Source organism: Perognathus longimembris, chromosome 16, assembly GCF_023159225.1.
Source record: "Perognathus longimembris pacificus isolate PPM17 chromosome 16, ASM2315922v1, whole genome shotgun sequence".
Taxonomy (NCBI): Eukaryota; Metazoa; Chordata; class Mammalia; order Rodentia; family Heteromyidae; genus Perognathus; species Perognathus longimembris.
This window is the reverse complement of record NC_063176.1, coordinates 12,950,324-13,066,962: the sequence shown is the minus strand read 5'-3', so window position 1 is coordinate 13,066,962 and position 116,639 is coordinate 12,950,324. Positions and strand designations below refer to the sequence as shown.

Below are 116,639 nucleotides of genomic sequence, written 5' to 3'. Positions count from 1 at the left end.
TGAAGTGAGCCAGACCCAAAGAAACATGGACTCTATGGTCTCCCTTATTGGGAATAATTAGTACAGGTTTAGGCAAGTCATAGCAGAGCATCACAAGGCCCAATACCTATACCCTTATGAACACATAAGATGATGCTAAGTGAAATGAACTCCATGTTATGGAAACAATTGTTATATCACAGTTGTAACTACTTTCAATGTCCCATGTGTATATGTAGCTTCTATTATTGATGATGTTCTTGTATCACTTTCCTGTGGTTGTACCTACACTATCTCTGTAATCTTATCTGAGTATATTGGAAACCGTGTATACTGGTATTGGATGCAGGAAATTGAAAGGGAATACCAAATTTGAGAGACACAGGGTAAAAAAAGACAAACAACTACAAAAGCAATACTTGCCAAACTGTTTGGTGTAAGTGATCTGAACACCTCCGGGGGCGGGGGGGGGGGGGGGGGCAGGGGGAGGGAAAGGGGGAGGGGGGAGGAGGGTATGAGGGACAAGGTAACAAACAGTACAAGAAATGTATCCAATGCCTAATGTATGAAACTGTAACCTCTCTGTATATCAGTTTGATAATAAAAATTTGAGAAAAAAAACTTTTTATTTATTTTATGACATAATTCTCAAGTGAGCCTTATTAATTATTAATATTTGGTAATATACATCCGAACATGCCAGCCTGTCAAGAGGGTGATGTCCCAGGAGAACTTAGGATCCTCTGATTAAAATTATTTACTCAAAGCACTCCAGTGCCATGATTTTCTTCAGGCTGAGAAATACCACTCACCATCTGGACCCCATCCTTCCTCCTTCCAGAGAAGAGGGGGGATGTGCTATCACTCCCAAACTCCTGGCATCCACTGTGTGTGTGTGTGTGTGTGTGTGTGTGTGTGTGTGTGTGTGTGTGTGTGTGTGTGTACTGGAACTTGAGCTCAGAACCTCCTACTCCTTGTTAGCTTCTTTGGCCAGCACTCTCTCACTTGAGCCACATTTATACTTCTTTCATTTTGCTAATTAAGTGAAGACAAGAGTGTCTCAAACTTGTCTGCTCAGACTGGCTCCATACCTCCATCCTCAGACATTGGCCTCATGAGAAACTAGATTATAGGCATAGGCCACTACTTCCTGGCTTCCACACTCTCATTCTGATAAAGCCTCTTGGTGATTTTTTTACCTGGATCACACCAGCACATCCTGAACTCTGTACCAAGGGCCTGGAACTTCCAATGCCCAGTTCACTGTACTGTCAACCAGCCCTTGAACTGATGTCACCTTAACCTTCTATGGCACTTTTTTTCCTATTTCTATGTTAACTCACCTTGCTTTTTCCAATGTGTGACCTTATGCTTCTCTCTTTGACTTCTCCACCAAGCTCTTTAGGTGCTTACACCATTTTGTCCTGACTAATCGTCATTTCAGCCACCACCCAGAATGATCTGCTGTACACAAAAGCACACATTATACACAGGCTTGGATCTGTGCACATTTCTTAGGTAGGAAGATAATGAACAAAAAAATGGAAAAAATGGTCTTCACAGGCAAACATGAATATCTGTATAAATAATCAAACAAGCAACTCACCAAGAGACGACTTTTTAAAAATAAATAAATCAACTCCAAAGAGGAAAAACAATGTGTCAGAGCAAACAGATGTGTGGGTAATGCAGCATTATAAAATGCTTGCCAAAAAACCCAGTGTGCTAAGTGATGTGGGCAGGAAAGGCCAAACCAAATATCCGAGAGACTTTATAAACAAAATAAGATGTACGCTTTTCAGAGATTCCTGTCATTGAAACAAGGGGACACCCAGTCACATTTTGAAAATACAGTATAGGACTCCTTTTGCAAATAACTTTCACAAACTAAATTGGAATTGTTTCACAAAGTCAATCTTTTAATGAATAATGTGAACAACAGTATTTTTACTGGTACATGACTCATGATTCCTGTAATTACTTTTACATGTGACTCTTGCACTCCTGTATGTGTAATTGTTTAAAAAGACAGAGACCTGGGGCTGGGATATGGCCTAGTGGCAAGAGCGCTTGCCTCCTATACATGAGGCCCTGGGTTCGATTCCCCAGCACCACATATACAGAAAATGGCCAGAAGGGGCGCTGTGGCTCAAGTAGCAGAGTGCTAGCCTTGAGCAAAAAGAAGCCAGGGACAGGGCTCAGGCCCTGAGTCCAAGCCCCAGGACTGGCCAAAAAAAAAAAAAAAAAAGACAGAGACCTGAAGAATTTTAGTCATACCTCATGTTTTATATTTATTATCCGGGTGTGCACACACACACTCCTCTGAGTTCACCATATGATTACAACTAGAGTTGGGGGAGTTCCTGGGGTAGGCTATGCAGCAATTGTGTAGAGAAGGCTCAGATGTCCCTTTAGTGGGAGTGCTAAGGCGAAGATCGCTCCCTTACATCAAACTATGTTGCTAACATTCCAAGAGAACCTGAGCCCAGCCAAAACTAAAAACATGTTTCTCTCATATGTAAAATCTGTATTTAGAAACAAGGGGTAGGGTTGTCAAAGCTGAAAATAGTGACAAGAGGAAGATAAGAAAAATGAAGGGGAGGAGGAAAATAAAGATGAGATAAAGATGACGAATAAGTTAGTTCAATTAGTTGCCTGCTTATAAATCATTTTATTCCCCTCAACACAACTTTTTCTTTTTTTTTGCTCAAGGCTAGCACTCTACCACTTGAGCTACAGCACCACTTCTGGCTTTTTCTATACACGTGGTGCTGAGGAATCGAACCCATGGCTTCATGTATGGGAGGCAAGCACTCTACCACAAGGCCATATTCCCAGCCCCCATAACTTACTTCTTTTAAAGAAAAAAAAAAAAAGACTTCAACCATAAGACTGTGTAAGGTCTTCTGTAAAACTATACAGTGTTATTTGGGGGAAAGTTGTTTGTTTGATTTTTCTTTTATAGTTAACATACTACCAAATAGCCCGGTTCTGGTAGTATTTTCAATAACCATTAACCATGCCGGGTACAGTATGGGGGTGTAAGTTGCCATGAAAATTTACAGAAAGTTCTTCATGCATAGCATAAATTGTTACACAAGGAGTAGTAGGTGTTTCATCTTCAGTTGTCTGATGCAGCTTATACACAATAATTGCTATTCTGTTAAGTGAATATGAACTTATAATTATGAAAAAATTGCTACTGTTATTAGCATTGCAAATGATTCTAAGAAAATGTAACTGTGACTAGAAGAGAAAAAACACTTGCCTGAGGTTAAATTCATGGAATAAGCTGGAACCAAGGACAGTATCCAAATAAGAAAGGTAATTCAAGTGGAAAGTAGACCTAGGTCAATCCCAGAACAAAAGACTAGAATCTCATGATTCCTAAGGCCAGAAAACTATGTTAATTATTGTCTGAATCAACATATACAGTGGGATTTAAATTCTAAAATATTCTAAAAATATTTCCTATATTATTTCCCAGGTTAATGAGCTCAGCATTAAAAAACCAAAATAGTGCACAGACTCATGCTCTGTGTGTGACTCTCTTAAGCACATCAATTATGGAACTTTGAGAGAGCCTCTATTTATAGCCCTAGAAGTATAACAACCTGGCTGGAGAATAAAAATAGAAATAGGAAGGTATTTCCAATAAGAACCAAGTCCAGTACCCCCAAGTCATTGGGATCCTGCCCTGGAGACTCGGAAAGCTCAGCAAGCACCACACTGAGGCTCTGCTAACCCCTCTGAGAGCCAGGAAAGCGCAGAGGATCCTGTCCCACTCACCACCATCGGGACACTTGCTTTTCCAAGAGGCCAGGACCAATTTGTAAGTATCTTCCTATGGGGACCAAAAATGTACACAAAACATATGCTGTATTTATGAAACATATACTGTATTATGGAAGAGTGTTTTATTGCTTCTTTATGAAGTTGTACAAAGAAGTTTCAATTCAACATGTCAGCTTATGTGTAGAAAGTGCCCTGACCAGTGCCACTCTGTCCATCCGTCTCCCCACAGCCCAACCATATTCATCCCCTCAAGCTGTTTGCCTGCTCAGTTATTTCATTGCATAAAGACTGCCTATAACATATGTTCTTGAAACTTGATGACTGAAATCACTTGTTACCTACAAAGCACACATGGTAGAAATTCCATCAACTATGTCACCTCTTTTCTATGCATGACTCCTCTTTTTTTTTTTTTTTTGACAAGACTGTATGACATTTTTTTCTTTCTTTTTTTATTTTTTTATTTTTTTCTTTCTTTTTTTCTTTTTTTCTTATTTATTGTTAAAGTGATGTACAGACAGGTTACAGTTTCATACTTTAGGCCTTGGGTACATTTCTTGTACTGTTTGTTACCTCCTCCCTCATTCCCCCCTCCCCCTTCCCCCTCTCCTCACCCCGTAAGTTGTTCAGTTGGTTTATACCAAATAGTTTTCCAAGTATTGCTTTTGGAGTTGTTTGACTTTTTATCCTTTGTCTCCCGATTTTGATATGCCCTTTCACTTCCCTAGTTCTAATACCAGTATATACAGTTTCCAGTGTACTCAGATAAGACACAGGGATAGTGCAGGTACAACCACAGGAAGGGGATACAAGAAGATCATCAACAATAGAAGCTACGGTTTCACATTGCATGTTGAAAGTACTTACAACAGTGATATAACAGTCGCTTCCATAACATGGAGTTCATTTCACTTAGCATCATCTTATGTGTTCATAAGGGCATAGCTATTGGGTTCTTGTGATCCTCTGCTGTGACTAGCCTAAACTTGTGCTAATTATTCCCTATGAAGGAGACCATAGAGTCCATGTTTCTTTGGGTCTGGCTCACTTCACTTAGTATAGTTTTTCCAAGTCCTTCCATTTCCTTACGAATGGGGCAATGTCATTCTTTCTGATAGAGGCATAAAATTCCATTGTGTATATACGCATGACTCCTCTATGTTCTCTTCCTCCCAAACTTTTTCAAGGGGACTCCTCCAGTTCTCCCTTCTCTTAGTGGGCCTGAAAGCCCACATATATCTTCTGTCTCCACCATTTTGACGTTTTTGCCATATGCCTGTAAAGAGGCAATATTTTTCTCATTCGGAAAAGATTATTTGGAGATGAGATTAGTCTTTTTAGATGTGCAAAAACAGCCAGAAACAACCCCCTCAACAAGCAGTGACTTGCAAACAGTTTGGATAATGATTCCATCGGGATTTTTCCCTCTGAGAGTTATAAAATCCTTTTGGTTTTACCTATTTGATTATTTAAAAAATGACATGTGGTTTGGACACTAGGATCAACGTTTGCTAAAATAATTGACCTGGATAACAGCAGACTGGGTTTAGCATCCTCATCCCAGTTGAGGTGTTAGGCCTTAGCTGAGTGACAGAGCACTTTGTCTAGCAAATATGAAGCCCTAGGTTCTAACTCCAGTACTGAAAACACACACACACACACACACACACACACACACACACACACACACACACACACACACACTAAGCAGTCATGGCTAACATGAAATCTAAATTTTACCAGTGAAAAGCTACCAGAAAATCTTTGAATAGGAAGTATAAAGTCAGTTTGAGGCTCTCTTTAAGGAATCAAATACTTTCTTTGCCTTACTTCTCAGATCACCATATAAAACCTTCCCCATCCCTCATTTCTCCCTCCTCAGAGCCCCAAATCATATGAGTCCCTGAAGCTGTAGATTCATGAATTGCTCTCTACTCAAATAAGCTCTTCAAATCTTAACATATGTGTTTATCTTTTTCCAGTAAGGGTCATTGAATGATGTGACTACACACTATCATACATATTTTTATTAAATGTATTAAATTCATAGCTGAGCCTAGCACCAGTGTCTCATGCCTGTAATCCTAGGAGGATTAATTAATCCCAGGAGGCTGAGCCAAAGGATGGCAGTTTGAGACCAGTCTAGGCACAGAAATCCTCTGGCTTCATCTCCAAAATAACTAGCAAAATGTCAAGCTTAGAGGTATAGCTCAGAACCAGCTGTGAGCCCTAGTGCCAGGGGGATTAAAAAAAAAAGCATGGCTGAGACAGTTCCTCTTTAGCTTTTAAATGGCAGGTGTGGAGATCCTCCTAATTAGGATCGTCATTCAAAGGTTCAGAGACTAAATAATGAATGTCCTGAATTATCAGACTAATATTGACAAGGTTTTTAATCTCTATTCAATGGTGGGGGTTTTTTGAGGGGAGGAATTATTTTTTGGTTTTGCAGATAAACACTTTGACATGCTTTTGATGTAGGAAAAACAGGGAAAGAGGCCAGCCTGAGATCTAAGGACACGGCTTGAAGCCAGCCCAGGCAGGAAAGTCAACTCCAATTAACCACCAGAAAACCGGAAGTACTACTATGGTTCAAAGTGGTACAGTGGTAGTCGTGAGCAAAAGAACAACCAAGCCGAGAGTTCAGGCCCCAGGACTAGCACACACACACACACACACACACACACACACACACACACACACAAACGCCTCATTTTTTTCTCACTACTATCTTTTTATGCCTTGTTCAATTATTTTCTTCAAGACACAAAAGAAACTTGATTTGCTTCTGGGGGTGGGGAACATTGTAGACATAAACATCTTTAACAATGTTACAATTTGGATTGTGTCCTGCAAAAGTTCATGCCAGTGGTTTTGCCTCATTGCATGTCTCCTGACATGATGTACAAGCCCAAAAACAATGAGACCAAATAGTGGACTGAAGCCTTGAAAGCTGTGACCAAAATATAAGTTGACCGTATCAGGTATGTGTTATAGTGACAGAAAGTTGACTGACACAATCAAATAATAAATAATTTAGATTGAGCTTCATGGCCTATATCTAAATTCCAGCTATTTAGGAAGTGCATGGAAAGATGGAATTTGGGGTCATTCTGAGCCCCCATCTCAAACATCCCTGGCTCACACCTAAACCCTAGCTACTCAGTAGGCTGAGATGTGAGGATCATGGGTTCAAAGCCAGCAGACAATCTGGAGAGACTCTAATCTCTTAATGGACCAGTGAAACACTGGAAATGAACATGTGGCTTTAGTAGTAGAGTGCCATCCATAACCACAATAACAACAACAACAACAAAAAGCCAAGCAAAAATGCAAGCTCTAGGGCTGGGGATATAGCCTAGTGGCAAGAGTGCCTGCCTCGGATACCCGAGGCCCTAGGTTCGATTCCCCAGCACCACATATACAGAAAACGGCCAGAAGCGGCGCTGTGGCTCAAGTGGCAGAGTGCTAGCCTTGAGCAAAAAAAGAAGCCAGGGACAGTGCTCAGGCCCTGAGTCCAAGGCCCAGGACTGGCCAAAAAAAACACAAAAAAAATGCAAGCTCTAAAGATCAAGTCTCAATACTGGCACACACACATATGCAAAATTAGACATTAAGTTTTGAGCAAAGCTGGGATATTTCATCAGATAGTGAACTACATGATGCTTAGACTACAGACGTGCTAGGCACTGGTATCTTTCTTTTCTTTGTAGTCCTCATTTAACAAACAGTTCTGCAATGGCTTTAACAACCTAAAAAAAAAAGTTAATAATTCCTGGAAACATTTTCCCATTATATCATTTGAATTATGAATGAGAAAGTTTCTAGTAGTTCAAAAACCAGAAAAACAACTAGTTAAGTCGATATCTAGGCCCTAGTCATGTACACACACAAAAAAAAAATACAGCTCTGGGTGTAAAAATGTGACATGGAGCCTGGTACTGGTGGCTCATGCCTGTAATCCTAGCTACTCAAGAGGCTGAGATCTGGAGCTAGAGGAGAGGAGTGGAAGGGGAGGAAGAAGGGGAGGGAGGCAAAGGAAGAAAAGGAGGAGGTATTGTGGTTCCGGATACCTGGAAGGAATAAATAGGAAGCTCTCAGTCAGATACTGTTCCCGAGCAAAAACCCAAGACTCTATCTGAAAAATAAGCTAAGCCCAAAAAGGCGCTTGCAATGTCACAGCCCTGAGTTCAAATTCCAGTACTACCAAAATATAAACTAAAAGAAAGTCCAGTTTATTACCAAATGTGTTCTGAGCAAACAGGAGACTCAAAAGAGCAGAAAATGGGGTGAAAACAAAAGCAAAGTACTTGAGTAAGAAAATGTATTTGCAGTCAATGAAGCATGAAATTCTATTAAGGAGTGAAATTCAGGATAATAGGCAGTTTTTAAAATGAGGCTTTGCGTTTGTTTTTAACAAAATCAGTCAAGAGCTACCTTTTGAGACATGGTTGAATTAAGCTGATATTTACATGACATTTACAGGAGCAAAATAAGAAAAGGCTTCCAAAGGAATACTAAACATCACATTCATCTGTTTGTTCAATACTCAAAATTATTTACTAAAGCCCTGATGTGTTCCAAACATTGTGTTAGGCACCTGGAATACAAAATAGAATTGGTAGACATGGTTGTAATTAATGTATAGGACATGCTAGCAAGAAGAAAATTAGCTAAATGCAGGTAACATGCTCCTGTAATTGCAGCCACTCATGAGGCTACGGTCCACAGAATCAGAGAAGCACAGTTTGAAGATAGCAAAAACCTGGGCTAGAGGTAGGGCTCAAGTGGAAGAGCACCAGATAAGCAAACTGAGCAAGCTTGAGGCTTAAGTTCTAAACCCACATGGAAAAAAAGAGAGGAAATAAAGGAGGAAGATTATACTCGACATATTAGTGGTAGAGGTATGAAAAACTTGAAGCACCTCAAATCAGCTTCTTTACTGTCTTCTTAAAGGAAAACTGTCTATAAAACAAGTGGAGATTCAAGTGGTTATGATTACTAAATATAATTTATTTCTTACAACTATGAGAATTTAAAATGAAAACAAGTTACATTTTATCCCAGAGAGAATAGTTATTGTGAAAAGAAAAGAAAAGAACCACCGGCAAGTTGATGGAGAAATGGCGACACTAAAACACTGTTGGTAAAGAACTACAAGATATTCAAAAATCACTGCAAATAGTTCATGAAACAAGGTTGTAAAATACTATTTGTATTTTTTAATGCCAGTACTGGGGCTTGAACTGGGCCCGGGTGTTGTCCTTTAGCTTTTTCACTCAAGGCTGGTGCTCTACCACTTGAGCCACAGCTCTACTTCTAGCTTTCTGCTAGTTAACTGGAGATAACCCTGCCTAGGCTGACTTCAAACCTCAAAATGCAGCCTCTTGAGTAGTAGGATTATAGGCAGGAGCCACTGTTGCCCAGCACTATTTGTGTTTATTCTGTGGGAGATAGGAAGTGCAGACTAATAATGCGTGTGTTATTGAACAAGTAGAATATAACAGCAGCCTATCCGCTGGTGGTTCAGTTCCAGTGCAGCTAGCCTGAGACACAAGCTCTTCCAAGAGCCAGTGTCAGTTCTCCATCTGAGGCTAGATTCTCACCACCTAAGTTCTCTGCAACTCCTCAATTATCTAAAATTGCTCCTGGCACTCAGCTGTGTGCAACTCCACACCATTTTCTGCTAGTTTCAGTCATCCTCTTTTCTCTTAGTTTAACTACTCACTTTATGCTCTTCATCCATCTCAATGCTCAAGTCTACTAACTTCACCATATTAGTCCCAGGTGGCTTTCTAACTCCTTCATCTGTCAGAATCAAACACATTCTTCCAGACTTGCATCACATGCCAACTTCTCCCAGTTTCTTCTCTGTGTTCCATACAGCATTGCTCCTTATCTGCAGTAGTAAAACTATTATATTATCAATTTTTGTGTATAGAAACCTAATACAAAATGAGAGAGAGAGAGAGAGAGAATGACTCACTATATAACCCAGGTTGGCTTTGTGCTTCTGAGTTCTGGGTTAGAGGTGCGTACAACCACACAAGCTATATGAAGTCTCTATTTTAAATACTTTGAAGGTTAAGACTTTATCTTGCTAATTTCTTACCCAACAAGGTAAGTAGAAATATGGAATGCACATAATACTCTTTAGATAAATATTTAGCTATATTTTAATTTTGGTGACAGTCTCAGAATATTTTATACATCGTACACTTAGATGTGATTTCCAAAAGATGCTCCTTCATCTCCTTTACAAGTATTTACTACCTTTTACATATTTTACATACTAAACCACTTCCAAAGCAATTAAGTTCCATATTTAACAATCAATAAAATGGAAATTAAACCTTAAAATGTACAAAAACTCAAATGTAATACTGTAATTGAATCTCACTGTAATTGACCTTAATTTTGTTGGTTTAAAGTTGTTTTTTAATTTGGGGGGGATAAAAGGTTAATCTTTCTATTATCTAGAAGGAAAGGAAACTATTCTTTAATATCAACTAGTATCTTCTACATACTCTGACTTGAAGATATGGAAAAAATAGATATCCTAGAGATCTTTGAAACAGAATGAAGAAACTATAACTAGGTAGACCATACAGGTGATTGAGATCTCAGAAGAAAAGAATAGGACATGACAAATGAATTCATATATCCACAATGGATGTTTACCAAATTTGATGGAAGAAACTCAGAAAATCTCACAAATTCAAAATAACTACACCTAGGCATAGCAAGATCAAACTGCAGATCCTCAAAATAAAGAGAAAATATTCAAAGCAGCTTAAAAAAAAAAAAAAACAGAGCTCATCCATTGACAGTTCCCTTGCACATGATATTATGGACCCCAAATCAACAGGCCAACATCTCTGCAGTGATAAAACGAAAATATAGTCAGCCCAAGAGTAAAATTGTGGTTTTAATTGTTATTATAAAGGGGATGTACAGAGGGGTTACAGTTACAGGAGTCGGGTAATGAGTACATTTCTTTGGAGACAGTGTCACCCCTTCCCTCACTGTCTCCCCGTCCTTCCTAGCCCCCTGTTCCTACCCACAAGTTGTATAGTTCATTCTCAACATAGGGCCTAGTGAGTACCACTGCTGCATTTGCGCACTCCAAAAGTCAATGTCTTAACACCCTTTATGAACTAAGGTGAAACTAAGATACATCCAGATAAAAAGAACACTGATCAACAACAACAAAAAAACTTGAAAAAAAGAAAGAAATTGAGGAGCTGGGAATATGGCCTAGTGGTAGAGTGCTTGCCTCGTATACATGAAGCCCGGGGTTCGATTCCTCAGCACCACATATATACAAAAAGCCAGAAGTGGCGCTGTGGCTCAAGTGGTAAAGTGCCAGCCTTGAGCAAAAAGAAGCCAGGAACAGTGCTCAGGCCCTGACTTCAAGTCCCAGGACTGGCAAAAAAAAAAAAAAAAAAAGTAAATTGAAATACTTTAGGTTGAAGATGAATGCCATAGAGACATTTGAATTTTTAAGAAGTAAAGAGCACCAGCATCAGAAATTATGTGTCAATATACTATCATTTTCATTTTCCCTTAATTTCTTTAAAATGTATCTGAGTTTAACTTTAACTGTAATATTCTTTTGTAAGACTCATAGGATATAATGCATGTGAAAAGTATGCCATGACAGAAGTGAAGAAATGAAAGGTCCTATAGAGTTACAAGGTTTTCATTTTTCATGAATTCATGCAATGTAGAGTCTAAGCATTCTGTCAAAGTGAAGAATATATATTCCCATTCCAAGAAATCACTAAAGCTAATGAAAAGAGATATAACTGAAAAAAAATCCCCTTATAAATTAGAATACAGTTCCCCAAAACTTCAGTTGGCATAAAAGGAAACAAGAAAAGAGGAACACACAACAAAAAAGTAAAAACAGGAAGGTTTTAAAAAGTGCACCTAAATCTAACCATAATTATATTAATTTATCATTGATCAAAGAATAAGATAGAAGTTTCCATAATGAACTATAAAGACCCAAACACAGGCTGTTTTAAGAGTATGAACTTTAGATATAAAAATATAGAGAAGCTGAAATTATATAGTTGGGAGAATATGCCATACAGACCGCCAGAGAAAGGCTAGACTATCTATATCAACCTCAAATAAAGCAGACTTGAAGGCCAGCAGTATCTCTAGATGAGGAAGGCCATTTCATAATAATCAAATGAACAGAATGCAGAAACATATATCACAGACAGGTAAGTACTTAAGTCATGTTGAAATTGTAGAAATTTAACTCACTTATTAATGTGAGGAATATATGTTACATATGTTCAGGAATATTAATCACCAACAGACTCAGAGCACGAAGACCCAGATTCACTTAGTACAAAACTGTACCTACTTGCATGCACACCTATTTTTCAGGAGCTCTACTTATTGACATGAGTCACACTTTAGATAAGTCATTTCTTTGAACATCCAGTAATAGATCCATATACTATAACTGTATCTCACCTGCCCAAATCAGAAGGCCGACCCGATATTCCTCCGATTTCTTTCATTGCTAAAGTCTATGATTCTACAAAATTTCACCTAAGAAAAATGAAAGCAATTTCTTTCAAATCCACAGTAAGATCATGAAAACCTGAGAAGCCTTAATATTCTCAGCTTAAACAGACACACACACACACACACACACACACACACACACACACACACACAGTCACAGAATAAACATGAACAATCCTGTTTTGACTTTTGGCCAAAGAATTCAGTCAGAAGAAATATTTCTTGTGGAACATAATTCTTCATCACTATAATGATTAATTTTTTATCAGGATTGCTCCTGTTGAAGATGGAGGTGGAGTGGGATTTCATCCCTTCTAAGAGACAATCACAGCTCCTCCCTCCTGAAGCACAGCCCAAGTCCAGGGCTGGGGAGAGCTGCAACCCAAGGCTTCTGCTCATTGTGCCTCTTTACCTTCCAACTTCCCCAAACTCCCCAAGTCACTGCTGTGTGCTTGTAGCCCATGATCAGTCCAGAGTTTGTGTTTAGTCTCACTTTTTTCTGCACCTTTCTACATCATATACACTGATTCTTTTTTTGTTTGTTTGTTTGTTTTACCAGTCCTGGTGCTTGGACTCAGGGCCTGAGCACTGTCCCTGGCTTCTTTTTGCTCAAGGCTAGCACTCTGCCACTTGAGCCACAGTGCCACTTCTGGCCTTTTCTGTGTACGTGGTGCTGAGGAATCAAACCCAGGGCTTCATATATACGAGGCGAGCACTCTTGCTACTAGGCCATATTCCCAGCCCTATACACTGATTCTTCAGGTGTGTGTGAGTACAGTTTTTATTACATTCTCTTACCTTGCCTTCAATGTCTTTACATTCTCTAATTCACTTCTCCCATTTCCAGAATGAATATTCAATTGCTTATTTGACAAAACTACCAGGATTCAATACCCAGTTCTAAATTAAACTTTAAAATGTGCTAGAAGAATATTGAAATGATTCCAGAGAGAGTAATGCAGATGTACATACGTGGAAATTAACTATATGTGAACCAATTTCAGTGGTCAATGTAAAGGCAGAGAGGAATTTAATAAGTGTCTTCAGGTTGGAGGAACCCCTCCAGTGCAGTAATAGCTTTTTAACTGTTGCTATTTCCTGACAGATTTTTAAGAGGCAATGTGAAATTTCATCTTAGTGAGAACTAGCTGGACCCTACCGCTTCCCAGCCATCCAAACTAGCATACACACATCCATTTTTAAATGAATTTTCCAAGCACTTACCACATTTTTTTCAAAATTTCTATCCTACTCCTACAGTTTGAAAATATCCAAGAAAAAGATTTAGAAGTCCATTGAAGTGAGTTTGTGGGACTGGCAAAGCACTGGGAACAAGGCCAGTGTATAGCTGGGGTAGGAAGGATGCTTAAGGAAGCTGACTTTGAACCACAATCCTCTGGATCTTAGCCTCCTAAGTAGCTAAGATTACAAGCATAAGGCACCAAAAATCAGCACGCAAGCAGTAATTTTTAATTTCATTTTCCTCTCTCCTGGTATAGATATTTAAACTTTTCTTAAAGTGGGTGGGTCTTGCACTAAGTGTTTGTGCCACAGATGTAATAATAAGAATTATTGTGTGCTACTTATGTTGTTTAATGACTGCACCAAAAAAAGCACAAGAAGAATGGGATAGACTTCCAATACCACCTTGATTTCTTAGTAGCACCTGGCACAAATCCAACAACAATCTCTAACCATTTCCATATTTCTTTGGCAATCTAACATACTTTCTCCTTTGGTCTTCTTGCATTATTACTATGGTTTGACTTCCCAAGGGGTAACTTCAGAGGCTATTACACAAGTAAATCTTGCTCTAATGATCAGTGTGCATAGTTTTTGCTAAGCCACCTGAATTTGTCTACTCAGAGACAAAGCAGGATCTGCATTAATTTTTCATCACACCAATGAAACTGGAAAGATACTAAGTCCTGTAGACCAATGCCTCTCAAACTTGAATGTGGATGAGAACCATGTAGAAGTCTTGTTATACCCTCCACATCTGGATTCACCCCCAAGTTATCTGCTACATCCATGAGGCTGTCCCTGAAAACTTATATAACTGCTGTTTCCAGGACTACAGCAGGAGAACCATTGTTCAAGATCCCCAGAGATTTTCAATAAGGAAACAGATACAGACAAAAACTTTATTATTAAAGAAAATTAAAATGCTCATCCTTAGTGTTATCATATGAGGCTTGCACTGAGGACCTTGTGTTTTTGTTCAGCTTTCTTGCTCATGGTTGGTGTTCTACCACTTGAGCCACACTTTCAATCCAGCCTTTGCTGATAAATTGGAGATGGAATCTCACAGACTTCTCTGCCCAGACTGACTTCAAATCTGCATCCTCTGACCTCAGTCTGCTTAGTAGCTAGGATTACAGGTGTGAACCCCCATTTCCTGGTGAAACAACTATACTTCTAACTCAAAAACTGTACCTTAGCATTCTCCCACACGTTTTCTTAAAGGAATTTTAGCTAATAAGAGTAGTATAATACCCATCCATTAAATGTCAAAAATAGGTTTAACTTCTTAATACTGAAAACCTTCCTACTTAAAACTTATTGAGCACAGCTTTTTAGTGTTAGCTTATAGACAATCTTCCAAAGAACATATGTCATTATGTCAGCAGAACATCAAATTAAAGATACTATATTATCTTTAAAAAGCAACTAAACTAGAATATCTTTTCATGTATGTTTACAAATTTTGCAAATTTCTGACTCTACCTGTGAAGTTTTCTTTTTAAGTTCACATAATGTGAGTATACAGTTAAATTTCAATACCACTTACATGAACCTTTTGTTAAAACAAAGCCATTTTTACAACTTTTTGTAAAAATGGAACTACTTTTATAAATTTACAGTTTTAGTGTCCCTTATGTCACCCCTCTATGCTCTAATGAATAGCATCAGCCAGAAAAACAACTTAGAGAACTATACACACCCTTCATTACAAAGTGGATATTGTTATTACTGAAATAAATCATGGACATGCACTAGTGTCTCATGTACTATGGTATGAATCAATACGCAAAGGAAAAGGTTTTTATTCAGTAGTTATGGATTTGAAACTGCAATTACTAAGCATATGTGCTAAGAATTTATTTTAATTGGTATGCTTTGTGTGCTGTATGCTTATTGGTGCATTTTTAAGTAGCAATGGTATCATATGAAAAGAGAAAAGGTTAGCACTCACCCTGACAAGAATGGAAATAAACCTCGGACCTGACAACACATATACAGTTAAGGCATTGCCACCTACGTTGTGGCTTCTAACCACTTTTTAAACGTGTTAACTAAAGTGTAGTATGTACAGGTAAGGATTCCAATTGCATAAATCCTTTGAACAACTAACTTACTGTGTAACAAAATGAATACTTTGACGCTGAAATAGGGGTGATCAAGGAAAAGGAGGCCAGATGAATGGTGAGAAGAATGGCCATAGTATTCAATGTCCATATGTGGAAATGGAACCAGGTAAATGGAGGGGATGGGTGGGCTGGGGGAAATGGGGGAGAATGATATCGATCAAGATGCACTGCATTCACAATTAACCATGTTGAATTGAAACCCTTTGGGCAACTACTTACAGGTAACTTTAAAAAGAAATAAAACATAGAGCAACATCATGTTTGGTTGCTGCTTTTCACTGCTGAGCCCTCTGAAAACCAATGGCTCTGCAGCACACCTTCTGGAGCAGTTAAAGAGAGTTTTATGGTGACAAGCACATCCTCACATGAGGTTAGTGTCCAGGATAGACTTACCAAGTTCTGTCTAATAATCAAGCATGGCCTGTATAACAAGCATGCTCATAAACTCATCTCTCTTTTTTTTGCCAGTCCTGAGGCTTGAACTCAGGGCCTGAGCACTGTCCCTCATTGCTTTTTGCTCTAGGCTAGCTAGCACTCTACCACTTGAGCCACAGCAATACTTCAGGCTTTTTCTGTATATGTGGTGCTGAGGAATTGAACCCAGAGCTTCTTGCATGGTAGGCAAGCATTGCACCACTAAGCCACATTCCCAGCCCCTCAGAAAGTCAATAATGCTGGCCAAGAGTATCAATGTTCTGACCACTCAAATGTGTGTAAGTTACATGGTAATGTGTAGACTTGCAAAGTATTTGGTTAGAACCAACAAAAAAAGAGTGCACTGATAGAGTTTTTAAGGTGCTGGTTAATCTAAAGAAACATAAAACAGTTGGATGTATGGCTTAAGCAATAGAAAGTCACTCTGCATCCAAGCATCTTCAGTTCTGTTAGTAATAACCAAACTGTTGAATCAGCCAAGGTGCAAAACAACTGATAAATGGATCTAGAAAATCTCTCTCTCTCATTCTCTCTCTCACTCTCTCACTCTCTTTCTCTCTTTCTCTCTCTCTGCCTCTCTTTCTGTCTGTCTCTGTTTCTCTGTCTCTCTGTCTCTGACTCTCTCTATCTCTGTCTCTCTCTCCCCCCCCAATTCTGTCTCTCTGCTATGCTTTAGTAAGCCATAAAGAAAAGAGAATTATGTCATTTTCAGGAAAATGGAAGGAAACAGATCATGATGCTAAGCAAAATAATCCAACCTCAAACAGCCAAATACCTTGTATTCTCATTGATTTCTGGAAAGTAGGCCTAAAACAATTGAGAAGAAGGAGGATGAAGATGAGGCTGATGATGATATAATATATGGAAAAATAGTGAGTGTAGAAAAACTGAGCCTGCATCCCAATGAGTTTTGACCAATGCAAAAAAAAAAGAGAAAAATAGCTTGCCATAGTGAAAAAAATGCTAAATTGTGAGCATAACTGAGCTGAGAAGAGGTAGAAGACAATAAGATCACTCCATTCCAAGCAGAGAAGCCGACAACTTATTCATTAAAAAACATCTGATTAAATAATTTCTTTTTGTGTTTTAGGACTAGGGTACAGGTTAGGAAACTATGTATCAAGATACAGTTTGGATCCTTGATTGATCACATATGAGAAGTAAACCGTTATGGGAATTATTTTTGCTGTAGTATTGCCTTATATGTACTGACTGACTTCTAAGTGGATATTGTGAGGTGTCTCATATATATATAACATTTTATTATATTATGTGATAATATAATATATACTAATATAATATAATATATTATACACACAAATATAACAGTATATTATATACACAAATATTAAAATATAATATATTATATACAAAAACAATATATACATGTGTATAGAGAGAGATATAATTAACTTAAGGGACAGGTATCAGACAAAAAGAAAAATACTCTCCGAGGCTGTAAAAACATTCATCTACAATGACTGTGACTAAGTCTCTGGTAAAATTATCATCAGTGATAACTTGGCAAAGAGAACAATACACTTAAATGACTTCATAGTCTTAAGGAAATAAATTGTAGAAATTTGGTATCCTGTGTTAGTCCTGTGGTCTGCAAACAAGGTTAGTAAAGAATTGACCCACTTTCCAAAAAAATACAGAGTCCAAAAATTGAGCACTAGTGAGTTGAACAAACTCTTTTCAGAACTATCTCCCAACCACAAGCAATAGAAGACAGAACTGAACATTTTCTTAGCAACAAAGGCCAATCAAAATCAGCCTTTCAGTAAAGATGAAAGTTAGGTAATGGTCATTATAGCCATTGTTAAAATGTCTAAGGTTACTAAAGCACTAAGACTAAAGGCCAACTATATTGTGACACTGGGCATCTTTCCAACGGAACCAAACAGCTTCTGAGAAAAGGGGAATGATTGACTCAAATGTAATAGACTTGTTACTTGCAATTGAGTCACTAAATGAGGAGAAAGTAAAAGGAAGAGAGAAGCATAATAAGCAAGAGAATTAAGCCCACAGAATTATTCTGATACATGTATTGTACAAGTAGCTACCTACTGACACAAAATGAACTGGAAGCAAACAAATAAGCCCATGAAGATTCAAGTAGGGAGGAAAGAATTCAAATTATCCCTTTTTGTAGATGATATGATCCTATAAAAGACTCTTCATTTATACCAAAAAGTTCTTTGATCACATAAACACTTTAAGCAAACTAGTAACACACAACAGATGGATAGATGATAGATAGATAGATGATAGATAGATATCATTGATATATAATATTGATAATATAATCGATATATAAAAATCAGTAGCTTTCCTGTACACTACCAGTGAACAGGCAGAGAAATAAATTAACAAAACAATCCCATTCATAACAGCCTCCAAAAAACAAAATGCCTATGAACAGTTTAAGAAGTGTAAGACTTCTAAAAAATAAAATAAAATCTTGAAAAATAGAAAATGTAGAATAACTAGAAATATGGAAAATATTTCCTATGCACATGGATCAGTAGAATTAATGAGAAGTTGGCCAGACTACCAAAAGAAACCTATGTATTCGATGCTATCTCATCAACGTTCCAATGATATTCCTCACAGAGGAAAAAAAATCAATCTAGCAGTTCATACAGAAGCATATAAGACCTGAAATAGTCAAAGCAATATTGAGCAGAAAAGGCAATGCTGGAGGTATCATAATACCTGACATCAAACCATACTACAAGCCCACAGTAGCAAATAAAGCTTTGTACTGACATAAAAAACACTCTTAGGACAATGGAATAGAAAAGAAGAACAAGAAACACACCCATACAGCTAAAGCTAGCTGATTTGGGGCAAAGGTGCCAAAAATATACCTTGGAGAACAAACAGGCTCTTAAAAAAGTGTATGGAAAACAGTATATCCTGTTTTCCTGTTTCTCTATATTAAAATTAATTCAAAGTGAATCAAAGAGCCTCATATAAGAACTAAAACTACTACAGAAAAAATATAGGGGAAACACTGGAAGATATAAGTATAGGGGGTAACTTTCCTGAATAGGACTCATACTTAAAAGTAAATAGCTAATTCTTATACTTAGAAGCTAATAGCAAACATGAACATAAACTGATAAATAGACTGCATTAAACTACAAAGCTTCTGCACAGCAAAAGAAATAATCACTAGACTGAGGGAACAACCCACAGACCAGGAGAATGGGACTAATAACCAGAATACACAAGAGGCCAAAAACTGAAAGCAACAACAACCCAGTTAATGAGGGGAAAAATGAACTGAAAGAAGTCCAAATGACTGACAAATACATGAGAATAGTTCAACATCGCTAGCCAGAAAGGAAATGTAAATCAAAACTACATTGCAGGGCTAAGCGCATAGCTCAAGTGGTAGAACAACCGCAGAGCAAGCTGAAGGCCCTAAGCTTGAATCCCAGTAACAGGAAAAAAAGGTATCTTAAAACTACATTGATTTCATCTCACCCCAGTTAGAAAGGTTATTATCAAGAAGACAAACAACAACACACGTTGGCTAGGATATGACATAATAGGAACTCTAATTCACTGTTGATGAAATCGAATTACCATATGATCCAAGAATATTCCTGTTGGGCATTTATCCAAAGGAATGTAAATCAGGCAGTCGAGGTATTTCCACACCCATGCTCGCTGCACTGTTGCTAAGAGCCAAGCTACTCCAACAGCCCAGATGCTACTAATGGATGAATTTGTTAATATGGTATACATACACAATGAAGTATCATTCACTATTTAAAAAATGAAATTATGTCATGTGCTGGGAAAGTAGATGGAACTAGAAATACTTATGTTGCAGGAAGGAGGCAATGTTCAGAAGAACTACAATAATAAAACTGTTTGGAAGTAGAAGGGGGAGAAAAAGAGAGGAAAAAGAATGATAGAAGGTGAACAATACAGAACTATATTGTGCCCAAGGATGAATATGACACAAGGAAACCCATTGGAGCTGTTGGAATATATTAGGGCGGGACGCAGGGAGAAGAGAACAGAGGAAGGTAATGTGATTCATGTGTAATATGTGCACGTGTGAAACATTTGAACAGTACACACTAATAAAAAATTATATGCAGTTATTTCTATTTTTTCTTTCTGTTTTAGTTTTCTGTGCCCATTGTCTTGTATACAAGCTATCTGCTCCATGGAAAGGAAAGGAAACCACAGAAACAGCAGGACAAAGGGTGAACTAATGCAATGGTGATACTCACTAGACTATATGCTACAAATGAACTTAACAACTTGGGGGGGAGTGGAGAATGGGAAGCAAGGGAAAATGAGGGAGGGGATAACAATGTTTTAAAAGAAATGTATTCATTACCTTACATTTGTAACTGTAACTACCCTGTCCATCACCTTTGCAATAAAATTTTAATACCAAAATTATTATAATAGTCTAGGCACTGGTGGCTCATGATTATAATCCTAGCAACTGAGGCCTAGAGAATTGTCCATCAAAGACAACCTGAGCAGAAAATCCTCAAGACTCCATCCCCAATTAACCAGAAAACAAAAGGCTGGAGGAGAAGTTCAAGGGCTAGGGTACCAGCCAAGCAAACCAGCCAAGAAAGCATGCAGCCCCAGAACTCAAGCCCTGGTATTCAAAAACTATAAATTCTAATTTAAAAAAGAGCAAGTCCTTGAGTGATGTCCTGGTACAAAGACTAATACCTGAGCCAAAACAATCAAATAACATTGTTCATTGTGTCAGTGAATCTGAAAGTAGAAAAAAAAAAAAAGGCCGAAGAGCTGACTTCTCCCATCTCTGCTTTGTAGTGATAGTTCAAGTTAGTTTAAAGAAAGAACCTTCAGAGTGCCCCGGGGAACAAAGAACTAGGTGCTCCCACCTAGGGCCTAAGTCAGAAATATTCTCCATCCTCCCTTCATCTTGCTACAAGTAGCCATGTCCTCCTTGCCTCCTAATGAAAATATAATTGTGTCCCTAATCCATCATTGTGTATGGGGATGGACCATGTGCTTCTCTGTTCACTGATTTCCAGTCAAGACAAGCCACACTTAGTGTGTGGGACTACAGCCCTGAAATCCTGCAGCCACCTGAATGTGAGCTCATGACTGGGACTGGATGTGACCTCCAGAACATCTCCTTGGGAAAGAGGAAAGGTCAGGAGACTCACTGGAGTTGTCGCTGATGCTGTTCACCAAAATGTTTCTGGCTGTCCTCCTGCCAGACATAGAGTGGGGCGGCCTGTCTTTTCTCAGCACTTTGACTTGGTGCTTACACATGGAGGTAGCGTCTTTCAGAGTCAGTGCACAGCTCACCTTGCTGCCTTTTCCTGCAGCAAGGAAGTGGACATGGCCACTTCTGTCTACGTGGCTTCTCCATCAACCAGGCACCTGCAAGAAGGGGGTGACCAGATCAGTGAGGGTTGTGGAGAGTGAGAAATGAACTTCCACACACTGAGACTCTTCGGTCGCGTTTTGTGACCTTGTAAACTAGTCTATAATGAGGGATGGTTTTTCTAAAAGCAAAAGGAATAAACAATTGGACTAAGGGAGGTAATTTCTGCGAAGATTACCATAGATCCAATTTCTTATAGCATTGCAATAACTCAGCTGGGAACTCAAAGCCACTGTTAATGCTCTGACCATGGAGGGTGGTGACTGGGAGGAGCTAAGGAAAGGAGGACACCTTGATTGCCAGCTTCTCTTCAAGATACAACCTTGGTGTTACAGAGGTTCCCCCCTTCCCCAAGAGCTAATCTCTGCAATAAATCCTGGTAGTTGGGGGTGAATTAACTCTACACCCTAAATCCACCTATCGTGCCCATTGGTTTGAATTAGAAGCCAAGAGTGCAACTTTTAAAATAAGATTGAGGGAGTCCAGATGCCAATCTATTGAAACCTCATTACACTGACCAGGGCTCTGAACACTTAATAGATAACAGAACCACAACACTGAGATCTCTGCAACTAATTAGGCTTGGGAAGGACTTGTGCTACAGAGAACCTGAGCCGGGGCTAGGTGAGTGGCCCCATACCATGGTCCACAGGCATGACCTGGACAGGTTTTACCCACCTGCAGGGCAATGTGAAAGATGGAGATAGCATAGCCCTTTTTGTGAAACAAAATGTGTTCAGCTCAAGGAACTCCTCTGTGTTTGAACAGGATCTTTTTAGGTTTGTAAGATTAAAATGTCCTTGCAGCCAAGGGTAGCAGTATGACTCGTGCTTCTAATCCTAGCTGTGCACGAGGCTGAGATATGAGGACTGTGATTCAAAGACAATCTGGGCAAGAAAGTCCATGAGATTTTTTATCTCTAATTGACCACCAAAATTCTGCAAGTGGAGCTGTGGCTCAAATGGTACAATGCCAGCTATCCTGGAGCAAAAGAGCTAAGGGATAAAGCAACGCAGGCCCTGAGCTCAAACCCCAGTAGCCATACAATAAGTTAAATAATAAATCAATTATTTAATTAATAATAAAAGATTCTTGCATTTATCAAATGATGGTAAATGGTAGGCTTTTTATTGTTATTAATTTTTTGACTGGACAAAATTAAGTTTGGTGACTTCATATTGTCCTCATTTTTATCTTACTACAATTTGACTTACTTATAGAAGTTATTGTTTTCCTTTGATGATGAGCTCTAAAGACTGCTGAAAACCACAGGTCTTTATTCGTGTAATAGAGTCTGTTGCTGTTGTGGTTGTGGTTGTTTCCAGGGCAATTTTAGAATCCTGAAGTCCACGGCACCATCCACCTGAGCTATACCATCCTGGGCCACGTGTGGCTCAGAGCACTTGAAATGCAGCTGGCTCCGCTCCCGTGTGTTTCCTGGGCTGGACATATGCCAGATCTCAAAGACAGTAGAAAAGGAATAGCTTATTTACACTTCATTTGTTGAAATGGTAATGTTTTGGATATTCTGAAGCACATAAAATGTACTGTTAACAGTAATTTCATGTTAGGTTCTGGGGGCCCACACCTATAATCCTAGCTACTTGGGAGTTGGAGATCAGGAGAATGGTGGTTAGAGAGGCGGGTCCGAGCAAAGCTTGGCATCATCAAATGTATCTGTTATCCAGCTATACAGTCCAAGTCTACTCAGCTATCAACATGTGCCTCTTTCCCCAACATAACTAAAGCCAAAAGGCTGGCAGCATAGTTCAAATGGTAGGGCGCCTGCCCAGTAAGCAAAACCCTAAGGTAAAACTCCAATATTGCCAAAAAGTAAAAGATAGTTTCTCTTTACTTTTCTTTCTTTTAGGGAATAGCACTGGGGTTTGAACCCAGAGCCTCATGCTTGCCAAGCGAGAGCTCTACCACTCATCCTTCTGTCTTTAGTTTGTTTTTCAATAGGATCTCACATTCACTATGCCAAGGCTGCCCTCAACTGAAATCTCTTCTCTCCAATTACTGAGTAGTTGGGATTACAGGCAAGCACAACCTCACTCGGCCCTTCTTTTGACGTGTTCAGTGTTGCTTCTAAACATTTTTTAAAGTGGCAGTGTACTCGTGATTAAGCACAATGAATACTGTGACCTTTTCTGTTGCTCAGAAGCCTTGATCGCTTGACTAAAGTCCCTCTTCCTCATCCTTTGCATCATATGATACTGGTTTTCTATTAGACTCTGACTACATTACTCCATTGCTCAGAAGTTAATATTAACGTTCATACCCTAGTTGGAATTACCTTAGTCATTCTTACGCTCCAAAAACTTGGTAGCTGGTTCTTTTATCCAGTTTATACTATTTTTTCCTCCCAATTTGCTGACTGCACACATTTACCCTTTTGTATTACTTCTCTGTGATATGAAATGTTGTTTTTAAAAAAATTATTTTAAGGTGATGTATAGAGGAGTCAAGTAGTGAGTACATTTTCTTTTAAACAGTGTCACCCCCTCCCTCATTCTCTCCCAGCTTCCCTCCCCCCAAAGTTATATAGTTCATTTCCAACACAGTGTCAAGTGCGTTTCACTGCTGAATTAGTTCACCCTTTGTCCCACCATTTCTGGGCTTCCCCTCCCTCTCCCCAAATCAGATAAACTTAACAAGACAATGGGTACAGAAACCAATAACAGCAACAGAAGGGAATGAACTAGAGAAAAAAGGAAAGAAAAAAAGAAAGAACTGTAAACTGTATAATTAAAAAAAAAAAACCTCTTTTTATTACTATCTGGCCATATGTTCTTTGTCTTCCTCGTTTATTGCAGCTTTGCTTCCTAGAAAGCCCCCACTGTTGGCAGTGTGGGCTGCTCCCTACCTTGCTCTCTGTGCCAGACTCCAGCATCAATCTGCACTGATTGAAACACCCCATAAAAATATTCTTTAGTGGGGAAAAACTGGGAGAGAGCAAGAGAAAGGGTCCAAAAAGAAATATATTCATTACCTGGCTTATGTAACTGTAACTCTTGTACATCACCTTTATGATAACAATAAAAACTATATATATATGCAATTCGTGTATGTGTATTCTCTTCCTACAACTAATTTGTAAATTACTCCGAAGCAGATTATCATATATCATGAAACATCCCAGCTATAATGCATCTAAAGGTCAACTATTGGTTTTACCAGTAAAGACTAGAATCATTTAAGTGTTGTAGCTGAGGTTACAAACAAAACCAGGATTTCCAACATGCTACTGGCACTGTTCGGACCCACCATTTCTGATTTTCTGAATCTGCCTTCCAGCATTGGAAGGTATTCCTCATGCAAATAAAGAAGTCTCCAGGGAGGTTTAGCAGGCCCCCTAGCCTAGCCAAGGGTGCCTTGAGATTGTGTACCTGCAAGGCTGGTGGGGCCCCGTGGGGAGGGGAGTACAAGCTGAATTTCAGGCAAGCCAGCTGAGCAGGAAGCTTGTAGCAAGACTCCAGAGCCTGGAGGAGCTGTGAGCTGGAGAAGTCTGAAGGAGCCCAAGCAAACTGCAATGCTGCCCAGCTCCAGGCGCCCACAGTAGGGGTTACCACGTGGGAACAGCAAGCTGACACTAGACTTTACATTGTCATGGGGTTTTTTGTTGTTTTGTATTGATTTTGTTCTTTGGTTTTTGTTTTTTTGTTGGTCTTAGGGCTTGAGCTAGGGGGTCTGGTGCTATCCCAGAGCTCAAGGCTAGCCCGCTACCACCTTGAGCCACAGCTCCACTTCTGGTTTTTGGAGATAAGAGTCTCTTGGGGGACTTTTCTGTCTGGGCTAGCTTGGAACTGCTATCCTCAGCTCTCAGCCTCCTGAGTAGCCAGGATTACAGGTGTGAACCACCAGCACCTGTCTCATGGTTTTATTAGTGTATATTAATCACACTGAATATTAGATTTCACGGTGGTAAAATTTTCATACATGTATATAATGTAATTTGATCACACCCACTGCCAACATTATCCTTACTACCCGCATCTCTGGATCCCCTTCCTCTTCCCTAACAATCCCCCTTCTACTTCCATTATTGGTTGGTTTGTTATCTAGATCTAGAGAAAACATAGAGTTTGTCTTCTTAAATCTAGCTTATTTTATGTAACACATTAATCTCTAGGTCCACCAACATTTCTACAGATAACATTAATTTCCCTCTTCTTTATGGCTGAATAATATTTTACTGTGTTTATATGATGCAGTTTCTTGATCCATTTATCAGTTGGTGGACACCTAGGCTAATTCTATCACCTGGTTATTATGAATAGCACTGTCATAAACAATCCTGTGTGGCTGTCTAATTGTATCCTGACTTACAGATCTGTGCCAGGACTGGTATAACAAGATCAGAGGGTTCCATTTTTAGTTATTTTGGAGAACCTCCACACTGATTTACATTCCCAACAACAAGGCATATAGGACCTAGCCATTGTTCTGTCCCAATTGCATGTTTTGCTTAATATTATTCTTTAAAAGTCACCTCATTTCATAACTGTTTCATTACTGCCAAATTAAGACAGAAAAAATTGCTCTTGGCTGTGACTTAGAGATAAAGAGTACCTCCAGTGTCTTGCCTCACTGATAGCTGTCAATTGGAAATGGACCCCAGGATGAGCAATTTGACAGCCTATATTATTTTTTACTTTAGATTACACTTGATTGTCTTCATTCATGATTGATGAACTACAGTTTCTACGTTATGAATTCCTGGCTTGGATTTCACCAAATTCTTGTACTGGAAATCCCAAAAGTATAATAAAAAATATGCTTATAAAATGATTGTCTCTTCTGTGGAACATGATGGTGGCTGATAAGTTCAGAGGTACGAATGAAAGATCATAGTGAGTGCTCTTCAGTCGTGGTAAGATGGAAACCCAGAGTCCTGTGCATTGCGCAGGGTGAGCAGAACAATGCTTATCTGGTTTGATTCCCTGGATTGTTAGAAGAAGCAACTTTTGTTTTCTGCCAGCACTAGAGCTTAAATTCAGGGCCTTACACTGTTGCCTGACTTTTTCACTCAACGCTGGGACACCTCAACTTCTAGGTTTTTGCTGGTTAATTGAAAATAAGAATCTCACTGAGTTTTCTGCCCAGGCTGGCCTCAGACCAAAATCCTCAGATCTCAGCCTTAGAACTAGCTAGGGTCAGAGGTATGAGCCATGCGTGCTCAGCTATAAGAAGCAACTTTCAAGGAGGAGGTTTGATTACTATTTGAAGAAGGTACAGACAAGAAGATCTAGGCAGAAAACTCAGACTCTACTCAGCCAAGCAGAGGTACTGATGTCAGAGGTTCCTTCGGGCCTTGGTGTGAGTTTATAATTGAACAACATAGGAAGAGAAAGTTCAGGACACATACATGCCATCTGTTTGTTGTCATCTACAAGAGTGTAAGAACATACAACTTAATTAAAAGAATTCAATGAACTGATGATTAAAAGTGAGCATCTAGGGGCTGGGGATATAGCCTAGTGGCAAGAGTGCCTGCCTCGGATACACGAGGCCCTAGGTTCGATTCCCCAGCACCACATATACAGAAAACGGCCAGAAGCGGCGCTGTGGCTCAAGTGGCAGAGTGCTAGCCTTGAGCGGGAAGAAGCCAGGGACAGTGCTCAGGCCCTGAGTCCAAGGCCCAGGACTGGCCAAAAAAAAAAAAAAAAAAAAAAAAAGTGAGCATCTAAATATTTTTCAAGGGTGTATTTGGCTACAAATGGCTCATCCAGTAGCAACTGTGTCCCACCAAGGGCCTGGAAATACTTTTAATTATCATCCTTAGACTGCCAACAGCATCCAGTGAGCAGAGGCCAAGTAAGAGGCCAAACATCTCACAGTCCCTTCCAACCAAGGGTTCTACAGCCCAGAATACTAAGAGCACCTGCTGCAAAGGACAGAGCACTCTGGACTCACTTGGAGGTTTTCAGCTATCAAATACACTTGGATACTATTCCAGACTCACACCATGCCAAAAATACAAGAGAAATGGCATTCTGATCAAATAAATACCAAAAGTATTCCTCCAAGTAAAAGTTGACTTTTGTAAAATCCAGTGTATTCTGAATGAAATGAGAGATAGTCTTAAAATTTTACAGATAATTAGATTAAAATAAAGTACACGGGGCTGGGGATGTAGCCTAGTGGCAAGAGTGCCTGCCTTGGATACACGAGGCCCTAGGTTCGATTCCCCAGCACCACATATACAGAAAACGGCCAGAAGTGGCGCTGTGGCTCAAGTGGCAGAGTGCTAGCCTTGAGCGGGAAGAAGCCAGGGACAGTACTCAGGCCCTGAGTCCAAGGCCCAGGACTGGCCAAAAAAATAAAAAATAAAAAATAAAAAAAATAAAGTACACGGCTAAAATAAGTGAAAAGATTGAGAAATGAGATTTCATCAAATTAAAAACCTTCTTCACAGCAGAAGAAACAATCTCTAGACAAAAACAGCCCACAGAATGGGGAAATTTTATGCTGCTATACATCTGACAACCAGAATATAGTGGGAGCTCAAAAATACTAATCTCCTAAACAATAAAAACCCAATTAATAAATGGGCAGGTGAACTGCACAGATAACTCTCAAAAGAAGTACAAATATCCAGTAAATGCATGAAGAAATGTTTGACATTTGAGGCCATAAAGAATGCAAATCAGTTGGGCTGAGAATGTGGCTTAGCAGTAGAGTGCTTGCCTAGCATCCATGAAGGCCTGGATTCAATTACTCAGCACCACAGAAACGGAAAAGGCCAGAAGTGGCGCTATGGCTCAAGAGGTAGAGTGTTAGCCTTGAGCAAAAAGGAGCCAGGGACAGTGCTCAGGCCCTGATTTCCAAGCCCTCGGGACTGGCCAAAACAAAACAAAACAAAAAAGAATGCAAATCAAAAAAAAATTGAGATTTTCCATCTTACTCATTCTGACGAGTCAAGAACATAAACAATAGGGCTGGGGATATAGCCTAGTGGCAAGAGTGCCTGCCTCGGATACACGAGGCCCTAGGTTCGATTCCCCAGCACCACATATACAGAAAACGGCCAGAAGCGGCGCTGTGGCTCAAGTGGCGGAGTGGTAGCCTTGAGCAGGAAGAAGCCAGGGACAGTGCTCAGGCCCTGAGTCCAAGGCCCAGGACTGGCCAAAAATATATATATATATATATATATATATATATATATATATATATATATATATAAACAATAAAGAATTCTAAAGAAGATATAGGGAAAGATAAATCCTTATGTGCTGTGGTGGGAATGTAAACTGTTTCCTCAAAAATAAAAATAGAACAAACATAAGATCCAGTAATAGCACTCTAGGGTAGATATCCAAAGGAATGCAAGTCAGGCTAACCAAAGACACCTGTACATCCATGGTCATTGCATGTTCTCAATAGTCCAGCTAAAAAAAGCCCAGATACCCTACAACTGATAAACATATCAACAAAATGTGGAATATATATATATATATTTGTAAAATCGAATATTATTCAGAAATAAAGTTATCTAGTTTACAGGAAAATGGATATATTGAAGAGTGTCATATTAAGTGAAGCAGGCCATGTTCAGAGGAAAAACGATGGATGTTTTCTCTCATATATGGATGTTAGACTTAAAAGATATACATAAACACATAGAATATCATATTACACACACATACACATGTACATATTTTCATTGTGGTACTATATGAGGATATTAGGGGAGGTAAAGAGAAGTTAGAGGATGAACAATACTGAAATCCATGGGATCTGTAAATGAAAAAAGCAAAATGCAACTCACTGAAGGCTAGTGCCTAATAGGGAATAGTGGAAACGTGGAAAGTGAGGAGGTTGTCAATCATGCCCGCTCACGCATGCGTTTGCACGCGCACGCGCGCGTGTGTGTAATGCCCTGATGAAACCCCATAGATCTCTTCACATACACTAAAAATATGAATGACAAGTCCTCTGTAAGTACTAAGAAGAGGAGAAAGTTAGCAAAGAGAGTGAAGAATTGTGAATGAGATCAAAATTCTTTAAACACAAGTGAAACTTAAACCATGAAGTATGTTGAGATTAGGAAAGGGGAGGAGGAAAGCAAGAGAGTTAAGGAAGATGGGAATCTGATCAAGATACATTGTATACTAGTTGATGCTTAAAAAAAATGTTTCCAAAAATATGCAGCTAAAATGTTTCCAAAAATATGCAGCTGAAAAAGAGTACATCCTGAAAACTGGCCCACTAAATGTATATATTTATGATAGATGATGGAGCAATATTTGTCAGAGTTAACAAAACAGTAGTAGATTGGCTTTGAAACCGTGTGTCGGTGACTTCCTTTATCCCCAGACAATATCTCGAGTGCACTACCAAGAGGCTCCTGGCAAATCACTCTTCTGACACTGTCCTCTCCTTATCTGACAGCATCCTTCCAGGAGAGATATTTCTAAAATAATTACACAATCTCTGGGCCACTCACATAATAATTTGTAAGCCATTTCAAATGTACTTCTTACGTATTGAAAAATTAATGGCATTTAAATTCAGTTAACCATATACATTTCTCCCAAAATAAAAATGTATGTATTCATTACATAAGTCTCTTGCTAATAAATGAGAATTTATGACAATTCTACTACCAAATTTCTCTTTTCGTGGAATCTACTATAGAGGGAAGCAAAGACAGTGTTAAAACAACCCTCGGGCAAATATTGAGAACTAGGCTTATCCTACTGCAGTCACTGATATGAAGTCAGAGTCTACTAGTAGGGGACATTCCCCTCACAGACAAAAATCTGGGAATACATTATCAAGCCACAAAACAAGGATGATAGTTTCTGGATAAGAGAGAATGCAGTGCCTACAAATGCCCTTGTATTTGCATGTTTTTCCCATTCCTCTAGTGAGCATACAGTAAAATCATCACATAAATGCCTGCCGCATAGTAACCAATGCTATGCCCTGACCCACACAACTGTCCTCCAGTGTGTGTGCAGCAGGTCGTATAGCTGTTTTTATGGACAGGTATTTCCCTCTAGACAAATCAAGTTTCAACCAAGCCTCTACAGAGTTCCAAAGTGGCAAGGCTCTCCAGAATCACACCCAGAAAGGCTTTACTCTACAGCCAAATACATGCCAGCAGCTCTACTACAGCAAGCAAGAGTCATAAGTGCAAAAGAATTTGGGGGGGGGGGGCGTTTATTCCTTTGTATTTTTTTCCTTTGGACTGTATCTTATTGTTTACATTCTCAAAAAAAAGGACATTATAAAGGCCATAGTAGTTACTCATTGTATTATACTCATTATAATTTAGTAGTGCCTTTATGGTTATTCCACAACGATGTTGTACTTATGTGGGGTTGCTCTTTTTCTAGCCCATGTCATTGGAAAATACAATGCTGGTTTTGTTTGGGATCGACCTCTAGCTCAAGTCTTTCCCAAGTATTACTGTGATCAGGGCAGACGTTTGTCAGGGTTCACACACATCTTTATGTGTAGATTGCCACAGGACATGAAAACAAGATATTTAAAATAAATAGATAGCCCATGGGTTCTCTACCGGAAACTTTTCCTCCCTGCTCATCAGCTCTGTGTGTGTGTGTGTGTGTGTGTGTGTGTGTGTGTGTGTGTGTGTGTGTGTGTACACGGGTATTAAGACTACGAGAGGAGGCGGGCAGGGAGAATGAATCCTGAGAGGCAAAAGGGAAGAGAAGAATTAAGAGGGAATGGAAAGAGAGAGAGAGAAAGGATGGGAGAGGCAGAAGGGAGCGCTGCTCTCTAGCTGCTAAGATTGCAGACAGAAATAGCACACGGCCGGGAGCTGCACACCGCTCAGAAACCAAGACCACATTTTATTCATTTCCATTAATCAGTCGCTCCGAAAGAAGGCAATGACATCTGGTCCTGTCTTCTTCTACATCTTAATAATCGGAAAATACTGTAAGTATGCTCAGCATCTCATTTTATATACCTTGGTGTTTTGTGAAATAACCACAAGGACAAATGTTCATGACTTAGATTTATGTTTCTAAGCTATATTCTGATAAAACTGAAATCTTACTTTGGAATATCTCTTCTTGGTATGTTTGTGGTATTTGTATTAAAAGCTGGGCTATCTTGTCATTGTCCATCATTAAGCAAGACTAACATGCCATATGAAGCTATACTGCCTAACAACCAATGTTTACTGTTTTATTAGAAACAGTGTTATAATATTTAGAGAGTAACAGTCCTTACAGAAATTGTGCCTGGGGGTATGTCCACTTATTGAGACCCCCCCCCCTAGGGAAGTGTTGTTGTTACTGAGTATATAGTTGCAACACTGCCATCCTTTGTGGTTTAATATGTGGATGTGCAGCCACACAGAGTCAACCATGTAACTCTGTTCAGAAAGCTTTCTCACTCTTCTGTGAAAGAAAAACAAGATAAAACGCAAAGCAATGAAACACAGACAGCCACAAAGTTCCCATGCGTGCCTTACTTACAATGACAAATATGCTTTCTCTATGTGTGTCATGGTTTCTTTTTTCAAACAAATTCTTATTTTAAATTCAAAGGAAAGAATCTCTATACATCAACCCTCATTTGAATTCTATTATTCAGGTAGGAAGAAAGTAATGTTTCTTAGATCATGAACAATGAGAAAGTCAGAGCCAAGCCAAGAAAAGAAAGTTTCTGTGTATCTTTTATATCTTAGGCCGCTGGGGATGTGAGCTTCACCAAATTTACAACTCACAGTGCTTGTATTCCTCCATCCCTTAAAAATCTGAAAAGACTTTTTACTTACACTAAGATAGTCTATTAAGGGAGGTCTCAAGATAGCTTCTGATCCTAAATCTGTTCGTTCTCATAGAATGTGCTATACCAAAGGGATTCGTTCCCTCTTTCTCCTTCTCGCCTCTTCATCTAAATGGTCAAAATTGGGGATGGTATCAAAACCAGAGAAGCTACTCAACAAATTCTATTCCTAGCTTTCTCCATCTCTAATCTCAATTGTAACATTTCCACCTTTTAACTAGGGTGGAAGGACTCAAATTACAAACCAATATAAAAAACTAGATATTTATAATTATAACCCAATGCTTAATATACCAGAGTTTTTGACAGTTGACATCAACAGCTTTTGTAAATCAATAATAAAATGTTACCATGCCCAACTGCACCTCAGTGAATTGAATAGACTAAATAAGGCAAAAAAAAAAACAAAAAAAAAAAACACTGCTAACATGGCCTTCTAGTGTGAGGGACTCAAGGGTAGACAGAGGTGCTCACGACAGTTTGAACATTAACAACACTAAACTTTCCATGTTAATGCGTGCTCTATTGTTGATAAACTCTCCTCCTGCACCAAATAGAATAAATGATAGGCAGAACATGCTACCTCCATCCTTTACCTTTTAAGTTCCCCTTGGACTTAGAAAGAAAACTTTAATATAGTGGATAATTGAGAGGTCCAAATTTCCCCAAATCCCGCACCTTCCACAGGGGCTGAGGGTCTTTGCCTATGCAAAGCTGCGAGCAAGAGCATTGGCTACCTGTGCTGACTGGGAGTTAAGGGGAGGCACTTGCCAGGGTCTCTGAGATACTCATCACCCAGACTCATCACTCAGACTCTGGCTGAGTGAGGATTTCCTAGGCAGAGAGCAAAGAACACATGGAGACTATTTCCTAAGTTTCTGCAAGTACCGGGAACTTGCGATTGTGGCTCTGCCTTGCTCTACGATGCTTTGTTTTGTTTTGCTTGAATCTCTGGGAAAGGTAATGTGAATTGTGATACCTGTCCTAAGATGTTTGGCTGCAGTATTTTGTACTAGTTCTGATATTGGGCAATTAATTAACCCTCTGAGTTTTAGTGTGTAAAAAGGCAACCCAATTCCATCCACCTCTCATAGTCCATGTGTTAGGATTTTTATTGCAAATTTGCCTCTTTGAATCTTCACAGTAACCATTATCTAGATACAATTGAGCAAGACCCAAGGACATTTGCTGCTTTGTCACAAGACAACTAATTTAAGAGCCAAGTTTGGAATGCTTCTCCGATCATCATCCGTCCCCTAGACAGGAGCATTCTCCGTAGAGACAGCCTGCATAAGTGTGCTTTGAAAACTAAAGCCCTTTGTGATAACAGCTAGTCGTCATTTTTTAACCAAAAGTACCCACTAAATGTCAGGTACAGCTGGACTCTGGTGGCTTACACCTGTAATCTTAGCTACTCAGGAGGCTGAGATCTGAGGATTGTGGTTCAAGGCCAGCCCTAGCAGGAAAGTCCATGACACTCATGTCTAATTAACCACCAGAAAATTGGAGTGGTGCTGTGGCTCAAGTGGTAGGGTGCTAGCCTTGAGCTGAAGAGCTCAGGGACACCATCCCAGCCCCAGAGTTCAAGCCCCACAACCAACAACAAGAATGCCAAGTCCATTAATAAACTGTAAGAGTAAAGGTGAGCGCAGGGTACCAGCGGCTCCTTACTGTAATCCTAGCTACTCAAGAGGCTGAGATCTGAGGATCACGGTTCCAAGCCAGCCCAGAGAAGAAAAGTCCCATTCTTTCGTGTTTGATTATTGTAAAGGTGAGGTACTGAGGGGGTTCAGTTACATAAGCCAGGTAATGGCACCTTTCTTTTTGAACAGTGTCACCTCTTCTCTCATTCTCTCCCATTTGTTCCCTCCTGATCCCTCTCCCCTGTTGTAGAGCACATTTTCAACCCAGTGTGTAGTGAATATCACTGCTGAATTAGTTCATCCTCTGTCCCATCAGCTGTGTTTCCCTTTCCTAAATCAGATAAACTTACATATAAGACGAAAGTACAGAAATCAGTGACAAAAGGGGAAAAGCAGAAATTAAAAAAAGTAAAGTAAAATCTCCAATTAACCACTCAAAACCCTGAAGTAGTAGTGTGGCTCAAAGTGGTAAAGGGCTAGCTAGCCTTGAGCTAGCCCTGAGTTCAAGCCCCACAACTGATAAAAGACAAAAAAAAGAGTAAAGGTGAATACAGTACCACCCCTGCTCTGAAAGTAAAGGGTAGACAGCCAAATAAATCAGGATTATCATTCAGGGAGACAAAAAGAAGTGTATACAGATAGATGACATTAGAATTCAAAAGATGCCCTTTAACCTAGAGAGTTTTTCACTTGTTTAAATAAAATCTGGCCAGAGGCTGGTGGTTTATGACTGTAATCCTAGCTACTCAGGAGACTGAAATCTGAAGATCATGGTCTGAAACCTGCCGAGGTAGGAAAGACCATGAGAGTCTCATCTCCCATTAACCACCACAGAGTCAGCAGTAGCACTGTGACAGAGTGCCAACCTTGAGAGAAAAAGCTGAAGGACAGCACACAAGCCTTGAGTTCAAGCCCAGCTATCAGCACACATACACAAAAACAACTCTAATCGTATTGCTCAAGCATTCGCTTAATTTATTTTACTAGCATTCTTAGTTTTGACAGTACTGTACTTATGTAAGATTCACCACTAGAGGAAACTGGACAGAGTATATGGGGCTCCTCAACAACACATTTTCTAATTCTTGTGAGTCTATAATTACTTCAAAATCACAAATTTAAAAACATCCCTAGGATCAATTCTATCATAAATCCTTAACTATTACTGTTTAGCTTATTACTTAAGCAATATTATTAAGCAAAAGAATCATTTTACATAATATTATAAATAAGCAGGGAACAAGTAAGGCAGTAGGAAATAGAGGGGCTGAAGCATTAATACGTCTACTTTAGTGTCTTGCCAAGACTAGCCCAGCGGGTAAGGTACCATATTTGGATTCAGGGTCTGGCCAAACTGCGGGTAGTTCTCTTCTCCAGCTATGACAAAGGGGAAGCGACATCTTAGGAGAGCCCATTAGCTTGACAGGTACTTTGAAAGGGACCATACTGGCAGATTTACCCATTTTCAAAAGATGAGAGATTCAACTTACCAATATGCAGACTAAGGAAGTAGCCAGGACCCCAACATGAATTTCTGAAGATTGGTAATGATTTTCTCTTGCTCTTACTATGAATTTGGAATTATACATTTAAGTTTCAAGTAGGAAGGAAAGTAATAAATCTGTGCAGATAGATCACTGTCTACATAAAGGGAAATATGAACCACATAGATTCTCAAGCACAATTTCACACATCAGTACAAACTTGGTAAACTGAAATGCCTGGAGTTGGATATCCTACTTCGGTTTATTTTTCTGTCTGAAAAAAAAATTGTAAGCATTTAAACCATTTGAGTTCAAGCCATATGGTTATGGGTGTGGTTGTTTCATATTTTACACGTGCTGAAAGCTGTCCCTGAACCAAAAACCATGCTATTCACTTTACAAACATTTCATTTTATTTCTATAATAATTTATAAACTATTCTCAGCTTACCAAATAGATAACAGAACATGAGACATTTTAATAAGAATGCTATTAAATAGCATTCTTGGCACTGCATTGTAGAAAGTGCTGAGAAGGAATATGAATCCAAGTTTGTCTTCTTAAAGCTACTAGGCCAGTAAAACATGATTCAGTTCTAATATTCCAAAATTATAAAAATTGTTATGTGATAAAATTCAAAGATTCTTCACAGACTTACTGATCCAATCTACTGGCCTTTAGGTAGGGTTATGGATTCCCCATTTTAGAAATTAAGCCATACGGAAATACTAAGTGTGTCTCCATACCAGTTCAGTGTTTCAACGACTTAGGGTGAGACCAGGCTAGGGAAACACGCCCATCCTCAGTGGAATTCTCTGTGTCCATCATCCACGTCCACGGATAACTGATGGATTAGGGTATGTATGTCAACACATCAGATTTATAGAAACACTTTTGTTTGCAGCAAACACCATTTGCAAATATACACTGACATCTCCTACATTCGCTGGCCATGCCATTTCTGGATAGTACCTCTTCCAGCAACCCCCACAATAAAACCCTGAAGACAAAAGTCCTTTTCTTTCCTTAGTTTAAGATAAGCAGAGACATGTGGATACTTCAAGGCATTGACATTGGCTGCTAGAGTCAGGCCGCAGGCTCCAGAGGTGAACACACAGACAGAAGTGCCAGAGGTCCAGGTGATGTACATGATGGATACATGGACCACACACATGCCACCTCATAGACCTGGGCTGCATAAACATACATGCATCTGCGTAGACCTTGGCCACACAGATGAAGACCACACGTAGCTCCTGCTTCCGGCCTTGGTACCAGCAGCTGGCTGCCTCTCTCACTCTTCCCCTCATCAGTTTCCCCTCATCCCGCGCCAAGAAATCCAGTTCCCATTCTACAGCATAGAAGGACACGGGCCTTTTCCCTTGGCCTAGTTCCAAATGCAGTTCTAGCTCTTTCTTAGTCAAGGTGCCTAGAGGAACCCAAACATCACCCGTGTGAAGCTACAAAATGGAATGGCAGGTTATGTGATATATTCTTTTCTTTGATTGTAAAAGTGATTTTCAGAAGAGTTACAGTTACATACGTAAGGTAATAAGTACATTTCTTGTCAAAGTGTTACCCCTCCCTCATTTTTTCCCACTTTCCTTCCCCCCTGACTCCCCCCTCCCCCTCAAGTTGCAAAGTTTATTTCCAACATAGTATCTGGTGTCACTGGTGCATTGGTTCACCCTTTGCCCTTTGTTGCACCATTTTGAGATTCCCCTTCCCTTCCTCAAGTCAGATAGACATATATACAAGACACAGTATACCAAATTGAGATGAATTCCAAGACATGGAAATGGGGAGGGGGGTTGTTTGTTTGTTTTTTAATATACTATGTGAAGTTATTGAACTCCAAGATATGGAAACAAGAGGGGTCTTAATGATATTTAATGTACAGTGTGAAGTTATTTCTGGTATGTTCTTTAATGGTAGTATTCACCCTTCTTGAGAAGCAGCTGAGATTTTAATTTGTTGCTTTCATCCAAGGATGGTCACATACTTGAGTTGAGAGGGCATGCAATTATAAGATTGATTTCCTTGATTAAAACATGAAGTGCTGCTGTTGTCTTTTCATCTTTTTCCCTGATTCTTATGTAACCCACTAAGGAAAAATATATTATAAAGTTTCTGTTTTTGCTTCCTGGAGTTTGAGCCTCAAGTGAATTGCTATCTAGTTGGTTTCCACTTATGTCTCTTAAGGACTTTTCCGTTTCATCAAATCAAACTTTAGCAGTGGAAGGGAACTTCAGGCTTGCAGAGGGCAACGGTCTTCTTTTACATAGGAGGAAACTAAGGCTGTGTTCCTTTCATTTTCAGCTGTCTTCTTTGTTCACTGTTAAATGTGAAATTCCAAATCGCATGTGTAATAGGACAATAAAACAGGAAATAGGAGAAGGGTAAAATATCACCTTGAATACAAAGAACCTAGAGAGTAGTGTTTAAGTTTACTCTTCACCAAAATTCTAGCCTTCAAGTCTTGGCCAATACGCCAAGCTTTTCTCTTATTTGACCAGGGGATAAATACTTCGCATCACCCTCACAAACAGAAGGGCTCTGACCCACTTTCCCCACCTTTTATGAAAGAGGAGTTTTAAATGGTCAGAGGATATCCACTAGATGATCCCCCCACCCCCTAGGCCATCACAGCCCCTTTGAAGATGCCATGTAGGCACAAGATACCTGTGTGTTTCATTTTTCCCTTCCTCCCTTTGGAAAGAGAAAGCCAGCACCTTGCTGTTTTTCTGCCTGCTGGGGCAGAGGTCAGAGCATTGGAGACACTGTTTCTACCCTTGCTCACAACCCGGCCCCACACAAACCCCTCAGTGTCCACCACAGGGTAGCTTCCGTAGAGAAAAGATGTCTTTTTTGAAGTCATGGGGAGTGAAGGAAACCTGGGGTATGTCCTTGCTGTTATGTAAAGGTACACAAGTACTAACAAGTAAATCACCGGTTTCGTAGTAAGGAAATACCATATTGGTGGCAAGCTCTCCATTGTAATGACAATCTGGTTTCTAATTTAGCAGATGAGACTCTCTTTAAACTGTGGTTAAAGGCATAGTGTTTAACAGGCAAACACAATTTAACCAGTTCTCCACTAGGAGAGTCTTCTCATCACCCTTAATTGCTTTTATGGGGGGCGGGGAGTTATATGTGTGCAGGAAGGGATTCTGTGTTTTTTCTTTCTTTATTTTTTTCCTGGTTTATTTTTTGTTCTTATTTATTGTTAAAGTGATGTACAGAGAGGTTACAGTTTCATATGTTGGCCTTGGGTACATTTCTTGTACTGTTTGTTACCTCCTCCCTCATTCCCCTCCCCTCTTTCCCTTTCCCTCTCCCCCCATGAGTTGTTCAGTTGGTTTACACCCAACAGTTTTGCAAGTATTGCTTTTGAAGTCGTTTGTCTTTTTATCCTTTGTCTCTCGATTTTGATATTCCCTTTCAATTCCCTAGTTCTAATACCAGTATATACAGTTCCCAATATACTCAGATAAGATACAGTGATATTGCGGGTACAACCACAGGAAGGGGCTACAAGAGGATCATCAACAATAGAAGCTATGGTTTCACATGGCATGTTAAAAGTAATTACAACAGTGATATAACAGTCATTTCCATAACATGGAGTTCATTTCACTTAGCATCATCTTCTGCGTTCATAAGGGTACAGCTACTAGGCTCTTGTGATCCTCTGCTGTGACTAGCCTAAACCTGTGCTAATTATTCCCTATGAGGGAGACCATAGAGTCCATGTTTCTTTGGGTCTGGCTCACTTCACTTAGTGAAGTGAGGACTTTTTCCAAGTCCATCCATTTCCTTACGAATGGGGCAATGTCATTCTTTCTGATAGAGGCATAAGATTCCATTGTGTATATATACCCCCATTTTCCTGATTCATTTGTCTACTGAGGGGCATCTGGGTTGATTCCATATTTTAGCTATGACAAATTGTGCTGCAATGAACATTGTTGTGCTGGTGGCTTTAGTGTGTTCTTGTTTGTGGTCTTTTAAACAAGAACACACTACAGCCACCAGCTCCTCCTTTTTTAACCATTCTCTTTCCTTTTTTTTTTTTTTTTTTGGCCAGTCCTGGGCCTTGGACTCAGGGCCTGAGCACTGTCCCTGGCTTCTTCCCGCTCAAGGCTAGCACTCTGCCACTTGAGCCACAGCGCCGCTTCTGGCCGTTTTCTGTATATGTGGTGCTGGGGAATCGAACCTAGGGCCTCGTGTATCCGAGGCAGGCACTCTTGCCACTAGGCTATATCCCCAGCCCCCATTCTCTTTCCTTTGATCTCATTATGATTCCTCACAAATTATCCACAAAGACAAACTCTCTTCAGTTGATCTCGAATTTTATGGACTACTTACTTGTACCCACTTCATCTCCCTAACATTCTTCTGCAGAAAAGACTTACCTGTTAAACACATATATGTACAGATCACTCCCTTCTCCCCATGGTGCAGTTCGTGGACATTTGGGGGTGATTTTCTCAGCATGGAGTAAGTTGGTTAAAATACCAGATCCCCTACAGAATAAAGGAGTTATGATTCTGTAGTTGCCGTCAGATGCCTGGATCTACTGGGGAAATCAAGCAAGCTGTCCTATATAACTTCTGTGGACATGGGGGAGGGACAGTCCTGGGGCTTGAACTCAGGGCTTGGATGTTGTCCCTTAGTTTTTTTGCTCAAAACTGGAGCTCTACCACTTGAGCCACAGCACCACTTCTGGATTTTGGGTGGTTAATTGGAGATAAGAATTCACTGACTTTCCTACCCATGCTAGCTTCAAACCTCAATTCTCAGATCTCAGCCTTCTGACTAGCTAAGGTTACAAGGGTGAGTCACTGGCTTCCTGCAACATTTTTGTTATTAGGCCACATACTGAAAATATAAATTAATGAAAATAACTGATTAATTTCTCAGGTGTGTCCAGGACTAGCTTCAGAGTGAGTTGAATTCAAAACATCATTATTGTAGTCAATCATAGAACCTCTGATTCTGTCTTTCCTTTTCATCCCCTTTCCTCCTTTGTGGCTTACCTCAGCTTTCTGATGTTTTAATAAGTTTTCCCAGAGAAGGCTAGACATGTTTGACTCATTTTTCAACGGTCCAGATTTGCCATTTTTGCATTCCCAGTTGTGGCTGACTTGTTAGAAATTGCACACTGCCTCATGGTTTATAAATGTTCCTACTTTCTCACACATTGCAATCTTAGAAAGACATCAGTGAGGCACACCGTTAGCATCTCAATCTCCATTGGACCTCCTCTTTGTGCTAACAGCAAGACAATGTGACTAGTGTGGCTAAATTAAATTCAGACTGCAGTTCTGCCCTTCAATGCAGTCCTTAGCCCTGACCTTGTCAGCTAGCAGCACAACAATGCATGTGGTCTGAAAACAAGGATTGTTTTATTTGTTAAATTTCAATCACTGTTATGGACAACTGGCCATTTGTGCCCAGTGTTGACCTAAAACAATGTGACCAATTATTTGTCCATCAAATCCACTTTGATGGTTAGGAGGGAGGAAGGAAGAGATACTAAGTCTCCATGCTAGTGTACATAGCAGAGTCCATAGTATTCACTGGATCCATTACAGCCATTAGCCAGGAAAAGCTACCTAAAGGAATTAAATAGTCTTAGAGCGTTTTTTTTTCTGTTTGAGTTCATAGTCTAAGACAGACAAAATCAAATGAACACAGACTAGAATTATTAAGTTAAAATGTGGACAGAAAGGCCAAACCCAAATATTTCACACATTTCATCATTATTATAATCTCTCAACATTTTTACCTATGACACAGTTATAACAAATACCCAGAAGAGATTAGTATGAATGGATACATGGATGATTTAATATGAAATTGAGGGAAAATAATAGAACTCAACAAATCACTGTATACTGAGGGCAGACAAGGAAGAATAGAGGTGCTGAGTAAAAACACTGTTTGTTGGCAGACAGTGCCACTGGAAGATAAAAAAAAAAAAGCTTGAGTGAGATCAGCCAGGCCAGGATTGAGTGTCTGGGCAGGCACCAAACCACACAGTTGTGCTGGTGACAATGTTTGTTACAAGCCTCATCAAGCTGCTTCGTGTCATCTTGTCTCCAAATGGATTTATCTAGAGTTTTAAGGAATATCCATCATTTTACCTGCACAAGTCTATTTCAGTACTAAGTGAATTGGCTCTGACCCCCACCCCTCCTACCACTCAATAGGTCCCCATGAATCTGACTCCTCACACACAGGGCCTATGTGTGGGTTCAGCTCAGCTCTGTTCCATCCAGGTCTTCAACCCTCCATGATGCTTTCCCTCTGCTCCCAACACTTGCTCCTCTGCTGCCTGGAAGTCCTTTGGGGACACAGTCAAGTTTCTACTCAACTAATTTTTCTCATACTGTGTCTTATTATTCCTCTCAGAAAGCAGAGGGCTGAAAAGAAGTTGAAGGAAGGTTAGAAGTACAGAACCAAGCCAAATGCCTATAATAGCTACTCAGGAGGCTGAGATCTGGAGAATTATAATGCTCACCCAGCCCTGAAGAAAAGTTTTCAAGAAACTCTGTCTAGGGCTGGGAATATGGCCTAGTGGTTGAGTGCTTGCCTCGTCTGCATGAAGCCCTGGGTTCAATTCCTCAGCACCACATATATAGAAAAAGCCAGAAGTGGCACTGTGGCTCAAGTGGCAGAGTGCTAGCCTTGAGCAAAAAGAAGCCAGGGACAGTGCTCAGGCCCTGAGTCCATGCCCCAGGACTGGCCAAAAAAAAAAAAAAAAAAAAAAAAAGAAACTCTGTCTCCAATTAATCAGCAAAAATTCAGGCTAGAGGCATGACTCGGGTGGTAGAATGCCAGCCATAAGCAAGCCAGCTAAGAGAGTGAGAAGCACTGCATTCAAGCCCCAGTAGCAGTATGTGGATGAGAACACACACACACACATACACACACACACACACACACACACACACACACACACACACACACACACAGGCAGGACCAGAATTCTGTGTCTTGACATTGGAAGACAGAAAGAAATGTAATCAACTAGTGCTATTAAACACAAACCCCTACTTTAATAGTTCCACTCCATCCTTAGTATTACACAAACCAAACCCAAGTACAGTATGTGATGTTAAAAAGTGTGTGTGTGTGTGTGCGCGCGCGTGCGTGTGTATTCAGGGCCCTGGCGGATTCCTGGGTCTGGAGAGGGGATGAGGCTAGGATCTGGGTCACAGACCCTTCAGATAGAGTCACAGGCACCATTTCTATAGTAATAGCAAGAGAGGCTCAATTATCGATGAAATCCCCAGGAGACTGTTGGACACTGTGGGGATTCCTCTAAAGGCCTGAAGTGGGAGGTAGGAGAAAAGGAGCTTCAGGTTAGAGAGGGAAGAAATCATTATCTGGGAAGTGAGTGAGCATATGGAAGAAGGAACTAAAGAGGAACAAGGCTGAGTAGCTCTAAGGGCCCCCTAAGGTGTGGGTCTAGGATGTGAACTTGATCCTGTTAGGGCTGACCTGAAAACTGGAGTAACTAAATATGTTTTATGTTAAAATTATAACAGCTTCTAAACTCTGGTGATGACTCCATGATAGAGGGCCGCACCCCCACCCCTGAGACTAGTTTCTTGTAGTTTGACATTTAAAAATGTAGGGAGCACTTGTTCACCTCTATACCTGGGTAGCAACCATGGTAACGGACAGTACAAAATGATCACAGTCATAGACTATAGAAATAACCATAGTAGTAGTAGAAATGCCATGGTAACTGTTGGGTTGGTTTACTTATGATTGAGTACTGGATTGTTTTAGCCCGCTCAAGCTTGCTTAGTGATAATGGGAAAACATGGTCGCAATTGTTCAAATAAAGTTGGTACTAGGTCAGCCTGACCACAATATTCTGCTTCTGTAAATGGCTTGCTTAACCCATTTGTGACTTGCTCTACCCCCTGCACTAACCCCCTACATCAGTGCTACGTGACCACCTGTTGTCAATTCCTGATATCGAGGTCAGTTCCTGATATCAAAGCCAAAATAGGTAACTGAAAGGGTAGATGGCCAATGGAAATAGGACAAGACTTGCTTGCTAAATGTCGTCCAATCAAGTATCTGCCAAGTTGGAAATACCCTGCCCCTGTTGTAATCACAATAAAAACCCTGCCTATCTGAGGGTCGGGGCTCTCAATCCAGGTCCGCTGTGTTGGTGACGGTTGGAGTCCAGGCTCGAGCTTGCAATAAAGACTCTTGTGTGTTTGCATCAGTATCGGCTCCTTGGTGGTCTTTGGGGACTGGAAATCTGGCATAACAATCCTTGCATTTCTCTTGCCACATTAGCCCTATGAGTATAGAACATAGAGGGACTCAAATGTCCCTGAGGATGTACCTGTGAGAATAGAAAAAGGGGAATCCCTTTCCTGCCCATCATAGCAGATTACTGGAACACCTCCATAACAAAGGATCTCCAGAGGAAAGGGACAACAATGGAGTTGACCAGTTTCATGTGGAGCCTTCACAAATGAAGATGCAGGGGCTGAGAATGTGGCCTAGTGGTAAAGTGCTTGCCTCGTATACATGAAGCCCTGGGTTCAATTCCTCAGCCTTCTGAGAAGTACAGCCTTCTGTACTTCTAACCTTACATATATAGAAAAAGCCAGAAGTGGAGCTGTGGCTCAAGCAGAGTGCTAGCCTTGAGCAAAAAGAAGCCAGGGACAGTGCTCAGGCCCTGAGTCCAAGGCCCAGGACTGGCAAAAAAAAAAAAAAAGAAAAAGATGTAGGGATGCAAGGGTGTTGCCATTGCTGTACTTAGGCTCAAGGAAGCAGGGGCAGCATGCAGAGGTAGGATTAGGCAGGAAGAGGTGAACCAAAGGGAACAAGCTGAGGTGGAGACCCTGTAAGGCCTGTACGTCCTAATAATATCCTTCGTTCCTGCCAGGTGTGAGGCAAGACCCTTTATAATAAAGAGCTTGTGCTATATGATCAGACAATTATAGGACAGAGAATTTCTTCATGGCCAGACAGGAAAAGATATGTTATAGCAATATGTTGCACTTTTACAGCTGGCACTGAAAGAAAAAGAGATTCTGATTTCAATGCCTGGGGGAAGAAGAGTTCCTGTTTCCACCACTGCCTCAAAATGTAGGGACAATGATGATGAGCAAGGCGAGAGCAGAGAAGATAAGAAAAGTGTTTGCTTTGGAGGCCTTCCCTTTGGGGGATCATTTTCTGAGCTTCAATATGTCTTCTTGACAAACATGAATCATGTTTTAAGTCTAAAAGAAGTAGATTTTAATTTCTGTAAAGCCATAAGAGTAACCATATCTGGTAGACATCTACTAAGTCATTCAGTAAAGGTTTGCCAGACTCAAGTCTTTCAAAACCTCAAATTCTAGTCTAAAAGTTTTCTTTCAATGATATCTTCTTTTAAACATCTATTGATGTTATTCATAGTTTTGTAGAACTACTACAAATACCCTGAGAATACTTTGTGGTAGATGTTTACTTTGGGTAAAGATATTTAAATTATCTAAGTTTTCAAAACCTCCACAAATTCTCTCAGTAACTTCATTCATTGCTTGATGATCCTCAGAGTTAAGCAATGCCCCCCTGAATCTACCAGTCATAACTTCCCGGCACTACAGTGCATTCACTGCAGTCTCTCTCCCAAGTCACTTGCCAAATACAACCATCACCACCTGCCAAGAAATCCAGCGGCTGTTCTTGGTCCCTGTGGAATAATGCCCGCACACTTCCTAAAAGCAATGACTAAATCGCCATAAAAAGATAAACGGCAGAAGACATCAAGGACATCACTTTTTCCACAGATAAGATGATGTGTTGGCCTACTTCTCACACTCAAACCACTTTACAATTAAACACCTACCTTAACTGTAATATTTGACAGCTTTTTGTGTACTGTAGACATTTTTCAATTATTCATTTTTATAAATTGATAGATTTCTTATGAGTCTCTTAATGAAATGAGAAGATCCGAGTTAAATACTGTCATCAGGTACTAACAGAGTCAAGGCCTCATTGTCACGTCCCACCTTGAACCCCTAAATTGCTAGAGCTCTGCTGACTATTCATTTCAGTTTAGCAGAGTGGAATTATAAATTTAGTGAGTTCAGTTCTGTCAAAATTATTAATTTTATGGCTCCAAGGCCTTTCCTTTCAAATTCCTAGGGCACAGATAGATTCCAACATATTAAATATTTTATTCATGTAGCCATAAAGCCTTCAAAATCTTTCTGAGAAATATATCCATGATTTATACCACATATTCTTCTGTAAACCCGAAATTTATACAGCACACCCTATTTTCTTAAACTTTTTCATCTTGTCTTTTGATTCCCTCTCTGTAAAAAAGCTGGCTATCACCTTTTGACAAAATAAGTTTAACTTGAAACCGGCAAAACTTTGATTCACATAAAGTCATCCTCTTTCTCATTGCTGTCTTTTTCATTCTTCTCCTCCTCATTTGTGTTCTATTACTTGTGTAAATGTGCACACACATATACATACACACATACACACGCACATAGACAGAAAGGTGAAAAGTAGTTACTTCCTGTATGTAGGCTTCACCTCATCCAATCCAAATCATGCAAAACTTCTAAACGGAGGCTCAGTAAAGAGTAACTAATCCAAATGAGTGAAAAGTAGCTATTAGAATGAATGAAAAGCAGCCAATTAGGATGAATGAAAAGTGGCCAATCAGAATTGAGGAATGATGGTGAAGGCAGGCACATATGCGCTGTACTCCATCTATTTGTACTGGGGAAAGAAGGGCTTAGAGAATCTATGTGATTCAGCCAGTCACGTGTCTATCATATGAAAATGTCATGTTAATGGAATCATTAGCATGAAATTCAAACAGCTTTTCTTATGCCTGTAATTTCAATTTACAAATCTTATTTATAAATCTTGCAATATAGGACCCATCACCTTTATTTGTTTGGTGGTATAAGGACTTGAACTCAGGGCTTTGTTCTTACCAGTTAAGAGCTGTCACACTTAAGCTATGCCCCAGCTCTTTATTATTTCATCACTTTTCAAAGACAATCTCAAATTTCTGCTTAAACTAGCCTGGTTTTCCTTTGTAGTTGAGAGGACAGGTGCATGCCACCATGCCCAGCTTTTTGTAAGATGGGATCTTACAAAGTATTTCTCTTCCCCCAGGCTGTCCTAGAACCACTGTCCCCCTAGTCTCTGCCTCTGAGAGCTACAATGACAGGAGTGAGCCACCACACCCTACAAGTTTTCTTTTATCCTTGATGGTAGTGTGGATAGAACAGAGGCCCTTGAGCTCTCAGCTTGTTTGCTCATGATGTCAGTACACTTGAGCTACACCAGCAGCCAGGCTCTTTGCTGATTTATTGGAGAAAGAGTGTCTCAGACTTTCCTGCCTAGGCCAGTTTCCATCTTCTATCCTCTGAGTAGCTGGAATTACTAGTGTGAGCCAGTGGTGCCAACAACCTTCACTTCTTACTTAATAACTGCCCGATTCAGGTTAAACAAACCAAACTCCTAGTAGCAATGTAACTCAAAAATAAATTAGTTAAAGTTGCTGAACTATTATAAACCAGCATCTCACATGTAATGATTAATTAAATGTTTTCTTTGAAACTGTAGAAAAGCCAATAAAATATATTTTCAGTATATGTATTAAATATACCGCAAATATCTAGTGCTCTAAAATAGCTCTGTGATATTTACAAACAGGGTCAAATCTTTTTGTTTTTTATTATCTTTAAATAGTTGTATGAAAGGTTTCAATTCAATGTGTCAATTTATATTTACAATACGCCTTGATCAATATCTCCCTTTTCATCATTCTCAAACTCTTTCACAACAGTAAAGTCCTAGGATTAGACTCAATGTATGTTTCTCAAACTGAAATTAAGTCAATTTGTTATTTTTACTTGCCTAATTCTATTAAAAAACTAAAATACCACAAACAGTACAAGAAATGTATCCAATGCCTAACGTATGAAACTGTAACTTCTCTGTACATCAGTTTGATAATAAAAATTTGAAAAAAAAATAAAAAAAACAAATACCTAAGCCCAAAGTAAGTATGGTTATATCCTGACCACCGAATAAGAGATAGCCAGACCAGAAGACAGAAAAGAACATTTTTTTCCACCATGGGGGGGTGGGAGTCTTAGAGTCAGGATCCAGATTGCAGGCTGAGCGGCAACAGCTCAGAGCATTTAAGCACAGAAACCACACATACCACATGCAGATGGTCAAAGCAAGTTAAAAACAGGTAAAGCAAGCTGTTTACAGAAGCAGAATCTCACAGTTAGGCTGACAGAATACTAACTCAGCTTTTAGCAATTGCGCCATGCTTCCCAGGTCAGTAGAATTACACTCTGGAAATTTTGCAGTTTTCCTTTTAGTCACAATGGTCATTACATCAAAGCTGCGATTCCCCATTCAAGCAAGCAAGCACAGTTACAGAAGCAGAGTTCGCAGTCAGCAGACAAACCTCCCACATTCTCCCATTGTCCGGTTTTTGATAAGGGCTTGGGCGCCATTTACTTGGTCCTGCTTGGCCCTGCTCTCCAACCTGTTTGCCCTTTCTCAGTCGCACCTCTCTGCCTCGGCCTGCTGTTTTTAGGAACTCAAAAAGGAGGCTTCTTTATGCTTTTCACTCAGTTCCTACATTACTCCTACATCATAAACAATCCTGCTAGTACTATATATTTTATAATTTTACGATCTCTATAGTTAATCCTAAAAGGTTTCATGATAGAAGAAGCACTTGTGGAGCTGAGCACTGTGGTCTGTGCCTGTAGTAGCAGCTACTCAGGAAGCTGAAGCAGGAGGATTCAAGTTTGAGAGCAGCCTCGACAGCACAGCAAAATGGCCTTTAAAAAAAATAAAATTTAAAAATAACTAAGTGAAAAGCAAGAACGAAGGAAAGCACACATATCCATTTAGAGAATTGTACCATACCAGGTTTCCAGGGATTTCATAGCAAATGAACTAAGGTTACTTTTTAGCCAACAACTTCTTTTTTCTCAGGACACAGTACTTTGAGGTGTTTTGTTTGTCTGTTTAATCTGGGATGACTGTACCTATGTTGTACCTTAAATCAGATATAAATCCAGTCCTGAGAAAATAGAGAAGTCACTTTTGAGAGGTTGTGTTTTGGAGTCTTTGTTGGAGCGCTAGTGGTCTGCAGGCAGCAATTGTTAAGAAGACCTGCAGCCTGAACAGAGCTTGTGCCAGGCTTTTAAAGACAACAGCCATAGCTGGGCACTGCTGGCTCACGCCTGTAATCCTAGCTAATCAGGAGGCTGAGATCTGAGGATGGAGGTTCAAAGCCAGCCCAGGGAAGGAAAGTCCATGAAACTCTGATCTCCAATGAACCACCAGAAAACCAGAAGTGGTGCTGTGGCTCAAAGTGGTAGAACACTAGCCTTAAGCTGATGAGCTCAGAGACAGCACCCAGGCCCAGAGTTCAAGTCCCATGACTGGAAAAAAAAAAAAAACACCACTTGTTTAAGTGGAGACCACGCCTGGGCAAGGTGTTTTACATCAACACCACAGAAGAAGCAGGGCTCCCCTGGGGCCAAAGAGCACAAGGTAGCTACATATTCCCCAGAGCAGGGCCCTCCTGGCTCTACCCACTGAGCCAGGCATCTGCAATTCAAAGAATGGCTTGTCTCGTCTCTAGGCTTGGATGAGCAGGTTGGACTGCCCATCACAAGGCCAGGCTCCAGGATGGCTGAGACAACAACTGCCTGCATCACCTGGCCAGGTACTGGAATGGCTATGACATCATTCAGACTCAGTCTCCTCACTTCACCTGAACCTTTAAAGATACAGGACCCAAGGTCCTTATCAGTAAATGCATAACTGCCAATGGCAATTAGTGTCAAGTCTGCATTCCCTGCTTTCAAAGTTAGACCTCTGTGGGCAGGAAAACTTCTGTTCTCAATTCAGTAAGGGAGGGTCTGCAAATTAAACAAAAGGCTGATTAACAGGAGAAAAAAAATATCTTAGGGCATTAACAAAAGTAGTAGGTACCTCCTTGAATGATTAGATGTAATCTCCTGTTAAGGAAACCTGGTTGGGGGGGTGGAGCTAGATGAGAGGAACGAGCAGGTTTTCTCAGGAAACACAACGGAAGAAGAACAAAGAGGAGATAAGAAAGTATGAGATGCTTTTCCTGTGAGGGCTCTATCCAGCCTTTGATACCACGTATGAAATTCACGGTAGGGGTACTGTTGGTCTCTCTGATGGAAGTACACTCATCCAAAAGAGGAAGTTTAAGCCATACTTCATTTCCCAAAAGTTTCTCTGCTTAGTCAAATGAGGGAAGCTCTGAGAAGGCTTATTTCTGCATCTGTTCACTCTCAAATGTCGTCAGCTTAAAATAGCCATTCTGGGATTCCAAGTGAATCCCCACACCTGTTAAGAGATTATTTTAAAGAATAAGAGGAAAAAGAGATAAAATCATGACTCATACAAATAGAAAAGCAAAGCGTCTCAAAGACTTAATTTAACTCATTCACTAATGAGGAGACCAGAGTGGTCCTCTCAAAGGAGAATTCAAACCATACCCACAACCAGCATCCTGGTACACACCTGTGGTCACTGATCCTCTAGAGGGTAGAGACAAGAAGACTGTGATCCAAGGAGATCCTAGGAAAGTTAGCAAGTTCCTATCTGAAAACAAAAGGGCCGAAGGTAAGGTTCAAATGACAGAATGCTGATAAACATGTACAAGGATGAGGATTAAATCCCAGTACCATACAAAAAAGAAAAGAAAGAATATATACTTCCATAGCCAAGAAGAATGCTAAAATAAACTAGTCTCACAGGTGAAAATACTATTTACGACCCAGCTCATCAAGTAGGCTTTACTGTTTTCTTGATCCAATAATAGGACTAGGCAGAAGCTCAGTGGTAAAGTGTTTGCCTTACAAGCACAAGACTTGAGGTGCCCCAGCAACTCTGCCTCCTGGGAAGAAAAAAGAAAAAGGAAAAAATAAGTACTCATAGATTAAGATGTAACAATGTTATGTTGAATTGAAACCCATTTGTATGACTTCTTAAAGATAATTTAGAAAAGAAAAAAAAAATATATATATATACACTCTGAAATAACTATGACTAAAGCCAAAGATGATTGCTCCACTATGAAAATGTAACATGCCCTATTATTTAAAGGTTCCATTGTGTCTTACAAAGGAAATAGTCAATTTTATTCTCATTTTTGATAGACCACACATTTTGGTATAATAAGCTTTAATGACTATTCACACTATGGTGAGGTTTCGTTTTAGTTTTATTTTGTTATTGGTTTTTTGTTTTACTATTAATTTATGGGGTCTGTTTGGTTTGGTTGGGTTTTTTTTTTTTGTTGTTTTTTTTTGGGGGGGGGTTGGCCAGTCCTGGGCCTGAGCACTGTCCCTGGCTTCTTTTTGCTCAAGGCTAGCACTCTGCCGCTTGAGCCACAGCGCCACTTCTGGCCATTTTCTGTATATGTGGTACTGGGGAATCGATCCCAGGGCCTCATGTATATGAGGCAGGCACTCTTGCCACTAGGTCATATCCCCAGCCCTGGTTTGGTTGTTTTAAAACAGGATCCTCCCTTATTTACCTGGAACTCCCAATCTTCCTCTCTCAGCCGCCCATGTGCTGAGATTGAAGATGTGCAGCACCATGCCTAACACAATTCTATTTTTATTTTTTCATAACTGCAAGTATTTTAGAGTATTCCAAAGATTGGTAAATTTGACTTAAAAAGTAAGTGCATAATTGTACTTGGAATGTACAGTAACCTTTGAAATTATATAAACCTGATGTTTGGAAATGATATAACTAACTTAGGTCAAAACAAAATCAACACATAGATACTTAGAACAGCTTTATCCAGATTTGCTAAAACTTGGAAACAACCAAGACGTTTTTCTTTCACAGATAGGTATTGCTCAGTACGAGAAGTCAATCAAAAATGGTCAGATGCTATATAACAGCAACTAGGTAACATTCTGAGGAAAATCACAACTGGAGGAAGTAAACACACTTTGTTTAAAAGAGAGGGATGGTCAACAGGCACAGTGGCTCACATCTGCAATCCCAGTTATTCTGGAGAAAAGACTGGGAGAATCACAATTCAAGGCCAGCTCAAGCAAAAAAGTGCAAAAATTCAACCCCAAATAAAAAACTAGGCATGAACTTACAAGCTAAATAGAAAGCCCACAGACTGGGAGAAGAGCTTCACTGGCCATATAACAGACAAGGGTCTCATATCTAAAATATACTTAGAACTCAAAAAATTCAGCTCCCCAAAACAAATCCTCAACGAAACAACTGCCCCATTAAGTGGGCTAAAGACTTAAAGAGAGACTTCTCTGAAGAGGAAATGAGAATGGCCAAGAGATACATGAAGAAGTGTTCAACATCCCTGGCCATAAAAGGAATGCAAATCAAAACAACATTGAGATTCCACCTCACCCAGTAAGAATGTCCATTATCAAGAAAACTAACAACAACACTTGCCCAAAAGGGAACCCTACTATACTGTTGGTGGGAGTATAAACTTGTTTAACAACTCTAGAAAGCAGTCTGGAGGTTCCTCAAAAGACTAAGCATAGAACTCCCCTATAACCCAGCAATCCCACTTTTAGGCATTTACCCAAAGGATCACAAACAAGGCCTCAGTAAAGCTACCAACACGTGTTCACTGCAGCACAATTTACCATAGCTAAAATATGGAACCAACCCAGATGCCCCTCAGTAGATGAAAGGATCAAGAAAATGTGTATACATACACAATGGAATTCTATGCTTCCATCAGAAAGAATGACATTGCCCCACTCATAAGGAAATGGAAGGACTTGGAAAAAAAAAATCATACTAAATAAAATGAGCCAGACCAAAAGAAACACAGACTCTATAATTTCCCTCATTGGTAATAATTAGTAAATGTCTAGGATAGCCCTAACAAATAATCACAATAGCTCAATAGCTATGTACATATGACCATATAAGGTTATGCTAAGTGAAATGAACTCCAAGTTATAGAAATAGCTGGTTTACTAGTGCTGTTGTTATTTTCAATGTACTATGTGAAATTATACCTTTTTCTGTTGTTTTTCTTACCTATGGTTTAGCCCCTGTTGTCACTGTATTTGATTTTGATACCCTGGGTATTGTATATACATTTATCTGAATTATAGAAGGGAAGGGGAACATCAAAATGGTGAGACAAAGGATAAAAGACAAATCAATACAGCAGCAATACTTACAAGACAATATATTGTAAGCCAACTGTACAAGTCGGGGGGGGGGAAGAATGAGGGAGGAGGTAATAAGTTTGACAAGAAATGTACTCAGTACCTTATGTATGTCTATAACTCTAACCCCTCTGTATATCACCTTGACAATAAAAATACTTTTTTTAAAGCTAGGCATGGTGATATAAACCAACCATTCCAACTAACAGCTATAAAAGAGACACAAAAAGGAAGATTGAAACCCAGACCAGTTGGCCAAAAGGCAAGACTCTATCCAAAAAATAATAATAAAAAGCAAAAAGAACTAGGGGCCAAAAGAAGTGGGCTGGCTCAAGTGTTGGAGCGCCTTCCTCCCAAGCACAGTGCTGAGTTCAAATCCCAGTACTACCCAAACAGAGACAGACAGACAGACAAATATACAGATGTTCCCAAAGACAGTATCATGACCAAGGGCAAAAAGAGGCCCAAACCAGCTTCGTATGGAAGAAAAGGCTCTCGGCATCCCTGGCTCCACCACCCAGCTGAGAAGCCCACGCGTTTAGGGAAAATGGCTTTCCTCTTTTCTCAACAGCTGGGCGTTAACCTTCTTCCCATGTCACCTCTCCTTCCTTTATCCCAGTCACCCGAGCGAGTGAGCAGGATGGCCGGTGCCCGCTGGGCTCCTTCCCCTGCGGGAACCTCACCAAGTGCCTGCCCCAGCTGCTGCACTGCAACGGCGTGGACGACTGCGGGAACCAGGCGGACGAGGACAACTGCGGTGAGTGGCGGCCAGGGCCCGGCCTGGGAGAGGGGCAGCCAGGGGGGGACGAGGAGGCTGAAATGCATCGCGGATGGGGACGAACGAAATGGTGCACCTCGCTCCTTCGCTTTCGAGGCAGCGGGGTGAAAGCCATCATCTCTGCAAGGACTAGAATCCATCTACGCCTGCTCAGCTAGGCCGTAGAAACCAGACGTCCCCACAGGGAGCACCCTGGCGCAGACAGGCATGGCTGCTACCCAAGGAGAAGACCTGGGGAGATAGCTTTCCGGTAGAACTGTATCCATCCTTCTGAAACTTTAAAAAGCATATTTCTAGGCCAAGTGTGACTGCTTACACCTTCAATCCCCAGATACTTGTGAGGCAGAGAGACGGAGGATCTCCACTTTGGAAGGTTTTGAACAAATTGTCTTCCAAGGCTCATTAGCATTAAAAGTTTAATAATAAAAATAATTCCTGGGACTTAAAAAAAAAAAAAGGTGCAAAACTGTACCAGACAAAATAACCGGGGGGGAAAAAAAAAAAAGAAGAAACCCAATAACTGAAAAGGTCTGGGAATGATGGCTCAAATGGTAGAGTCGCTGTTGAACAAACACAAGGCTGTAGATTCATTGACAAAGGAATTTGAGTTTCCTGGAGCTAGTACAGAGAAAAATAAGTTTTGGTCAGTGTTGTAAAGTAACTTCCTAATGTAACTTCTTTCTCACGTGTACTGTTGTGGAATGGCAGAAATATACCCAACATGTTCATGCTCAAATTGCTGCCTAAATAGTGCACCTAAAGAGGCCTGTCTGCTCCCTCTCCCTCGGGGGTTTCAAGTCCCTCCAGGAACTGAATTTTTTTCATATTTTGAGATCTTGCTTTAATCCTGTCACTCAGGTTAAGACTCAAGGAAATGTCTAGGTCATTATGAAACCAGGAGTGGACATTCTTATTCTCATTCTTCACAGGAACTGAACTTTGGTTCACAGCAAAAAGAGGATGGAGAACAGGCTTGAAAATCCCCAGCCAGTGTAAGAAAACTTGGCCTGCTTTATTTCCTGTAAATACCATAATACTTGCACCTAGGGTAAATATAACTTGAGATCACAAAGGATATGTAAATCACCTTCCTTCCTGAAATGTAATTACTTCCCCACCATAGATGAGTCCGAGTGTTAGAACCAGTCCTCATGAAAGATCACTTTTAACTCTTGTGCTCAGGGCTCCTCATAGCTGGCACACAACCGTTCATCTCCATCCTCAGCCCAAAGCGTCTACATAGTTTATAACTTGGCCTGATTATATTTTTGGTGCATCTCACCATCTCCAGGAAGTAGCATAACACAAGTGTAACCATAGTGTCTAACCTGGTAAGCCAAAACTACAATCATTTTTGAAATGGCGAGCTACACGTTTCCTTTTTAAAAATAGTGTCTTGCTAAAATAACTGCATACTACGCTGTTGTTTTTTTTAATTTACGTAAAATGGTGTTTTGCACACTGGTACCACATCTCTCTCCTCCTGGTGGCTATTTAGATACAGTCCCTGGGGGAGCCAGAGCTCCCCTCCACCTCTTCCTGCAGAAAGCGGGAAAGGGAGAATCTGTTAGCCGCAATAGACTCACCATGAGTCTCGGGGTCTCCATAGAAAATGGAGAAACTATCGCTTTAGTGCTAAGTATAAAGCAACCAGGTAATGCTAGGTACTTATGGCTCACCCCTATAATCCTAGCTACTCCAGAGGCTAAAACTGAGAACCGCAACTCAAAGCCAGCCCACCAGGATAGTCCATGAGTTTTACCTCCAAGTAACCAGCAAAATTTAAAAGAAAAAAAAAAAGCCAAAAGTGCATCTAGGATTGAGGGAACCAAGGGAGAGTACAAGGCCCTGAGTTTAAGCTCCAGTATATTGGGGGGGGGGGGGGTGGAGGAGCAGGTAACAAAAGGAGGACTCCCTAGTCCCATTGCCTCTCCAATGCAGATGGAGGCAGTGTACATTTGAGTTGAGAGAGCACTCAGGGTTGGATATTTGAGCTTAAATCCTGCTCCTAAACAGAGGTATCTACACATGTAGGTTGTTAATGAGATACTATATTTAAGATGTTTGGCAGAAGATGGGCATGATGTGCTGAATTTCTGTGTCCTTCCTCAAAATTCAACAGCCTACCCTCTAATGTGTATTGGCAACCATCTAGGCATGGACACAATTTTAACTATGTTTAAGGGCATGGTGGTTCAGGAAGCAAAGCTAAGATCATAACTGAGGCCAACTCAAAAAAAAGAAAAAAGCCAGATGGGTGGTATAGATCCATAACCCCAGCTATGTAGAAGCACAGTTAGGATTACTAGCTGAGGCTAGCCCCAGGTAAAAGGGCATGACCTTATCTGAAAAAAATAAGCTGAAACAAAACTGGATTGGCTGGTAGAACAGCTGGCTAAAAGCCCTGAGTTCAAGCCTCCGCACCACCACCCCACCACCACCCCGGACCAAATAAAAACCTCCGAGAATTCCAGGTGGCCCATTGTTGCTGTCCATGCCCAAGCAAGTGCAACTGGTAACTTTATAGAAAACAGGGCAGGATTTCATGACCATCGTTAGAGTCCAAGGAATAAAATCTATGAGGCAATAAAATCTGTTTCTGCTTGCTCTCAATGCTTTAATTTCTTTTACCAGCTGGGGGTTTTATTTCTTCATTTTATAGCATCTGGATAATTTATGCCCATAAGGCTGCTCATGTTTCAGACATTCACATTTAAATTCTGTTTAATGCTAGTTAAATTAAGTCAGAAAGTTGATACTTGCAGAACATGTAGACTTCTTGCATATTTAAGAATCAAATTATATTCAGTTGTATATGTGTAGTTTAATGTGTAGTTAACTACATATACAAGAAAAAAATCACAGCTAAAAATCACTTTTAGAGGAGTCAACTTGTAAGGTGATAGTATATTGTAAACAAAAAGTCTTTTTTTTTTCTGGAAAGTGAAATCCTTCCTTAATCAATGATACTTTTGGAGGTAAAACATGGCTGTGAAAACTGTTTTATTATTTTTAAGCTGTTTAAACACCATGACCAATAATTATTACTAAAATGGAGGAATAAATTAAAGGGACAGAATTGAAATTAAATATACAGGCGTCACTTAAAAATGTAAACTACTAGTTGACTTAAATTGACCCCTGTATACCAAGCTATGAACTAATTACATATAGGATGAACTGCTACTTTTGTATTAAACAAACACTTTAAACTGGTTCTCTTTTTTAGTATTAATATACTGGTTTTCTCAGAAACCACATAAATAATTTCTCCACAACTGAACAGTCAAATATAAAAAAAAAATCAGTACAAAAAGCATTCGGATATTAAGCCATTCAACATTTTCCATCCACACAACACAACCAAAAGAAATATATTTTGAAATTTCTCAGTTGAATTTATAGGAATCTCTTCCTAAAATATTTAGGCAATATAGAACTCTGCTATATCTACCATTTTAATAACTAATTCTTACTGATAAACTTCAACATAGAAAAGTATAAAATTTTCCCTCAGTAATGCCATTTAATATAATTCCCATACAATTTCTGTATGTCTTTGGTATGTGTCGCCAAACCAATTTTCATCTCTACTCAACCAAAACAAAACTTTTAGGTCATAAACCAGAGCCAATGGCTCTCACCTATAAACTTAGCTACTCAAGAGGATACTAGAACAAAACTAGCCTGGGCAGATAAATGTGAGGCTCTTATCTCCATAAACCAGGATGTTAGAGAAGTGGCTCAAGTGGTTAAATACCAGCTATGAGTGAAAAAGCCCAGGAAGAACACAAGGCCCTGAGTTCAAGTCTCGGTAGCAACACAAAACCAATATATTTCTACCTATGACCAACCAGAGAAAGAGATGAGACCTTTTCATTTTCCAACTCTTGGGTAGTTGGGAAAATAACAAGGGAATCTGACTACAGAGAGTTGAGGATTCTCATTTGGGAATTACTTACCTCTACCTCAAACTGAGTGCTGATTCAGTAGTAAAAATGCTGTGTTAAAGTAGTACCGGGTTCTCAGATGAGGGCTGGGGATATAGCTCAGTGGTCAATGCCTGCCTCCCGTGTATAGGCCCCTAGCTTCCTTTCCCAGCGCTGCAAGAAAAGAAGAAACTCTCCAATGCTGTTGAATTAGTTTGCCTACATTTGTACTTGAGAAACACCTTGTATTTCCAGGAGATAATTTGCCAGCTTCCCTTCTGTGATTTAAGCAACAACTATTCACAGATGGCCCCCCTACAGTCAGGACAAGTGGACAGATTAGCTTCCTCTGTCATGGAGACAAAGGGAGACAAGAGAAAGAGGAAAGGTCTACAGCCTCCTGCAAGGTCACATCCTCAACAACCTGAAAACCTCCCAGTAGACCCTGCCTCATGAAGGGCCTAGTAACTCCACAGTGGAGACTCAGACATGCTAGTCGAGGTCCAAACTGTAGCAAGCTCTTTCCTTCTGTGCTTTGTTTTTCCTACATGCTTTAGATCTCCACTAATAATACTCATAATATTTGGAAACTTTGATGTGCACTGTATGTTTTATGTTTGAAAATCAATCTTGTGTTCCTTTTTATTCTGCTTGAAACATCAGGTTTTATCTAATTAGCTGTGTGATAATAAAATTACTAGCATGTTCTATTTGCTGAGTCATTCTGGTGTGCCAGGAACAGTCCTGGGGGTTTAAGCACATCTTTTATCCCAGCCTTACTGGAAATTGGATGTATTCGATCATATCTCTTCTCTAGATAAGAAAAATGGAAGTACAGAGAAGTTATCTACGTCTTCCACTATCATGGCTTGGTTAGAATTCATTACCAGTGGTTTGGATTGTTAGTTTTTCATCACTACAACATGTAGTTAAAATTATTCTATTTGTAGAGAGAGATTTATTTTAGCTAGCAGTTTAGAGGTGTCATTTAGGCTTAGTTTACCTGTTGCTTTTGTGCCTGCGGCAGGACAATACATCATGGCAGGAATGGTTGGCCAAGCAGAACTATTCATTTCACGGCCCTTCAAGGCACGTTCCCAATGACCCAATGAGCTCTCACTAGAACCCCATCTTTAAAAGGTTTCATGACCTCCAAAGAGTGCCATTGGCCCTTTAACATGTACACTTTTGAGGACACTTATCCAAACCTTACCCTGATTTGTTTTATATTTTGTTTGGGTGTGAAGACAATACCCAGGCTGTTAGTCATTACATGGGTTTTTGTTTTTGTTTTTTTTAACAAATACCTTCCAAATACAATGAAGCTCCCGTTAAATCCTCTTTTAAAATTTCTTAGGAGAGAGCTAGGTAATCAGTAATCCTAGGTACTCAGGAGGCTGATATCTGAGATCTGGAGGTAACAGTTGAAGCTAAGCCAGACAGGAAAATCCATGAGACTCTTATCTCCAATAGACTACCAAAACAAGAAAGTCAGAAGTAGAGCTGGATGCAAGTGGTAGAAACACTAGCTTTGAGCAAAAGAAAAAAAATGGGAGAATACAAAAAAAAAAAGATGTTCTTAATTTTCTTTTTAGATTATAATATATGAATAATTAGGTGAGCTTTCAAATTTGTTGTTGTCTTCTTTACCTTTAAGTAGTTATACAAAGGGGCTTCAATTCAGCATATCAACTATGAGTACAATGCATCTTCTTCATTGAGTAGTTGTACAAAGAGGTTAAAAATCCATAGAGTACAATGCGTCTTGGCACCCCTTCTGTCCAACTGCCAAACTTAAAATGACAAGTTTAATGCCAAAAATAAGGTCTAATATTTTTACAGCACCTACTAAACACAGGTACTATTCTGAGTACTCTAGGTATTTGCTTCCTTTTGTTCTCATGACCATCCTTGAGAAAGATCCTCTTTTTGTTCCCTCCAAGAGGAAGAAATTAAGGCCCTGCATTCCAATGAGTCATAGATGACATTCAGTTCACATTCTGCAGTAAATAAGAAAGCTTTATTCAAGTAAATCTTTATTTCTTTGCGGCTAAAGTTATGTCTATTGTGAGCTTCCATTCTTTCAAGTGAGAGAAACCTAAACCGGATCAGTTAAAGGTCATATTTATTTCCCTTCTCCTGGGATTGCAGCCAAGCTCAGGAGCCTCAAGAATGCCCAGACACCACTCAGGAGCCGAGGAATTGTCCACATGTCGTAATCCCAGCATCCCTTGACACGAGCACAAATCACGCGGTCTGTCATCACTAGGTCAGCCAGCCAGCGGTGCATGCTGTCCCGTCTAGACTCTCCTGCCTGCGGGCCTAGCCTTCTCTGACTCCAGTCTGTGGTAGTGATGCCCCACTTTCTCTCTCCTGATTTTCCAAAGTTGTGATTAAACAATCAAATTTAAGCATTTGAAACTCAAATGTCGAGAACTGGGCTCCTTTGTTGATCTTTCAAGCAATAGGCATGGACAGCTCTGGCTGCCTAAGATAGGGAAAAGGGCAGAGTGAACGAAACTCAAAAATAGAATTTGTTAATATCCCAAGGTATTTTCCTGTCTAACTTGGCATTCACCAATCTATGAAAGTTAGATAAGCAGTGTCTATTTATAAGTGATGATATATATGTATATACATATACATAAATAGGATTAGGAACCTCTCATCAGCAAATTCAAGGATTCTGTTTATTTTTAATTGGTCCTTCGTCTTAAATTCTGAAAGGCTAAATATTCCATAATTTCCTCAATAGGTTTCTTATTTGGCTGTCAGAATGCCAGTCATTTGATGTTGAGATTAGTCACTCTATTTCAGATGATTCTACTGAAGTTGGTGGTTTGTCTTTCTTAAGGTTGAAAATATTGGAAGGAAAATGATATGGCTTCTAAATTAATTATTTTGTATTAATATAAAATCATATATTCTCCATTCAAAATGACTTTTACTTATTGTTCTCAAAATGACATATGAACCCCTTTCCTTCCCTAATATACACCTAGTTTTAGTATCAAATATGTTTATCTGTTTAATACAACAATGCTTACAAGCTGCGTGCGTGCTATGCACCTGTGATCCCAGATTCTCAGCAGCCTAAGGCTGGAAGATCCGTTCAGCCCAGGAATTTGAAGCCAGCCTTAAATAACTTAATGAAACCCATTGCCAAACAAGTAAAACAAAGGAAAAATAAAAACAACAGTCCTGGGGCTGGGAATGTGGCTTAGTGGTAGAGTGCTTGCCTAGCATGCATGAAGCCCTGGGTTCGATTCTTCAGCACCACATAAACAAAAAAAAGCCAGAAGTGGTGCTGTGGCTCAAGTGGCAGAGTGCTAGCCTTGAGCAAAAAGAAGCCAGGGACAGTGCTCAGGCCCTAAGTTCAAGCCCCAGGACTGGCAAAAAAAAATCCTTAACCCTCCACATAGAATTCCCTCTTAGAATCCTTCCATCTAGATAAGGACACAGGCAGCTTCTTTGTGCTTGTAAAGATGCTCAGAGTAATGTCACACTGCCTGATTTCTTCAGACAGTTCCTCCAATGAGAGGAAGACCCCAGAAAAACACATTCTGTCCAGAAAACTGCTGGTGTCATTAAAATTCAAGGAATCCCTCACAGGAGTTTGACCAACTGATCCATCTAGCCAGGCTCTATCCCAGGATTCACTGCAAGGGCTCAACATCTTCTTGTCTTGGGGGTCATCACTTTATGAACACAAGATGCTCTGCTCTGTCCCAAGAAACACTGATGAAAGTTGATGCAATGTGAGAATCAAATATAAACCAATAGTGTGTGTACTTTATAACTTATCCATTGATTTCCTTCATCATGATGACAGAGAAAATGACATATTATACGGAATCATCATACCTTTCTTTGATCTGATACAGATGAAAGTCCCTTAATTTTTATTATTCAAAACCCAGGAGTGGCCAGTCTGCTAGCTACTCAGTCACTCCTAACTACTCAGGAGACTGACATCTGAGGATCAGGGTTCAAAGCCAGCCTGAGCAGACAAGTCCATAAGACTTTTTTCTCTAATAAACTATCTCCCTCCTCCCCCCAAAAAAGGCAGAAGTGCAGCAGTGGCTCAAGTCATAGCACTATCCCTGAGTAAAAGAAGCTCAGGGGCTGGGGATATGGCCTAGTGGCAAGAGAGCTTGCCTCATATACATGAGGCCCTGGGTTCGATTCCCCAGCACCACATATACAGAAAACGGCCAGAAGTGGCACTGTGGCTCAAGTGGCAGAGTGCTAGCCTTGAGCAAAAGGAAGCCAGGGACAATGCTCAGGCCCTGAGTCCAAGCCCCAGAACTGGCAAAAAAAAAAAAAAAAAAAAAAAGAAGCTCAGGGACAGTGCCCAGGCCCTGAGTTCAAGCCCCAGGACCAGTACACACACACACACACACACACACACACAGTAGGATTGGATATGTAACACATGGTACACCACTTATTCAGCATGTAGAAGGGCCTGGGTTCCATTCCCACAACCTCTAAAACACAAACCTAGACATGAAAGGAACCCAGGCTTTTCCCCTGGAAATCTAGAGAAGCCTGCAGGTGAGCCATCTTTGGGGCTACCATAAGAAGCTGGCCCCTACACCATAGTCCTGGAAATATGGATCGAATAAAAAGGACTGGAGCCCAGAAATCATTTTTAAGCATACACCACAAGTGAATATGAAACTTGTTCAATTTTGTAAATGACTTGCTTCCCAATGGTGACAGTTGATAGCACCTAGAAAGTGACTGTGGAATGATATCTTCTCATGGTGCTGGGCAGACCAGCCAGCCACAGCTCCTAGACAGCCATACAACCATGTACCACCATGGAAGGAACAGCCCATAGTCTCCAGTGCGCTGAGTTGCTAAGCCACAATGTTCTCAATGTAGGAAAGGCTTTTTCTACTTTCAAAATGTTCAACATATTCTGCATATCCCCATTGTAAGTTAAAGACCACTTGAATTGTTTTACATATTATATACTTTATACACTTATGAGAGCCAGGAAGAGCTATATTTAAACTATATTAAAAGTACCTGCCACAGTTACTGAGGTGTATAATAATGCCTAAGTTCATTATTCCCTACCATACTATCATACGGAGATGAAATATATACATACATAAATAAGCATGGAAAGAAAAATTATAATGAACGTAATAAAATAGCACATGCAAAAGGCTCTTAAATTGAAGAGCAGCTGTGTGAATCTTATTTGAGTATCTTGGGCTTCCTGTCCTGGTTGTCTATCAGCATGAGCTTCACTAAAGAGAGAAATACGCCTCTCTGGGACAGAAGACTTCATGTGGCTAAACCACGCTCTTCTCAGTGCAGGGTTGGGGGGACTATGGCTGACGGTGGCAGACCCCACCCTATAGATCCTCCAAGACTTGCTCCAAGAATCATCAAAACACACAGCTCTCCAGACCCCACACTAGCTCTGTTGCTCAGAACCTCATGGTAGAGTCTGACATTCTATTTTCCCAAATTCTATTTTACCATTAAGAGGATTGAGTTTTCCCAAGAGTATTTTTAAGGAAAGAGTTTTATTCCTTCATTTGCTCATTTGTTCAATAAAACTCACACAGAGTACAAGACCAGATTTCTAAGAATCTATGTTTTAAATTTTACTCACAGAACCATTATGTCATCTTTTAAGTAAAGATATCTATTTCTTTACATTACCCTAAGTTGCCTCAATTTAAAAAAAAAAATTAGCCAGCCACTTACTAAAGAATGAAAAATCAGTTTGCTCACAGCTCCATAATCCTTAAAATATCAAGACTATGAGACTTAAAATATAGAAACACATACACTAAAATCTATTTTCTTTAAAAATGCTAACATTCTAACTTTACAGTTGTGGCTACATTTCTCACGTTCAACATTCCAGCTTTCTGGTGGGAGGAAGTAGGAGGCAATAAGAAGGAAACGCCCTGAGGGGGCAGAAGGAAGGTTAAAACCTAACTATAAAAAGGTTGTTTGTTGGAAGAATTTGCCATTTTTTTAAAAAATCCACACTCTGGGCCGGGAATGTGGCTTCATGGTAGAGTGCTTGCCTAGCATGCATGAAGCCCTGGGGTCAATTCCTCAGTACCAAAAAACAGGAAAAGCCAGAAATGGTGCTGTGGCTCAAGTGGTAAGGTGCTAGCTTTGCACAAAAGAAGCTCAGAGACAGTGCTCAGGACCTGAGTTCAAGCTCCACGACTGGCAAAAAAGATAGGAAAAAAAATACACACTCTGACCTAGGGTTTGTCCTATTTCTTTCAGATGGTCAGAAATTCCTACTTCCTTCCTGGCAGACCCATATATATGTTTATATGTTTGTACATGCAAGAGATAGACAGACAGACAGACAGACAGACAGACAGACAGAGACAGAGAGAAAGAAGCAGGCAGACAAACACAAACAAAAATGCGGAGAAACAAAGAGGGATAGAGCAACAGAGACAGAGAGAGACAGAGAACAATAAAACAGAAAATGAGAGTGAGTAAGAATTAGAAAGAACAAAGAAGGCTGTGTGAACTGCATCACTTTAATTTGTTGGACTAAAGTGTTGTCTCCGAGGCTCTGCATTTCTCTTCTTTAAGCATCACAAGGGCAAGAAAGCAATGGTAGAGCCAGAGGGTGAGGAAAGGGGCACCAAGCTAATGGCTAAAAGCCACTGTACTATCCATGGTAGAAACAGAAGACAATGTGACAACTGAAATATCCGATTTCTAAAGTCTCAATTAACTAGAAGACGCACTAAAGCAGCAGAAAGCAAATCACCATCTATCTTTCTGCAGTGGCCCCGGCCGTCCTCTCTGGTCAGTTTCATAGCATCAGCGAGGCTCCATGCACAAAGCAGCTCTGCGCTCTAGCGTGTTTTCACTCACCTAACTTCCCTACTGTTTCTCAAGTCTGGGTGAAAATGTAAGAACACCGCATGAACAGCTGCCCCTACGCCTTCCAAACCAACACCAGCCCCGGCAGCCTGTGAGGGCAAATCATCAGACCTCAACGTCCACGTCTCATTGGTTCTCTGCAGATATACAAACACTTGGTACAATTTACTCTATGTTATTTTTATGCAATAAGCAGCTGAGATGTGGTCTGTTGGTAGAGTGCTTATCTAGCATTCATGGAATAATGGGTTTAATCACCAGTTTCATGCACACAAAAAGAGAATAAGCAGTATCTTGACATACCCAGAATCAAATGACTCATCTACTTCCACAATTCATTTGTAACTTTATAGATGTCTAGCAGTTCATAATGCTGATCTGAAAATTGTCAGCAATACTTTATGATTTGCAAAATCTTCATTAGTTCTATGCAAAAGGTAATAACAAAGTTAAATTCAAACTAATAACTACTTCTTGATTCTTAATTAAATGGATATTTGTGTAATACACACAATTCTGACATAATTGCCTGTGTAAGCAGGAAAGGCTCATTCTTTCCCTTCCCCTTCCCTTCCCCATAACAAGACAGGTTAGCAAGAGAAAAGTAAAGCACATTTCTTTAATCAAAGTTTGAAGTCACACCAGAGCCTTCAAAAATAAAGATCCAAAGACCCAGGAGAATGGTTTTTCATGCTTATATTTGATGAAAAATGGGCAGCTATGCAGAAAAGTGGCAGATAAAAGGCATGCATTCATGTTAGTAGTCTCAGAAAAGAAACTTGGCCAGCCTTCCTTTCAGATTCTTCTGGGCCTAAACAAGAAAGAACTTTCTTTCCACCGAATAAGAATTTTATTATATACTTTTATGAAATAAGGCAAGTCAGAGAATTTCTTTCTGGCCAGCTCTTGCACAGAATGGCAAAGGAAAAAAAAAAGATGGCAGCATTATTTGTAGGTTTTACAACTTGCTTTGAGGAGAGAACTTTCTTAGAGAAAAGAAACTGGTTTGTAGGGGCTGGGGATATGGCCTAGTGGCAAGAGTGCCTGCCTCAATTCAATTCCCCAGCACCACATATACAGAAAATGGCCAGAAGTGGCGCTGTGGCTCAAGTGGCAGAGTGCTAGCCTTGAGCAAAAAGAAGCCAGGGACAGTGCTCAGGCCCAGAGTCCAAGCCCCAGGACTGGCCAAAAAAAAAGAAACTGGTTTGTAAAACTCACTTGAGGGGAAGAAAAGGAATGAGAGGTAGGAGGGCAGAAGAAACTGCTTCTAAGGCTACATCTGAGGCCTTTCAGCATCATTGAAAGGTAGCATGCCAAGAGCTATAGCATGGAAGTATCATCTTCTGAACCTCTGTGAACTTCAATAACAGAAATAGAAAAATGACAAATATATAACAAGTAGTAATAGCTAAATATTTAAAGCTAACACAAAAGTTGGATAAATATATGTGTATATATGATATATATTGGATATGTATATATGCGATATATGTGTTGGATAGATACGTAAGTTGGATATATACATTTATATATACTATAAACTGATTACTTTCTTTAGCTTAGAAACAAAAGGGAAGTACAAAAATACTTTTTACTATTCTTTTTTTTTTTTGGTCAGTATTGGTGTTTGAACTGAGAGCTTTGAATTTGCTAGACTGGCCCTCTACCCACTTGCGCCATAGCTCCAGCCTGGCTTTGGTGGGTTAATTGGTGATGCAATCCAGTGGGCTTTTCTTCACAGGTTAGCCTTGAGTCTCAATGCCCCCTGCCTCAGCATTCTAAGGACATAGGACTAGAGGCGTGAGCCACCAACACCCAGCTGTTATTCTAATTCTTTAACTTCTTTTAATAATTCTGTTTTAAGCCAAATGACTGAAGATCTCAGCATCAATTTATCCATCTGTAAATGCATATAGGAGCCCACCTATCTACAGACTCCAGACACTATGGGTTCTATTGGCTCTGTGTATGCAGTCTTTCCAATTTCCTTCTCCTCCTCCTGTCTCTCCCACTAAGATGTCATCCTCATGTTGTCAGCGCCCATGGGTTCCCAGTGCTGGTCCCCTCGCAATCCTCAGGGATCCTGGAGTCCTACGCTGACTTCAAGCCGAGTTCTATCAAGTCTCTCCCATCTGAATTGACATGGCATTATACTACTTTGTTACTTTTATTTCTTTAATCTTCTATAGTAAACAAGTTTACAAACTAAGAAAGAATACTAAAGAAAGGGGAATTCAATAAATGTAATGTTTAAATAATCTTTCCAGCTTTTATTTTTAGTGGGATTTCTAAAAAGAAGTGTCATTTTACAAGCCTAGATAGCATTTATGATAAAATTCCGTTCCTTTCCCAAATGTCATCTTTATAGGGGTATTGGTGAGAGGTGGAAAAACCAACTCAGTGCCAGTGGCTCACCCCCATAATCCTAGTTACTTGGGAAGTGGGGGTCAGGAGGACCATGGTTAGAGGCCAGCTCAGGCAGAAAAGTTCTTGAAACCCCATCTCAACTGAAAAGGTTGACCTTCATGGCGCACATCTGTCATCCCAGCTATAAATAAATTTTCAAAAACAATGAAATAACAAAAAAAAATCACAGCACAGACCAGTAGAGGCAAAAAGTAAGACCACAGCAAACCAACTACATCTAAAGGGGCTGGAGACATGCATCAACAAATAGAGAACCTGCCTACGAATCAGGAAATCCTGAGTTCAAATGCCAGGTGCTAACAAGTAAAATAAAGTAACAGCCAGATGCTGGCGGCTCCCACCACTAATCCTAGCTGCTCAGGAAGCTGGGTTCTGGAAGATCCAACCTGGAAGCCAACCTGGGCATAAAAGTACTTAGAGTCTATCTCCAATTAACCAGAAAAATGCTACATTAGAGGTATGGATCAAATGGTAGAGCACCAACCATAAGCAAAAAAAGCCAAGCAAGAGGTCCAGAAGTTCAAGCCCCAGTATCAACAATAAGGGAAGGGAAGGGGAGGGGAGGGGAGGGGAGGGGAGGGGAGGGGAGGGGAGGGGAGGGGAGGGGAGGGGAGGGGAGGGGAGGAGAGGGGAGGGGAGGGGAGGGGAGGGAAGGAGGGAGGGAAGGAAGGAAGGGTAAATAAGAGAGTTATAAAGATGAGTATACGCCGATAAATTTAACCTTTCTGAGTTGGGGCATTTGATAGATTATGAGACCTATTCACAAATCCTGAGAATCTAGAGTTTAGCAAATTTATATAGGAGAAGATAATGAGTTTATTTTAGAAACACTGCATTTCCTGTCTATGCTACACAGTAGGAAAGGTGTTGGCTAGAGCGCCGTGTGGTGGCACATATCCGTAATCCTGGCGTGCAGAAGGCTGAAGCAGGAGGATCTAAGTTCAAGGCCAGCCTAGTCTACATGAAAAGATTCTCATAAACAAAAAAGAAAAGGGGAAAGAAAAAGTATAGACTAGAGCTATAACCTCCAAGTTTGTGGATTAGAGTTAGAACCATGGATATGAAGTCAGTTTACCAAATTGATGCAACTGAACAAGGTTAAAGTATCTGAACTGAAGGCTCAGATATGAATGATCTGAATAATTATGATCACATAGGGGCACAAAGCAACTTCACTGTGCTCTGGTTACCAGCTTGCCTCAATCTACAAAGTGAAACACACAGACATTAAGTTATATCGAATTAGTTTGTTCTGTGGAGAGAAGCATCAGGGAACGAAAGAGCTAATGATCCAGTGAAGGCTGGGCCCTCAAGACTCAGGAAGGATGGAAGGTCCTAACTGCGGGTGCTGAAGGGCCACCCAGGGCTCTGTGCCTCTGCGACAATGTGACTCACTGGGCAAAGCTTTCAGGGACATCTTGCTACAGAAATGAAGACCTAAAGCCAGGGCTGTCCCTGGCAGCTACTCCCTAACTCCAGGCTTCTTAGGAAGGAAACAAGGCCCACCCTCTCAGACAGTCCCTCTGCGTCTCTGGATGTCAAGTTTCCAGAATATTCTATAGCTCTTTAGAACTGCAGCAGGAAAGAGGAAGAATTGGTTGGTACAAAGGCCATTCCGAGAACAACTGTCCTAGATATGGCAGAAATAACTTCAAAATGCAATACTAAATTTAATATTATTGATATTTAATATTAGCATCCATGTTTATATATCTCCAAGGTAAGTTTGAATGACTAGAGAATGTTTAGGAAAACAGTAAAGGGCTGAGAGCAGCGTGCTTTACTTTGGAATGTCTAAAGTGCCCCTCTCTGGTTCAGGTGTGATATACAGACTAATTGAGGCAGGGTCACTGCCGTTCTTGTTAAGGTTGGATGAGTGGGAACACATATCAGCCTCTGGCTATGATTGTATCCAGTTCCTGGACCTCACGTACTCACCAAGCTTGAGACTTACGGGTTTGATACTAGAGTAGAAGACCTATTTTCCCAGAACACCCAAATGCTGTTGTTTGGGGGTTTTATATGTTTGTTTGTAACCTTCCTGATTTCTGATTTTTAAGGAGACAACAACGGATGGTCCCTGCAACTGGACAGATATTTCGCTAATTACTACCAAATGGCCTCCCTATACCCTGCCAAGACAGAAACATCTCAGTGCCGTGAGTAGTCAGAACTGAATCGCCATTCCCCCTAAGTGTTTACAAGCGAGGTCCAACTTTTTCTTTTAAACATCTTAAAAGTTAATTAACCTTTTTTTTTCTAGTTGCACACTTTATTAGAGATGCAGCCTTATAAGGGGACCTAAGGGATGGGAGGGTAGCAGGGGATGAACATGACCAAAGTATATTGCAGGCATGCATTAAAATGTAACAATGAAAAACTAATGTACGTTAATAAAAGAAGTTAAAGAAAAAGAGATGCAGCCTTAATTTGGAAAATCTGTTTTAAAGAGTTTGGGGGATTGTAAGTGCAAAAGTAATCAGTCATATTAAATATTAAAACAAAATTAACGTAGTCAGGGTTGCTATTTTACAAAACATAGAACAGAATAACTGAACAGCTGCCTGGGTTTTAATGTTTACAAGAGAAAAAAATCTTCTGGGGATCTAAGCTATACTTTAAAGCCAGGAAAGCCTTCTTAATTATATATATATATATATATTATATATATACACACACACACATACATACATACACACATATATACACATACACACATATATATTTATATATATATATGTCAAAAACTTACAAACTGCTGTAGGGCATGTGGAAGGGTAAATACTTAGGGTTAACTTTATAATATTTTAGATCAGGAAAGTTCATGAACATAATCCCTCTTACATAAATATCGCCTATTTTAATGTTGCAACACATGCCCATGCCTTCCAGTAGATTTTCAAGACCTTGGCAGAGAGCAAGGGCTAGCCAGGTGCAGGTGGCTCATACTTATAATCCTACCTACTCAGGAGGCTGAGATCTGAGGATCATGGTTCAAAACCGGCCTGGGAAAAAATTCCATGAGATTATTATCTCCAGTTAACCACAAAACTCTGGAACTGGAGCTGTGGTTCAAGTGGTAGCCTTGAACAAATGTTAGCCTTGAACAAAAATTCTCAGAGTCAATGCCCTAGACCAAAGCTCAAGCACCTGGACCAGAAAAAAAAATGGGGGTGGGGGGGGTCCAAAGGAGGGGAATAACACTAAGATTACAAACATGAGCCACACGTGTCTGGCTCTGTTTCCTATCTCTATTTAACATGCTTCTAGCTACCATAATAACACAAGGAACGGAAACAAATAATAAATGAATTGAAAAGCAATTTTTTCCCATTTCTTTATTGTCAAAGTGATGTACAGAGGAGTTACAGTTTCATACATAAGGCAGTGCCTACATTTCTCATCCAACTTGTTACCTCCTCCCTCTTCCCCATTCCCCCTCCTCATTTTCCTCCACCACCCCGCCATGAGTTGTGCAGTTGGTTTACACCACATCATTTTCTAAGTATTGCGGTTGCATTGGTTTGACTTTTTATCCTTTGTATCTCAATTTTGGTATTTCCTTTCCCTTCCCTGGTTCCAATATATGTATATGCAATATCCAGGGTACCAAAATCAGTTAAAGTGACATCAGGAGTAAAACCACAGCAAAGAAAGACAAAAGAAAAAGAGGCATAATTTCACATGGTATGTTGAAAATAACAACAAGGATAAACCACTTGTTTCCACAAATTGGAGTTCATTTCACTTAGCATCATCTTATGTGATCATATGTACATAGCTATTGAGCTATTGTGATCTTCTGCTAGGATTATCATAGATGTGTACTAATTACTCCCAATGAGGGAGACCATAGAGTCTATGTTTCTTTGGGTCTGGCTCACTTCACTTAGTATGATTTTTGGAAAGCAAATTTTTAAAGATAAAATTTTAAAAAAAACTTTTAAAGAACTAACATTTTCCAGGGGAAAAAAAACTATCAAAGCTATCATTTAGCATTTGTTTCTTATTTTTATTGCTGGTTAAAAACAATTTAATGCCCCAGGAAAGATTCTGATTATGCTATTAATAAATTGTTGATAAGTAGAAGCTTTCCCATGAACATTAAACTCCATCACACATTATCTCATCTCTCTTTGGTGACATAAAAGCAGATGCTTGCCTACATTTGAAACAAATGAAGAGCCATGTGCTATTTAAAAGAAAATAATGGGCTGGTAAATGTGTATGTTTCCAAAGGTTAATACTCAAGCATTACTTTTCAAGCTAAGTGAAAAGCAAGCTTTGGAACCTTAAAAGAAAACATTGCCCATACTGCTTGGGTAAGATGTGGCATGTTTTGTACTAAGTCATATGCTTGTAGCTTTTCATTTCTTTCTCTTCATTGCTTTCTTGGGCCCTCACGTTCATCCTTTCTCTCCACTTTCTCTTTTTTTAGTGGTGGGTTCCGTGCCCGTGCGTTGCTTGTGCCAAGGTCTGGAACTGGACTGTGATGAAGCCAACTTACGAGCTGTTCCATCTGTTTCTTCAAATGTGACTGTCATGTAAGTAGAAAATAATGGCTTGTCCTAAAAGGCAGAAAGAGGGGCCTGTAACACACAAACACACTCTTGGCATTAACAATGTGTTTCTATTCAAAGTGATGCCATTGTTTCCAGATCAACCATAATGACTACTCATTTTACCTCACATTTATAAAAGGCTAGAGTCTATCTAAAATCATTCCATACATTAATTCATTCAATCTTTCATAATAATCCCATGAAATATTTAACATCTATTTTATCCAAACAAAAGATATCATCAGCCTCATAAGCCAGCAAATCAAAAAGAACTTTTAATTTCATTACTACCTATAACTCTTCTATTGTACAGGAAATTCACTTGACATTTATTGGAAAAACTCATTTAGAATGCATTGCACACAAACTTTAATATATTCTCAGGTGTGAAAAAGGGAAACAAGTAAAATAAATTGGATAAGATCATTTTAGAACTTCACATTTATATTAACTTTTATGATATTTTGACTCAGAGATATTGATTTTTTTCCAAAGCAATTCAAATGTATGTATGCAAAAGAAAATGATTCTCATAATAAATGGTTTATTGATTACTAGGACTAGTCTTTCTGAGTTTCTAGAAATATTTATTTTAATTTAACCAACATCAATAACACAAATACATTTGCCTGAAACTTTTAAGATGAGTGGAGGGTAGGTTTAGAGGGATTTGGGAGTTTGTTTTTGACAGTGCTGGGGACCAAATCTAGGGCTGTCCACAAAATAGGCAAGCACTCTGAAGGTAGATACTTCAACCTAACCATTTAAGTCAAATGGTTATGCTGGTGATATTTCCCATCCTGACGTTTCAGGGTGTATTTGGCTTTGACTTTTGAATATATGAGGTCAAAATATGAATGATCCTTACATTTAGTCATATTGACAAGCAGGTGCTCAAACTAAAGCACCAATTCAGATGCTTGGCTGAATTCATAGTGTCTGAGAACCTCTGGAGGTTAAATCACAAACACTTGTTTTTCAAAGGAAGTAACAATGCCACCTAAACCTGCCTCACCAAGGCTGTTTGCATAGTAATTACTCCTGCTAGAAAAGCCATGATCAATTGCAGAAACCAGGATCCAAGAAGACTTTCTGTTATTTAAATTTCAACTGGAAATGCTTCGTGTAAAGAATGTCTTAAGGATTTGTCATAATTTCATTCTACTTACACAGGTGAAAAAAAATCATATTGTCCCCTATTGTTTATATTAAATTACCAAAAAAGTCCAAATCAAAGAATTATCCTAGCCAGGCACTGGTGGTTCATGCCTGTAATCCTAACTGCTTGAGAGGCTAACAATTCAGGATTGCGGTTCAAGGTCGCCCTCAGCAGAAAAGTTCACAAAACTCCCTTTATAACCCACAGCTAGGAGCAGTAGAATGTGCCTGCTACCCCATGCTGCGTGAGAGGCTGGGATTCTAGGGATGACCGCATCCCGTCAATTTAGCCATAAAAGTCCTTGGGACTCCATCTCCATGGAGGGAGGCCCAGGCACCAGCAATGAGGAGAAACCTAAAAGTAGGCCAATCATGGCTCAGTGGCACCCTCGCCCAGGAAAGTAAGACTTCACCCACAAAATAACCAGGGAAAACTGGGGCTGGAGGTGCAGTTCCAAAGTCATGGCATAGCAAGTATGAAGCCCTGAGTTCAAATCCCAGTACAGCCACAGAAGGAAAAAGAAAATATCATGTTGGTACCCGTGGCAGTGTCCAACTTATAAATAATATTGAGGAAAGTACTTGATATCATCTAGAAAGGAGCAGTCCATGAATTCTAAGCATCCTATGTTATTAAAGGCCTAACTTTACCAAGAAAATATTCGTATCTGTCCATAATAAGTTTTCGTCTGTTGAGTGACCCTCCATCCTCTCCTCCAGTGCAATTAGCCTCTTACTTGTGGATTTCTCATAGAACTTCACGTGTTTTCATTTGTGTTTTGGCAGTACTAGAATTTGAACTCGGGGCCTCACACTTTCCAGGGAGGTGCTGTAAGTCTCACCTCCAGCTCTTTTTGCACTTGTTACTTTTGAAATCTGTCACTTCCTGTCCAGTCCACGCCTGGAAATCCTCCTATTTGATGTTTTATCCTTACACAAAATAAACGTTGAAAGGGGATATAAGACAGAATTTGATTTGGAAGCCAAACATGAGAGAACTCTCGATTAGCTAATATAATAAGATAGATCTAATATAGCAGCTAAGCATAACTTCACTAGCTCTTCAACATTTGGTGTTTGTTTATTATCATTTGTTTGTTAATATATCATTGATTGCTATATGTAGTCTAGAACAGTTTCTTTTTTTTTCTTTTTTTGGCCAGTCCTGGGCCTTGGACTCAGGGCCTGAGCACTGTCCCTGGCTTCTTCTTGCTCAAGGCTAGCACTCTGCCACTTGAGCCACAGCGCCACTTCTGGCCATTTTCTGTATATGTGGTGCTGGGGAATTGAACCCAGGGCCTCATGAATACGAGGCAGGCACTCTAGCCATGAGGCCATATCCCCAGCCCCTAGAACAGTTTCTTTAATCTTTCTCTTATTCCATGCTGTCCAAGCCTCTAGATACTCTCTCCTACTTGCTCCCTTCCGTGAAATTTTAATACTACAGTTATACTGTGTATCTACTTATATGTATCTGAAGTTTATACTTTTTTTAATTTAAATTTTATTGTAAAGGTGATGTGCAGAGGGCTTATAGTTACCTATGTCGGGTGATAAATACATTTCTTTTTGAACTGTGTCACCCCTCTGGTTTACACATTTTTCAAGCGTTTGGGGTTTTTTTTTCACTTTCTAAGAGCAATCCCCACCCACTCCCATTGAGGGTGACTGGTCTTCTGGAGTCTCAAATAGTGTTTCTCAAATTAGACTCTTAAATGTTTCCTGGGAAGTCTGAGAAATTATCTTCCTGTAAGAAGAACTCATGGGCTGAGAATATGGCCTACTGGTAGAGTGCTTGCCTTGTATACATAAAGCCCTGGGTTCAATTCCTCAGCACCACATATATAGAAAAAGCCAGAAGTGGCTCAAGTAGTAGAGTGCTGGCCTTGAGCAAACAGAAACCAGGACAGTGCTCAGGCCCTGAGTTCAAGCCCCAGGACTGAAAAAAAAAAAAAAAGAACTCATTGCCAGGTTAAAGGGGCACTGGTCCAAAACCTAACATTGTTAGAGCTTTTATACAACACTGTCCTAACCTGAGCTGGCTGCAAGACAAGGCACTTTTGCTCACTTATCCACCGTGCTATAAAGTAAGAGCACTGATGAAAGCACTGATAAAGATCATCTAGTCCAAATCCCTCACTTCACAGTTACAGAGACTCGTTTGGGAAGGTGATACGCGGCTCCTGGGAAGGAACCCGGCTCATTTGTCTTGATTTTTGTTCCTTTCTTCACTCACTGTGTTTCTGCTATATTACAGTGTTTTTCCTTTAAAAAAAAACTAAATAATTAAATACTCAAACAAATGGAGCTTTTCCAATACAGCAACAAGTTTTGTGGAGCAGACCCGTATTAAATTACTTATGAAACTGTGATACAAGACAAAACCTTTCCACACTACTTTCCGGAAATTACTGAGCAATGGCTCTTCCACTGCCATTACCATTTTAAGATGGTGGCATGTAGGCACTGAAATATTTGTGAATATATAACTAAGTTGCCCAGTACCTTTTTTCAGATTTTCATATACTCCATTTTAATCAGAATAACTTCACATACGGTTGCAATTTACATTGAAATCACTCCCTCTCTGTTTCTCCTTTCCTCTCTCTCTCTCTCTCTCTATCTCCCTGTTTCCTCTGAAGAGTGCTTTTTAAAGAGAAAACACAATTTGTATTGTTACACGAAGGCCCGATACCTTCTGATGTTTGTGAAGTAAAAACAGAAAAGAACACAACTGAAAAATCAATTGGCTTCAAATTTTATTATTTTAATTTTTGTTAGAATTATAATGTGGTAACATAAATTTAAGAAATGAGGTCTGGGGGCTGGGAATATGGCCTAGTGGCAAGAGTGCTTGCCTCGTATACATGAAGCCCTGGGTTTGATTCCCCAGCACCACATATATGGAAAATGGCCAAAAGTGGCACTGTGGCTCAAGTGGTAGAGTGCTAGCCTTGAGCAAAAAAAGAAGCCAGGGACAGTGCTCAGGCCCTGAATCCAAGGCCCAGGATTGCAAAAAAAAAAAAAAAAAGAAAGAAAGAAAGAGAAAGGGTTGGGGATATGGCCTACTGGCTAGAGTGCTTGCCTCATAGACATGAAGCCCTGGGTTCAATTCCCCAGCACCACATACACAGAAAACGGCCAGAAGTGGCGCTGTGGCTCAAGTGACAGAGTGCTAGCCTTGAGCAAAAAAGAAGCCAGGGACAGTGCTCAGGCCCTGAGTCCAAGGCCCAGGACTGGCAAAAAAAAAAAAAAAAAAAAAAAAAAGAAGAAGAAAGAAAGAGAAAAAGAAAAAGAAATGATGTCTGCACTCAACAATACAAAACGGAGTCAGAAGACCTAAATTCAAATATCAATATAAGCATGTTGTGGTGAAACGTTTCCTTAAAGCTACCACCATAGGGCAGTCTCTAATTGTCTACGTTGTAATGTGACGTAAGAATCAAGCTGTACATTTATTTCAGGTCACTTCAGTGGAACTTCATAAGAAAGCTTCCTCCCAATGGCTTCAAGAAGTACCATGATCTCCAGAGGCTGTAAGAAAAACTTTCATTCCTGGCATTAAAACGAACTAGCACTTTCCAATAGATCTGTCTCTGGACAATTCTGTAGAAACTAATCCTACATTACTGCTTAAATCTACTCTTACTTTAGGTAATTGGTTTTTCTGAGTCATTCTAGAAGGCAGTCTAGAAAAATCTCGCATACCTATCTCGAAAGAAATCTGACCTTGCATCAGCAGTCCCAAGGTGGAACTATGTACACAACTTTTGGATTTGGTATCAGAGCTTGGTTACAGAACTTGTCTATGAGAAGATCTAAGGTGGGAAGGACCAGGGGGAGGGGGGAACTTTGCCAAAACTTCAGCATCCACCAGAGAGCTTTTGCCAAGATCTGCCATCAAGACTGAATAATGACGAATTTTCTATAATACCTTTAAGTAAAAATTTGGCCTCCACTTTAGAGAGCAAGTTCTGGTGACTTGGAACCTGTGTTTTTTGGGAGACTTGACTGCATTCACCTCAGTCTTGTAGGTTTGACATCCAGCATTATTAGAGTGTTTGCTTCCCTTCATTTTAGGATCATTGAATATCCTCTCAGATCCCCAAATGGACCAAGGCCAGCTACCTGATTTAGGTCAACTTTTTGACTAAGTCATATTGTTATATACTTGAATTGTTGTATTTAGATATTTTTTGTCTAAATCTCTTTATCTAGAAAACATCTCAAACTTGTCGTTTTAATTTTGTACTTGTACTAGTTTTAGTTTTCTCCTTTTTTACACTAGCTAAATCTGGCATATTAGTATACCTACACTTTTTAAGTACATAGCAATAGGACGGAATCAAAAGAAAAATTTACTACTTCTTCAATGAAATGCTCCATAAAACAGATAATCTGAAAAAAATTACAAATTAGAATTCTAATGACTTTTCAGAACTTCATTCTGAACATTTATGACTAAGAGAAAACTGTTGAAAAATAGTCCTGATACAAAACTTTAAGAGTACACTCCCTTTTCCTCTGGCTTGAGCCTACAGCAGTTTTCTGGTCTGTAGCACCACCTCATGACCACACATTTAAAAGAAAGCAGACTACAAAATAAGCATCAAAATTCAGAATAATATAACTCAGTAATCTAATACTTGTGCACAAATAAATATTGAATTAATTCTTGAATAGCCCATTTTTCCCAGGAGCAAAATGATTAAAAAATAGCCTAACAAAAATAAATTTAAATTATTTATTGTAAGTATAACTTGAGCCAAGGGCTGTGGGCTCATGCTTCTAATCCTGGCTTCTACATAGGCTGAGATCTGAGAATCCCGGTTTTATGCCAGCATAGACAGACAATTAGAGATTCTTATCTCAAATTAACTATCAAAATGCCTGAAATGGAGGTGTGACCCAAGTGCTAAAGCACAAGCAGCTTTGAGTAGAAAAAGCTAAGCAAGAGCATGAGGTCCTGAGTTCAAGCCCCACTACACACACACACACACACACACACACACACACACACACACGCGCGCGCGCTAGATGATTACAACAGTTAGCAACAAAGATCAAAGATCTATTGAAGTTGTTCTGTGCATTAGTGGAAAAGATACATTCTGGACACTATAACCAGGGTTATGCATGTTGTGTGAAATGTCAGGCCCGTAACCAAGTCCATGATAACATCTTACCATCAAAGTTAGATCTTCTAGAGTATCAAAGAATAGGGAATCTCTTTAGTCCACGTTTTTATTTAACTGCAAGTTCATTCGTGTTGATTTCTCCCATGTTTCTGAAATTTACAAATTCTATATAAGTTCAGAACACCCTCAAGAACAAGGGTGCCCTACTTCCTGACCCCAGCAGGCAGGACAGTGTCTGTAGAAACTCTTTAAGTGCATGCAGGTAGCAGTAGTTTATACTCTGCTCCCTATTTCCTTTGACCTCCAGTGAACTCAAGGTCAGACTTCCAGCATTATTTTCCTTTAGTATAAGCCTGCATGAACTCTCCTGGCCATGCTGGCTTTGAACTATGACCCTCAATCTCCTAAATAGCTAGGATTATGGGTGTGAGCCACTGGTGCCCAGCTTTTCAACTCTTTTTTTTTTTAAGAAGGAAAAAGGGGGGGGCTGGGAATATGGCCTAGTGGCAAGAGCGCTTGCCTCCTACACATGAAGCTCTGGGTTCGATTCCTCAGCACCACATATACAGAAAACGGCCAGAAGTGGCGCTGTGGCTCAGGTGGCAGAGTGCTAGCCTTGAGCGGGAAGAAGCCAGGGACAGTGCTCAGGCCCTGAGTTCAAGGCCCAGGACTGGCCAAAAAAAAAAAAAAAGAAGGAAAAAGGGAAAGAAGGTAAAGAATGAAAAGTGTAAATTAGATAGTCTAGAGCTTTCTGCTCCATGACCCTGAGATACGTAGTCCTGTCTTCCTACTTGCTGGTGTCATTGCTGGTTCTTGCAGGAGTGAAGGTGTTTGTCTCTTAAATATTTGCGGCTTGAAACGGTTGAAGAAGCTTGAAGGGAACCATCCTAGTCCCTTCAGAACATTCATATTGTGCCACCATCATAACCATCTTCAGTAGAACCCCCTTTATTTTGCAGAACTGAAACTGTTTTATTGTTTTCCTTTGGAATACTCCTGGTTCTAGGTGCCTGCAAAACAATAAGATTAGATCTGTGTCTGTGTTCGCTTTCCGAGGACTGTTCGGCCTCACTAAACTGTAAGTACCCTAAGTACCATATGTACATAGTGCCTTGCCAAGCCATGACCTATCACTGCAGGCCACTCAGGACAGGGCCAGCAGATGTGCAAATCATGCTCAAGGAGCGGTTAGTTAGCTCTGTGGCTGACAGATGGGCCTAGGAATCAGACGGGCCTTGGGCTCCACTCTGATTTCATCACTGGATAGGTAGGTGACTATGAACAGTTTATTTTCTTTATAAGCACAAGTTCACTCTAGTGTGCAAGGCAATATGTATACCTATTTTGGGGTTGCAGGGAACAAATGAGAAAATCCTGGATTGTATTAGATGTCCGAGCCTGGCATATTCATCATGGTGAAGAGCAACAATTAAATGAACTTGATCAAAGTGGCAAAGCCCCAGGGCATTTTGATAAAGTCTCTCCAAGTGCTGCTGGCTCCCACCTGTGATCCTTGCTACTCAAAAGGCTGAGATGAGGCAATCCAGCCCAGGAAGGAAAGTCTGTGAGACTTATGCCTCCAATAGCAACATGCCAGAAATGAAGCTGTGGCTTAAGTGGTAGAGTGCTAGTTATGAGCATAAAAGCTCAGAGACAGTGCCCAGGCCCTGAATTCAAGCCCCAGGACTGGCAGCAAATTTTTTTTAAAGGTAGTCTCGTATGGTGGTACATGCCTGTAATTCTAGAACTTAGACAGGAGGAACAAGAGTTGAAGAGTAACTTGGACTACACAGGGAGACCTTACCTAAAAGGAACAAGGAATGGAAGAGAAGGGAAATGGAAAGGGGAAGGAAGGGAAAGGAGGAGGAGAAGGGGAAGGAGGTAGGAGGGAGGGAGGGATAAAAGAGAGATAAGAAGGAAGGAGGGAGGGAGAGCTGAAAGAGAGAAGGAAGAAAGAAAGAGGAGGGAGGAAGGAAAGAAGGAAGGGAGGGAGGGAGGGAGGGAGGGAGAGAGGGAGCAAGAAAGGAAGGAAGGAAGGGAGGAAGGGAGGAAGGGAGGAAGGGAGGAAGGGAGGAAGGGAGGAAGGGAGGGAGGGGCCTTAAGATTTTTCCAGTTATTTTTGGTTTTGTTTTCCTTTGGTGCTGAGAATGAACTTGAGGTCTCACAGATAGTAAACACTGCTTTACCACTGAGCAACACCCCAACCCTCAGTTATTCTTTTCTCATTAATCCTGCTTTTATACATAACCTAAAAGTCACCATTTTAGCCAGTTTGAAGCCCATAGTCCATTGGCATTCAGTACACTCACAATACTGTGTAACATCTCCCTCAGAACTTTTCCATCTTCCCCCATAGAAATGCCAGGCCTTTTAAACAATATCTGTGCATCCTCCTTCCTGAAGTCCAACAACCACCAGTCCACTTTTTAAACCACTCTATAAACCACTCTAGGAACCTAAGAAGGGAATGCAGCATTTCCCTTCTGTATCTGCTTATTTCACTTAGCAGAATATCTTCAATAATATCTTCCTTCACATTGTAGCATGTGTCAGAATTCCTTCCATTCATACCATTCGTGTGTGTATGTGTACACACACACACACACACATATATATGCATTTTGTTTCTTTATTCATTGATCTGTCAATGGGCATTCTAATTATTTCGAACTTTTGGCTATTGTAAGTAATGTTGCTATGGGCATGAGAGGAAAAATATCTCTGCCCAAGTCCCTCCTGCTTTCAATTCCTTAGTGTAAACCCAGGTATGTAACTGTTGGGTCATGTGGTAATTCTACGTGTGTGTGTGTGTGTGTGTGTGTGTGTGTGTAGTACAGGGATGTACCGCCACTTGAGACAAGCTCTCCTTCCAATTTTTCATTGGTTAATTGGATATTAAAGTCTCATGGATTTTGCTGCCTGGGCTGGCTGTAATCTACAATCCTCAGATCTCACCCTCCTGAGTAGCTGCAGTTACAAGGGTGAGCCATCACTGTCAAGTTAAATTTGATTTTTTAAAATAATTGCCATACTGTTTTCCACACCAGCACCTCCATTTTCATCTCCAGACAATGAAAAACAGGTCTAATTTTACTACATCCTAACTTTCTGGTTTGGGTTTCATTTGTTTTTATAATAACTCCATTAGTAGGTGTGAAATGTCATTTCATTTTGTTTAACAGCAGGGCTCTTTGCATAGACTCTTAGTCATTCATTCATTTTATTTCCAGACAGCCTTAGAAGTAAATATTATCAAACATCAGAGAAATGAATAATGCTTGGTATTTCCACTTCTATTTATTTTCATTCTATCCTATTTCCTATCCTAACCTCATGAACTCCTCTCCATCAGGCTTCCAGTTCATAATGCCAGAGTTTGGCATTGGGTCAATTGCTAACAAGATCCCAGGACACTAGAAGACTAACAGCGACCACCTTCGCCTTTGCCTCTTCCTCCTACCCCATCCCTGTTCTACTGTGCCTTAGTGAAAGACTGGGGTCATTGTCAGACTCGTTCTCACCAGGCTCTGCCTGCCCCTGAGATGCACTCAGTGGATCCACTCAGTGTATCTCAGGAGAACAGCAGCAGATGCCTGGGTGTTCACTGCTGGAGGAAGCTCTTGAAAAGCAGTGCAGAAGTTCAGAGTGGATTAAAAGGGGCCTTCAGGTTCTTCAGTCTTTTTTCTTGACAATGGAACATTGTGTGGGTGTTGGAGTTGCCACATATCTCTCGTTTTTACACAAGTAACTATTAAACGCTTATTCTCCATTCATCCATAATCATTCACTAGCTGCTAGACTGTGCAGGTCTTCCTAAGACTTCACGGAGCTGCTTACTTTCGTAGTTCAGGCAGCATGCAGGGCGACAGTAGGAAGAGGCAAGCCTTCCCTGGCTGGGGGCTAGCATCTAAGATGAAAAAACAATGCCAATATACGCACAAGAATCAGACAACCATGAGGAGAGTGCTGGTATTCCAAATCTACGCTGCTCAATCCAAAACTGTAACTATGGTTTCCTGGGAGTAGGAATTAAGTAGCCAGGCATAATGGATCATGGTTGTAATCCCAGCTACTCAGGAGGTGAAGATAATGAGGATCACAGATTGAGGCAAGCCCAGGCAAAAAAAAAATAAAGGGTGAGACCCTATCTAAAAGAATAACTAAAGCAGCTCTGCCACCGAGTTGCAAAGTGGAGAGGGGTAGACGGATGAAGCGGGGGCAGCAGGCGGAGGGAGAACGCTGTCGAGAATGTGTGGAATATACGATAAAAGTAAGAAAAGGGAAGGGGTGGGACCAAGGAGAGTAAGCCTGTTGGAGGGGATAACAGTGATCAAGACACATTGTATTTATAAACTACTTTGTTATATGGCATCTCTTCTGTACAACTACTTGAAGATACTTTTTTTTTAATTTTTAAATAATGAAAGCAAAAAGGGGGATGGGGCATGGCTCAAACAAGGCTGGGAGTTGAAACTCCAGTGCCACCCAAGAAGAAGGAGGAAGCAGGGATGGGGGGAGGAGGGGAGAGGGGGAGGGGAGAAGTAGTGATTGCTTGAGGTCCACAGCAGTGAAGGACGGCTCTAACAAATGAAGACTAGACTATACAAGAGCACACGAGGAGCAAGAGTGAATTGCCTTTTACATGGAGAGCTGGCGAGCGGTTTCTAAGAGAAACCCCTGAGGTGTTCAGGGGAGATATTAAAGCTATGTGTTATACTTCCTGTGTATACCTGGACTCCAGATCTGTATAGGAGAAAGGAAGTAGTTTGAACCAGGTAATATCCAAGCAAAAGTCAAACCTTGCAAGAGGGGGCAGATTCCTGGTAGGAGCAATTTTACAGGCTATCAATAACAAGCTATAGAAGTGTGGAAGAGAGAGAAACCAGTGTGTTCCATGTATCAGTGGAGGTGAAATTTGAACCCATACCTGCCTGTGAATAATAGGCAGGGAGGAGAAAAGAAGGAGGAGGAAATTGGAGCCAGAGAGCTGAGAAGAACCACTATTACAGTAAATAATTCATGCAGAATGCCTGTGGCATGCCTTGCCTGCGATATTCCACAGCTCCATGAAGGAGCTGTTGATTTGCCGGCTTTCGAGCTCAGGAAGCTGAGACTTAACAGGAATCTACTGCTTGTTCAAGGTCATGTCCTTAAGAAATAACCACTTACTGCTTGGTCAAGGTCATGTCACTTAAATCACATTTCATGCAGAGAATTGCTTCCCTAAAGAGAATGAGATAGAAATGAACATGGCAAAAAGAGGTCAACAGAGTAAGGTAGAGTCAGACTTCTAAATAAAGCAGACAATGCTGCTTTCTGGAAGAGGCTCCCAGCTTCCTGTCCCGTCTCTCCTGGGGACCGCCACAGTGGGAGGGCTCACTGAATTGCCTGGTGGTTCCTTCTGTCTTCTTCTCCCTTTGTCCTTGCTTTTGTGTAAGTTATTTCTTCTGTCTAGTCTTTGCTTTTGGAATGCCATGATTTTCTCTAGTAAGACATTTCTCAATTGTGACTTTTCTGCCCCCGCCGTCTCTGTATTGCACAGGCCCCGCCCCAGTAAGTCAGCTCTGCCATGTGAAATACCGCTCTCTACATACATCCTTCTGGCTTCTGTATGTTGCATAATAACCTAGTCAATCCTATCTTTTCTCTGGATTCAAATCTTAAAGATAAAAACATATTTTTTAAGCTAGACATGAGCTGGATGTTGGTGGCTCATTGCCTGTTATTCTAGCTACTCAGGAGCTTGAGGTCATGGTTCAAAGTCAGCCCTGGCAGGAAAGTGTATATGACTCTTAGCTCCAATTAACCAGCAAAAAGACAGAATTAGAGCAGTGGCTCAAATGGTAGAGTGCTAGCTTTTATCATAAAAGAAGCTTAGGGACAGTGTCCAGGCTCTGAGTTCAAACCCCAGGACTGAAGCACACACACACACACACACACACACACACACACGCATGCACGCACGCACTATATGTAATAAGGTAACTGATAGACACTCTTGAAGATTCCAAGGAAGGGAAGGGGCATGATGAGAATGGCCATAAAGCTTTCATTATTATTATTGTCCTTCCTTTGCTGTAAAGCAGCCTCAGTACAAACTTACGGGAATCCTTTATTCTTTTCCAGGTATCTCAGTCATAACAGAATAGCCTTCCTGACACCAGGCGTTTTTGAAGATCTTCACAGACTAGAGTGGCTGTATGACTAATTTATGTGATACTTTGTGGTATTTATTTTTGTGTTTAAAACTATATAAGTGAATCTACTCTTTCTCTCCCCGCTGGCAGGATAATTGAAGATAATCACCTCAGCCGAATTTCCCCAGTAACGTTTTATGGACTAAATTCTCTAATTCTCTTGTAAGTACTACTAGAATAAAGCAAACAGCTCAATTGAGGAATTAAAAAGTAATATTCTAGTCATAATAGCATAAGCTTGGATTTATTGAAATTTCAAGATGGCTTTCTTTGAACTAAAATCCATCTCTTAATCACATTCTCCAGGGCTATTACAGTTCTAGCAATTTTAGAAGTATTCTGCCTTCTAGAACAGCAATCCCCTATCAGAACTGAATGGAGTCTCACTGGCAAGCTGTACTGAATTAACTCCATCATACCATTACTGCCCTGCATTAATCATGGTAAAGAAGGGATCATTCTGCATTTAGAGTTGATACCTATCACCACTCACTGTGGGTGGCCAGCCTGGCTTCAGCCATTGACAGTGCTGCTCCCTCTAAGTGTGACTGATGGCCCATAGTAATTTTATTACTGCCAAGAACTTAAATATAATGGGACAAATTAAAGGGAGACAACAACTAACCTAGTAAATGTTCATGTCTCATAGTAATAATAGTTATGCCACATATGACTTAGAATGGGAAAAGTAGAAGAAAAAGATTGCTTCTTGACGTCTTTTCTTTCTAGGGTACTGATGAATAATGTCCTCACCCAATTACCTGATAAGCCTCTTTGTCAGCACATGCCCAGGCTGCACTGGCTGTAAGTTATGTGTGTGTGTGTGTGTGTGTGTGTGTGTGTGTGTGTGTGTGTGTGTGTGTTCATTAAAGTCAGGTACTGGTGGCTCACGCCTATAAACCTAGCTACTAGGGAGGCTGAGATTTGAGGATCACTGCTTAAAACCAGCCCAGGCAGTAAGAAGTCCATGAAACCCTTATCTCTAATGAACCACCAAAAAGCAAGAAGTAGAGCTGTGGCTTAGGTGGTAGAGTGCTAGCACTGAGCAAAAAGGCCCAGGGACAGAGCCCAAGCTCAGAACTCAGCCTCCTATCACATTTCTTTACCTACTTTCACATATCTTATATTAAGCATCTTCATTATTTTACTTCCCTAAACTATCACCAAAATGAAATATCTCAAAGAAAAGTCTTTTAGAACCAGAAAGAAGAAAGGTAGAAGGGATGTTGTGGGTTCCACTAGCACGCCCCCTTTCCCTGACAAGCTAAGACACGTTAATTTCATCCTAAACTCTGAGTAATGAAAATAATCCTTAATCCTTATTTTCAAATGGATAATTATAATAAAATGCATTCCATGGCCCTGACAATCTATTCACCTATGACATAAGGAAGATGTAGGAAGGAGGGAGGGAAGGAAGGAAGGAGGGAGGGAAGAGAGGGAGGGAAGGAGGGAGGAAGGAAAGAAGGAAGGAAGGAAGGAAGGAAGGAAGGAAGGAAGGAAGGAAGGAAGGAAGGAAGGAAGGAAGGAAGGAGAAAGCCAAGCAAAATGCCTATTCCAAACTACATATCACAATCTTATGAAAACTCCCTCTGCCTCTTGTTTTATGAGGAATTTTGTTTTATGAGGAATTCTCAGAGGTTCACAGTAGATTAGACGTGACAAATTTAAAAGGACAGGAAAAAAATTAGAGTCAGAAATGTTGATTGCAGTTTAAAGCCCAACTGAGGAAGGTCATAAGAAGTAAAGATAATGATTCAAATTATGTTTATTTGGAATCCTAGGGAAAGCAAGACATTTCAAAAATGATTAGTAGACCCATGAAATACCGTGGTATGACTGCTCAGTACTCTCTGTGCTGATGACTACTAGAGTACAGTAACAGCCAATGTCATCCAGGCCTACCCCTATAGTAACGAAGCCCAAATGCTCAGTACTTGTAGAAGGGAATTGGCACTCTCATCTTTGGGTGTTGTGGGGCTGGGGAAGGGCTAAGGTAAATGCTGGCTTTGCAGGAAGTCCTGGGTTTGATCCCCAGCACCAAAAATAAATAAGTAAATAAAGTGCACCAAGACAAGAAGCAAATATGAGAGGTATTAAGCACATGCACTCATACATCTTTCCCTTGTTTGTTTTAGCTTGTTCTGGGGTTTTTGTGCTGGTACATAGACTTTCCTTCCTGGGCTGGTTTCAAAGTGTGATCAAACTCAGATCTCAGCCTCTTGAGTAGCTAGGGTTACAGGCATGAGCCACCAGCACCTGGCTTTGTTTTGAAAAAGAGAACAAACTGTATAATAACACCAGATAAAATTAAAATGATTAATAGTTATTTGTCAAACAATTATTTTTTTTCATTTTGGCTATCAAAAACAACTGATTCCATAGGAATTCCTGGTAGTGAATAGCATGCTAATTTTAATGCTAGTAGTAATGTTTTACTTGTAAGTGCTCATCTCTTTTAAATCCAGTTACAATATAATTACCTAGTATATAACTTCAACTTAGCAAAATGGGAGCTACAAAAGTCAGATATATTCATAGGCCAAAATTTTTCAGGGAAAAAAATGCATATAAAATTTGGAAACATAGTGGGCTGGGATGTAGCTCAGTGACAGGGTGCTTGCCTAGCAAGTGCAACATCCTGGGTTCGATCCCCAGTACCAAAAGAAAAAAAATTGGAAACATATGACAGTCCAAAACATTGCTTGCATTATTTCATAATAACAATGGAAAACAGATAAAGCCTTCAATATAGTTTTTTCAAAGCAATAATAAAACTGAAAATGTCACAGTAAAAGTTGGAAAATTCCAAAGAAAAATCGTTAATAAGAAGCAGATAAACGTAGAGCAATGGCCAGTTCCTTCTCAAAGGTCAAAGGAGTAAAAGTACATTTTTATATAAAGGTGAAACTAAGACAGGTTCATTTGTGGGCAGAATAAGCCAACATGAATAATTTCAAAATAGAGAAGTCAGTAGGGACACACTGTAAAATAGGATACCAAAAGATATAGAAATGAGTGGAAAATAAAATGTGACACACAAAAGCAGTGAAAACAAATGAGCCGACACTGCTTTGATCAACGTGACTCCAAACTCACCCAAGAGTGCATATAATGTATTTCAATTCCATTTTAACTGACGTGTGCTTAGGATACAGAAAGCTACCAGACAGTGTTGCTCCCTCTTTCTCAAATCTGTAATTTACAAAATCCTGATCTGGTGAAACCCATCTGAAAGCTAGCTACAGTCATGAGGCATCCAAGGGAATATAAATGGAAGGGCGACACACACGCAGGGGCAGATAGACATGTCAGACCACATATACTTTGCTTCCACAGACAGCATACTCCCGGGGGAAGTAGAGACGCCTCTGCTGTCCAGGACCCTGCATCAACCCCAAGCTGAAGCATCTTCCTCCAGGTCAGGGGTGCAGACTGTCACTCAGCTTCCTGTCACTGTAACAAAATACCTGAGGGAATCAACTTAGATGGAGGCATGGTTTATTTGGCCCCTAATTTTAGAGGTTTCGATCCATAATTAGTTGACTCTTGCTTTTGGACCTATTTCTTCAAGAGCAACTACCCTTGTGACTCATCTTCCTTCCACTGGGTTCCACACCTCAAAGGGTCTGCTACCTCCCAATAATGCCACAGGCTGGGACCAAACCTTTAACACATAGGCCTTGAGCAGACATTTATACAAGGCCCAACACTGTGTTAGTGCCTTCTGAGGACAGGGAGAAATCAATTCTGAGAAAAGGGCCACCTCTAGAAATGCGAGGAGGAAAAGGTCTCATGTCAAAGTAAAAAGCCATGAACATAACCAGACCTAGCAGTCATGCATGTGTTAGAAGCTCCTAGCAGGGGCATCAAACTGCTGGTTTATGATTTAAGTGACACAGTAGGAAGTTGAACAATGTCATGAAATTGTTATCAAAAAGAGGAAACTATCAAGGTGAATCTAAGGATTGAAACAGCTTTAGCAGTAACTAGAGCAGAGATGAAGAAATAATTGATGGCCTTGAAAAATAGGCCAATAGAAAGTTTTCAAATGGAAACAAAAACAAAAAGCCAAATAGAGAAACAAAAGCTGCAGGATAGCATAGTGATCTAAAGTGTGAGTGGAGGGACACACACAGCCCAAAAAAAGAGGCAGAACAAAATAGAAGAAATGTATAAAGAAACAATGGCCAATTTTTTCTAAAATTAGCATAATAGAACAATCGAAGAGCCTCAGAAAAACTCAAGTAGACTAAGAAAAAAAGACAAATCAGAAACTAGTAAAAAACAAAGATTAAGAAAAGAACCAGGGGGGCTGGGGATATAGCCTAGTGGCAAGAGTGCCTGCCTCAGATACACGAGGCCCTAGGTTCGATTCCCCAGCACCACATATACAGAAAACAGCCAGAAACGGCGCTGTGGCTCAAGTGGCAGAGTGCTAGCCTTGAGCGGGAAGAAGCCAGGGACAGTGCTCAGGCCCTGAGTCCAAGGCCCAGGACTGGCCAAAAAAAAAAAAAAGAAAAGAACCAGGGCTGGGGATATGGCCTAGTGGCAAGAGAGCTTGCCTCGTATACATGAGGCCCTGGGTTCGATTCCCCAGCACCACATATACAGAAAACGGTCGGAAGTGGTGCTGTGGCTCAAGTGGTAGAGTGCTACCCTTGAGCAAAAAGAAGCCAGGGACAGTGCTCAGGCCCTGAGTCCAAGGCCCAGGACTGGCCAAAAAAAAAAAAGAAAGAAAGAAAAGAACCATAAGGCAAATGGGAATAATAGAAATAGCACATTAAGGGGCTGGGAATATAGCTTAGCGGTAGTGTGCTTGCCTTGTATGCATGAAGCACTGGGTTCGAGTCTTCAGCACCACATAAACAGAAAAGGCCAGAAGTGGCACTGTGGCTCAAGTGGTAGAGTACTAGTTTTGAGCAAAAAGAAGCCAGCGACAGTGCTCAGGCCCTGGCTCCAAGCCCCAGGACTGGCAAAAAAAGAAGAAGAAGAAGAAATAGTACATTAAGTAAAAATAAAGATGGAAGTGTGACACTAATTTTTTTAATGTCATGCTTATTTTCTTTGACAGGATATCTCTCAGTTCCATTCATTTTCCTGCAAATAACTGAATTCTGCTCTAGTTTATGGCTGTAAATATGTAGGGTATACATAGATGTATGTGAATATAAAGGATACATGTATGTATGTAACTATATAAGGTATACACAAAAGGGCATTGTATTTATTCATGAAATCTGTTGAAAAACACCTAGACTAGTTTTCTATCTCAGATATCATCATAAAATTATATTATGGAAGAGCGGCATAGGAGCAGAAAGGAAGAAAACATATACTAATTCAGCATCTCTTTTAATAGGAAGTTAAGTAGTATCATGAAAGAGAAGATGAAGTGCATTAGGCAAGGTCAGCATAAAAGTAGACAACAGAACGTATAAAATGTTTTAAATATCAGAAGAAATATCTGTTAAAAATCATGGTGACAGGCTGGGAATATGGCCTAGTGGTAGAGTGCTTGCCTCGCATACATGAAGCCCTGGGTTCCATTCCTCAGCACCACATATATAGAAAAAGCCAGAAGTGGCGCTGTGGCTCAAGTGGCAGAGTACTAGCCTTGAGCAAAAAGAAGCCAGGGACAGTGCTCAGGCCCTGAGTTCAAGCCTCAGGACTGGCAAAAAAAAAAAAATCATGATGACAAGTTGAACAAGAAATGTACTCACTGCCTAACATATGAAACTGTAACCCCTCTGTAATTCACTTTGACAATAAAGGAAAAAATAACTAAATAAAAATCATAGTGAGCCAGGCACTTGTAGCCCCCACCTTTATTCTTAGCTACTCAAGAGGCTAAGATCTGAAAGATGGAGATATGAAGTCAGTTCAGGCAGAAAAGTCTTGAGAGACTCCATCCCCATTAACCAATAAAAACTAGACAGTTGCTTGGCTCAAGTGCTAGCACATAAGCCATGAGCAAGAAAGCTGAGCAAGTCACCGAACCCTAAATTCAAGACCCGGTATGAGAAAAAAGGGAAAAGAAAAGGACAAGATTGATGGAAGTGGTTTAAACATATGAAATCATAGAATGTTATTTTTAAATATCAAACTAGGGACAATTATACTAGTCAAACTGGTAAATCTATCTAAAGAAAAGAAGCTTAGGGTGATGGTACATGACTGTCATCTTTAGAGGATGAGGGGGATTTCAGGTCCTTACCGCATCGAAAATTCGAAGCCAGCTTGAGCTACAGAGAAAAAATTGTCTCACAAAGAGGACAGGCCCCGTGTGACTGACTAAGCACCCGTGGCTCACACCTGCAATCATAGCTACTTAGAAGGCTGAGATCGGAGGGTCACGGTTCAAAGCTAGCCCAGAAATGTCTGTGAGACTCTTACCTCCCATGAGCCACCTGAAAAACAGAAGTGGAGCTGTGGCTCAAAGTGGTAGAGTGCTAACCTTGAGCAAGCTCCACGACAGCGCCCAGACCCTGAGTTCAAGCTCGATGACCTACCAAAAAAAAGAGGAAGGGGGGAAGGGAGAGAAGGAAGGAAGGTATCTTCCCCTTATCCTAATTTAGATTTCAGAATAAAAAATGTTCACAGGTTTCTCCCCCAAACTAATTATATCACACACACACACACACACACACACACACACACACACACACACACACACACACACACACACCTATTTTTAAGCTAGGCTCAATAAAAGAGATGGAGACCTGGCCTAGAGCCAAGGGAGGACCAGGACCATGTCTTGCTCTGAGACTAAGGAGACAACCAGCATACACAGACAGCTGAGCACATAGATAAGCAGATGTCAGGACCTTCTTCTCCTCTGTTATCTCAATTTTCTCTGGGAATGGGAGCCAGAATATATTAAGAGGCATGAGAGCTAAGAAGATTGGCAGGTTTTCGACGGCTACCCTTCCTTGAGGGTGAGATAGGAAGTGGAAGGGGAACAGGCAAGATTCTTGGTGAGTTTGGTTTCCGTGATTTTTGTTCTTCCAAATAAAAGTCTGAAATTTGCATACAGTACTACCATATGGAAATGAAAAGTAAAATGGTTAGGCTCAGAGGCTCATTAAATAGGAAAAACAGTAGTCTAGACTCACAATAAGGAGAAGAAAACTTGTATTTCTAGAGGCTTGGAGCTGAAGAGAAAAAAAAAGTAGACCTTTTTTGTTGTTGTCTTTTGTCCATGTGGTGGTGATTTGCTTGGTTAGTAGGTACTTTACAAACAGGCACCTGTACTTTTAGGAGGCCAGTCAAAGAAAATTCACAACTCAGAGAAAATTGTTGATTTAATCAAAAGTCTCTAACTTGTGTCTTGATGTGTGCCCTTTATTGTTTTTTGCAAATAGTTTGGGGATATGTTTGGTATTGTTTTTGTCAACATAGCAAAATGAGATGTGCAGCAAAACTTTTTAGTATCTTTGTGCAGCTCAAGAGAGCATCGCCACCTGGTGGTAGATTTGTGGTACTGATTAGCTGTAAAATAAAGTAGAAGTTTATGGTTCACACTATTATCAGAGGTCAAAAGCCTGGCACAAACCTAAGACCAAAGAAGTGGTGCTTCAAGTTCTTAGCTACCACTTTAATAGAATAACAGAAATTTTTCTTTAATAGTGATATTGAATCTGCAAAAAAAATCTAGATATGGTTTATGAACTCTGTTATATATGTTATGCTAATAGAATGCCTATTCTCTGAACCCTACAGATTGCTAGAGAACTGGGTTTTCCATGTGAAATGGTCTATTTGTGTCTTTCAAATAGCAAGTCAGATTATTAATTCAGATACAACAGAGAACGCCTGATATATGCTACAGCCTCACTTCCAGTATGTTGCTCCTTACTGATGTGAACACGCTCTTCTCGTCAATTTACCCTATTTCTCTATCCTTCAATCCAGGATATCCAAATCTTCCAGATATGCCTTTCTTTGTCTAAGTCCATTTTGAATGCAGCCCTAAAACAAAGCTGTCCCACCAATAGCCTATCCAGTGGAATCCCATGTGGAATTTCAGGAAATTATCACTAAAAAGAAAGAGGTAGCTCCTTTCTTTTCCTTCCTTATCTAGAAAAACTGAAGATGAAGGCTCACCTGAGCTTTAGTAAAGAGCACAGAGTCAAAGAAAGCTTTGTAAGCAGTGGATAGGAAAGGCCTTTGGTTTCTAAGGCAGCAGCATTGATATGCATGCTACCCAAGTTTTCCTCACAGACTTCAGTGCTACACGACCCTTCCTCTTCTCATTGAGTCACGTGTTCCTGAATAGCTTTATGCTACACAAAAACCAGTCAATTAAGTACTGACATAGATTTAGATTGAAGGGTCAGCCTTTACTGGTGAAAGCTGCAGTGTGCCCCTAAACCTCAGCTAACTCCTTCTTCAGATCTAAAATTGTTGACCAAGGAGATACTTACAAGATGAAAGAAAGAAGGAAATCACAACTTTGAGGAGGGTGTGCCTGAATGGTGGAGCCCTTGCCCAGAATGAACGAGTCTCTAGGTTTGTTTCCTTCATGATGACCATGAATAAAACTGTGTGTGTGTGTGTGTGTGTGTGTGTGTGTGCGCGCGCGCGTGCGTGCCAGCCAGTCCTGAGGCTTGAACTCAGGGCCTGGGTGCTATCTCTGGGTGTTCTTCCTCAAGACTAGAGTTCTACCAGTTGAGCCACAGTTCCTTTTCCAGTTTTTTGGTGGTTAATTGGACATAAGACTCAGAGACTTTCTTACCTCCATCTCAGCCTCCTTGGTAGCTCTGATTGCAGGCATAAGCCACAGGAACCCAGCTTAGTTTTTGATAAATATTGATACTCAGGCCAGAGACTCTGTAACACAGCAGCATACAGCCAAAGAACCCAAGGAGGAGCGTGTGTGTAGGGGGTGGGCTGTGCATGCATACATGAGTACAAATATGAGTCTTAAATAAAAAAGTGATCACATTGTGAAGCGAAGGTATTTTATTAGATGGCAAATCATGCTTAGCCTATTTATTTCTGTCTATGATTACAATTTAGCTTGATCATGTTTTATTTTTATGTTCTAGGGATTTTGAAGGCAACCATATCCATAATTTAAGAAATTTGACTTTTATTTCCTGCAGTAATCTGACTGTTTTGTAAGTAATATTTTATGCAGTTGAAGTAATATTATATCTACTTCCAGGCCAAATGCATGTTTTATGTGGCTAGAAGGAAGCCTAAGTATGCATAGGAGCAGAGATATATGATTCATTTTCTCACCCACGATAAGCATTGTGGACAACACTCCTATAGCAAAACACAGGTCAACAAGAGAAAGGCAAATATGATCTGTTTAATCTAAGTGGCACAGAAGCCTTCAGAAATGAAGACCAGGGGCTGAGGGTGTGGCTCAAGTGGTAGAGCACCTATGTGGAAATAAAGAACAGAAGACCAGGGGAAATTGTACATTTTTATACCTAGCTTCCATGAAAACTGGACAGCCATGTGGAATCCAATGGGACAGGATCTTGTCCTATGACCTATGGCAGTAGAGAGGAAAAACTTGTGCAGATACTTCTTGGCCTCTCTCTGTGACATTCCCTCCTCTTGGATTCGGGGCAGGCTCCTTCCCGGAGTGTGTTAGGATCCATGGGATACAAGGAAGGTTGCTTGATTCACAGATTTCGTGGCGGGACTTGGGGAGCAGGGTTCTCATGTCTATAGGTTGCCTTGAGGGAGAAGGAGGAGCAGAAGAGCAGAAAGATCCTTCTTGTGTCCTTCAATTCAAAGTACCCAGCACATCAAGGTGCTATATTTGGGGTTCTAATTTTCTGAGTCCTAATACACACACACACACAACACACACACACACACACACACACACACACACACAGGGATTGTGGCAAATGTTTATTCTGGACTTCAAGTTTGTTGAAGTCAAAAGATAGGAAGTTCCAACTAAGGGTAACCCTGATTTAAGCATGCACACATGAGTCACCACAATGACACGGTTACCTGCTTTGTCCAAACATGCAGGCCCACCTATTTTTTTTTCATTTAAGATTTTGTATTTAATTTCATTAACTTATCATCTAGCAATACTGAGGTTTGAACTCAGTGCCCTGCATTTGCTCAACTTGCACTGTTCACCTTGAGCCACGCATGCCTCAGTCTGCTTTTTGCGACTTCCATTTTGGAAATGAAATTTAGTAGACTTTTCTTTCTCCTAGGATTACAGGTATGCGCCACTAGCACTTGGCTTAAGATATTTTATTATAATGGCAAGAAATTTCCAAAGAACACTAAGATGCATATCTATTTTGGGGTACCAGATTGAGAAACACTAATTTGATGTCTTGGTTATCTTTTGCAAATAGTTACTACAAAGACTGCTTTTCTTTATAATTGTGAATAAAAATTGAAGTACAGTAAAAAAAAAAAAAATTGCCAGTCCTGGGGCTTGAACTCAGGCCTGAGCACTGGCCCTGGCTTCTTTTTGTTCAAGGCTAGCAGTGTACCACAGTGCCACTTCTGGCTTTATATATATGGGGGGGGGGGGTGCTGAGGAATTGAACCCAGGGCTTCATGTATACAAGGCAAGCACTCTACCACTAGGCCATAGTCCCAGCCCCAGTAAATATTTTTTTAAAAACCTTCAGAATGTTCACACTGCTGCGGATATCGATCGTTATGGACACCAACAAAGGCAAAGCTTAGAATACTATGAAATAAATTTCTCTTTACACTTCCTGAATGATTTTAAATTTGAGTTACTTTTTCTGTGACAGTAAAGCATACTGAGGCCCCCTTCAATATAAGCCACTCAAATCGTTGGTTTCACCCTAGTTAGCATGAAATAAAAATGAAGCTGATGAGGAATATGGCTTAGTGGCAAGAGTGCTTGTCTCATATACATGAAGCCCTAGGTTTGAATCCTCAGCATCATGTATATATAGAAAAGCCCAGAAGTGGCGCTGTGGCTCAAGTGGCAGAGTGCTAGCCTTGAGGGAAAAAAAAAATGAAGCTGAATTAAATCAATCACCTGGGGCTGCAATGCAGAAAACAAATGTCAGGTGTCTTTGTTGTGGCTGTGGATGTGTGTGGACTTTATTGTTAATATAAAATGTATTTTTGACTGGGGATTATTATGAGGAAAATTTGATAACCAGTATTCTATTGTACACAGGACCCTGTGTATAGGCAGTCCTCGTGGTATAGCAGTATTAGTTGACACCCTTTGAAGTCCTCAGCCCACAGATGTATTGTGTAGTCACACAGAGCAGGAGTAATTGCCCAAGTGCACAGATAACGTGGATATCTGAGAAACTTACTTTCTTTGCCTTTTTTTTTTTTTTTTTTTTTTTTTTTTTTGCCAGTCCTGGGGCTTGGAGTCAGGGCCTGAGCACTGCCCCTGAGCTTCTATTTGCTCAAGGCTAGCACTCTACCACTTGAGCCGCAGTGCCACTTCCGGCTTTTCCTCTTTATGCAGTGCTGAGGAATCAAACCCAGGGCTTCATGCATGCTAGGCATATACTCTACCACTAAGCCACATTCCCAGCCCCTTTTTTGCTTTCTTTTTCCCCCTCTCTGATGATACAGTTCCCAGGAACTGAGTGCTGTCCCTTAGTTTTTTCACTCAAGGTAGGCGCTCTACCACTTGAGTCACAGGCCCCTTTTGGCTCTTTTTGTGGATAGAGAGGAGATAATAATCTCATGGACTTTCCTGCCTAGTTTGGCTTCAAACTGCTATCCTGGGATTTCAGTTTCCTGAGTAGCTGTGTTACAGGCGTGAGCCACAGGGACCCAGCTGCTTGCCTTTATTTTTAACAAAGCTTCTGTATGAAGAAGCTTGTGGGTTTCTCCTGCTAGGTGTTGCATTTTTTCCGTGGAAGGTACTGAGAGAATGGCAATGGTTTGGATTGCTGGGAGAAATTAAACATTTAAGGATGGGACCAGGCCAAGTTGAAAACAATGTTCAAAGAAAAACTGGCAACTCTTTGAAAGTTTCCTGAGTTTATTCTTTATGTTAACTGATAACACGAGCTCCTTGCTGAAGTGAACTACCAGTTGGCTCTCATTGTGCCTTAGGGCTAGAGTGTGTATTTAGCACGGATGAGGCCCTGGGTTCAATCTTCATCACCACAGGTGAAAAATGAAAGCTATCAAGACCTACAGTCTGACTCAATATCCCCAAAATAAAGACTCTTCTGAATTTTTCCAGCTTAGCTCTTTCTGCCTTAGCCAGCTCCACCCTAAATGTCATCAACTATCACATGCTAAGAGTGCGGTGACACGGCCGCACTGTGGTAGACAGGCAGGCTTTGCAGAATGAACACGTAGTCTAACACTGTTCCTTATACTCTTGGTGGCAAGCTATTTAATCTGTATTCTTCTTCCCTATTTCTTTGCGAAGCTCTTTCCTGTTTCAAATGTTAAAATATTGAATTATAACCAGGCAGCAATGGCTCACTCCTGTAATCCTAGCTACTCGGGAAACATGACTGAGGACCACCATTCAAAGCCCATTTGGGCAAGTAAGTCTGGATACTCTTCTTTCCAATGAACAACCAGCCAAAAGCTAAATTTCAGACAAGGCTCCAGTGGTAGAACACGCGCAGCTATCAGCATAAAAGTGAAGTGATAACACTAGGTTTAAGTCCCAGTGTACACACACACACACACACACACACACACACACACACACACACACACACATTTTATTTTTACTCTAACTAAAATTCACAAAGTTTGAGAATAAAATTAAATTGGAAGGATTAAGGTTGCAAGCCAGCCCACGCAGAAAAGTACAAGACATTTTCTACCAAAAGCCAGAAGTGGATCTGTGGCTCACGTAAAGGAAGTGCCCCTAAGCCCAAAATTCAATGCTCAGCACTTGTATACAATAAATGAATAAACAATTCTCAGAAGTCCACACTGTTTCACTGTTTCAGATGAACAACCAAAAGTACTGAGTTGAGATGTACTGAATAGTATCCTGAGTGGTGAAAGAACGGACGCATATGATAAAAAAAAGATTAGACGGACGCATATCTTATCACCAACCGAAAACTTCCTTTATTCACCACTAGATGGTGGAATTGAGTTTTTTGTAGCTCTTAAGAGATTTTTCTGTAGTAGCTGGAAGAAATATGGTTCATAAAGATTTTTACTAAAAGAAAATTTAACCTGAAGTCAGGTATGATGGAACAGGACTATGAATTCCACACGGCAGGGACTGAGGCAGAAAGATCGTAGGTTTGAGGATACCTGGGCTACATAACAAGATTCTTTTCCAAAAAGAAATAATTGAGTTGGCTAATCCATCATACTATCTCAAAATATATTGATGTGAAAATGCATTGTATATTCATTAGTTTTGTCTTTGCAGGCTGTTAATCTCTTAGTAATTCAAGTACTAGCTGCCTTTTCTTTTTACTTGCAGAGTAATGAGGAAAAATAAAATTAATCACCTAAATGAAAATACTTTTGCACAACTCCAGAAACTAGATGAACTGTAAGTTTGACTAAATATATTGTTAAGAGTTTTTTCTATTGTTTTATTTAATATTTGTTATAGGTGTTTGTATATTTAAGAAATATTAATATCCTCTTCCCAAGCATTATTTATATTTACCTTGAGTCACAAAGGAATTCAGGTAGCTTACAAAAATAAACACAAGATAAATGAAATAAACACTTGAAACAAGTTGGATAAATAGACCATAGCTCCAGAGAAAATAAAGCCAGGGAAAAAGTACTAAATAATATCCTATATCACTCTGTTCCACTGCTCCAAAGGGACAGAAAGGTTGTCCTCGTGTTTCACAGAGGGCCACACAATTCAAATACAGCATTCTGTTATTTCTGAAACTGAGATCCACATGATGAGACAGGTCACATCCCTAATGTATAATAATGGGGGAGATCAATAAATTAACAATAGCTATTCCATTATGTCCCTATCAATAAGACAATCCCAAATGCATTAAAGCAACTCTAGGATGAGTGAATGTCTTATGGACTGAGCACATAGTAGCTGGTGGTCAGAATTAAGTAGATGACAGACATGAAGCAAGGAATGAAGTATATACACCTCAGGTAATTGTTTCTTAGTATCAATTTTCTGGAAAGGATTTGGAGAGTAGGGACTGATCTACATGTTTTGAAGCTTATCTACGCTCAACAGTATTTATTTAAAACTTTTCTGTAACAACTAAAAAATAAGTCAGGCCCTGCTTGCTGTCTCACGCCTATAATCCTAGCTACTCAGGAAGCTGAGATCCAGGATCACGTTTTAAAGCCAGTCCAGGCAGAAAGCCCATGAGACTCTTATCTCCAATTAACCACCAGAAAAACCAGAATTGAGGCAGTGGCTCAAAGTGGTAGAGCACTAGCCTTGAGCAAAAAGAGCTCAGCGACAGAGCCCAAACCCTGAGTTCAAGCCTCACAACTGACCAAAAAACACCCTAAAGAATGCAGGCTGAGCACCCGTGGTTCATATCTGTAATCCTAACTACTCAACAGGATGCAACCTGGAGGATTTGTGGCTGGAAGCCCACTTGGGCAGAAAAGCCCTCAAGATGCTATGCCCAATTAATCAGCAAAAAGCTGTGTGAGAGATATGACTCAACAGGGGAAGCACCAAGCTAGCAAGGAGAGCAAGAGGGAGAAGTCCCAAGTTCAAGCCCCAGTACCAGAAGAAAATAAGTAATTCAGCTAGAATCGTAGAAATATGACACATGGCCCCCTTACCTATATACAGAGACAAATAGCACAGTGTGCCATGAGCAGAAACAGCAGTGAACAAACCACTGAAAATCCAATTTTTTACTGTAACAATTGGCTTGACCTACTTTTCAGTTTGAACTGCCAACCACTGGACTCAGTCAAGCAGTAAAGTGCCTTTCTATCAGCACAAGGCCCTGAATTGAAATCCCAGTGAAAATTAAAAATCACAAAGTGTTACCAATCATTCATAAGATGTGAGAGAAATTAGCACCAGGGCCCAGCTATAGGAACTGCTGATATGTGGCCATCAAATCATATCATCATCCATGCATAGACATTCCTCTCACTACTAGAGAGGTGAGTCTAGGTGGCTCACCTCACCATTAAAATACCACCTGGGCTCATCTAACCATTGCAATACAAGCTAGGCAAGGGATCCAGCTTGAGTTCACCACCTAAGCATCAGAGAGTGATTCCTCGTGATCATTATCTTCATGGTGGCCACCAGTACAGACCAGGAAACAAAACATTTCCAGACCAAGGCTGGGAATGTGGCTTAGTGGTAGAGTGCTTGCCTGGCATGCATGAAGCCCTGGGTCCAATTCCTCAGCACCACATAAGCAGAAAAAGCAGGAAGTGGCGCTGTGGCTCAAGTGGTAGAGTGCTAGCCTTGAGCAAAAGGAAGCTAAGGAGAGTGCTCAGGCCCTGAGTTCAAGCCCCAGGACTGGCAAAAAAAAAAAAATCCAGACCATAGCCAGTACTGATCCAGGCCCAGAGGGAAAGGAAAGCACAATAAAGGAGGCAGGGAGGGCACCCCGAGCCAGTGAGTCTTGCCTAAAGCCTGCCTATTCCCACATTACACACGTGCCTGAAAAAAAGATTCAAACTTTAAAAAAAACAAACCATAAAATGTCCTATTGTCCAGGAAGGGATGTTGTTCAGTGAGTGGGTCTGCATCTGAACTCTCACTTTGGAAGATGGGTGCACTACACTCCACCCCCTAGACTATTCACACCCATAGTCTGGACAACAGTCAGGATTTACTTGTCACAACAGATTTGAGTGGTTCCCATAACCATAAACCTGTGCTTGCTTTTATTTGTGCTGTTTATGTTCGGAGATGGGAGCTAGCTATATAGCCCAACCTGGCCTTGAATTCATAATCTTTCTGCCTCAATCTTCCAAGTGGTAAGAGTATAGACAAGTGCCACCACATGTGTCTATTTGTGCTTTTAAATTCAATTACCCAGAGGCGGATGTGAGGGCGATCTGGCTGCAACATCTGTCACCCCATTGATGGCCAGGGTTGATTCAGCTGATCTGGCTGGCTAGGCGGGTGTCCCCTTCCTCCCTCACCCCTCCATGTGCGTCCCTTCTGAAACTGAGCGCTCCGTCGAAGAGTATGACCATCCCTCATAGAGGAGGACTGGTCTTCTGTCAAGGATATACGAGTAGCTGCGCTCCCCTGCTAGAACCCCCAAACATGTTCTCAATTACCCAGAGGCTGCAGTAGAACTCAGTGGTAGGGTGCTACCCTAGCATACAGACCCTGGATACAGTCCCCAAAGCTATAAAACAATACAGCAATAATAAGTTAACTACTTGAGTTGATAAGGAATATTGTGAATGTTTCCATTCAAAAATGGACCTTGAGTCCAATTAAGTTTTGTCAACTGTCCTAAATTGGAGTTAAGCGCCTTTCACATGTCACTTCGAACTAGGTCAAAGCTGTCTCATTATATGAATCCTGCTGTAAGGAAATTGTTGAACATGGTTCTAACCTAATCAATATGTTACTTGGCTTCCTAGTCAAGAAACCAGAATCCTGCCATCCTTTTCTCTAAATATGAAGCAGATAGACACTGCCTGTGAATAGTCTTCTAATTGGAGGTGTACAAAAATAGCTAGTCCTAGAGTGAGCAAAGCACTGGATGGAGTTCTTGTGTTCACAGAGCTGCCTTTCGAAAGGGTGACACATGTACACAATGAGAACATGATATTGTACATGTTGCGTGTGTGTCATGTGACCTGGCTGAAGTGTACAGGAGGGGGGTGCATGGGAGAACAGAAAGGAGAGCTACGCTCCTGGTCACCAGAGGCTTCCCAGAGGAGCAGCATCAGTACTATCTTTGAAGGATGAACAAGAGGTCAGGAGAGAAGCAGAGGGCGGGCGTGACCAGCAAGAGGAAGCCCCATGCAGAAGCACAGATGACAGCAGCTGGTGCCTTCAAGTCCTGAGGAAAGCTACCAGGACTGGACAGCAGTGGAAAACGAGATCACAAATACTACCTATGACATATTTGCATATATAAAGTGCTTTATGTCTGGTTAAGCAGTTTTGATTCTGTCATCTAGGCAACAGTGAATCATTGAAGGATTTTATGAAAGGGGTGCAGTTTTACAAAGACCCCTTTGATTGTCGTAGTACAAAGTTCAACACCCCCTATCAGAGGAAACTCACCAATAACATGTACATAATGCTACACAGTAAAAGGTATTCCTAGCAAAGACAAGGGTAATGTTTGTCAGATTCTACTGGCCACTTACTTTTAGTGTTAAAACGTAATAAAACTCATCCTGGACTTCACCATCAAATCTCTAACTTTTGCAAGAGTAACAAGTACATCCATTCTTCTATCTCAGTAGTGACTAGCAGGGCTTGGCAAAGAGTAAGGTAAATAAACTCCTTCTTGCATTTCTCGATCACCTTGATGGTTCAAGTTTATTAAAAGTTTTGCTTATTTACAAGAATATGAAGGCTTTCTTATGAGATTTGTCACTGTCAAAGCTACCACGAGAGCTGCTATCATCAGAAGCTGTCTTGCAACAGAGCACATGTCTTGTTAGGCAGACTCTCCCATGAAGGTAGCACAGAAAGCCTGTGCATCTCAGCTAAGAAAGAAATTGGTACTTGAGCTCATACACTTCCATTTGATCATCATGAGAAACCCAAGCAAGAGACAAGAGCTCCCAACAATTGTTTTTTTATTTTTTTATTGTAATTGTAAAGGTGATATACAGAGGGGTTACAGCTACATAAGTCAGGTAATGAGTACATTTTTTGAACAATATCACCCCTTCTCTCACTCTCTCCCAGCTTTTCCCTCCTGCCTAAGAAGAAAAGTCTGTGATGCCCTTATCTCCACTTCGAGCTTCTGCTGGAGGTAGAAGTATGGCTCAAGTGGTAGAACACCACCAGCCTAGTGTAATGAAAACCAAGGGAGAGCTCAAGGCCCAAAGTTTAAGCCCCAGTACCAGCACAAAATAAAAGGAGAGGAAGAGACAAAGAGGAAGAAGGAAGGGGAAGGAAGAAATACACATATTAATCTAAAAATATATCTAATAAAACCAGATTAATGTCATAAAGTACTTAATCTTTGATTTAATAATTTTACTTTACCATTTGATTTAATTAGTTTAATTCTTTTTTAAATTTAATTTTATTGTCAATGGGATGTACAAAGAGGTTACAGTTACATACATAAGGTAGTGAGTACATTTCTTGTCAAACTTTTTACCTCCTCCTTCATTTTTTTCCACCTTCCCACTTCCCCAAGCCCCCTCCCCCAAGTTGTACAGTTAATATCCAAAATATTGTCTTGTGAGTATCACTGTTGCATTAGTTGTTCTTTTACCCTTTGTCTCACCATTTTGATGTTCCTCTTCCCTTCCACAATTCAGATAAATGTATATACGATACCCAGGATACCAAAGATTTTAATTAGTTTAATTCTTAATTGTTACATAATTTATTTTTTTAAGAAAAACATATTTTTTAGCAGTTGGTTACAGTTCACCAGTGACAGTACTGAAGAGTTGTATGATGGCTTTATAGGGAACTGAAAAGTCTTTAGAAAATATATGACATGTTTGCACTTATTTCTCTAGGGATTTAGGAAGTAATAAGATTGAAAGTCTTCCACCGCATCTATTTAAGGATCTGAAGGAGCTGTCGCAATTGTAAGACTTACGTTACTTTCCCCACTTCATTTCTTTTATTATGATTTTTTTTTTGCCAGTCCTGGGGCTTGAACTCAGGGCCTAAGCACTGTCCCTAGCTTCTTTTTGCTCAAGGCTAGCACTCTGCCACTTGAGCCACAGCGCCACTTCCAGCTTTTTCTGTATATGTGGTGCTGAGGAATTGAACCCAGGGCTTCATGTATGCAAGGCAAGCGCTCTACCACTAGGCCATATTCCCAGCCCCTTATTATGATTTTAATTGGGGCAAAATTCACTTAACATAAAGTTCCCTATCTATCCATCAGTATATGGCTGAAAGCCATTAACTCCATCAACACCTCCAGACTGTTGCTGCTGCAAAACTGACACAGCACCACTCAACACTACCGCCCTTTCCCTGAGTCCCCCTTCCCCAACCCCCAACAGCAGATTCCACTTTGTATCCCCAGGAAGTGGACGAGTCTGAGTATATCCTACAACTGCAATCATACACTGTCATTTGGTTACCGGTTTATTTACCTTCGCATCATGTCTTCAAGGACATTATGTTGTAGTATGTGTCAAAATAATATAGTATGCAATACACACACACACACACACACACACACACACACACATAACAAATTGTGTTTATCCATTCATCAATTAACTAGCTGTCTCCAGGCCACAATCTCTCTAGCTCTATCTCCAAGTAGCTCTGACTACATATATGTATAGCACTATAGCAAACATCTTTGAGACAAGGGCTGCTGACTTACACTAAGGCTGGCCTCGAATCATGATCTTCTCATCTCCACCTTCTGAGTAGCTGGTGTTCCAGGCATGTACCACCATGCCCGGTCCTCCTTTGCCTACTTTTTGATATATTGTTTATTTTCTTGCTACTGATGTTTTTGAGCCTTATTTTGCATATTAACCCAAGTTCAGATATGTTTTACAAGAAGCCAAGGCCCTAGTTTGTGATTCCTAGCATGAAAAAGAAAAGCAAGAAGACAGAAGAGAAAAAGAAAACAAAAAAAGAAATACTTATTTTCAAATGCTTCCTCACATTCTTTATGTTCTCTTCATACTTATTTTCAAATGCTTCCTCCCATTCTTTATGCTCTCTTCACTCTGCTGTTTAACCTTGGCTCCGCAGAAGTGTTACCATTCTTTCCATTTAATGTAATCCCAGTTGTCTAATTTTGCTTTTACTACCTATATTTTGGGGAGTCATATCCAAGAAGTACCATTGCCCAAACAATGGAATTTTCCTTCTGTGTTTTCTTCTAGTGATTGTACCGTTCCATTTTCAATTGTACTACCTTCTTCTTTTTGTATGTATCAAAGAAACCTAAAGTCATTAAGTATGTTCTCTTTGCTCAAGCAATTATTAGAAATAACCTATTGCTGATTTTGTTTAAAAACTACAGGAACATTTCCTATAATCCAATCCAGAGAATTCAAGCAAACCAATTTGATTATCTTGTGAAACTAAAGTCTCTGTAAGTATGTACACACAAGGTCATTTCATGATTGAATTATTATTTCAATACTAATAACAGGTGTTTTAGTGTCTTTCAAATTACAAGCTTTATTTCTAGGATAGAAACCTCCTCACAAACACAGATGACTGCTTTACAGACGGTAAACAACCTGATGGCTAAAACATTAATCTTACAAGTAAATAAACTAAAATTAAGTAATGAATCATTTATATTCTTCAATAAATTTCTGGGCGAGCACACTAAATTGTTGGATTAGAGTCCCTGAGGGTTCTATGCACCTGTGCTCTATGAGTTCTAGTCATTGAAGAATCTATAGTAAGCAGCATCACTCTAAGATGAATTGTCTTTGAATGTGTAAATCATGCTTTGTAACACACACACACACATGCACGCACGCACGCACGCACTACAAAAACTCTGCTGGCACTTAGGCAATCTCCTAAAAAGATAATCTTCACTTTCTTCATTTTGTCTCTTTGGAGTGTTTGCTCAGGGCACTTATTAAAAGAAAAATCCTACTTAAACATTATTTTAAAAAATGCCAGGTGCCAGTGGCTCACAGCTGTAATCCTAGCTACTCAGGAGGCTGAGATCTGAGGATTACCACTCAAAACCAGCCTAGGCAGGAAACTGTGAAACTCTTACTCTAACTACCAAAAAAAAAAAAAAAAGCCTGCAATGGATCTGTGGCTCAAGTGGTATAGTACAAGCCTTGAGCAAAAGAAGCTCAGGAAACAGAACCTAGACTCTGAGTTCAAGTCCCAAGACTGGCATGAAAAAAAATGCATGCTTGTTCCCTTTTCCACTGAGATTTTCTGGGCCGTTACTCTTAGCATGCACAGCCACTGTGCCATGATCTGAGAGGATGCAAAAAAAACAATCAAATAGGAAAAATATATCTACAAAGAGAATAATCAAAACTAGGATTTAGGGAAGTGGTAGAGTGGCTAAGTAGGAATGTTTTACTGAGAATGAGTGTTAGCTAAAATCGTTTTATTACATTATCCTTCACCAAGACTCATTTTATTATGCTACATGTAACCAGTGTCCTTTAACTGATTCTCAATTTGTTATTTTCAGCAGCCTAGAAGGAATTGAAATTTCAAATATCCAACAAAGGATGTTCAGGCCTCTTCGGAATCTCTCACACATGTAAGTAGGCATTGTTACTGATCTTCACCTTGAACCTTTTATGTTCCCACTTGTATTTTGGTAACATATTTAAATCTGATGCAACGAATCTATTCATATAGTGTACTAATTTGCCTGCTGTTTGCTGAATATTTGTGTCCCTGCCCCCAAATTTGTGTGCTGAAAAACCCCAAAGTGAGGGTACTGAAACTGTAAGTTTACACCTGGATCTGATTTATAATCCCTCTGATTTATGGAAGAAAAGCATAAACAAAGCTCCTACTAAACAGGAAAGGTCCAAGGGAGGACACTGCCTAGGGTGCTTTGTGTAGGGGTTAAGAAAGGTGTCTCAAGGAGAGAGCTACTTGACTCTCAAGGTCATTGGACAACCTGTAGGTCATGTGTGTCCCAGCCCCCATCAGAGGCTCCATAGAGCCCGCATGAGCTCCCATGCATTCTTTGTGCCCACTCCAATGCACACCTCAGGGGTCCAATCAACCCACTGTTGACGTGTAAACCTTCTCGAGGCAATAGGCTGTGATGCGTTGTCTAAAGTCCAGCATGTGCAACTGCACAAGACCATGCGGATGCGATGGCTAGATGTCAGCATACAGGACTGCTCGAATCTACGGTGATGTGATATCAAGAGCCCTGCCCACAAGATTGCTGAAGTGATGGTGAAGGATGGAGAACTTCCATGAGAGAGGGCCTTTGACCTGCTCACACATGTCTCTACGCAATAACTAGTTCAAAACTCTGTTTGATTTTAAGTTTTCCAATGTCTGGTAGAATTTTGTGGGAAATTTTTTAATCCCAGGGAATTTTTTATACTAATTAAGATATTTTTCCTGATTCCAGGGCTTGAAGTTGAGCCTCATTCTCGCTAGGCTTGCATGGCTGCTATACTACCACTCGAGCCACACCTTTAGTCCAGCATTTTGCTAGTTAATTGGAGAGTGTTGGGGACTTCCCTGCCCAGGCTGGCTTTGAACCTTGATCTCAGATCTCAGCTTCCTGAGTAGCTAGTATTACAGGCATCAACACGCCACAAGATCACACGTGCACACACACACACACACACACACATTCACACTCACACAGCCAGAACACAGAGCCTCTAAGGAAAATTGATCTAGTTTAACTCAGTTTCTACACTTGTTAGAAAACACCCTAGCCACATGCGTCTACTGAAGACACATTTCCTGTGCAGGTGCCTTGTGGCATTCATTTGAGAATTGATATCCAATGCCTAGAAGACGCTCCATAAACAGAAATATCTGGTTATCCAGGTGATATCTTTACCAAGGAAGGCCTGTTGGCGAAATAATTCACTCAACTATGGTTCATTGACACTCTTATGTCTTCCAAAATCTTGAGTAAATCAGGCAGACTACAAAGTAATTACAGATAACATACAATCTATAACTGAAAAGCCCCCAAAGCCAAAGGGGGATTTTCTTGACTTTGCCCTGAGAGTCAGAAAAACAGGTCCATTGCAAAAACTAGGATGACGCAACAGTACATTTATTTACACAGTAAACTCTGAAAGTCCACACACACACACACACAAACGCTCTTTGGACAAATTCAATCGTTAGGTGACAAGCTAACTGTTTGTTTAAGCCTTAAGACACAGAGGACTCTTGTATATTTAATTTACCTGTTGACTGCTCTTGAAACTAAGTTTTTAGACCCTAGGCCTAAAATCCAGGAATTCCAAGTTAGGTCTGGCCACTCACACTCGTATGCCAAACAAAGAGTCACAGTGAAGGGCAGAGAAAGATGTGTTATGTGGGAAAATGGCACTTCAATATACCTTCCAAAGTATAGACAATGGCTTCTGGTTAGACAGGAAGAATTTGGAGCAGGGGATGAGAAATGTATGTGTAGTTAAGACAGTTCCAAGTTGAAGGTATGACCTAGTTCCCCCTTAGCTCAGGCTTTGTCCTTCCAGGAGTTCTGAGGAGTTACACCTTTATTACTGGAACAGAACAGGAACAAGGTAGTCTACTGAATTTTGGCTTTTTGCTTTTAGATATTAAAAGCCACTACTTGGGGGCTGTAGAGTTCTTGCCTAGCATGCATGGAGCCCTGAGTTCAATTACTCAAGACTACATACACAGAAAAAGCTGGAAGTGGCTCTATGGCTCAAGTGTTAGAGTGGTAGCCTTGAGCAAAAGAAGCCAGGGACAGTGCTCAAGCCCTGAGTTCAAGCCCCAGGACTGGCAGAAAAAAAAGTCATTGCTTGTTTGAGAGACAGTTTGCCTTCCACACAAGATAATTACCGTTGAATCTTCTCTTTCCTTCTGCAAATAAATGATTGCAAAGGAACTGCAGCAGAAAATAGCTCAGATCAAAAGGCACAGATATATAAAGTTGAGGAGTTTTAATTTATTCACAGGACTCAGCAAAAGCATCTTTGTGGTTATGTGTGTGAGCTAATCCTAGGGCTTGAACTGAAGGCCTGGACGCTCTCTCTGAACTTTATGCTGAAAACTAGTGCTCTACCACTTGAGCCACAGCTTCACTTCCTGATCTTTTTGGTGGTTAATTGGAGATAAGAGTCTCATGAACTTTCCAGCATAGATTGGCTTTGAACCTCAATCTTCAGATCTCAGTCTCCTGAGGCATAAGATTAGAGCCACTGGGCTGGGAATATGGCCTAGTGGCAAGAGCGCTTGCCTCCTACACATGAAGCTCTCAGTTCGATTCCCCAGCACCACATCATATATGGAAAACGGCCAGAAGGGGCGCTGTGGCTCAGGTGGCAGAGTGCTAGCCTTGAGCAGGAAGAAGCCAGGGACGGTGCTCAGGCCCTGAGTCCAAGGCCCAGGACTGGCCAAAAAAAAAAAAAGATTAGAGCCACTGATACCTAGCAAAAGCATCTTTTAAGTAGCCTCTTACATAATCACCACACATCTTTTACTGTGAAGTCAAATGAATGAGAATTAAGTTTAAGTTTAAAATTTCTGAATTCCTTATGCTTTGCATTCATCTAAATCTTATATGAAGACTTTTTCTTCCTATTGAAGAAAACATTGAAAAATATCTATGTACGGAGATTGTGAATTCTATTCAAACGTTAATCTTTCGTTTTTCTCTTCATACTCCAGATATTTTAAGAAATTTCAGTACTGTGGCTATGCCCCACATGTTCGCAGCTGTAAACCAAATACAGATGGAATTTCATCTCTTGAGAATCTTTTGGCAAGCATTATTCAGAGAGTGTTTGTCTGGGTTGTATCTGCGGTCACCTGCTTCGGAAATATATTTGTTATTTGTATGCGTCCTTACATCAGGTCTGAGAACAAGCTACATGCCATGTCCATCATTTCTCTCTGCTGTGAGTACTTCTGGGTTAAAGAGGAACTACAGTTTTGAAATATAGGGAAAGGGGCTGGGAATATGGCCTAGTGGCAAGAGTGCTTGCCTCCTATACAGGAAGCCCTGGGTTCAATTCCCCAGCACCACATATATAGAAAACGGCCAGAAAAGGCGTTGTGGCTCAAGTGGCAGAGTGCTAGCCTTGAGCAAAAAGAAGCCAGGGACAGTGCTCAGGCCCTGAGTCCAAGCCCAGAACTGGCAAAAAAAAGAAATATAGGGAAAGCATTGCTATGTATTCTGTGATAGAATGTGGAATTTTTAATTTGTGTGTGGTGTGTGTGTGTGTGTGTGTGTGTGTGTGTGTGTGTGTGTGTGTGTGTGTGTTCTGGTCCAGGGACTTAAAAAGTTAGGGCCTGGGAGCTATCCCTGAATTTCTTTTTGTGCTCAAGGCTGGCACTCTACCACTTGAGCCACAGCTCCCCTTCTGGCTTTTTGCTGGTTAATTGGAGAGTCTCGTGGACTTTCCTGCTCAGGCTGGCTGCAAACTGCAATCCTAAAATTTGTCTCCTGAGTAGCTAGGATTATAGGCATGAACCACTGGTTCCTACCTAATTGCTCTCCTTTTTGCTTACATATTTTTTTCACATTTTCTGCAACAAAATAGAACTCCTTGAGTGATAAGAAATTTTAAGTTTTTAAAATAAGAAATGTGATGACCTTCCATTGATGAACAAAGCTCTCATTAAAATCATGTGCTATGGCAAGCCAGAAGCTCACACTATAATCCTAGCTAATTAGAAGGCTGAGATCTGAAGATCATGGTTCAAAGCCAGCATGGGCAGAAAAACCTATGAAATTCTTATCTAAAATTATCCACCAAAAATCTAAAAATGGAGCTGTGGCTCAAGTGATAGAGCACAATCCTTGAGCAAAAAAAAGCTCAGGGTCAATGCCCAGGCTCTGAGTTCAAGCCCCAGTACTGTCGCACACGTAGACACACACAAATGCCTAATGAAAATCCCCTTATGCCTGTTTATTCCACTAAATGCAGAAACTCTCTGACACTGTAGGTGCTGACTGCCTCATGGGAGTATATCTGTTTGTGATCGGAGCCTTCGACGTCAAGTTCCGGGGAGAGTACAATAAGCACGCCCAGCGGTGGATGGAGAGCAGTCCTTGTCAGCTCATGGGCTCATTGGCCATTCTGTCCACAGAAGTATCAGTTCTACTCTTAACATTTCTGACATTGGAAAAGTACATCTGCATTGTGTATCCTTTTAGATGTTTAAGACCTCGAAAATGCAGAACAATTACAGTTCTGATTCTCATTTGGATTATTGGCTTTATAGTGGCTTTCATTCCCCTGAGCAACAAGGGATTCTTCAAGAACTACTATGGCAGCAATGGAGTGTGCTTCCCTCTTCATTCCGAAGATACAGAGAGCATGGGAGCCCAGACTTATTCTGTGGCAATTTTTCTCGGTAAGAAATTATCATGCAAACCCTAGAACAGAATCACGCGCAACATGAAATTCATTGTACCTTCTATGCCTACAAATTTTGAGTTTGTACTGGGATCTGAGTTCAGGGGCTTTCCACATGAGCCGTGCCTCCAGAAGGGCTTTTTGCTGATAATTTTGGAGATAGACTCCAGCAGACTTTTCTGCAGAAGATTGGCCTCAAACCAAGACCTCCAGGTATCAGCCTCCTGTGAGGCTAGAATAACAGGAATGTCACTGCTTATTTTGCATCTTCTACACAGTTTTTCTTAGCATGAGGATAAATTTTATCAAAATTCTCAACAATTGGGAATTCTTTTCTAAAAATCACTGCTTTAATGCCTGCAATGAAAGATGCTTCCAGAAAAATTCACTGCTTTCTTGCACCCAATAAAAGATGTTAAATGTGTTTCACGTGTTCACCTAAATAATAGCAAACAACATATACTGTGGCTCCTTATTTTTAAAACAAACCACATGGTATTAACATAATGGTATTACTATCTTTTAAAGCTCACATGTAAGCCACACACATATTTTGCTAAAGAGCATATACACAACTATATAACTATTTAACCCAGTAATGGGAAAATATCCTCAAAATGCAGCACAGCACAAGGTAATTCAATTACTTTTTTAAATCATTAATAATAGAATGCTTAACAGGCTCAAGGTACTTGCTGAATGACCACAAACTTCCTTTTAATATGCCATTTAAAAATTATCTCATCATTGTTCATGACTTCAAAAATATATCCACACAAAAGAATCCATAACTTTTATTTAGACAGGGTTCACTCTGTAACCCAAGCTGGCCTCCAACTTACTATGTAGTTTAGACCAGCCTCTAACTTGAGATTCTCTTACCTTAGCCTTTTATGTGCTAGGATTACAAGAATGAGCTATCATGCCCAGCCTAATAAATCTTTCTGAGAAGCCAAAACAACATGTTATGGCCTTTGTATCTTTTATGATAACTTAGTTATGTTTCTTTAATCTGCTTGTTTTGCATGAATATTCCTATGTCATTCACATTCCTGTATTCCAAACAGGTATTAACTTGGCAGCCTTTCTCATCATCGTCTTTTCCTACGGAAGCATGTTTTACAGTGTTCACCAAAGCACCATAACAGCCACTGAAATACGGAATCAAGTTAAAAAAGAGATGACCCTTGCCAAGCGGTTTTTCTTTATCGTATTCACGGATGCGCTATGCTGGATACCCATTTTTATACTGAAATTTCTTTCACTGCTTCAGGTAGAAATACCAGGTACACTTTTTCTCTTGGCAAAGAAGTAATAAATCTGTTGTGGAGTGTTCTATGAAAGACCGTTAACACTAACAGTCAGAACTGTATGTACTCTAAGCTGCCCTGAGTCCATGTTTACTGAAAGGCCACTGTCTATTTCTCTCCATATACTCCTAAGGACCAGGGGCGTGGTTCAAGTGGTAAAGTACCCACCTAGCAACTGTGAGGCCTTGAGTTCAAATCTTATACTGTCAAAAAAAAATCACAAATGCCTAGTAACAAAATTATTATCAGAACAAAGGAACAATGATTAAAGTACATGACAGTGTAGAAATTGTATGCTTAAGCTGACCAGAAAAGAAAATATGCCAAAACAATTTTCAAGTACTTAACTCACCTTTTTTCCTAACGTGAGAAAATTTTCTTCATGAAATGCATATCGAGAGCACACGACTTCAAAATGTAAGATAGGATTTGAACATAGCATACATTACATCCCCGCCGACACTATTATTGTAACACACACACCTTGTTGGCAAAAATGTGGAAAAACAAGAACTCGTTTACACTGCTGGCAGGAAACTGAGATGGTGTGGGTGCCGCGAAAACAGTGCGGCGTCGACTCCGCCAAAACAAGCACAGGATCCGCACAACCCAATAGTTCTGCCACTTCTGGATAAATATTCAGGAGAACCGAAAGCAGGGACTCAAACAAATATTCACCAAGTCATCCAATACTGATAGCCAAATGCTCCACACAGCCTGTAATCCGAGCTACTCAAGAGGCTGAGATCTGAGGATCATAGTTTGAAGCCAGCCCTGACAGGGAAGTCCATGACTTTTATCTCCAACAAAACACCCAAAAGGCAGGAGTCAAGCTGTGGCTTAAGTGGTGGAGCACTAGCCTTGAGGGGAAAACATCCTCAGGGACAGTACCCATGTCCCGAGTTCGTCTGGGCCCTCTTACATGAGGTCCCTAGAGTGGACAAATTCTCCACCCCACCCACCCACCCCCAGTCCTGGGCCTTGGACTCAGGGCCTGAGCACTGTCCCTGGCTCCTCTTTACTCAAGGCTAGCACTTGAGCCACAGCACCACTTCTGGCCGTTTTCTATGTACGTGGTGCTGGGGAATGGAACCCAGGGCTTCATGAATAATGAGTCAAGCACTCTTGCCACTAGGCCATATTCCCAGCCTGGAGTGGACAAATTCATAGAGTACATAAAGTAGTTATTGCCAGGGGCTGGAGAAGGGGAAAATGTGAGTGGTTGTTTACTAGGTTGTTTACTAGTGGTTGTTTACTATGTACTAGACTCAGCTTAGGAGGTTGAGAAAGGTCTAGAGATGGATAATGCTCTTGGATGCATAACAATGTGAATGTACTTAATGCCAATAAAAGTTAGACAGTTGTGGCAGTAATACAAGCACTTGGGAGACTGAGGTAAGAGGATCATGAGCTCAAAACCAACCTGGACTATACAGTGAGTGTGAACCTCTCTCTATAAGCTACAACACCACAACAACAAAGTTTAAAGTAGCAAACTTTGTTACATATATCCAGTCAATAGTAATTTACAATGCATAGTATGTGTATATCATATATAAATAATATGTAATACATTATATATTATCTAAAATGCAAAAATATTTTTATAAATTCACATTTAAAATTTTTATGTACACATAATTTTAATTTTCTTTGATCCCAATGATAGGTAAAAGCATCTCCCAGATTATGAATGACAAAAAGGAACAAAAGTCTTAATTAAATAATCACAAAAATCTGAGTATTTGTTAGCTGTGTATATATATAAAGGAGGTTTTTTTTCCATATATGTTTAACCAAAGGTTTTTAAACATATTCTCAGGCTGGGAATGTGGCTTAGTGGTAGAGTGCTTGCCTGGCACGCATGAAGCCCTGGGTTTCATTCCTCAGCACCACATAAACAGAAAAATCTGGAAGTGACGCTGTGGCTCAAGTGGTAGAGTGCTAGCCTAAAGCAAAAAGAAGCCAGGGACAGTGCCCAGACCCTCAGTTCAAGCCCCAGGACTAGCAAGAGAGAGTCTTTAAGTGGTTGTTCAAAGAGACTTCAATTCAAAAAATCACTTTATAAGTACAATGCATCTTGATCAATGTCACTCCTTCTATCATTGTCCCCACCAAAGGTGTTTTTTTATTTAAATAAATACATGGTCAAAAGCCTAAAAAGTCAAACCTAGCTTTGAAATCAAATAGAAAGCAGAAATATACTTAAGGCAAGTCTACAGCTCCTAAGTCATATTACATAGTATTTAAAACATTTGAAAAAATATGACTTAAATACTAAACACTATAGTTTTTCCTAAAATTAAATAATAACACGAGGTCATTACTTTGCAGACAATGTTTCTACCTGATGGCATACGGTAGTTGATACTGCACTTGGCAAAGCCCTGTTTCTTTAGGGATCAGAACTCCCTCACACACTAGCACTTCGGAAAGATGTCCAGGAGCAGTGTAGACTTGATGTTTAATTATGTGACAGGAAGCTTGAGACTCAAAAGTGGGTTGGAGTGAAAGATACAAGAATGGGGATCACACAGGAAAGGAATTTCTACACCTATGTAGATCTTTTATTTCATTTTTCTCCTCTAGGTACCATTACTTCTTGGATGGTAATTTTTGTCCTACCGATCAACAGTGCCTTGAACCCAATTCTCTATACTCTGACCACAAGACCATTCAAAGAAATGATACATCAGATTTGGTACAACTATAGGCAACGAAGGTCCATTGACAGCAAAGGAAGCCAGAAACCGCGAGCTCCGGCGTTCATCCGGGTAGAAATGTGGCCCCCAAAGAAGATGCCATCTGACTTAGGAAAGCCGGCTGCTTTCACAGACCCCTGTGAAATGTCACTCATTTCCCAATCCACCAGACTCCATTCCCAGTCCTGATTGGCTCTGAAACTCTGAAACCGATTTCTTCACAGAGAGTACTATGGGGTGCTTCAGGAAGGACTTACAGTTGTGAGATAAATGCCACAAAATTAATCGTTTACAACCACTAAGACAAGTTAGATTACAGGGATCTAAGGAAAAATTAAGTGACCCATTCTCACATAGAGAGAAGTAATTGTACTGACGATGTGTATATATTAGAACCTATTTTATTTATGAAGTTAGCAAAATCTACTTCCAAGATGAATTCTTTCTTCTAACATGCATTTACTGAGTACCCCATGCATGGTAGAGTGCTAGAAGTGGCCAACACAGAACCTTTCATCTGTAAACTGTGCTTAAACAAGACTAGACAAAGACATCTACAGCTCCTGGATTGAAGTACAGCTTCTTCAGTTGTATCAGTAAACACAAGAATCAGACATCTCAAAGTTTAAAGTCTTAGAACATTCAATGTAATGGCATAAGAAAAAATGTCCAAAAATATAACTATTCTGTTTTAAGAATGCTTATCTGTCTTCAAGTCTCCACACAATGAGAGCCAATATGACATATTTATCATCATAAACACAGATGCTTAGCTATAAATACAAAAATATCCTGTCTCAATTCCTACCCATGTTTCTTTTTGTTTTGCCTTAAATAAGCAGTAGTATATGGGATTGAAATGAAAGAGTACAAGTACTGCAAAGTGTGAGCCAGAAAGGCATTTAGGTCAATGGAATGGCATCAAGGATTCAGAAATAAACACTTATTTCCAGTCCACTGATACTTAGTTTTTGTTTGGTTGGAGGTTTTTGGTGGTGTGGGGTTTGAACTCAGTTCCTGCGCCTTATGCTAGGTAGGCATTCTGCTACACACACACACACACACACACACACACACACACACACACACACACGCCTGCCAGTACTAGCCGTCCCTTAGATTTTTGCCCAAGACTAACACTCTACTACTTAAGATACAGTTGCACTTCTGGCTTTTTGGTGGTTAGTCTTCCAGACTTTCCTGCCTAGGCTGGTTATGAACTGCTATCCTAAGATCACAGACTCCTGAATAGCTAGAACTAGTCATGAACCACCAGTATCTGACTTTGCTTTAGGTATTTTTCAAATACGATGTCCCTTTTGTCCAGGTCCTACACTTCCTGCTCTTTATGCTTCCCACATAGCTGGGATGATAGGGGCAAGCTGCCATGCTTAGCTTTTTTGGCTTGAGATGGGATCTCTTACACTTTTTGCTTGTGCTGCTTGTTTTTTGATCTAGGAACTCGCAGTACAGCCCAGGGTAGCCTGGAAGTTACAATTCTCCCACCTCAGTGCTGAGATTACAGGTGTGCACCACCGTCTCAAGACAAACAATTGATTTTTAACAAGAGTACCATGTCAATCGAATGAAAAAAAGAAACTTCTTCAGCAAAAGTTGCTGAGAAAACTGGACACTAACATGCAAAAGAATAAAGTTGAGACAAAACTTTACATCAAATACAAAAATTAACCCAAAATGAATTGCCAACTTAAGTATAATATCTACAACAATAAAGATTAATGGGCCAGAATGGAGATTTGGCTATGAGTTCTTAGGTATGACACTAAATGTACAATCATCAAAAATAAAATATTAGACCATCTAAATTAAACACATTTGTACACTAAAGAAGATTGCGTCAAGAACCAATCAGGATAAGAGAAAATACTGCAAATTATATATCTGAAAAGGGTTTAATATTTAAATTTTATGAAGAACAAGAAAAAATAGAGGATTGAAATAAACAGATGATACATACATGGTCAAAAAAATCACATGAAAAGATAACCAAACAGATTAAAATCACAATGAGAAAAACATTTCACATCTACATGGAGGGCAGATTGTTATCAATCAGGAAATAAATGCTGGAAACCATAGAAATGAAAGCCTTTGTTCATTGCTAGTGGAATTGTAAAAGGTTATGATCATTGTGGAAAAGCTGGCAGCATCTCAAAATATCAAAATTATTATAGAGCTAGCAATTACATTCCCAGGTACAAATCCAAAAGAATTAAAAACAAGACTCAAACAGATTTTTCTGCAAATATTTTTGGTAGCATTACTCATCCAGGTGAAGAATGGAAAAACAAAATCTGTAATATATACAGATATGGACTATTATCAGCCAGTGTAAGATATGATGGTCTCGTATATGCTACAACAGGAAACCTGTAATAGAAGTCAAACCTACAAGATATGTATGTTATGCATACATGAGAAATCTAAAATCAGCAAAGTAAGAGACAGATTGAAAATAACTAGAGGGAAGGGTACAAGGGCCAAAGAGGGTATCTTCCCTGGCCTACCAAAATGTTTTGAACTGTTGGTGGGGCTGGATAAAAACACTGTGATTATACTAAAAGTCACTGAATTGTATATTTTAGGCATGTTGTTTGGCATGTGAATTACATCTCAGTAAAACAGCTTAAAAGAGCTAAAAGGTAATGACTCCAAAACTTAAAGAAGAAAAGATCTGCCTATATGTTTCGCTCCAAGAAGAAAATCATTATATCATCAACACCACCTTGCTGGGCTCCAGTGGCTTACACTTGTAAACCTAGGTACTCAGGCGGTTGAG

At 40.3% G+C, this 116,639-nt stretch overlaps 1 protein-coding gene and 1 non-coding gene across 2 annotated transcripts; both read left to right on the top strand.

The window, feature by feature from the left end:
• The first annotated feature begins 15,480 nt into the window (after window positions 1-15,480).
• Window positions 15,481-15,603, top strand: LOC125365096. Its single transcript, XR_007213646.1, has one exon. It is a non-coding gene; the product is annotated as a U6atac minor spliceosomal RNA (small nuclear RNA).
• Window positions 15,604-31,326: 15,723 nt separating this feature from the next.
• Window positions 31,327-114,619, top strand: Rxfp1 (relaxin family peptide receptor 1). The gene is made up of 18 exons (XM_048364912.1): window positions 31,327-31,437; window positions 53,288-53,425; window positions 68,751-68,849; window positions 71,129-71,234; window positions 75,875-75,946; window positions 78,555-78,626; window positions 83,675-83,746; window positions 83,836-83,907; window positions 84,475-84,549; window positions 92,799-92,870; window positions 97,157-97,228; window positions 102,331-102,402; window positions 103,815-103,886; window positions 104,970-105,041; window positions 108,134-108,363; window positions 109,415-109,825; window positions 110,895-111,113; window positions 113,727-114,619. Exons 1-18 carry the CDS (start codon window positions 31,389-31,391, stop codon window positions 114,026-114,028), a joined length of 2,277 nt encoding a protein of 758 aa, XP_048220869.1. The 5' UTR covers window positions 31,327-31,388; the 3' UTR covers window positions 114,029-114,619.
• The last annotated feature ends 2,020 nt before the right edge of the window (window positions 114,620-116,639 follow it).

Bases quoted from the DNA above. Each gene is read 5' to 3' on its own strand.
- Rxfp1 (XM_048364912.1), top strand. From the start codon at position 31,389: ATGACATCTGGTCCTGTCTTCTTCTACATCTTAATAATCGGAAAATAC. The intron at 84,550-92,798 runs GTAAGTTATGTG...TTTATGTTCTAG, and splicing joins ATGCCCAGGCTGCACTGGCT to GGATTTTGAAGGCAACCATA. The intron at 109,826-110,894 runs GTAAGAAATTAT...TATTCCAAACAG, and splicing joins TTCTGTGGCAATTTTTCTCG to GTATTAACTTGGCAGCCTTT.